Source organism: Artemia sp. Qi Xiang Cuo, unplaced genomic scaffold (genome assembly GCF_049724085.1).
Source record: "Artemia sp. Qi Xiang Cuo unplaced genomic scaffold, ASM4972408v1 HiC_scaffold_3180, whole genome shotgun sequence".
NCBI lineage: Eukaryota > Metazoa > Arthropoda > Branchiopoda > Anostraca > Artemiidae > Artemia > Artemia sp. Qi Xiang Cuo.
In genome coordinates, this window is record NW_028300574.1 from 67,594 (window position 1) to 211,772 (window position 144,179).

Sequence of the window (144,179 nt, forward strand, 5' to 3'; positions counted from 1 at the left end):
CTATATTCTACTTTATTTATTATCAGATTTGGTCTACGAATTGTAAAAGACTTGTATCATTTGACAGCCATCTGCATACATTTTTAAACTCATCAAACTTTCCCAAAACCCTTATTGCCAATAAACATGTTTTAAAACGATTAAAAGAATTTGGTCAAATATCAAAAGATGTTTTTAAATAATTATCGGAAAATACTAGCACACCAAGTGGAAATGATTTGACAAGAGTTATGAGTGGAGGAGTCAAGCGAAGACCTCCTAATATCACTGCATCCCCCTCACCACCACCTGTTAGTATGCAAATGGGCAGTGGACACTTCACTACGTGCTAACGTTCAAAAGGGTTGAAGCATTGAAACATGTTTATGAAAATATTGGTGCAGTGGGGAGTTTAAGTTCACCCACCACACTTGCTCAAGTCACTGGACTTGAAAACAATCGGGCGGCAGAGTATCTACAGAATGAATCAAGTTACACTCTACATCGTAATCGTAGAGTTCGTGGTAATCACTATCGAAAAACTAAAGCCTTTTCCCATTACAAATATTACCAGCAGGTCTTTTGACTCAGGATGAGATTCAACGGCGTCACAATCACCCATACAAGTACATTCTACTTGCAATCAGTGTTTTTAGTCGCTATGCATATTGCATATGCCGTTCCACTGCGGTCAAAGAGCGGCGATGAAGTTGCTAAGGCTCTTGAAATCATCCTTGAAAAGGATTGCTATAAGAAGATTCAAACGGATCGGGGTAGTGAATTTGCTAATCCCCATGTAAAGAAGGTTCTACTGAAATATAATACAATCCTCTATCATAGTCATAGTCCAATAAAGGCAGCATTGGCCGAACGGCTGATAAGAACTATTCGACTTTTAATTTCTAGATATTGCACTCTAAAAAATGCTGCTGCTTTTATTCATGATTTGGATAAAATCATGTTGATTTATAATCAACGTCCACATCGATCCCTGTCCAACTCAACCCCAACAGAAGTTCATCATGATGTCAATACACTTGACACTTTTCTTAAACAATATTCCAATGGTGGTGGTAATGAGAAGAAAAAGAAGAAATTCAATGTTGGTGATACTGTTCGAATCAATCGAACTACTAACGTTTTTGAAAAGGGTATTTACTTATGGTCCACTGAACTTTTTAAAGTCTCCAAACTCTTAGCCACTACACCCATAACGTATCGTCTGCGTGACATGAAAGATGATGAGATTCTTGGCAGCTTTTATGATTATGAATTACAAAAAGTTAAAAACACCGGAATCTATCAGATTGAAAATATATTAAAGACTCGTACTCACAAGGTCATAAAACAGTTGCTTGTTCGTTGGCTTGGATACAACTCTGATTTTGATTCGTGGATATCCGCCGAGGACATACACAATGCCCAATGATTTTTATGTAACGTTTATGTCCAACATCTCCGACCCTCTCTACAATGATTTGAATAAAACAAGTGATTTTTGGACGAAACTCTCCCCCACCATAAAATTCGATGATGGAAAGTATGAAGTGGCTCTTGTCTATTGTATTCTCACAAATACATATGATATTCTGAGAAAAGATCGTGTGCATGAGATAAAATTTATACCATTTGATTGGTCAATCTTTGTTGCGTACGAATAGGTAGAAGCACTTAAATCTTGTGAATATCCCCATGTCATGCTAAAATACAAAGAATATGGTAGTATGAACGATTTTTGTCGTAGAATAAATAGGAAAATCTCTGTTCGTAAGAATGGTACATTCCAATTTAATTATTCAATGGAACATGATAAAATTTACATTAGCTCACCCGTTGACACTGAAATGATTCATCTCAATGATACTCTGAGAGATTTTCTTGGCTTCAAAGGGAATATGATCAGTGGTAAAAACGCTGGAACTGTCAGTGGGATGAATCGTGTTATTATTGCTGATATTCCACCTTGTCTCGTCTCGAACACTTGTATATTTCTTTATGTGTCCTTTTTGGAAACATCGAGTGTTGGTAATTCAAATGTCCCCCTCCTACGTGCTCTTGAACGAAAAATTACCCATGATCACGTTCATCACTATAATATAAATCATCTTATGTATGCACATGTAAGCGCTTCGTATTTGGAACAGTGTCAGTTAGCACTAAGAAGTGAATTAGGTGATCCACTGGCAATAACAAAAGGGTTTGCAGTAATTGCATGTCATTTTCGACCCATTCAGCAACAACAAAATGGCTAATAGAAAAAATATACTTATATGTCCTGATATTTATTGCTATGTTACTGCTCTCCAACCACGACAATTGGATCATGGAATGGACTATTATAAAGGCTGTTCGTCAATGTCGGGCTACGGTCTTGGCAGTTGGTTTTCTAAGCTGTTTTGCTCTGCAATACCGCTGGCTAAAAAATATATTACGCCGGTTGCTGCAGATTTTACATCCTCTATGCTACACGATTGGGGGGATGGTAAAGATTTTATAGAAAGTGTTTCACAAAATCTCAGATCCAGCGCAAGATCCCTTGGCGATCGATTGAAATCACGACAAAGTGGAAAATGTTTTAAAAGGAGGAGAAACATCTCATCACTCATCAGTCTCTACTCAGGTCAGAAGCGAAAGACATCATCACTCTTTTCAAAAAAAAGGAAGAATAAGAAAAAGAAACCAAGAAGAAAAATTGTTAGATCGAAAAGGATTTCTTTTCCTAGATGGCATATCTATCCCACAAGGAATTTTATCCCACTGTCACCACATCTCTAAATCTTTTCAATGCAGAAAGTGAGGATGTCAGTGTAAAACATGGATACTATCAACAATTCTATCCACAGCAACCCCTCTCTGAAAACATACATTTTCAAATTTATTCCAATGAAGACTACTTCATAGATTTATCATCCACATTTATTTATTTAAAAGTTGCGATTAGGGAAAAATCTGACAATTTACCTCCCTCCAACGTCGATGAACTATCCTATGAAAATGGTATACTACACAATTTGTTTAAACAAATATGTGTCTACATAAATGGAACATTGGTGAGCACTAGCAATAATCTATCAAACTATGCATGCTACATTCAATTTAGGTTGATGACTCCAATTGCCTATAAGAAATTGAGAGGTTTGCCAATGGGCTATGACTATAGATCAAATGTTGATACTGACGGTGAACTCACTTGGGCAGTGAGCAAGGAGTATCATTTAGTTGGTAGACTCAATCATGAAATATTTAATATATCTCAATGGATGCCGCCCAATGTTAAAATTGATATAAAGTTACAGCTAGCACCGTCCAATTTCATATTGAGAAAAACACTTGATGCAGCACCCGATGCTGATGTCAATCTCACCTTGGCAATACTCCATGCGCGAAAATAACAGGTTATGAGTTCTGTTGCTTTGGCAATTGAAAAACTAAGAGCCTCTGGGAATAATATCAAACTGCTCGTTCCTGACACAATCGCCAATCAACGTCATATTGCCACTGGATCAAGTACCTACACCGAGTTTTCATTTATCCATGGTGAAATTCTTTCAAAACTTGCCTTGACCTTTGTAAAAAGTGCCAGTGCCATAGGATCGTGGACAAGTTCGCCACATGATTTTGAATTATTTGGAGTTTCCTCTCTTGTATGTAAAGTAAATGGAATTCCTCTCTACAATTTGTCCTTTGATAAATCCTATAGGACTCTACATGAATTGACAGTGCAATCCCTTGATCAAGATTCTCAACTATATGAAAATGTTATTACCGATACAAAATTTGCAAAAAGTCATAGTATCATTAGTTTGGACTTGTCTAGCACTCAAGATCTGAGCATTGTCCGGACGGGTGCTGTACGTTTAGAGTGTACCTTTGACAAACCATTGCCAGAGAGTGTAAGATTATTCTCACTGAATCAATTTGAAACCTTTTGGGAAATTACCCCCGACGGTAGTGTTCAATTAGACTTGGCACCATGAACACCAATCAAATAATCGATGTATTTAACATGGATCCTTTTGTCCAAATACAACTCCTATTGTATACTCTCAGATTTCCTTGATTATATTCATACTGTTAACAACACCATTATCATTGTTAATAGTAGTCCATCGACCGTGCAGACGGGTCATTGGCTATGCATCTTTCAAACAGCAAAGAATATAGAATTTTTTTGATCCTCTTGGTCTACCATATGCATTCTACACACCACAAATCAAAAACTACCTTGAAGGAAGTAGGAAAACAATTATTCAAAATTGGATGCGAGTACAAGATTTATCAACCAAAAGCTGTGATTTTCATGCATTACTTTGTTTCATTTTTCGATCTCGTGACTTTACTTTCAGTGAATTTCTCTGTACATAGTCCACGTTTGAATGACTTTCTAGTAGAAAATACCCTCTCAGACCTGTATAACATTGATTTCAGTGCCCTAAGAATAAAGTGTTTTAAAAATGTATGTGAATTTGTTTATTAATAAAATATATATGCACTATAAAAAAAGTTTTTTGTCTTCATTGTTTAGATTTCTTCTTCTTCTTCTTCATAGTCATTTAGATTCTCATCATCATAGTCGACGTTGACAACGATTAGTGGTGGCAGATCATTGGGACTCAACTTGTACTGATCCTGGCGTGGAAAGTCAGGGTCACATTTACCACAATATATTGCAACTTCATTTTTATTAAATCTTCTTGTGAAGTCAATGATACAATTACAATTCATATTGAAAATTTCACCTGTCTCTATCTGATTATTTGAAGTAAGGTCGCACACAATATTCTCATATGAAGAATCACTTTCTGTCACAGTCAAATAAAAATCACTAGTTTTATAATCATTACTAGCATTGTCCTCACAACGAAGACGCAGGAACCATACTCTCTTCATGTTTTTACAATTGAAGCGTGCTCCAAATTCTTCTTCCCAATACAATTTAAATCCACGACGATACCAACCCCTTAGAAATAAACTGAAGTCACGTTTAGGGTTTTTTCAAATCATACCAGGGTAAGTATTTTACCACTGGTCACACTTATCATAATCAAAATTGGAGCATAGATATCCATTAGGATGAGAGTCACAAGTCTCTTCAAGACAAGTATTACAGTCCTTAATTTGTACAGCGTATCCTTTATGCAATTTACACGGATTGCATAGTCTACACTTTTCATTATAGTCATCAAATGTAGTACAGTTCTCACATGATGACCAGCTGCCCAATGTATATAAACATAGTGAACATGTATGATACCTTTTTTCGATATTGTCCGTCTCACTGCCAAAAAGAAACTGACTCAAAATCAATAAAAACAAAATAACATTTTCTTCTAGGAGGAGGAGGAAGAGAATTAATCGAGTATCGTCACAAAAACTTATTTCCTACTGTTTTAAAGAATGAATTTCTAGGTAGTGGTTAAAAGCATAATCACAATGTCATTTTGCTCCGTTTCAATTATTATATCAATAAATTGAGTAAATGCATTTGATTCACCACGCATAAGCTTCATACAATAGTCCAAAGATGGGGAATCAGTTCCCATTATACTGTTAAGTATTTCTAGAGAAAATATTTTCTGTTGAAGAGATAATTCCAGAAAGTCATCATCTAACACTAAACATTTTTTCCAATTTGACTAGATTCCGTAAGATCATCTGTTTCTCAAATCCAATCATTTTCGTTCTTGATACTCCCACTACCAACTATAGACTAAAATAATAATTGCAAGTTTTTACTTTGTGCACAATCTCAATACCGTTTGGTCATCCCCCCACCATAGAGAGAGAAAAAGTGGAGTAAACGATCATCTAGTGTCTAATAAAAAAAAGCATTATAAAAAAAAACATTTTTATTGACAGGAATGTAATAAAAGAATATATTTTCACTCTCTTTGCGTTAGGTGAGTCAATCCGTTTTCCTCAATGTGCTTGATAATAGTATTCAATCCATGCTGTAGTCGTGATTAATAAATTATATTCACTTTTGCGGCAAAGCATATTTTTTCATCTGACTTCAATTTACTCAATGATATAACGTATCTGCTAAACATCTCATCCCGCTCAAATGTTAGTCGGGAATCCTTTCCAATTTCAACTGCTACATTGTCTTCACAACATCACTGTCAGCTCCTTCGAGGTGTAATAGTGTGAAACTACTCATTTTCATAATTTTTGAACGTTTATTTCTCCAATTTGAAATAATGTTAACTAATCAAATTCAATTTATTGACTGAGATACTAACTCGGTATCAGGCTTTTTATATCCACGCTAAATGTCAGAGTAAAACCGTCAACTCCTATAATCATGCTACAATGAAGAGCCATGTCTAACATTAAAACATCCATAATAGCCTGAAAAACCATTAAAAACCATATATCCATACAATAAAACATCCATACAAAAAAAACATTAAATAAAACACCAACCATATAGCAATACCAGGAAAAAAACCATCAATGCATGAAAACAGTCATGACTTTTAACAGAAACATGAAATTTAATACAAAATCATTGTACAGTGAACAGCACGAATTTTCATGGTATGCTGATTATAATTACAACATAAAACACAACCAAAGATATAACTTTATAGGCGTGGTGTTTTGTATGATACATGTTAATGCCCTGTTGGAATGACTGTCCCGTCGGAGATATTGTTACAGTAATTTCCTACCACCCTTGTACCTTAGATTGACACAGTAATGCCCCACCTGGCCGTTACCTTTAATTGATACAGTAATTTCCTACCTGTCTCGTACCTTTCTTTGATACAGTAATTTCCTACCTGTCTCGTACCTTTCATTGATACAGTAATTTCCTACCTGTCTTGTACCATTCATTGACACAGTAATTTCCTACCTGTCTCGTACCTTTGATTGATACAGTAATTTCCTACCTGTCTTGTACCTTTCATTGATACAGTAATTTCCTACCTGTCTCGTAGCTTTCATTGATACAGTAATCTCCTACCTGTCTCGTACCTTTCATTGATACATCACTACTTGCAAATACTTCCAACTGCAACTGCAACCACTCGCGATTGGGACTTAAACTGCTTGCGATTGCAACTAATTTTACTTGCAACTATTTTCAGGAAACGTTGAGTGGTATAGTGAACAAAATCAAAACATACTATGCGTAAAATCACAATAAAATCTCCAGCTACTTTCAGAAATTTTGAGTGGGATATTGAAAAAAAACAAAACACGCCATGTGCATGCTGGTTGACAAAAGGGCGTATCAGGAGCATCCCAGGGACAATTTAGGCTATTAAGCTGAAACTCTCATGGCATGATCACGAGGATGCTCAAAAGTTATCAAAAGGGAGTTATTCCCTCCCCACTTACCTTGTACGGATGCCCCCTTCCCAAAACTGATGAAAATTAAAAAAAAAAATTGTTCAAAATATTCAAAAAGTCTAATTACTATGCCTCCAGGGATAACGAGCGCCTCAGAGCCCCTGGGGCGAGGGTTGTAAATCGTGCAATTTCTCCATTGTTTAGATGTAGGGTTTATCATTAAGAAAAGAATAATGTTTTATCGTGGGTGTTTCTAAGAAAGCTAAGGGTGTTAAGCCGAAACTTCAGGGAATATTTAAGGGGATGCCGAACTAAATTAATAATAGGAGGAATCTACAATATCGTAGGAACGTCTAAGGGTCTTAACCTGAAAGTTTCAAGGCCGCTACTGCTACTACAGTTGCGGCTGCAACTGCAATTGCGACGACTTGCGAATGCGGTAACTTGCGACTGTGACTGCTTGCAGCAACGAATATATTTACTTGTGACTACTTTAAAAAAAATTTTTGGGGGATACTGAGGAAAATCAAAAAACACTATGTGCACGCTGATTGTCAAAAATGCGAATCAGCGATACCTATGGAACGGCTAAGAGTATTAAGTTGAAACTTTCAGGCTATGTTGAACAGTGCTCGGATGGCGAAGAGCCCCATTGTCCTTTTTAGATTCCCCCACCTTATCAAAATTATGAAATGGCCACTTTGTTCAAAATAGTTATAAGTCTAATAGCTATGCCTCCAGGGATATCATGTCCCACACAGTCCCTGGTGAATGGGTTGTAAGTTATGCATTGTACCTATTGTTTACATACAGGAATTGTCATTGGAAAATGGGGGGTCTCTGTTCCCGGGTGTGTCAGAAAAAGCTAAGGATATTGAGGTGAAACTTCAGGAATCGCGGAGGCAGATGATAAGCAAAATCAAAAGACACTATATGCGTCCAAAAGGGCATCGCTGCAATGTTTTAGGAGCGGTTAAGGGTGTTGGCTTGAAACTTCTAGGACCACTAGTGCTGCTACTACTGTGACTGCAACTGCGATTACTTGTGACTTCGACTACGACTACTTGCGTCCGAGACTGTGACTACTTGTGGCTGTGATTACTTTTGACTGCGAGTGTGGCAACTAATATCTGCTTATGCAACTGTTTCGACTTTGATTATTTGCGACTATAACTATTCGTGACTACAAATACTAGCTAATGCGACTATTTGCGACTGTGACTGCGACTACGGCTACTTACGATTGCGACTCCGACTATTTTTTAGTACGACTGCGACTATTTGCGACTGTCACAACTTGCGACCGTGACTTCTTGCAATTATGACTTCTTGCAACTATGACTACTTGCAACTGCGAATACTTGAAACTGAAAGTAGTAAGGCAATGCACAGTCCTGACTGTGATTGCGTAATATGCCTTACCAGGGGCAAGTGACCTATTACAATGAACCCTACATGGCTTGGCAGATAGGTTTTCTATTAAGACACCCATTTTTGGAGGTCAAACAGAGAGAGAGAGAGTGGTGGACACACTAACTTGATTAGTAGTTGGATTCGGATATAAGGTTTAATTTTCATTTTAGTTCATATTAGTAGGAGAATTGATTTCAGTGAGAGAATGGATTACTTGAGAGGATAGTAGTATAGAAAAAAAAAATGAGTGGTGTACTTACATTATTAAAAATAATCAATGGATCTGACAGCAGCGGCAGCAATGATATACGTAAGCACAATGAAGCTGTAGAAACTACCGCAGGATGTATACTATGTCTTGAATGGGACATTATGTATGCGAGATACGTGATATCATTAAGCAAGTTTAAGCAGGAGGAGCAAATATGTTTTGCTGGAAAAGTGAATATTCTCCATATAAATAAACTTCGGTCTACATTAGATGTCCTGTCTAAATATATTGATGAGAACAAAATGCATTAGTGAATATTATTATTATTTTTGTAATTATGCTCAATAAAAATGTTTCTAAATCAATGGTATTTTTCTTTCTTTCTATAGTAGACTAGCATATATTTTCTAGAGTACAAAAAGAAATTCTGGTTAGTCTGTTGATAGTTTTGAGAGAGTTAGGACTATAAAAAATGGATAGATTGGAGAAAGAGCGAATCATGAGGAATCTAATTCTTATCGGAAAACGTTTGGCTCTAGATGATAATTTTCTAGAACTGTCTATTCAAAGGAAGATATTTTCTCGGGGAATGCTTGTTGATATAATGAAAACTGATCCTCCATCATTAGACTATTGTATGAAGCTTCTACATCGTGGTCCAAATGCATTTACACAATTTATTGATATGTTGATCACAACAAGACAAAGTGATATTGTGGATGAGTCTTTAAACATTAGTTTTTAAATTTAGGACCTTTTCCATGAGAAAGATGCTGCTCAAGGATGGTTTACTCCTCAGACAATTTTGTTGTTGCTAGCTCTGTTTAATTGTGGTAGTGAGAATGTCAACACATGACAAAATGTTCCATACATGTCCGTTATGTATGTACTCACTGGGAAGCTGGTCATCATCATCATGTGAGAATTGCACAATGATTGAGGAGTATGATGAAATGTGTAGATTATGCAACCCGTGTAAATTGCATAGAGGATATGCTGTGCAAATTAAAGGTTGTAATTCCTCTCTTGAAGAGATGTGTGACTTTCACCCTAAAGGTCACCTATGCTTCAATTGTCAGTATGAAAAATGTAAGCAGTGGGAGAATTCATATCCTGGTCTGATCGGAAAGAATCCTGACAGTGATTTTAGTTTATTGCTACGAGATTGGTATCGTCGTGGTTTTAGATTGTTCTGGGAGGAGGAACCGGGTCAACGATTCAACTGTTGGAACAACAAAAGAATATGGTTTCTACGTCATCCTTGTGAAGACATTGGGTGTTATGATTATAAGTCCACTGATTTTTATTTAGCTGTGACAGAATGTGATTCGACACTTGAGGACACTGTTTGTGAAATTGCTTCAAATAAGCAAATTGAAACATGTGAATTCTATAGAATGAATGAGACAAGTATCATTGACTATACAAAGAGATATGACAAGAGTGAAGTCACGCTCTACTGTAGAAAATGTGACCCTGACATTGCACTACATCAGGATCAGTACACTGTGAATTCAGATAATCTACCTGCACTAGTTGTTGTCGACAAATACCTAGTAGTGGATGAAATCTAAAGAGTAGAAAAGTCGTTTTTATGATGTATATAAATTTTTTTATTAATAAACAATTTCACAAACATATTTAGAACAATCTATTCTTATGGCACTAAAATCAAAGTTAATTACACTTTTAAGTACATTTTCCACTATAAAATCATTCAATCGAGGTAGGCCAGCGCAGATAATAAGAAACTGCTTTTAGTAGTTGCAACGACATCGGAACCATAAAATAATTGGTGCATGGCAGCAACATGTCCTATTTGCCCTTACCTTAACTTGGTTTAGATTTTTAACTCTGATTACTCCATTGCTTTTGATAAAGTTATTGATGTATGGTGCGTAGAATTTATACGATAGGCCAAGAGGATCAAAAAATTCAATATTCTTCGCTGTTTGAAAGATGCATAGCCAAGGACCGGTCTTCAAAGTCGACGGACTGCTATTAACAATGATTAGGGTGTTGTTAGCACCATGTATATTTTCAATGTAGTCCGATGGTATGCAATATGAGTTGTATTGCGACATATATGGAGCCACAGTAAATACATTGATTATTTGGTTTTTGTTGATGATGTTAGGTCTAGTAGATCACTGCCGTTGGGGTTGATTTCCCAATAGGTTTCAAATTGACTCAGTGATATTAGCGTGATACTCTCAGTTAGAGCATTGGCAAATGTACACTCTAAACGTGCGTTCCCTGTTCGTACTATGGTCATATCCTGCGTGCCTGACAAATCCAAAACAATAACCCCATGATTTTTTGAAAATATTGAATTGGTTATTCCATTTTCAAATAGTTGAGAGTCATGATCTAGAGATTGCATGGTCAACTCGTACAGACTTCTATAGGATTTTTTGTCAAATGATAGAGTGTACAGTGGAATACCATTCACTTTGCACACGAGGAAAGATAGACCGAAGAAATTAAAATTGTGGGGGGATTCAGTCCTGGATCCAACGACGCTGCTACTCTTGACAAAGGCAATAACTAATTTTTACGGTATTACTCAAGTGATAAATGAATTAATCAATATAACTATGATATGCGGGGGCAATGTGACGTTGAGTGGTGATTGTATGAGGGAAAATAAGTGTATTGTTATTACCATTGGTTCTTAGCTTTTCCACTGCCAATGCAACAGAGCTCATAACCTGTTGTTTTCGGACGTGGAGAATTGCCGATGTGATAATGACATTTGCAATGGGTGCTGCAGGAAGTGTTTTTCTCAAAATAAAATTCGATGGTGCCAACTGTAACCTTATGTCAATCTTGATTTTCGGGGGTAGCCATTTTTATATATTGAATATCTCATGACTTAATTTATCAGCTGAATGTTGCTCTTGGGTCACTGCAGTAGTCAACTAACCGTCAGTATCTAAATCAGTCCGAAATTAAAAGCATAATGAATTTGATCTTCATCTCTTTAAGCCTTTGGTGTCATCATCGTAGACTGTATGTAGCGTGCAAAGTTGTATAAATTATTGCTAGTGCTCACCAATATTCCATTAATAAATACTTTAATTTGTTTGAATACGTTGTGTAGAATACAGTTTTCATATGAAAGACCCTCGACAGAATTTTGAGTTGTATTATTTGAATTTTCTATCCCACTGAAGTTTAAATAAAAAACTGTTGGTGACAAATTAATTAAATAGTCTTCATCGAGAAATGTAGGAACGTGAAGGTATTACGAAAGGGGATGGTGAGGGTGATCCTGTTCATAGTTACCAAACCTGACGGTGACATCAAAAGTTTTAGCATTGTATATATTTACAGAGGACCTGGCTAATGGGTGGGATTCCTTGTGGGGGAGATAGGTCATCTTGAGGGAAGAAATCCTTCTTTGATCTAACAATCTTTTTCTTCTTCTTCTTCTTCTTCTGCTTATCGGGCTTCCTTGTTTTATTCCTCAAAGTCCTTGTTGATGTCCTTTGCTTCCTGCCTGGGTGGAGACTGATGAATGAATGACGCGAACATACCCCTTTCAACCCCTCTCCACTTCGTCGAGAATTTAGCTGCTCACCAACGGCTCTTGCTGAAGATCTAATATTTTCCTTAACACTCTCCTTGAAATTCTTGCCCGGCCCCCAGTCCTGTAGTGTTGAGACAGAAAAATTTGACGCGGCAGGAAAATTGTTGTGTCTTTCAAGGTGTAATGCTAAACGATCTAGCTTAGCGATGAAACTGCCAAGGCCGTAGCCAGAAATTGTAGTACACCTCTTGTAACAGTTCAAGCCATTCTCTATTTAATGCGGATACAAAGCACCGAGGAAACAGTCAATATCGGGACAGACACCTGGACCTCTTCTCTTGTTCGGACTAGGTGATTGTACTCTCGCTGAAAATCTATTGAAAGTGAAAAGTAATCATTGCTAAGCCCGTTGGTTGTTTCATAAGGATCACGCTATTAACTATTTAGTGGTAACTGACAGAGTTCCAAATATGAAGTGTTCAAAGGAACGTACTGAAGATGCTTTATATTATAGTGATGAACAATTTCATGAGTTGTTTTTCGTTCAAGAACAATTAGGAGGGGGACATTTGAATTACTGACTCTCGACGTTTCCACAAAGGATGCATAGAGAAATAGGCAAGAGTTCGAGGCAAAACCAGGTGGATAATCAGCAAAAATAACTTGATTGATACCATAAACGGTGTCAGAATTTTTCCCACTGATCATATTCTGTTGAAAGCCAAAAACATATGTCAGATTATCATTGAGAATAATTATTTTAGTGTCTAGAGGTGAGGTAATGTAAATCCTATCATGTTCCAATGAATAATTAAAATGGAATTTACCATTCCTACGATATGAGATTTTTCTATTGATTGCACGACACAAATCCCTCATATTATCATATTCAATATATTTCAATTTGGCATGTGGATAGTAACTAGATTTAAGTGGGTCAACCCGTTCATAGTCGACATAATCTAACCCTCTCATAGTCCAATCGAATGGTGTAACTTTTGTATCATACACACGATCCTTTCTCGGGATGTCATCGGTATTTTTGAGAATACAGTCGACAAGAGTCACTTTATATGCACCGTAAAATTTCATGGTAGGGAAGATTTTTGTCCAAAAATCCCTTGTCGTATTCAATCCATTGTAGGGAGGATTGGAAACATTGGACATGAAAGTTACATGGAAATCATTAGGCATTGTCAATATCTTCAACACCGATACAAGAATCAATCTCAGATTTGTATCCTATCCACCAAACAAGTAACTGTTTCTCACACCTGCGAGTACGTGTCTTTAATATTTTTTCAATATGATGTATTTCACTTGTATTTTTAACTTTTTGCAGTTCATTGTCATAATATCCACCGAGAATCCCTTTATCTTTGGTATCACGCAGGCGATAAGTTATGGGTTTAGTATCTAGGATTTTTGCCTCCTTCAAAAGTTTTGTGAACCATAAGTAAGTATCCTTCTAAAAAACATTAGTTGTTATATTAATTAAAACAGTATAACAAAAATTTAATTTATTTTTCTAATTCTTGAAATCCAACGATTCATTACAATACTGTTTAAGATATTTTTCAAGTGTATCACTATCAGAATTATTAACTAATATTGGCGGAGAGCTTTATAACAATGGATGATGCCGCTTATGATAAATAAACATGATTTTATCTAGATATCGAATAAAACCCGGTATTTTATTCAGTATGCTATAAATTGGAATGAAAAGTTGAATGCTTTTTATCATTCGATATTCCCTTGACTCAGTTATAGGACTGTGATATGATAGAGCAGTATACTATATTTCTCCAGTACTTTTGCAACATGGGGATTAACAAATTCACTACCGCGATCCATTTGAATTTTTTTTACGAATTAAGATGAAGAATACTTTCAACGAACTGAGTATGTTCAACACATCTCTTGCATCCCGATGGACCTGCATATGCTGAGCGATTAAAAACACTGAGTGTAAGTAGAATGTACTTTTACGTTGTCTTTTTATATCTTTGAATCTCATCTAGAGTCAGGAGGTCTGTTTGCATTATATGCAATAGGTAAAAGGCTTTAGTTTTTCGATATTGATTGGCACGAAGTCTTTGATTTCTAAACAGAGTGTAACTTGATTCATTTTGTAGATAGTCATGTACACTTTTAGTGCGAACACCAGTGACTTTTGAAAGAGTGGTGGGGGAACTTAAACTCCCCGCCTCACCTATATTTTCATAAACACCTTTCAGAACTTCAACCATTTTGAACTTAAAAACGGTGTGTAACGTCCACTACCCTTTGGTATACTAGTTGTCGGTGGTGGCGGTGATGGTGACTTTGACTTGACACGTCTTTGCTTTTGTCTAGCTATCAGTGGTGTGCTAGTATTTTCCAACATTGATTAAAAATCTTCTTCTTCAAGTTCATTTTTTAATTGTGTCAATGTTCTTGTTGTTGATGATGACGATGATGCATGTTCATTTAATTTTTTTAGAATTTGTCTATTGGCAATAAGACTTTTGGTGAAGTTTAATGTATTTAGAAGGTTGTGTAGATGAGTGCCAAATCATAATGTTCATTTATAATTTATAACCAGGTCATAGATTAAATCAAGTAGATTATATCTATTGTCCTGAATTATAATCCCTTTCTCATTTCTGTCAACTTGAACGTGATCTTGACCAATTTTCAAGAGATAGACTAGGAGTCGTGTAATTTTTTCAACACATTACTGGGGCCGTAGATTTCCAATTTTGATTACACTCAAATCCAATTCTTTATTCTTTTGTCTTGTCCCAGAGCCAGGCCGTTAAGTGGATGATTCCTTCTGGGGATGAGTAGTAGCAGCAGAAGCAGTCGGGTATGAGAAATACGGAATGTGTTTTTTAGCTTGGCAACTTGCATCCTGAAGTAGAAGCAGTTTTTTTATCATCATCATTATTCTCATTGTCAAGGACTTTACTCAGATTGTTCTCAAAGTGTTCTAGGGGCGAGAGAGCGAGTTCTATTGGATTCAATTTATATGGTTTTGTCATTCTCTCTCTGTTTAGAGAAAACTGTTTACAAGTCCTGCAATTAATGGCAGTAAAAGTGTGAAAAAGCTACCGCCCGCCTGAAGAAGTCGTTTCCTTTTGAAATTCTTTCCTTTCTTTTTAGAGGCCAATGTACGTACAATGGAACGATGTTGCTTTGCCTGTTGCTTAACTACTTCTGGCACTTGAACATTACCCTCGTTCAAATTTAAACAAAGTTCGGATATTTGATTAATGAAATCGTTGTCAATACCGTGTTTGAGTATTGCTTTTCTGAGCGGAGGTTTTGAAGTGCTTAGAACTGAAAACAGATATTTATTTTCATGTAGTTTCTTCAGTGTCATGATAGCAACTAAGAGGTCTTTTTAGTTTTCATGGGGATATATACGGTAATTTCATTGTCAAAATCATCAGTGACTACACGCAGATCCTCGGGTATATTTTGGTTAAGATCAAAGAGGATGTTGCCGTAGGGCTTATTAGTTGCATGATTGTATTCTGAGAACGAATATTCGGAGTCATCTGGATAGATTCACTTATTGAGTACCATTAGCAACCCGGAATCCCGGAGAAAGCTATAGATGATAGAATAAATACAGCTCAATGCAGGTGTTGGCGTACCTTTGGTCCGATGAAAGAGATTGTGTAGAATCAGAGTAACAGAACTCTGTACATGATGAGAATGAACGGTGAATAGTTTCAGCATTTCAAGAGACTATTATTCAACAGATTCAGCCAGATTATCAATGATAAACCAAGAGTTTTGTTCAATAATGTTGAAAACATCAAGCTCCTGCATGGATTGTATGTGCACCAACCCCGTTATGGCCGCAATTAATTTTATTTTATCATATGACTCCTGCCAAATACTATATTAATAGTAGATTTTTTTCGGCTTTTCCACAAACATTTTATCGCAATTTTTAATTATTTTAGTTAAGAGTGTTGTTTTGACAAACATTGACGGTCCAGAAAGAAACAATCTGAATTGTGTTTTAAATTGATATATGGTCCCTTCAATAATTCACCTGGACAACCAACCATAGACTATGATAGTCTAATAACTAAATAATTTCCATATTACTACTACTACTACTCCGTTCAAGAATAATAATTAGAAGAAGAAGAAGAATAATATTTTCTTTTATTATATACATAAAAAAGGTGACAATAATATATAAAATATAATACATTTGAAAATGAAAATTAAACATGAATAAAAAAAAAATACACTTGTTTTTAATTTATTTATAATAAAAAAAAAATACAACATTTAAAAAGCCAATAGAAAAAAAAAACAAACACTTAAATAAATACACTTTTTTTTTTTTTTTTTTTAAATACAACAATTATTGGACTAATGTGCACACTTGTGAAATATCACTTTTACTTACAACATTTTAAATTTTGGGGTCCCCCCTCCCCCCAGGGGGCGGTCACTGGGGCAGCCGGGGGGGCCGGGAAGCACTGGGCGCCGGGGGCCCGCTGCGGCGGGCCAGGGCCGGGGCTGGCATTAAATACTGGAAAATGATCTGCCTTGAACACACACACACATTGCAAATTGATTGATTGTGATAAAGAAAAAAAAGAATTAAAAAAAACAAAAAAAACCTAAGTACCCAAAAAAACCTCCCATCCAATTTATACTTTTTTTTTTTTTAGTGAAATAAATTAAAATTGTTTAGAAAGATGTGTTTTATGTAAACATTAAAAACAAATAGGGCGTAAAATAAATAAAGACCATTTTGCAGTACCATCAAACCAAACACAAGTAAATAGACTTTGTTCGATATGGAAGACATGGTGTTTTTATCAACTATAACTGTGTAGTTTTTAAATTTTAAAGATTGAAAAGCCATTAATTTAGTCCTTTGCACTAAATTACGATCCACACAGTTTCTATACAAACTCATGTCGAAACTTTTTTTTAAAATCTGTGTAGTTAAAAACTTATAAAATTGTTATATATACTTGCAGTGAGTTTCCACAACGTACACCATCGGACAAGGAAACACACCACCGAATATCAGATAACTACCCATTTCAGAAGTTAACATAAACAAATGATTTGGGGTCTTGCATCTCACTGGTTTTGAGTAAATGGATTCCTCCAAGCTAGTGTAGTCTATTCCTGAGCTAATGTACTCGCCATTTTCCGAATCATTCAATAGATTTTAAGTTTTGACTTTTAACAGGAGTGAATCAGTTTCCCCGTAGTACACTTGAAGTTGTCCCTCACTTGGCCACTGTACCTTGCATATACTGTAATAAAAGGAAAACTTAAGTATCTTGGATGGTTGCGTTATTGCGATTCAGCCAGCGTTATTTTTGCTTAAAGCAATATTTGGTATCTTGCGATTTAGAAGCACCAAATCGGAGTCTATGATTGTGAATGAAGTTACGTGTGGATCCGTACTGATTCGGGCACAATCTTTGGGATTGGTTACAATGTCACATCGACTTCTGAGTCGTATACTCTCGCATATTTTATCGAAAGTTGAGTTCAAAATGAGTTTATAGATTTCTTTTTCAAGTTTCGTTTTCGCTTGTGAACGCTTACTGACAAAGGTGTCAATAAAGTTTTCATGTAAGGCTTTCGATCAAATTGGAGGGCTCTATGAATCTTTGTGACCTTGACACCATTCGACACCATCCATTTCAATAGCACGTGATGAACAAAGATATTCTGCTTTGGGTTGAGGTCGGCAATTAGTTTTTGTTTTGAAGGTACCCAGGGCTTACTCCCGTCCTCTACTAAATATAAATTTTAGGAGCTCAGAGAGTCCATACACACCGGTCTATTTATGCACGGAAAAACAAAGTCTTTTACCGAGTCATGGATTTCCTTGGGTATTTCACCGTCAATTTCAAAAAACCATCCCTGTGCCCCATTCTCCTCAATACTGGCAATGTCGGGAAAATTCAAAGCACACGGATTGTTAAGCCATTTATAAGTGCCACACGGCAAACAGTAGTGAGACATTGCCGATGGGTAAAGGAAATTAATCTCCAAAAAAACTGCGTTTGACTTCTCATTGGTGTGCTGTCCAGTCGGATCAGTTTTAAGGATACGATCCCCGTGAAAAACATCACCCACCCTCCATGATCTCTATAAAAAATTATGCTTATACACATTGGCGATCAGACCTATTTCTTATTTTCTGATTTTAATTATAAAGTCCATAAACAAATTATGCGTGTAAAAATAATAACATAAATAAAACCCAAATTCCCCAAAGATTTTATCATTATTTTTTAACACAATGTCCATAATATTGAGTAGGTCACTGTCCAAGTAAAGTTTACAATAATCCCACCCATTTTTACACCCGCCCTTTGCCCAAAACCACTTAGCAAATTTTTAGTCGCTATTGGTTAACTCATTTTCTGTGAAAGAATTGTAAAAAACTTAAATGGGTAATAGTGACACCGTATCTAGCCTCGAGCTTCAGCCGTATTAATAGTGGGGATATATATATCCGTACCCGTTAATGAATAATCCATTTAATGGTCGGAGAAGTACTCCTTGAAGAGGGGGACTCTATCAAAATTTTCACTTTTATACACCAGACTCAATTGACTCAAAGTTTTTTGTAATAGTCTGAAAGAGTCGAACAACTTAATTAATCTCAGAAATTTGTAACCCTTTTCAACAGTATTCGACATACATCCTAGCAGAAATAGATTCATAGATGATTTTGGTATGATGATATCTTAAAAAGAACCATCTATTAATACGTTATCGAAAACTTTTTCGTTGGCAATATAGGCCAACGCCTGAAGAACAAACTTTAAGTTGTAATTGGAATTGTGCATAAAACAGGCACAAAAAATTGTCGTCTAAAGTTAAAAGTTCGAGACTAGTGTGCTAAACATCTGAAACTACTCCATTACGTTGTAAGGTCCGGCCGCGAACGGTCTTGATCGGTAATCTTACTCCTCCCCCCATTATCTGCCCCCAGGTCAAATTTACCCTGGCACCCCCAAAACAGGGACCGATTTTTAAGGGCAACTCTGTCATCTGTTGATAGGAGCAACGGACAGTTTGTATAACGACGGTGCTAAATCGCACCGTTTACTGTTTCGCCTAGACTGACCAATGCCAAGCACATGAAGTCTTCACCGTCACTCAACATCTCAACTACATCCAGTACTTGCATGATATTATTTGAATATCGTTGCACGTGAGCGTAAGAGACCCCTATGGCTTCATGTACTTTCCCACAATTTGAATTTCACGGATCGCCCACGTCTGTCAGATTATCCTTACAGTCCAAAGTGATCCTGGTGCTGTACAGGAGTGATTTTTAGAAATTTTAAAACTCCAGATCACTTTATCTTCACCCACCGTCCCCACAAACTGGTATCCATGACGTTTACAGTGTTTCATGTGATGATTTAATTTTAAATCAGAGAGAAATATTGAGAGGCATGTTGGACAGTAATAACATACACCCCGTCGATGTTTACCCTCACTTAGAACCCTACTAATATCCGTAATCGGATTGAAATGAGCAATTGAATTAGAGTCTGTGGGTGGGGCGTAAAGAAGCCACGCCCAATTTTCTACTGATTAAATTGATGGAGCTAGCGCTGTAAATAATACACCCTTCTTATCGGAACGCTGACCATCTTCAAATTCTGACTCCTACTGTAAAACCGTCACACCAATCTTGAAATGTGCATTAGCCCGCTCAAAAATATAGATCCCTTTTAGTGTCAGAGGAAATTGATCATTTAAACAATTAAAATTTACTTTGGGGAACTTTGAACCCTCCCTACCATTAACAACCATTTTGTCCAACTTTTTCTTAGATGAAGTTACTCCCAGTGGCCTCTAGTCCGTCAACAAAAAAGTATACCTTAATCACTGCAGCCTCGTATAGAAACAAATTCTTCTCTCCTACCGGACCGAATAGAAAAGTTAATGATGTTTAAACAAAATATTCATTACTAACTAGTGTCCACAAAAATCTTTTTAGATACAAAAAACGTTCTAGCTTTAAATTTAAAAAAATAAAAACAATGATATACGATCCCCCTCGTTATAAGTGTACCACGTACTTTTTAGAAAATTACCCCCATTTATAAAAAATTACCCAAAAATTTAGAAATTCCGTTGCATTGACAACATATCTGTGTGAAAGTATTTAGAATACATATCAACAACACTTTCGTTTAAAAAAAATATTTTTAGTGATCTTGATGACTTTAAACTGACCCTCACTCCCCACACCCCCCGGTGTTGTTCAAGAATGGCTCGACTATTATCAGTATATGACTGTGTAATGGCCAGGGGATCTGTTATTATATACCCCGACACTAGAGAGTTGAAAGGGTCGCCGAATTTGGCGCTGTAGACCAATGTGTGGTGCAAGGCAGAGTAGGACAGAAAAAAAATCCAGAAGAGGGGATACTGTTGCTGTTTTATTACTACTATTATCTCTAACATTCAGTGGAATGGTAGAGTGTGACAGGGAATTTTTAATAACACCACAATTCCCAGTCTGTTCATTGACAGGGTGATGTGTTGCATTTGGTCCCACATTGCTTATTCCATCGTGTCTGGGAATAATTGGTTAATCAAGCCTGTATCGTCCTGTCATGGCAATTCGTTACGTAGATCTGATTAAGATGCAGTTGTATCGTTATTCCAATGTTCGTATATAAGGCTATGTGTCCACTCTGTATCCTCAAACATTTTAATATCACTGTAAAAAGCGTCCAAGCTATTAATTTTCCCAAGCATATTAGTAGGGAACCGCCAATGCCCCTCCAAATCTCTAGAACTCGTGTAGGTTCATCACTGAACTTCGGTGGTGGTGACAGAATTGGTTTTTTAAATACCCTTGTTTCATCAGTCAACGGTGTCGGTGGTGGTGCTATATCTTTAATCTATAGAAAAAAAAGTTTAATTTTTTATGTAAAATAACCATTATTTTTATAAAGTTAAAATTGTCTCAATTTATCATAGTCATTGTCCCACCACCACCCGAACAATTAAAAGAAGAAGAAGAAAAAAGTTACATTGCAATATGTCTTTCATTATGATAACTGAACATGCTAAAAAATATATATTGTTTTAGTCAGGAAAATATAGTCTTAATCTTAGAGGGTAAGTTAGAACAAGAGAATGATAAAAAAAAACTAGTGGTTTTATCCAAAAAATTTTTAGAATAAAAATTCAAAATATGGGTCCAATTCTAGTGCTTGACCCTCCTCAATATAACTCTCAATAAAATTTGAATATTGTTCAACTGACTTGCTATGCTGTATGAACTCTTGCTCCTCAGCTTCAGTTAATGGACACGAATCCCATACATCGGCGATTGGTGGTATAACTCTCTCAACAATCCAAATTGTCCTCTGTCTTTTGGCAACGGATTTTTTTGAAGTTGTGGACATAGTTCACCTGGGCTAAATAAATGATTTTAAGAGAGAAGAACTTTTTTTCTCCATTCATATCAACAGATAAAGTACAATTCAAATGCTGGATGGTCCTTTTTAGAACTCCCCCCTGGGAGCACCGTTGGTACCTAGGAGCTTCCCTCGAGGTAAGAGGATCGAAGCCCTGTTGAGCTGAGATATCGGATTTCACAAAACTGTTCAAATAGAACAGCCTCAAATTCTTTCTTGAAAACACCTAAGTGTTTCAATGAAATGAGTTTTCTTCAAATAATATTTCTTGACAACACTGTGAAGACATAATTGGAGATTATTAAAAACCTTCTTCCTATATCTTAATATTTCTTATCGGAAATACACGTTCTGTCACAAGAATCCTGATTAAAATTCAAATTATAGCTATCGACTGGATTAACATTCAAATTTAGCGATGGTAGATTTGATAAGCAATGGATGTGCACAAAAGCATACTGCAAAACATGGGCCAGTTTATGAATGGTTGTCATCTGTGAGATAGCGAATTGTATGTTTTCATATAGTTAGTTTGTTTAAAGGAATATTAGATTATTACATTACAAAACGTCTAGGTTAGAAGCGAGAAGTTACAAGGTACTGTTTTTTTAGAAATGCATGATAAGCTATTTCAGTCTTATAACAATTCCATTATATATTGCTAATTTGGTTAATGAAAGAAAATGAAATAGAATTATTATAGAATAGTTTAAAAACAAATTTAAGTTTTACTCATCAAAAGTTATGCACCTGAGAAAATTTACCTTATTTTTGAAGATAGAGATAGAAAAAATTATGTGCATAATTACAAATTCTGACTGGACTTCTACATCTGAACTCCTTGACAAAACATGAAGGGGGTCAAGCTAAAGATCTTGAGTAGGCTGGGCATATGCATTATGAGAAGTAGTCCATTCTCTTTTCAACTTCCTTCCAGCTTGCGTGGAGCTAACACTGGGGTTAGAGGGCCCTGGTACTATAAGTTGGATGCTCGTTGGCTGATTAAGATCAAGTATAATTCTACCATAATATTTTATATTTTATGTTATTTCATCTTTCATTAATGTATCTTCATTCAGTATCTATTTCTTTTAATATGTTTTTCTTTTGAACTTGGAATATTACTTGAAAAAAAAGGCAAAAAATCTAATTAAAAAAACAACTTAACTTCTTCAAGTGTTTTTTATAAATTATAAAGATTTACAGATTTTCCCTCCTCCTCCTCTTGTTTATTTCTATTTAGTGTGCTTCTATTATTAATTTAATACTGCTAAATAAAAACGAACAGAAATTATAATGAATGTGAGGGGGGTTCTCCCCCAAGCCAATACCTCACTCTTTACGCAATAATTTTTTTTTAGTGCTTTCAAAAGAGCTCTCTATTCTAATTAAAACGGCCTGTGTGGTTCAGATGGTTGTGAATCAAAATTTTTTTTTAGATTTTTAACGTAATGAGTGTGTTCTTGACTAAGGGGGGAACCCTCTCCCTAATATACGTAATAACATATACGTAATATAAAAAAAAACAATAAAAAAAAAAAGCGAAACGGCTCAATAGTAATCCAAACTTTTAAAAACGGAATTTTGATGTTAATAAATTTATCAAAAGAATTTTTTTATAATTCTTATTATAAATATATAAATTTTATTAAGTTTAGTATTACTCATCAAAGGGTACGAGCCTGAGAAAAATTTACCCGATTTTTTTTTTTTTTTTTTAAAGAGGGGGGGAAACACCACCTACAAGTGAATGAATTTTAATGAAAATCACACCTTCGGATTCAGTGCATCAGAAAACTATATTACACAGGTTTCAAGCTCATATCTGCAAGAATCTGCAACTTTGTATTTTTTGCCAGAAGAAAAATACACGGATATAGAAGTTAGTTACGTAAGTTAATTTGTAAAGAGATCCATTTAGCAAAAGAAGAGTAAAATTTTTATGCAAATAAAAGCTGCATTAACTAAAAAAACCATCAGAAATTAAATAAAAAAAAACAAGTTTTGTAAACTGAAAGTAAGGAGCAACATTAAAACTTAAAACGAACAGAAATTATTCCCTATATGAAAGGGACTGCCCCCCTCCTCACCGCCTCGCTCTTTACGCTAAAGTTTGACCTTGTCTCACAACTTTACTTTTTTAAACAATAAAAAACTTTAGCGTAGAGAGCAAAGACTCCTTATGATTTCGAATATTTCAGTTTCATCAAGTTTAGCTACACCGGTCAAAAGTTACGCGCCTGAGAAAAATTTGTCATGTTTTCGAAAAAAGGGAGAAACACCCTCTAAAACTCATAGAACTTTAATGAAAATCAAATCATCAGAGAACTCTACTGTAGAAATTAAAAGCTCCTATCTCGAGGCTCATTCAGACGAAAATTAAAAGTTCTAATGTCCTTTTTAAGTAACCCAAAAAAAAAAATGGAGGGCAAATAGGCCCCCTCCCATGCACATTTTTTCCTAAAGTAATCTACTAGTAAATCGGCCTTAGTCCAACCCCGGTTATAGCACGTGCCGGTGAAATTTAACCCCCCAAAACTCGCACACTCTGTTTAACACGCAAGCTTTTCATTCAAAGCAGAAAAATGCATCATGTTAGGAAAAAGCTTGTTTCCGAATGATAAGAAACTGTTTTTCAAAACAATTAAAACTTGTAAACATACCTATGGAGGAGAGAGATTTTATTTACATAATAGAAAAAAAGCGTGCTTTGACGTTTCTATCGAATATATTCGTCATATTCTTAAGATTTTGTAATGTTGGAGGGGAGGGGGGCTAAGTCCCTCTGAAATTTGAATTTACTAGTAAAACGTTTTTCTTTTTTTGGGGGGGGGGGGTAATAAAAGAATGAAAATTGTAATCACATTGAAAATTGAAAAAACCATTGTTTTCAAAAGTTAAAAATATATTGTGTAGTACAAACAATGTCTTAAAACATAATGAAAATTGGGATGCAGTGTACGGACATTATATCGGGTTTTTTTTTTAATTGAGTACATTATAGCTTGGCAAGTTTTTTTAGAAAACCGACCAATAAAGTTATTATATGAATTAACCACCAACTTTCTCTAATCGACTGACACACAAAATTAAGTGTCACAATAGAAAACATGTCTGCCAAGCCATGTAGGGTTCATTGTAATAGGTCACTGGACCCTGGTAAGGCATATTACGCAATCAGAGTCAGGACTGTGCATTGCCTTACTACTACTGAATACTCACGACTGCGACAGCTTATGACTACGACTGTAAGTACTTCTAACTGCCAATACGAATCCAACTCGACTGCTGCTCTGGCTACTTGTGACGTCAACTACATACAAATGCGACGACTCGTGACTGCAAATGCTATTGCTTTTGAGTGTAACCACTACTATGAGTGCTTATAATACTACTGCGATTGCGACTGTGACTGCATATACTGCTATAACTTCGACTATTACAACTAAAACTATTGAACTAAATCAAGAGAGTTTAACTTTGCCCTGCTTGTCAAAATGGCATAGCTGCATCCAGATTGTCAAAAAGCCTTATACGCAATATCTCACGAACGGCTAAGGCTATTAAGTTGAAAATTTCAGAGAATATTGAGGGGAATGTTCCGCTAAACCAGAAGATACTAGGCGAATCCAAGTTGTCAAAAGGACGTATCTATATTGATCTCAGGAACGGCTAGGGTTATTAAGTTGAAATTTTATGGAATGCTAAGGGGGATGTTAAACAAAATTAAAAGACACAATATGTATTCTGGGTGCTAAAACGGTACGTCAGTAATATCTCAGGAATAGTGAAGGTATTTAGTTGAAACTTTCGGAGAATGTTGAGGGAGATATTGAGCTTATTCAATACGCAGTTATGTGCATTCCGGTTGTCAAAAGGGCGTAGGTGCCACATATCAGGATTGGCTAATGATATTTAGTTGAAAATTTCAGTGAATGTTTAACTAGATCCAAAGATAATATGTACATCCATCTTGTTGAAATGGTTTGTGCAACGGGTGAAATACCTCAGGAACAGTTAAGGATGATCTGTGCTTGATCTAAAGGCAATAAGTGCATCCCGGTTTTCAAAAGGGTATATCTGCAATATCTCATGAACAGCTAGTGGCATGTGTTTGAAAATTTCAGGGAACGTTGAAGGGGATGTTGAAATAAATTAAAAGACACTAATTAGAACTACTAAATTAGAATCCAATATTTTAATTCTTAAGCCGAAGACTCGAAAACTGGATAAGTAATCATTATATTAACCAATATGGTAACAAACTTTAGCAATCAAAAACGAACAGAAATTAATTCTAAAATGAGTTCCAAAAAAGAAAGTTTTTCAAAGAGAAGTAAAGAGCTACATCAAACTAAAGATCAGCAGAAATTGAGTCTTATTAAAATTCAAACTCAAAACGACCAGAAATTAATATTCAAGAATAAATGAAACCACCGAACAGAAATTAAAATAAATAGTGATATAAAACACAAAGATAACGTATACTGATATAGATGCATAATTAGATCTTAGAGCGAGTAGAAATTAAATTGAATATTTAAGTCATACTTAAAACGATTAAAGATTAATTCAAACAGGATTTTGACTACTGCACCCTCCCCCTTCCCTAGAAGTAAAAGTTCTAAAGCCTATTACGTCGTTGGCGCTATAGTGAAAACAAATTATACTATACACATTTTTTGTATTTATAACTTTGAAATTAAACATAAATTAAAGTGAAAAAATCTTGAAACGCTGAGTTTCCAGGGATCAATACCATTATATATTAAATATTAAGTTCATTTTAGATAGTTCTTTCAAGTCATCTTAATTAATATAGTGATATTTTTTTATTTGTCGTCGATGTTTTGAACACACAAAGCGCACTATTCAAAATGCAAATAGTGTTCAATAGAACGCAAATGATTCAATAGACTTCAGAACTTTTACGGTTAAGGAATAGGGCAATAGCCAAAGTCTTTCTTGAAGTAATTTTCATTCGTTTTAAGTTTGACTTGAACATTCAATATGAGTTTTACTCGTTTTAAGGTTTATTTATTCATCTATATTTGTATCTGTTACCTTTACCTTTTATACTATCATTTATTTTAATTTCTATTTATTTTTGGGTTTCATTTATTCTTTAATAGTTATTTCTAGTCGTTACAAGTTTGAATTATTAAAGGACTTTATTTCTGCTTGTCTTAAGTTTAATATGGATCTTTAATTTTCTTTGAAAAACTTCTTCTTCGGATTTTTTTTTTTTAAATTAATGACAGAACAAAAACAAAGCACTTTTCCATGCAAATAATAATTAAAGTCAAAATATTTTACCTTTACATCGGGGAGCCTTAAGCAACGGAAAAAAAGTAGAAGAAAATGACAAAATAAAGAATTTAGTTAACTTTTTTAAACACAAAAAAAAATCAAAAATTTATTCAATCTTTCAAACATACGAGCATTAAATGACTTTTTACCTATATTTCACCTTAGATAATTTGACCTAGATTATGAGTAAGATATTTACATAAAAAAAACCACTTCAGTTTGTTTGGCCCTCATATCAGGAGACCACTCGGATACAGGGTTGCCACCCCTAGTGATTTATCACTATTTCTACTGATTTTTTATGTTGCCTAGTGATTTTTTTCTAGCTAGTGATTTATAGTGATTTTCGTTCTAAAACTAATGATTTTTTCCTAAATTTAGTGATTTTTCACGATAAAGAGTGTAGATTCATGTTTCAATCGAATAAATCATACAAGAAGCTAACTAATAAAAAAAGCACACAAAATAGTGATTCACTACAGTTCCTAATATGTTCCAGATTAGCATTTATGCAAATAAACTGCCTTTGAAACTTCGGATTTCCTACCATATGTTTATACCATATATAATCCTAGAGCGTTATCACCAAGCTAATACGCGAACTAATTAATCGCAAATTTGCGAAAATGTTTTATACTTCCTATTTCACAATATTTGCTCAGGTCGAATTCTGTCTTCATATTTATGTTGTTGTTTTTTCTCTCTCTCTCTCTGTAATGTATCAGTTCTAAATTAGATTTTCTTTTGTTAAAACCTTTGAAACTGGAGTGAACGGTGGACATGAATACACCCTCTACATCTGCAAATAGAGCAGAAATGGAGTATTTGAAAAATAATATTGTATGTAGCCTATACATTAAATATAATTTTCTAAAAAAAAGAAATCATGAAAAAGAAAATAGGGCTTAGTGCTTATTATAATAGGATTTGTAATATAAATAGATAGATTAAATCGATTGTAGTTTGATGGTTGAAGTCGGTTGGGAGTAAGGGGGGAAGTATCTAATCTGAGAATGGTCTAATGATTTTAATTTCTACTGCTAATATCTAATCAGAACTCTAATAATTCTCCAAATTCTCTTATTTGTAATTGAAACACCTAATAAATGTAGATAACATCCTATTCTTTCAGTTTTTGGACTTATGTGCCAATATATCAAACAGTTTGCGGTGACGAGATGTAAGAATACAGCTACAAGGCTCAATAGTAACTGACATTCTAGAAACAGAATTTTGACATCAGTCAATATATCATCGCTTATTAAGTTGTTTCCAAATATATAAGATTCATTAAGCTTAGTTTTACCCATAAGAGGCTAAGAAACTGAAAATTTGCCTGATTTTGAAAGAGGGAGGAAACACCCAATAAAAGGGAAAGAATTTTAAATAAAATCAAACCATTAGATTTGGTGTACCAGAAAACCCTACTATAGAGGTTTCAAGTCCCTATGTGTAAAAGTATTGAATTTTGTATTATTTGCCAGAAAAGAAAAAAAAATCACAGATGTGTGTTAATTTCCTTTTTTCCCAGGGTGATCGTATCGAACAAACGGTTCTAGAAAACTGGGAAAGGGCTCATTTGAACGGAAATTAAAAATTTTGGTGTCTCTTTTATTGGACCAAATAGATCGGACGGCTACTAGCCCCCCTCTCACGTCCTTTTCCACCAAAAATTGTTCGATCAAAAGTTTGAGACAGCTATTTTGTTTAGCATAGTTGAAAGGTTCTGAAACTATAACTTTAGATTGAACATGACCCACGCAGCCAGTGAGGATAGGTCATGGGATAAAATTATGCTAAGGATAATTTGCTAAGAATAACAAGGATAATGTACGATCTATGAAAACCAGTTTCATAGCCACAAGGACAAATAACGGGTGACAGAATGGATTGGACTTGTATAACTTGGGCTATATATTTGCGCATTAGGGGGTGGGGTGGGGGAAAGGTTAGGTTACTTTACCCCCACACCCCCCTAATGTGCAACTATATAGTCCAAATTATATTATTATATAAACTTAAGTATTATTATATTTTCATCATGTTTTGGCATATTTCATTAGGATTAACATAACTTTACTTCTTGGGTGTGTTCCGTATAATCAACAACTGCCTCTTTATTTTTAAGAAGCAATAAAACCGATGCCTATCGAAATTTGTGAAGTGGGACACATTTTTTCCATGCAATCATAAAAGGGCCATTTTCAGAATTATTGCCGGTGTCCCAGTAATTATACTAGCTCAACTAGAATAAAAAGAAAAACAGTTTCTATATTTTTTCGGGAGAAAACTGGGGTTTTGGACCGACGAGAAAAGAAATTAAAAAAAAAGCAAATTTTTCGATTAGATCACCGATAACCAATTTTCAGTGATCGGAGTATAAACTAAGGGTATCAAATTGGGAACAGGGAGGAAGCAAGAATTTTGTCCCATTTTCCGTATAAAGATGCAAAAAGGCATTTCTCAAAATTTCAAGGGTACTTTTCGCTTGAGAAAAAAAAATCATCAAACTAAAGGTATTTTTTCACATCTAGGGTGTAATTTTACCCCCTTCCTGTAGGTGGGCCTGTATAGAACATGATAAAGAAACAGAACAATTATTAATTACAATGATAAAGAGTATTATAATTCTAGTGGTTTCTAGTGATTTCTGGTCAATAATCTAGTGATTTTTTTTTCTCACCGGGTGGCAACCCTGCTCTGACATACAAAATAGTATATAGCTCTAGTCACCCTGTGTGCGTTTATGCTAGAATTATTCCACTCGACTCGTTTAAAAACAACAACTATTGTTAATTCTTTTTGAGTTTCTTCCATTTTTTTTTTGTATGGCCTTTGTGTTTCTTCTCATCTGTTTATGTGTGTGTTAATTTGTTTAAGCTAGTTTTTTCCCACTTTTTTTTTACTTGATAAAGGTTTTCGAGTGGAAGCCGAAATATTTGAGCATTTACTATTATTTATATTAAAAAGTTTTTTTTTTTTTTTGAAGGTCTATCGAAAAATTTTTGCCTGTTCTAAATGTTTTCATATCATTTCTATTATAAATAGTAAAGCAATTTGATCTATCATATTATTGAAGTATGAGACTAAAAAGTAAAAAGTAAAAGGTAAGAAGGTTCTTGAGGAATTTCGTGCTTCTTTGGGATGTATTTGTTTTAACCAGTATTGTAGACACGGATTAGGTGAATGATCTGGGAGTGAGTATATGCTTGTGAGTGTTAAAAGAGAAACTATTTTGTGGGTTGATTGAGGTGATTGTCGGTATATGAGTAGAAAGGCCTCATGAGGTCCGGTACGAACACCATATATGGGCATAGAGTCCCTAGGGAGAATACCTGTGTTGTCAGTCCCGATCCCACACCATATATGAACATAGAATCCCCAGCGAGAAACCATTTCTGAGAAATGACTCCGGGTGAAGTTTTTTAATGTCTTTGGTGGTTGTCCTAGAGAATTTTGTCCAGGCGAAGTTTATTAATGTCTTTGGTATTCGTCCTGGAGAATTGTTTCCGGGCCAATGTTTTGATCTTAGAGATGAAGAGATTAACGCGGGAAAGGGTTTCCTAGGAATTTCAAATGTGACAGCGCGGGGATATCAAAACAAAGGGAACACGCTGAAATTACGTTTAGAGATTATTTGGGCGAAACCGTTTTAGGCATTTTAGGGATTATTTGGGCGAAACCGTTTTAGGCATTTTAGGGAATTATTTGGGCGAAACCGTTTTAGGTATTTTAGAAGATGATTTGAGACACAAAAGGGCCCCATCACCCCAACTTTTGGCTCCCCCTCGAATATATTTTTCAGAACAAGTTCTTTATGTAATGTCCTTCCTAAACCCATTTTACAAGTTGAAGAACCCATCCTTTTCACCCACAACTTTACTTTACAGCTTTTGGGCCCCAAGTTCTACCCCATATCCCTCAACCTTATCCGTCCACCCTCCCTCCAACCCCTCCAACTCCTCCCCCCCTCCACCAAACCCCCCCCCCCAAACTGTTTTGATTTTTTTTTCTTTTTTGAGTTTTTTTTTAGTTTTTTTTTTTTAGTTTTTTTTAACTTTTTTTTTACATCTCAGATTGTGATGAAACACACTTAAAAAACAAAAAATTCATATTTAATTTTTTACAACTTCAAAATGGGAATGATATATATATGTGTGTCGCAACTTTTACTATTAGAAAAATAATATTTGTAGTGACCAATTTTTTTTTTAACTTTTTTTACATCTTAGAATGTCATGAAACACACTTAAAACAAGTGTTTTAAGCCTACGTACAACCTAACTTTATGTATAGTTTTCAAAGGCATTTCAGAGCAAGTTTCTTTCTTAATGTCCTGCCTAAACCCATTTTACAAGTTGAAGTACCCATCCTTTTCACCCAAAACTTTACTTTACAGCTTTTTGGACACCTCAACATCAAGCAATATTTTCAAAGGGCACTTAAGAGCAAGTTCCTTGCTTAACGTGCTTCCTAAACCCATTTTAAAGATTCAAGTACCCATCCTTTTCACTCAAAATCCCACTTTACAGCTTTATGGATGCCTCAACATCAAGCATTACTTTTCAAAAGACATTTCAGAGCAAGTTCTTTTCATAATATCCCTCCTAAACCCATTTTACAAGTTGAAGCATCCATCCTTTTCACCCACAACTTTACTTTACAGCTTTTCGGATATCTCAACACCAAGCAATACTTTTCAAAGGCATTTCAGAGCAAGTTCCTTTCTTAATGTCCCTCCTAACCCCATTTTACAAGTTGAAGTACCCATCCTTTTCGCCCACAACTTTACTTTACAGCTTTTCGGATACCTCAACACCAAGCAATACTTTCAAAAGGCAATTCAGAGCAAGTTCTTTTCATAATGCCCCTCCTAAACCCATTTTACAGGTTGAAGTACCCATCCTTTTCGCCCACAACTTTACTTTACAGCTTTTAGGATACCTCAAGCAATACTTTCAAAAGGCATTTCAGAGCAAGTTGTTTTCTTAATACCCCTCCTAAACCCATTTTACAACTTGAAGTAGCCATCCTTTTCACCCACAACTTTACTTTACAGCTTTTAGGATACCTCAACACCAAGCAATACTTTTTTTTACATCAGAATGTCATGAAACACTTAAAACACAAAAAATTCATATTTAATATTTTCCAACTTCAAAATGAGCACACACAAAAAGCTTACACACAAACACACACACACACACACACACACACACAAACATAAACAAAAACACAAACAATAAACCTAACACAAAAGAAAAAAAATCAACACACACAAAAACTAAAAAACACACAAAAAACTAAAACACAAAAAAAAATACACAAACACAGAAACTTACACACACATAAAAACTTACACACACAAAAACTTACACACACACACAAAAACTAAAACACCAAAACAAACTTAACAGAAATCACACACTAAAACAACACCACCAACTTACACAAAAAAACAAAAATTTAGACGCACACAAAAAAAAAAACACACACACAAAAAAACTTACACACAAACACAAACTGACACACACAAAAAAACTTACACACACACACACAAAAACTGACACACACAAAAAAAATTACACACAAACAAAAAACTTACACACACACAAAAAATTACACAAAAACACAAAAAACTAACACACACAAAAAAAAATACACACACACACAAACTTACACACACACACACACAAACTTACCCCTACGAACAAAAAACTGAAACAAACAAATACAATTACACACACAAAAAAAAAATTATACACACACAAAATCTTACACACACATACAAAAACTAACACACACACAAAAACTTACACACACACAAAAACTTACACACACTAGAACTTACACACACAAAAACTTACCCACACACAAACTTACACACACTCAAAAAATTACACACACACAGAAACTACAAAAAAACACAAACTTACACACACACAAAAACTTACACACACACAAAAACTTACACACATAACAAAAAAAATACGCACACTTAAGAAAGAATTAACTCACACACACACACACAAAAACTAAAAAACATACACACACAAAAAAACTTACACACACAAAAAAACTTACACACAAACAAAAACTAAAACACACACAAAAAACTTACACAAAAAAAAACTTACACACACACAGAAACTACACACACACAAAACACACACACACACACATAAATACACACACAAAAAAACTAACAATAAAACAAAAACTTACACAAAACACAAAACTTACAAAAAAAGAAAAAAATAAAAACACACACAAAAATTTAGACACACACAAAAACTTACACACACACACACAAAAACTTACACCCACACAAAAACTTACACTCAAAAAAAAACTTACACACACACACACACAAAAACTTTCAAACACAAACCAACTTACACACACACAAGCACTTGCACACACGCAAAAAATTACACACACACAAAAACTTGAACACACACAAAAACTTACACACCCACACACAAAAACTTACACACACACACAAAAACTTACACACACACACACAAAAACTTACACACACACACACAAAAACTTACACACACACAAAAATTAACACACACACAAAAACTTACACAGACACAAAAACTTACACACACACAAACTACATTACACACACACAAAAACTATCACAAAAAAAAACAAATAAACACACACAAAAAATTACAAAACCAAAAACACTAACAAAAACAAAAATTTACACAAAAAATAACACACATAAAAAAAATAAAACACAAACAAAAAATTAAAAAAAAAAAAAAACTTACACACACACAAAAAACTTACACACACAAAAAAACTTAAAAACACACAAAAACTTACACACACAAAAAAACTTACACATATAAACTTACACACACACAAAAACTTACACACATAAACTCACACACACACACATAAAACTTACACCTAGAATATTGTGAGAGGGCTCATTTGAACGGAAATTAAAAGTTCTAGTGCCCTTTTTAAGTGACCAAAAAAATTGGAGGGCAACTTGGCCCCATCCCACGCTCATTTGTTTCCCAAGTCACCCAATAAAAATTTTGAGATAGGTATTTTGTTCAACCAAGTCGAAAATCTAATTAGTATGTCTTTGAGGATGACTTAATCCCCCACTGTTTCCGGGGGAAGGACTTCAAGTTATAAACTTTGCCTGTTGTCAAACAGTTCATGGTAACGAACTTTAAGTAAGGAGCGACCCAGCTCAATAGTAACAGAAACTCTAAAAAACGGAATTTTGATACCAGTAGATACATCAAAAGAATCAAATTTTAATGCTGATTTAATATATATAAGTTTCATCAGGTTTAGTCTTATAAGTTACGCATCAAAAGTTACGCGCCGGAGAAAATTTGGCTGATTTTAGAAAAAGAGGGAAAGACCCCCTAAAAGTAATAGAACCCTTATGAAAATCACACCATCATATTCAGTGTATAAGAGAACCCTACTGTACAGGTTTCAAGCACCTATCTACGAAAATGTGGAATTTTGAATTTTTTGCCAGAAGAAAGATCACGGATGCGTGTTTATTTGTTTTTTTGTTGTTTTTTTCCCCAGGGGTGATCGTATCGACCCAGTGCCTCCCACGCTAATTTTTTTCCCAAAGTCACCCGATCAAAATTTTGAGATAGCCATTTTGTTCAACATGGTTGAAAATATGATAACTATGTCTTTTAAGATGACTTAATACCCCAAAGTCCCCGGGGGGAGGGCTGAAAGTTATGAACTTTATCCAATGTGAACATATAGTATTGTTTATTGGGAAGTATACAGACGTTTTCAGGCGGGATTTGTTCTGGTAGGTGGGGGGTGGGGGGCCGGGGGCTATATGGGAGGATCTTTCCATGAACGAAGTTTTCAGGGGGGAAGGGACATTGCTGTGAGGGGGTCACCAGATATTCCAGCATTATTAAAGAAAAAGATCATAAATTAGATAAAAATAAACAAGTTTTTCAACTGAAAGTAAGGAGCAACATCAGAACTTAAAACAAACAGAAAATACTATGTGTATGTTTGGGTTCGCCCCCTAGTCAATATCTCGCTCTTTAAGCCAAAGATTTTTTAGTACTTTCATAAGAGCTATTTATTCTAATTAACGGCCTTTGTGATTAAGGGGTTATTTTTTAAGAATTGGAACAAAATTCGAACTTTAGCTTAAAGACCAAGGTATTGAATAGGGGGTGAACCCCCTAATATAGGTATTAAAAATCTATGAATATTGAAGTTCGTTACGTAAGTTAATTCGTAAGTTACGTACATTTATTACTAATAAAAACGTTCGTAAATAAAATTAAACAAGTTTCGAGAAAGCCATTTAACCAAATAAAAGTAAAATAAATATACAGATTTTGTTTTAATTATTCATGTACGGTGAGCCAAAATCAAAACCTGCATTAATTCAGAAACGTTCAAAAATTAAATATAAAAAAAAGTTTTTTTTAACTTAAACTATGGAACGACGTTAATACTTAAAACGAACAGAAATTATTCCGTATATCAAGAGAGCTGTCCCCTCCTCAACGCCTCGCTCTTTACGCTAAAGTTTGACTTTCTCACAACTCTTTTTTTCTTAAACAATAAAAAACTTTAGCGTAATGAGCGAGGCGTTGAGGAGGGGACAGCCCCTTTCATATACGGAATAATTTCTGTTCGTTTTAAGTTTTAATGTCGTTCCTTACTTTCAGTTAAAAAAAACTTGTTTTTTTTTATTTAATTTACATATAGTATTGGTTATTGGGAAGTATACAGGCGTTTTCACGAGGAATTTTTTTCTAGTGGGGGATCAGGGTCAGAGTAGGGGTTACGGGGAAGAATTTTTCTATGGAGGATATTTCCTGGGAGAAAGGGACATTTCTCTGAAGGGGGCGTCAGATTTCCCAGCATTATTTAAAAAACGATCAGAAATCAAATAAAAAACAAGTTTTTTTCAACTTAAAGTAAGAAGCAACATTAAAACTTGAAACGAACAGAAATTATTACGTATATGAGGGGGGTCACCCCCTAGTCAATACCTCGCTCTTTACGCTAAAGTTGTTTTAGTACTTTCTATCTATTCTAATTAACCGGTCTTTGTGATTCAGGGAATTCTGATTCGAACAAAATTTGAACTTTAGCGTAAAGAGCGAGGTATTGACTAGGGAACGAACTCCCTAATGTACTTAATAAAAACATACGAATATAAAAATTCGTTACCTAAGTAAATTGTTGAGTTACTTCAGAACAAAATTTTCAGAATGCCAATTAGCGAAAAAAAAGGAAAATTAATATGCAACTTTCGTTTTAATTTTTCGTGTACGGTTAGCCAAAATCAAAGCTCTATTAATTCAAAAACGTTCAGAAATTAAATGAAAAAAATAAGTTTTTGCAACTGAAAGTAAGGAGCGACATTAAAACGAACAGATATTATTCCGTATATGAAAGGGGCTGTCCCCTCCTCAACGCCTCGCTCTTTACGCTAAAGTTTGACTCTTTCTCACAACTTTATTTTTAAAACAATAAAAAACTTTAGCGTAAAGAGCGAGGCGTTGAGGAGGGATATCCCCTTTCATGTACGGAATAATTTCTGTTCGTTTTAAGTTTTAATGTCGCTCCTTGCTTTCAGATAAAAAAAACTTATTTTCTTAGTTAATATATTAAAGACGCAGGCCGACATGGCTAACGCTCGAGGAAGAGAAATGAGAACGTTCCCGAAGAGTATAAAATTATAATACTTAAAGCCCAATATTTGTAGGTTCCTGAGAAGGTTTCTTGTACGACTCAATTACTGCTACGAACCTGCCATAAGTAACAGTTTGTAGTAGCAATAGAAACTCTTCCCAAGTTGATCAAGGATATCCACCTTTTCTATTTCTCCCCCAGAGGCCATTTCAATATATTTTCCAGGAAAGTGGTCTTTTTGCATTATGGAGAAATTATCTAAGCCAGTTGTTGATGATAAATGAAGTGAGCTGGAACTGCTTTGATCGTAAAGAGTGGCGTTTGAAGCTCTATGACTAAATTTTGGGCACTTCCAACAGATCTACGGGGACAGTCTCTATATTCTCAATACGCGAAGTTGTTATTTGGTTGGCTCCACATCTTTGCAACTCGTATTTTTCTTCATTAGTTGTGTTCAGCTCGATTGTTGTACTGCATGGTTTTTCTCAAGCAGTCCTTACAAAATTGGAAAATTCAAAAACCACATATCAGGAATGATCTCTGAGGGAAAGCCAGCCCTTCTTTGACAACAGCAGTGACGCTAATTCACGGAAATTGGGGAGAATGATGCAAGAAGTAATTCAAATCCTAGGAAGAGGGATAAATGTGTACTTTTTTTCGATTTTTTCTATGAAAACAACAAAAAAACAAAGTTTGGGGGGCTAACAAATCTTAGTCAGGGGGAGGGCCGATTACTCTTTCACAATTGGTGCCACTGGACAACAGCGTAAGGAAATTTATAAAACCATTCAGGAAATTAGGAAAAACGCACGAGAAATCCAGATATTTGCACCACAAAAATTTTTTCCCAGAAGACTCACAAGAACACACTCACTTCATTACTTATTTGATATAATATGGTCAAATAGTACAATCTTCTTTTAACTCATTCAGTTTTATGCATAACAACTTGACTAAAACTGCAATAGTCCAACATAAAGTCAGGGCCAGGAGGATTGCAAGGTTTCAATTACCCAGCCCCTTCCAATCTCAAAAAGCACAAAATTACAAAACACCCTATGTTGTGGTTATTTTAATGCTAAAGAGACATTGAAAAGATTTCCCTGCATCCAACAGTCCCACCTCCAAACCAAAATTCGGGCTTATTCTTAAATAATGAAATATTCTATATCGATTTGAATAATATTAAAAGTATAAGGACAAAATTTACAGCAATCAATATAAGCACTTTCTCGAAGAGTCACCATGAACCATCTAATCCTCGAGAAATTTTCGCAGTTAGTTTTGTTCTTTTGTCTAGAAAAAGAAACAATAAAAAAATGCACACAAAAAAAGTGAAAGTATTATAAGCCTTAAAATTAGGGCTATTGTCTTGGATAATAATGTTTAGATATTATTTTATACTTAAATAATTAAGTCCTTTTCAAGGACTTGGTAACTAATTTAATGAAGCATACAAACCTTTTTTCTTCCTTAAATCAGTTAAGACTAGGAAGTTGCGACACAACTGATTCTCCCACAAGTGTGTGGCTACTCAATCGACACAAATTGTGTAATAATTAAAAAAGCAAAGACAATAAAGCAGATCGCTTTAAAGTTTAAAACGAATTTTACGCAAAATTTACAATGACATCCGTACTAATAACCAGGGGCGAATCTCCAGTATTTTTATTGGGGGGCAAGAGGGGTCCATATCTGGATAGTCAAAGGGCATGGGATGTATAATATTTTTTTCTCCGCATTTTTCGGGGCAACTTCCCCCCCCCCTAGCCACCCGCAAACGACGCCCCGTCTGATAAATGGTCAACAAAGTATGATTTGAACGTTAAAAAGGACCCAAAAAGATGTGGTATATGGTTAAGGTTAAAATTACAGGTGGATCAATGTATAGCAGGAACACACAGGGACATATGGGGCCCAGAGTTGGCAGGGGGCGGGATAGTTAGCTGATAATCTATGAAGAGGTTAGAAAATGTAAATTTTATTCATTGCATTTTGTTTTCGTTTACTTATTTAACATATTTTAGATTGCTGTCCAACACAATTTCCACCCTGTTTTATGTCAAGCTATTTTTAAGCCACATTGCGTGAACATATGTTTGTAAATGTTCTAGGCCCCTCTTCCCTTGAATTAGTCCTACTTTTATCTACACAGACGTATGCAAAATTGCAGTTTTCAAGAAACTTCGTCCCAGGAATATTTTTCTTATGGTCTTGAAGACCAAAACTCGAAATTAACCTTGTAAAAAGGTTAACCATTAATCATCATTAAAATCAAAGGACCAGGCTAAAAAAAAAAAAAAAAAAAAAAAAAAAAAAAAAAAACTTCAACTTGTCTTAAAGGAACACGACTAGACATAAGATAAATTAAACAAAATCTGACATAATTTACGTCTGGTCTTTCGCAGCACATTTAACAAGCATGGATTAAATCTTAGGATTTTTGAAGAGGATCTTCAAAAATGCTCTTCGCTAAATCGAACTCCGTTGCTATAAAGCAAATTATACACTTGGAGTTTGTTTTGAGGAACATATCAAGGAATTCAACAATTTATACCAGCAATTATCTAGTAAAAATTCTGAATCCTTTGATTTTCAAAGCCTCCAAGGAGGGTTATTCTAACTAAATTAGTAGAGTTACAGAAAAAATTCTAAGAGGAGAAACAATCTTTATATGGTTTCAGGGTTAATTGGCAGTAAAGGGATAAAATTATAGTAGAACCTCTCAGACGAAGGGCAAACACTGGGTTATTACCCCTACCCTTGCTATTAAGACCAAGAATATACAAAAGCACAAAATTTTGTAACGATCAAACAAAACTAGGACACTTTCCTAGAAACAGAACATTCCCCCTTCCCCCATATAATTACTTTGGCAGACTTTACCTACCTCTGGAAACATTACTGCTTACTCCACTACTACGTTAGACAACTAGTCGAAGCACCGGGCCACCTAAGACTAACTCAAGTGGACATCCACTCCTTCCTCATCTCACTCCATTCAGAGCTTCACTCTCCGTTTTCTCGCAGGAAGTTCCTATTTCTTATTAAATTTTGTCAAATGAACAATCCTCACCCCATTCGAGGACATCCTGCTTTCTGTTTGGACCTAGCTGGATACCCAAAAAGCACCTTTTTTTTAACCAACCTACCATCCTTCATCCCTAAAACGTGATATAGCCATATTAATATTCCTTTTATTATAGCCCTAAATAGTGGGATCAAACCCCATTTCTGGGACAACTTATTAATTGATACACGAACATTCAAATGAATGTACAAAACAATTCCTCTCGAAAACATCTAGCATTTCTTCATTGACCTTTCGAAACACCCACGATTGAAAGCCATATTTGACCAATGTCATTACTCCAAGAGCTCAGTTTTGACAACAACAAAAAACCCAAGTGCCTAGGCTATTCTACTCTTTACATAGTTTTTACATTCACCCGCCTTACTAACCATTATATCTATAGGCAAATACAGCAATCAGCTAAATTAATTTTTGCGTTATATAGCATTTAAACGAATTAATCTTCCTGATATTAATTGCCAAACCTATTCTTTAATTCGAACTCTCAAAACGGATTCATTTCATTAACATTTTTATCTAGAATACTTAAATCATCTAAAAAATCTAAGTCTAAAAGAGTTTTAATTTTTCCGTTTAACTCTATGCTCTCACATTTGGTATGTTCCTCACATTTGGTATGTTCTTTAGGAGAAATCAATCAATAGAATACATACAAACGGGGCTAAGACACGGTAGTCTTCGTTATTGGATGAATCAAATGCCTGTTCAGAATCGATAGAGCTCAGGCATGCATCAGCTAGCACCTATGGTTATTACTAATGTTGTTTTTATCAGGAAGTACTGCTATGTAAGCGTTCGTTTTCTTATGTTCTAACATAAAATAAGATCATAAAACAAAAAAAATATTGTTGTCTTTTTGAAAGCTCTGTAACTCTCGTCTTTTCCATACTCACCCATTTAACCTTTCTCATCTACCTTTCCATACTCTCACGCCCACCATTTCCCCAAACACAGGCAATCAAAATTTTGAGAAAGCCATTTTGCTCAAAGTTCTGGAAATTAGGTCTTTGAGGATGAACCTCCCCCCCAATCCTCAGGGCAAGGGTTGTAAGTTATGCCCCGGGGTTATATAAGGTTTTTTTTATAGAAAGTGTTGTCCTAGAAACTTCAAAAAGGGCTCATTCGATTGGAAATTGAAAGGGCTAGTGCTCTTTTTAATAGTCAAAAGTAATTGGAGGTCAACTAACCTACCTCTCACGCCCACCATTTCCCCAAACACACCCAATAAAAATTTTGAGATAGCCATTTTATTCAACGTAGTTTAAATTTCTGAAAATTAGGTCTTAGAGAATGACAACCCCCTCCCACAACCCCCAGGGCAAGGGTTGCAAGCTATGCCCTGGGGGAATATAAGGTTTTTATAGAAAGTGTTGTCATACAGACTTCAAAAAGGGTTCATTCGATTGGAAATTGAAAGGGCTAGTGCCATTTTTAATAGTCGAAAGTGATTGGAGGGCAACTAACCCCCCTCTCACGCCCACCATTTCCCATAACAAATTCAATCAAAATTTTGAGATAGTCACTTTGTTCAACGTAGCCATTTGTTCAACGTCGTTGAAAGGTCCGGAAATTATGCCTTTGAGGATGACAACCCCCCTCCCCACAGCCCGACGGCAAGGTTGTAAGTTATGCCCTGGGGCCATATAAGGTTTTTATAAATAACGTTGTCGTAGAAACTTCAAAAATGGCTCACTTAGTGCCCTTTTTAAAAGTCGACAGGGATTGTAGGGCAACTAACCCTCCTCTCACACCCACCATTTTCCCAAATACATCCAGTCAAAATTATGAGATAGCCATTTTTTCAACGTATTTGAAAGTTCTGGAAATTAGGTCTTTGAGGATGACCCCCCCCCCCCACAGAACTCAAGGTAAGGGTTGTAAGTTATGCCCTTGGGGCATATAAGGTTTTTATAAAAAGTGTTGATGTAGAAACTTCTAAAATGGCTCATTCGATTGGAAATTAAAAGGGCTAATGCTCTTTTTAATTGTCGAAAGTGGTTGAAAGATCTTTGCTCTGTCCAACTTTCATCTGGATTAAAACCCATTTATAAACCTAAAGGAATAAAAAGACTGTTCGCTAGTATCCGTCGATGGCAGTTCATAATTTTTTGGATTTTGTGCAAATCGCGGATATTGGCGAATAGCTCGCTTTTATGGTTGTTAGGTATTTGGTTTTAATTCTTATAATTTTTGGCTTTTATTGAATTTTATTCATCTTTTAAATTTTTTGGTTCTTTTCACATTGACTTTCCGCGTTTGTTTGTTATTGTTTCTTCGGCACTTTCCTTGGATACATTATTTCGTTTCACGGTGAAGAAGAGAGGCGTTTGTCCTCGAAATATTTGCTTTGTTGTGTTTTTTCAGTATTTTCATTTGGCCAATAAAAACCCCATTTTTGCTGGGTTTTTTTTTCTTTATGTGTTTTGTTCTCCTTAGTAAACAGATGACCAAAGCATTGATCGTAAGAATACCTCCCATAACTGGAGTGTTTGAAGTAGGTACTACTTCCTTCTTTTTGTTCTCCTTGGAAAAAAGATGACCAAAGCCTCCATCTTGGAGTGTTTGAAGAAGGTACAATTCCTTTGTTTCTGTTCTCCTTAGAAAACAGATGACCAAAGCATTGATTGCAAGAATACCTCCCATAACTGGAGTGTTTGAAGTAGGTACTATTTCCCTATTTTTGTTCACCTTAGAAAACATATGAGCAAAGTATCGATCGTAAGAACACCTCCTATAGCTGGAGTTTTTGATGGAGGTACTTCTTCCTTCTTTTTGTTCACCTTGTAAAAAAGATGTGCACAGCATACATCTTGGAGCGTTTGAAGAAGGTACTCTTTCTTTGTTTCAGTTCTCCTTATAACACAGATGACAAAAGCATCGATCGTAAGAATACCTCCCTGAACTGGAGTGTTTGAGGTAGGTACTATTTCCTTATTTTTGTTCACCTTAGAAAACATATGGGCAATATATCGATCGCAAGAACACCTCCTATAGCTGGAGTTTTTGAAGGAGGTACTACTTCCTTCTTTTTGTTCTCCTTGGAAAAAAGATGACCAAAGCATCCATCTTGGAGGGTTTGAAGAAGGTACTATTTCTTTGTTTCTGTTCTCCTTAAAAAACAGATGACCAAAGCATCAATCGTAAGAATACCTCCCAGAACTGGAGTTTTTGAAGTAGGTACTACTTCAGTCTTTTTGTTTTTCTTGGAAAAAAGATGACCACATCATCCATTATGGAGTGTTTGAAGAAGGTACTATATCTTGGTTTCAGTTATCCTTAAAAAACGGATGACAAAAGCATCGATCGTAAGAATGCCTCCCTGACCTGGAGTGATTGAAGTAGGAAGCAAAGAATCTATAGTAAGAACAGCTCCTATAGCTTGAGTTTTGAAGGAGGTACTACTTCCTTGTTTTTGTTCTCCTTGGAAAAAAGATGACCAAAGCATGCATCAAGGAGTATTTGAAGAAGGTACTATTTCTTTGTTTCTGTTCTCCTTAAAAAACAGATGACCAAAGCATCGATCGTAAGAATACCTCCCATAACTGGAGTGTTTGAAGTAGGTTCTATTTCCTTATTTTCGTTCACCTTAGAAAACATAAGAGCAAAGCATCGATCGTAAGAACACCTCCTATAGCTGGAGTTTTTGAAGGAGGTGCTACTTCCTTCTTTTTGTTCTCCTTGGAAAAAAGATGACCAAAGCATCCATCTTGGAGTGTTTGAAGAAGGTACTATTTCTTTGTTTCTGTTCTCCTTAGAAAACAGATCACCGAAGCATCGATCGTAAGAACACCTCCTATAGCTGGAGTGTTTGAAGGAGGTACTACTTCCTTCTTTTTGTTCTCCTTGGAATAAAGATGACCAACGCATCCATCTTGGAGTGTTTGAAGAAGGTACTATTTCTTTGTTTCTGTTCTCCTTAGAAAACAGATGACCAAAGATCGATCGTAAGAAGACCTCCCATAACTGGAGTGTTTGAAGTATGTACTAATTCCATCTATTTGTTCTCCATGGAAAAAAGATGACAAAAGAATCCATCTTGGAGTGTTTGAAGAAGGTACTATTTCTTTATTTCTGTTCACCTTAAAACATATAAGAGAAAAGCATCGATCGTAAGAATACCTCCCTTAACTGGAGTGTTTGAAATAGGTTCTATTTCCATATTTTCATTCACCTTAGAAAACATAAGATCAAAGCATCGATCGTAAGAAAAACTCCAATCGCTGGAGTTTTTGAAGGAGGTGCTTCTTTCTTCTTTTTGTCTTCCTTGGAAAAAAGATGACCAAAGCATCCATCTTGGAGTGTTTGAAGAAGGTACTATTTCTTTGTTTCTGTTCTCCTTAGAAAACAGATCACCAAAGCATCGATCGTAAGAATACCTCCTATAGCTGGAGTGTTTGAAAGAGGATCTACTTCCATGTTTTTTTCCTCCTTTGAATAAAGATGACCAATGCATGCATTTAGGAGTGTTTAAGAAGGTACTATTTCTTTGTTTTTGTTCTCCTTAGAAAACAAATGACAAGAGCATCGATCGTAAGAACACCTCCCCTAACTGGAGTGTTTGAAGTAGGTACTATTTCCTTATTTTTGTTCAGCTTAGAAAACATATGGGCAATATATCGATCGCAAGAACACCTCCTATATCTGGAGTTTTTGAAGGATGTGCTTATTTATTCTTTTCGTTCGTCTTGGAAAAAAGATGACCAAAGCATCCATCTTGGAGGGTTTGATGAAGGTACTATTACTTTGTTTGAGTTCTCCTTAGAAAACAGATGACCAAAGATCGATCGTAAGAATACCTCCCAGAACTGGAGTGTTTGAAGTAGGTACTACTTCCGTCTTTTTGTTTTCCTTGGAAAAAAGATGACCAAAGCATCCATCTTGGAGTGTTTGAAGAAGGTACTATTTCTTTGTTTCTGTTCTCCTTAGAAAACAGATGACAAAAGCATCGATCGTAAGAATACCTCCCATAACTGGAGTGTTTGAAGTATGAGCAAAGTATCAATCGTAAGAACACCTCCTATAGCTGGAGTTTCTGAATAAGGTACTACTTCCTTCTTTTTGTTCTCCTTGGAAAAAAGATGACCAAAGCATGCATCAAGAAGTGTTTGAAGAAGGTACTATTTCTTTGTTTCTGTTTTCAGCATCGATCGTAAGAATACCTCCCAAAACTGGAGTGTTTGAAGTAGGTACTATTTCCTTATTTTTGTTCACCTTAGAAAACATAAGAGCAAAGTATCGATCGTAAGAACACCTCCTATAGCTGGAGTTTCTGAAGGAGGTACTTCTTCTTTCTTTTTGTTCTCCTTGGAAAAAAGATGACCAAAGCATCCATCTTGAAGTGTTTGAAGAAGGTACTATTTCTTTGTTTCTGTTCTCCTTAGAAAACATATGAAAAAAGCATCAATCGTAAGAATACCTCCCATACCTGGAGTGTATGAAGTAGGTTCTATGTCCATAATTTTTTTCAGCTTTTAAAAAAGATGTGCCCTAGATCGATCTCAAGAACACCTCCTCTATCTGGAGTTTTGAAGGAGGTACTACGTCCTTCTTTTTGTTCTCCTTGGAAAAAAAGATGACCAAAGCATCCATCTTGGAGTGTTTGAAGAAGGTACTATTTCTTTGTTTCTGTTCTCCTTAGAAAACAGATGACCAAAGCATCGATCGTAAGAATACCTCCCATAACTGGAGTGTTTGAAGTAGGTACTACTTCCGTCTTTTTGTTTTCCTTGGAAAAAAGATGACCAAAGCATCCATCTTAGAGTGTTTGAAGAAGGTACTATTTCTTTGTTTCTGTACTCCTTAGAAAACAGATGACCAAAGCATCGATCGTAAGAATACCTACCAAAACTGGAGTGTTTGAAGTATGAGCAAAGTATGAATCGTAAGAACACCTCCTATAGCTTTTGTTTTGAAGAAGGTACTACTTCGTTGTTTTTGTTCTCCTTGGAAAAAGATGACCAATGCATGCAGCTGGGAGTGTTTGAAGAAGGTACTATTTCTTTGTTTCTGTTCTCCTTAAAACATGGATGACCAATGCATCGATCGTAAGAATACCTCCCATAACTGGAGTGTTTGAAGTAGGTACTATTTCCTTATTTTTGTTCACCTTAGAAAACATAAGAGCAAAGTATCGATCGTAAGAACACCTCCTATAGCTGGAGTTTTTGAAGGAGGTACTTCTTTCTTCTTTTTGTCCTCCTTGGAAAAAAGATGACCAAAGCATCCATCTTGGAGTGTTTAAAGAAGGTACTATTTCTTTGTTTCTGTTCTCCTTAGAAAACAGATGACCAAAGCATCGATCGTAAGAGCACCTCCTATAGCTGGAGTGTTTGAAGTAGGTACTACTTCCTTCTTTTTGTTCTCCTTGGAATAAACATGACCAAAGCATCCATCTTGGAGTGTTTGAAGAAGGTACTATTTCTTTGTTTCTGTTCTCCTTAGAAAACAGATGACCAAAGCATCGATCGTAAGAATACCTCCCATAACTGGAGTGTTTGAAGTAGGTACTATTTCCTTATTTTTGTTCGGCTTAGAAAACATATGGGCCATATATCAATCGTAAGATCACCTCCTATAGCTTGAGTTTTTGAAGAAGGTACTACTTCCTTATTTTTGTTCTACTTCGAAAAAAGATGACCAAAGCATGCATCTAGGAGTGTTTGAAGAAGGTACTATTTCTTTGTTTCTGTTCTCCTTAAAAAACAGATGACCAAAGCATCGATCGTAAGAATACCTCCCATAACTGGAGTGTTTGAAATAGGTACTATTTCCTTATTTTTGTTCACCTTAGAAAACATATGAGCAAAGTATCCATCGTAAGAACACCTTCTATAGCTGGAGTTTCTGAAGGAGGTACTTATTCCTTCTTTTTGTTCGCCTTGGAAAAAATATGAACAAATCATCCAGCGTGGAGCGTTTGAAGAAGGTACTATTTCTTTGTTTGTATTCTCCTTAGAAAACAGATCACCAAAGCATCGATCGTAAGAACACCTCCTATAGCTGGAGTGTTTGAAGTAGGTACTACTTCCTTCTTTTTGTTCTCCTTGTGAAAAAAGCATGACTAAAGCATCCATCTTGGAGTGTTTGAAGAAGGTACTATTTCTTTGTTTCAGGTCTCCTTAGAACACGTATTACCAAAGATCAATCGTAAGAAGACCTCCAAGAACTGGAGTTTTTGAAGTATGTTCTAATTCCGTATATTTTTTTTACTTAGACATCATATGACCAAAGCATCCATCTTGGAGTGTTTGAAGAAGGTACTATTTCTTTGTTTCTGTACTCCTTAGAAAACAGATGACAAAAGTATCGATCGTAAGAATACCTACCAAAACTGGATTGTTTGAAGTATGAGCAATGTATCAATCGTAAGAACACCTCCTATAGCTTGAGTTTTTGAATGAGGTCCTGCTTCGTTGTTTTTGTTCTCCTTGGAAAAAAGATGACAAAAGCATTCATCAAGGAATATTTGAAGAAGGTACTTATTTCTTTGTTTCTGTTATCCTTAGAAAATGGATGACCAAAGCATCGATCGTAAGAATACCTCCCTAAACTGGAGTGTTTGAAATAGGTACTAGTTCCTTATTTTTGTTCACAATTGAAAACATAAGATCAAAGTATCTATCGTAAGAATAACTCCCATCGCTGGAGTGGCTGATGTAGGTACTTCTTTTGTATTTTTGTTCTCCTTGTAAAAAAGATTACCAAAGCATCCATCTTGGAGTGTTTAAAGAAGGTACTATTTCTTTGTTTCAATTCTCCTTATAAAAAAGATCACAAAAGCATCGATCGTAAGAACACCTCCCATAACTGGCGTGTTTGAAGTATGTACTACTTCCGTCTTTTTGTTTTCCTTGGAAAAAAGATGACCAAAGCATCCATCTTGGAGTGTTTGAAGAAGGTACTATTTCTTTGTTTCTGTTCTCCTTAGAAAACAGATGACAAAAGCATCGATCGTAAGAATACCTCCCATCACTAGAGTGTTTGAATTAGGTACTATTTCCATATTTTTGTTCTGCTTAGAAAAAATATGTGCCATAGATCGATCTCAAGAACACCTCCTAGAGCTGGAGTTTTTGAAGGAGGTACTTATTTCTTCTTTTTATTCTCCTTGGAAAAAAGATGACCAAAGCATCCATCTTGGAGTGTTTGAAGAAGGTACTATTTCTTTGTTTCTGTTCTCCTTAGAAAACAGATGACCAAAGCATCGATCGTAAGAACACCTCCTATAGCTGGAGTTTTTGAAGGAGGTACTACTTCCTTCTTTTTGTTCTCCTTGGAAAAAAGATGACCAATGCATGCATCTTGGAGTGTTTGAAGAAGGTACTATTTCTTTGTTTCTGTTCTCCTTAGAAAACAGATGACCAAAGCATCGATCGTAAGAATACCTCCCTTAACTAGAGTGGTTGAAGTAGGTACTATTTCCTTATTTTTGTTCTCCTTGGAAAACAGAAGGCCAAAGCATCGATCGTAAGAACACCTCCTATAGCTGGAGTTTTTGAAGGAGGTACTACTTCCATCTTTTTGTACTCCTTGGAAAAAACATGACCAATGCATCCATCTTGGAGTGTTTGAAGAAGGTACTATTTCTTTGTTTCTGTTCTCCTTAGATAACAGATGACCAAAGCATCGATCGTAAGAATACCTCCCTTAACTGGAGTGTTTGAAGTAGGTACTGCTTCCTTCTTTTTGTTCTCCTTGGAAAAAAGATGACCAAAGCATCCATCTTGGAGTGTTTGAAGAAGGTACTATTTCTTTTTTTCTGTTCTCCTTAGAAAACAGATGACCGAAGCATCGATCGTAAGAACACCTCCTATAGCTGGAGTTTTTGAAGGAGGTACTACTTCCTTCTTTTTGTTCTCCTTGGAAAAAACATGACCAATGCATCCATCTTGGAGTGTTTAAGAAGGTACTATTTCTTTGTTTTTGTTCTCCTTAGAAAACAGATGACCAAATCATCAATCGTAAGAATACCTCCCATAACTAGAGTGTTTGAAGTAGGTACTATTTCCCTATTTTTGTTCACATTAGAAAACATATGAGCAAAGAATCAATCGTAAGAACACCTCCTATAGCTTGAGTTTTCGAAGGAGGTAATACTTCCTTCTTTTTGTTCTCCTTGGAAAAAAGATGACCAAAGCATACATCTTGGAGTGTTTGAAGAAGGTACTATTTCTTTGTTTCTGTTCTCCTTAGATAACAGATGACCAAAGCATCGATCGTAAGAATACCTCCCATACCTGGAGTGTTTGAGGTAGGTACTGCTTCCTTCTTTTTGTTCTCCTTGGAAAACAGATGACCAAAGCATCCATCTTGGAGTGTTTGAAGAAGGTACTATTTCTTTGTTTCTGTTCTCCTTAGAAAACAGATGACCAAAGCATCGATCGTAAGAATACCTCCCATAACTGGAGTGTTTGAAGTAGGTACTATTTCCTTATTTTTGTTCACCTTAGAAAACATATGAGCAAAGTATCGATCATAAGAACACCTCCCATAGCTGGAGTTTTTGAAGGAGGTACTACTTCGTTCTTTTTGTTCTCCTTGGAAAAAAGATGACCAAAGCATGCATCTAGGAATGTTTGAAGAAGGTACTATTTCTTTGTTTCTGTTCTCCTTAGAAAACAGATGACCAAAGCATCGATCGTAAGAATACCTCCCATAACTGGACTGTTTGAAGTAGGTACTATTTCCTTATTTTTGTTCACCTTAGAAAACATAAGAGCAAATTATCAATAGTAAGATTACCTCCCATAGCTTGAGTTTTTGAAGTAGGTCCTACTTCGTTATTTTTGTTAACATTAGAAAAAAGATGAAAAAAGCATGCATCATGGAATATTTGAAGAAGGTACTTATTTCTTTGTTTCTGTTCTGCTTAGAAAACAGATGACCAAAGATTCGATCGTAAGAATACCTCCCATAACTGGAGTGCTTGAGGTAGGTACTGCTTCCATCTTTTTGTACTCCTTAGAAAACACATGACCAAAGCATACATCTTGGAGTGTTTGAAGAAGGTACTATTTCTTTGTTTCTGTTCTCCTTATATAACAGATGAACAAAGCATCGCTAGTAAGAAGACCTCACAGAACGTGATCTTTTGAGGTTGGAAATGCTTCCATATTTTTGTTATCCTGGGAAAACAGATGACAAAAGCATCCATTTTGGAGTGTTTGAATAATGTACTATTTATTTGTTTATGGTTTCCTTAGAAAACGGATGTCCAAATCATCGATCGTAAGAATACCTCCAATACCTGGAGTGTTTGAAGTAGGTACTACTTCCGTAATTTTGTTTTCCTATGAAAACAGATGTACAACTCATGCATCGATGTATTTTTGGAGCTGGTACTATTTCTTTTGTTTCTGTTCTCCATAGAACACGGATGACAAATGCATAAATCTTAAGAAAACATACATACACAAGATTGGATGAAGTAGGTACTATTTCCTTATTTTTGTTCACCTTAGAAAACATAAGGGAACTGTATCAATCTTAAGAATACCTTCCATAGCTTGAGTTTTTGTTTTAGTTGATTCGTACATATTTTTTTTTTCATTGGAAGAAAAGATGAACAAATCATGAATCTTGAAAGGTTTGACGAAGGTAATATTTCTTTTTTTGTGTTCTCCTTAGATAACAGATCACAAAAGCATCGATCGTAAGAACACCTCCTATAGCTGGAGTGTTTGAGGTAGGTACTGCTTCCTTCTTTTTGTTCTCCTTGGAAAACAAAAGACCAAAGCATCCATCTTGGAGCGTTTGACGAATGTACTATTTCTTTGTTTCTGTTCTCCTTAAAACATGGATGACCAATGCATCGATCGTAAGAATACCTCCCATATCTAGAGTGTTTGAGGTAGGTACTAATTCAATATTTTCATTCACTTTAGAAAACATATGAGCAAAGCATCGATCGTAAGAATACCTTCTATAACTGGAGTTTTTGAAGTATGTACTTCTTCCTTATTTTCGTACACCTTAGAAAAAACATGACCAAAGCATGCATCTAGGAGTGTTTGAAGAAGGTACTATTTCTTTGTTTCTGTTCTCCTTAGAAAACAGATGACCAAAGCATCGATCGTAAGAATACCTCCCATAACTGGATTGTTTGAAGTAGGTACTATTTCCTTATTTTTGTTCACCTTAGAAAACATATGAGCAAAGTATCGATCGTAAGAACACCTCCTATAGCTGGAGTTTTTGAAGGAGGTACTACTTCCTTTTTTTCGTCCTCCTTGGAAAAAACATGACCAAAGCATCCTTCTTGGAGTGTTTGAAGAAGGTACTATTTCTTTGTTTCTGTTCTCCTTAGAAAACAGATGACCAAAGTTTCGATCGTAAGAATACCTCCCATAACTGGAGAGCTTGAAGTAGGAACTACTTCCATATTTTTGTTCTCCTTTGAAAAAACATCATCAAACCATCCATCTTGGAGTGTTTGTAGAAGGTACTCTAACTTTGTTTCTGTTTTCCTTATATAACGGATGACAAAATCATCTATCGTAAGAAGACCTACAATATCTGGAGCGTTTGAGATAGGTTCTGCTTCCATATTTTTGTTCTACTTGGAAATCATATGACCAAAGCATCCATTTTGGAGTGTTTGAAGAAGGTACTATTTCTTTGTTTCTGTTCTCCTTAGAAAACAGATGACCAAAGCATCGATCGTAAGAATACCTCCCAGACCTGGAGTGTTTGAGGTAGGTACTAATTCCTTATTTTTGTTTTCCTAGGAAAAAAGATGACCAAAGCCTCCATCTTGGAGTGTTTGAAGAAGGTACTATTTCTTTGTTTCTGTTCTCCTTACAAAACAGATGAACAAAGCATCGATCGTAAGAATACCTCCCATAACTAGAGTGTTTGAAGTAGGTACTATTTCCTTATTTTTGTTCACCTTAGAAAACATATGGGCCATATATCGATCGTAAGAACACCTCCTATAGCTGGAGTTTTGAAGGAGGTACTTATTCCTTCTTTTTGTTCTCCTTCGAAAAGAGATGACCAAAGCATCCATCTTGGAGTGTTTGAAGAAGGTACTATTTCTTTGTTTCTGTTCTCCTTAGAAAACAGATGACCGAAGCATCGATCGTAAGAACACCTCCTATAGCTGGAGTTTTTGAAGGAGGTACTACTTCCTTATTTTTGTTCTCCTTGGAAAAAACATGACCAATGAATCCATCTTGGAGTGTTTAAGAAGGTACTATTTCTTTGATTTTGTTCTCCTTAGACAACAGATGACCAAAGCATCAATCGTAAGAATACCTCCCATAACTGGAGTGTTTGAAGTAGGTTCTATTTCCCTATTTTTATTCACCTTAGAAAACATATGGGCAATATATCAATCGTAAGAACACCTCCTATAGCTGGAGTTTTTGAAGGAGGTACTACTTCCTTCTTTTTGTTCTCCTTGGAAAAAAAGATGACCAAAGCATCCATCTTGGAGTGTTTGAAGAAGGTACTATTTCTTTGTTTCTGTTCTCCTTAGAAAACAGATGACCAAAGCATCGATCGTAAGAATACCTCCCATAACTGGAGCGTTTGAAGTAGGAACTACTTCCTTCTTTTTGTTCTCCTTGGAAAAAACATGACCAAAGCATCCATCTTGGAGTGTTTGAAGAAGGTACTATTTCTTTGTTTCTGTTCTCCTTAGAAAACAGATGACCAAAGCATCGATCGTAAGAATACCTCCCATAACTGGAGAGCTTGAAGTAGGAACTAATTCCTTCTTTTTTTCCTCCTGGGAAAAAACATGACCAAAGCATGCATCTTGGAGTGTTTGAAGAAGGTACTATTTCCTTATTTTTGTTCACCTTAGAAAACATAAGAGCAAAGCATCGATCGTAAGAATACCTCCCAAAACTGGAGTGTTTGAAGTAGGTACTATTTCCTTATTTTCGTTCACCTTAGAAAACATAAGAGCAAAGTATCGATCGTAAGAAAACCTCCTATAGCTGGAGTTTCTGAAGGAGGTACTTCTTCTTTCTTTTTGTTCTCCTTGGAAAAAAGATGACCAAAGCATCGATCGAAATACCTCCATACTGGAGTGTTTGAGGTAGGTACTATTTCCTTCTTTCAGTTCTCCTTAGAAAACAGATGACCAAAGCATCGATCGTAAGAATACCTCCCAGAACTGGAGTGTTTGAAGTAGGTACTACTTCCGTCTTTTTGTTTTCCTTGGAAAAAAGATGACCAAAGCATCCATCTTGGAGTGTTTGAAGAAGGTACTATTTCTTGGTTTCTGTTCTCCTTAAAAAACAGATGACAAAAGCATCGATCGTAAGAATACCTCCCATAACTGGAGTGTTTGAAGTAGGTACTACTTCCTTCTTTTTGTTCTCCTTGAAAAAGATGACCAAAGCATCCATGGAGCGTTTGAAGAAGGTACTATTTCTTTGATTCTGTTCTCCTTAGAAAACAGATGACCAAAGCATCGATCGTAAGAATACCTCCCATAGCTGGAGTTTTTGAAGGAGGAACTACTTCCTTCTTTTTTTCCTCCTTGGAAAAAACATGACCAAAGCATCCATCTTGGAGTGTTTGAAGAAGGTACTATTTCTTTGTTTCTGTTCTCCTTAGAAAACAGATGACCAAAGCATCGATCGTAAGAATACCTCCCATAACTTGAGCGCTTGAAGTAGGAACTACTTCCTTTTTTTTTCCTCCTTGGAAAAAACATGACCAAAGCATCCATCTTGGAGTGTTTGAAGAAGGTACTATTTCTTTGTTTCTGTTCTCCTTAGAAAACAAATGACCAAAGCATCAATCGTAAGAACACCTCCTTGAAGTGAAGTGTTTAAAGGAGATATAGTGAACTTTAAAGGAGAAAGGAGAATCGATGATACCATTCATACCCTCTTCATCAGTTCTCCAGCTCTCCCCTAAGACTCTTTGTAGAATGGGCGATAACTAAATAAATTATCAAACGATTATTTCTTAAAATCCACGAAATCAAACAACGGCTATGTGCGCGGGGTTTAAATATAGTAACCAGTTTTTGTGCATTTAAATAAAATTATTCTACTGCTTGTTTCATTAAAATGCAAAAACGAACCAATTGAATATTTTATATATTACAAAAATAAGAGAAAGGAGAAGGAATTATCACTGACGACTTTCCATAGCAACTTCAGCCTGGCTTCTGAAAAAGTACGGTCCCTCTCGAAAATGTTCTTGAAATAACTTTGATAATCCTTCACCAAAAATCTGTTTTGCAGATGGGGAACGTGATAATTTAGCAACGATATCGTACTTAGTATTCCTACATTCTTGGTTGGGTTCAACTGCTTTATCCATCAAAAATTCGGGAAGACCTAGACAAAACGACAAATATAAGACATAGCACCGTAATATGTAATTGATTTGTAGTATGTTCATAATATAATTACAATATACAAGTTCAAAATAAAAGTGTTTGATTTTCACCGAAATATAGCCCCTTTCCAATGGACAGGGGAAGTAAATTACGCAAATTGATCATTTAATAGAGGCTTCATAGATACATCCCCTTAAAGAAGCCAGAACCATGCAAGGAGTTCCAATATGTATTGCTGGAAGATGCCTTAGGCGCATGATGACTAAACAGTTTCATAGATCAGTGCTTTTCCATTTACAATTGAACCTACAATTTTTAACAAGATTGGGAAAATAAAATAAAAACTTGTTTATACAAAAATAATAATAAAAGCCTTAATATTCCGGCTTCCCGGCTTCCCATCGACGAGGGGAAAAAAAACAAAATAGTTTAAATAAAACACATTAAAACACACACACATGCTATACGAAAAACGAAAAAAACAAAAAAAACAAAGGAAACTCACATTGAAGCAAAGTTCGATAAGATTTGTGTGTTTTTTTTTTCTTACGTTTTGTTTAAGCGAAGTATTTTATTTGATCGGAAAGTTATTCTGTATATGAGGGTGGGGGAATGGCTACTCCTTCCTTAACCCTCACTCTTTAAGGTAAAGTCTAAGTTCTTTAAAAATATAATTCATTAAAATTCAAGCCTTTCATATAGAACTGTGACAAAAAATCAAACTTTAACGTAAAAAATGAGGGTCAAGAAAGGGGCAGTCCCCCTCATATACTGAATAATTTCTGTTCATTTTAAGTTTTAGTGTTACTCCTTACTTTCAGTTGAAAAAAAAATCCTGCCCGTTTTCAAATCAGACCAGGAAAGTCCCTTCTCTCCCTCCCGTGTGAAATTTACCCCGGATACACCACGAAACTTTGCTCCCCGTGGGAAATCCTTCCCTCCTTCACAGAAAATACCCCCCCCCCCCCAAAAAAAAATACAAAAAATCCATAAATTTCACAATAACAAATACCGCACGAGAACAATGGGCAAATTGCACAACTGGCAGTCCTTTCCCCAGGGACAATAGGGGGTTATGTCATGCCCAAAGGCATATTTATTGGACCTTAAACCCTGTTGAATCAAATGGGTATCTCAAAACTTTGATCGGATGACTTGGGGGGAAAAGGGGCTAGTTGCCCTCCAATTTTTTTGGTAACTTAAAAAGGGCGCTAAAACTTTTGATTTTCTATCAAATGAGCCCTATTTCTATCTTCTGGATCACTTGTTCAATGCGATCGCCCCTGGGAAAAAAAAAATTAACATGCATCCGTGATCATTCTTCTGGTAAAAAATACAAATTCCACATTTTTGTATACAGGGCTTGAAACCTCTACAGTAGAGTTCTCTGATATTCTAAATCTGATGGTGTGATTTTCCCAAAAATTCAAAATAGCTTGACTTTTTGGGGGTGTTTCCGCCCTTTTTCATAAATCAGGTAAATTTTTGCAGGCTCGTAGTTTTTTATGGGTAAGATTAAACTTAGTGAACTTTACACATTTGGGATCAGCATAAAAAACCAATTTTTTTGATGTATCAATTGTTATCAAAATTCTGTTTTTTAGTGTTTCGGTCACTACTGAGCCGAGTCGTTCCTCACTTGTTCGTTACCACGACCTGTTTGATAAAACGTAATAGCCGACATTAAAATCATATATACGAGCTATCAAAAAGAGAATTTTTTTAAGCACTAATTACTGACGCTGCAACCATTTGATCTAATTTTTCAATAGCCTAATCAAATCAGACAGGCAAAGTCAGCTTGGAACACGGTCTGACTTGGCTACCAGCTTCCAGAGACATAAGGGTGAAGCTCTGTTCACCGTGTCTGTTGAGCATCAAAGATTTCAAACAAAGCGTGAAAATCAAGTTATTTCCAAGTGACGAAAATACTTTCAAATAGACTATCGTAAAGTTGAAATTAAGGTGTAGCCGAAATGCTGTAACTTTGATGACTGTTTACAGATGGTATTAATTCAAGAGCGGAAATGACAGAAGAAGGCAACTTTTGGGAACATCCTAAATTCAAAAACAAAAGAAGCTGTAAAAAAGGTAGCAAACACGTTTCGTTCTAACACTTTCGGAACCATTCGAGAGCTAAGCAAAGATAGTAGCATCTCTTAAGGGTTCGTGTACGGCGTTTCAGCCAAAAATTTTCAAATTATTCTGAGATTGTGTATCGATGAACAAAAGGAAAATCACTTGCTCGACATTTTGAACTGGAAACCCTGCTCCTATCTGTACATATTTACCTTACATTATCTAACACCGGGCAACTTTCCAACGATTAAAACTGTACTTAAAGGACACTACTGAGTCACTATTCCTGACAATAATAGGACCATAACAGAGCAACTGAGTCCCCTCTCAAAAAAAGCCTTCCAGAAGTACTTCCAGCCGTAAATTCGATATCAAGGCAAGTTCTTTGGTAATGGTGGACAGTAATTTGAACTAAATTAAATCAAATTATACGGGCATTGCAGCAGCTTTCCAAAACTCCGAAGCGGCATCTTTAAATTTAAGAACGAGCTTTAAACATTTTATACAGAAAGAAAGGATAATCGGTCACGACTTGTGATATGTCACGAAGGTATGAGTAATACAACAGACACGACAAGAAAAATTATTAATCTATATTTAGGTTCCGCTAAAAACGAACCAGGAACTGCTTGAACAGATTCAATGTTACCCATAGTTATTATTTTTCCTATCTTTCTCATAATCTATTCCATAGCCAAAATATGAAAAAATCTTAGCTCCAATATTCTTAGCCTTCACCCGAAATATCTTAGCTAAAAAGTAATCATGCTCTTAGAATTTTTATAGCTTGTTCCACTACTAGGTTTTTTATTTTTACTCGAAAGCAGTTATTTGGTTATTTTTCATAATTGCAGCAGCCTAATAAAGAGCAAATTATACTCCTTAATACTCGAAATTTAAGAATCTTCTATTTAAATATTTGTCTAATGACAAATATTTCTCATGTAACACTATTTTGAAAATAATAATTCATTTCGGATTCGACCGAACAGTCATTTATAAGTCGAAGAAATAGTTGTAGAATCAAACAGTTCGTGGTAGCGAACTGTAAGTAAGGCCGAAACCCCTCAAAAGTATACTGTAAGAGCCGAAACCCCTCAAAAGTGATTTCCGATTGACATAGTGAGTACATAATTGAAATCATCAGTTTCGAGGATATCTGACTGGAGGTCTTCAGTTCCCCATTTTGTACGGCAAGGACAGTAACATTGCAGCACTGATTTGTCTGTTTGTTATTGTTTTTTTGTTGTTTTTTGTTGTTGTTTTTTTTTTTTTCAGTGGTGATTGTATCGAACAAGTTATCGTAGAATATTAGGCGAATCCTAATTTAAATGAAAATAAATTATCTAGATAATTTTTTATGTAAAGAAATAGATGACGACACAGAAAAGAGGCCAGAATGCTTGAGAATTCAAATTCTAAGACACCAATCGATATGTAAACTGGAGGTTTACCGTTCGCCATCTTGAAAACCAAGGAGATCTACAGGAGAGACTATCCAGAATAAGCGAATAAACAAAGAGGATTTACTACAGGCGGTACCGAATCAAAGGATCAGGAAAGGGAACAGACAGCAGGGAATATAAGGATTGATGACATCACTGAAGTTGAGGAAAAATATTTAAAGGAAGGGATATAATTAATGTTTGCATCGCAGACCCAGGGGATTTATTAAACTTGGCAGAGCTTACTCCAGAAGGCATTGTTTATAGCAGCGAAGAACGTGCTAAGACACTATCCAAAATGAGCCGAAAATCAAAGAGGGTCAACAACAGACGATACCAAATTGAAAGGTAAAAAAAAGAACCGATAGCGAGAAAAATAAGGACTGGTGACATGACAGATAAAGAAGATTTAAAAGGAGTTATTAGATTAAAAGAAGATAAATTCTGACACTATTCTTCAAAATAAGCACTATCGCGAAACATGGGGATAAGCTATAGAAATGAAATGGTTTACAAAAACAACTTTTTTCTACAAACCACAACAAGCAAAAGTCGTAGTAAGAACACATCCATAGACCAAATACACCTAGCTCTGATTATTTGTCGGATAAGCAGGATAGTCAGAATGGCTTTACGTGATTCGCTCTTGTCTAGATTCAAGCTAAAAACCAATAGAAAATAGAACGGACGGCTTTCTTCTAATTGTAATATATCAACATGAGCCGACGCCCCGTGCAAGCAATCCCAGCCAATTACCTACAACTCTTTATATATTTATGACTAAAACTATTGAAATTCCTTTATAGTGTTAAGTGTTAATCCTATATGTTAAGGTTAATCTTATAGTGTTAAGCCTATATAGTTATAACAGGTTTCGGTTATGGTAATAAAAGCTCAAATATCCCAGCTTTACCTCCAGAAGGCTTTTCAATGGAAAAAGAGAGCAACAAGACTAAAAGCTAAAACATACAAGAAAACAACATAAAGAGATGAAAAAACGCAACACAAACGAAAAAAAACAAAAAAACAGAAGCTCATAATACTGAAAAACAATAGTTGCTCTTTCGTGCAAGTTCAAAATAAACTCCAGTGGGGTGACAAAAAAAGGCCTAGATCAATCTGTGCCACTAGAGGCACCCAGGCCATCAAGGAGCCGCCAATCCTGCCAATGGTTTGCTGCTGCCAGAATGTCCTCCTACTGAGGTTCGATTTTACGTGTACAGGTTATCCAGATCGGCCTGATGTTTTTCACATGGTGTTTCTGGGTTTGCCTCTGCAGCGCGATCGTTTGTGCTGTCGATGAGGCACTTCATTGAGTAGTGTAAGATTCTCCATAGATGTTGAGGATTCATCTTAGACATAGAAAGCGAGTATTTTTCTCTCTAGTTCCTGGTTCAGGCGCCATTTTCTGGCTCCATAAAGGAGAAATCTTGCATTGTTTTAAGAACTTGTTCCGTCTTTGAGGCTTGAGACATAGGGCGGATATTCCAAAAACCAAATTTAAAGTGGTGTTCTGCATTCATAAGCCTTGACCTTGACAGCGCAGTAGTCGTCATCAAAAGGGGGTCCAGCATAAGGCTCAATACTGATGTTTCAATTCCAATGATATTTTCTCCGGGGGCTGGCCTCGAGGTCCCAGGTGTGGGTTGCAGACCCAGGGCCCAGCCCCTCCGTTTTTTTACACAGTTGAGTTCTAATATGACACCCTAACAATATTGCTGGGCTTTTATTGACAATTCAGGTTCTACCAACTCATTAATTAACTATTTTATAGGATTCTGAAACTAATATGCCAAAATTATACGGAGTAATTTAATTTTCATCGAAGATATTTTAATTCAAAATAGATTTCCTGGAGAATTAATTTGTAAAACTATTGAAAAAATTGACTTGTAGGAAAATAGGAAATACCAAAAACAAAAAACAACAGCATATCTCTACCTTTTTCTTTGTTTTTTTCTATTATTAAGTTATAATTATTAACTCGTTTTTCTCAACTCAACAGCTTTTTTGTTTGTTTGTAACAATTACACGTCAAATTTGTGAGCCATTTTTCGACCACTTCTGATGACAGTGCAAGAACAAAACATTTCTTCAAACTTTTTATCCTTTAATTCAGAATTATTACTAAACTAACAGAAAACCGATGATTGGGCACAGTAAAAAGCACAAGACAAACATTATTATAAAAGATTTGATACAGTAGCGGTAAGAAAAGTTGTCTGTGACCGTAGTAATTTAGGTTCGAATCATAGATAGGACATGTCTTTTCTTAAACAGGGAAGTCTACAGGAAAGATACCTTGCAACGAGGATCAAATAAAAAATGGGAAGAATGCAGAATTACCGGCCTTGAAACAAAAGATTATAGATAGTTATTTTGGTTTAGTCTCTCTTCTTTCAGGTTCTATTGTTCGTCATTGGTTTGTCTACGTTTGTGTTTGTTAATATATTCATGTTTGTCTGTGTTGGGTCTAGATGTGTCCTACTTTCAGGCTGGTTTGACCTGGAACTCAAAATAGAACTCAAAATCAAACTGGTTCCAATTGGAAACCGAGAGGACATAGTAGGTAGAAATATGACACATATACATTGTTGCATACGAATAAACACAATTTCATGACAATAAGGTCAGAAGACTATAAAGTCAAAAATAGAAAATATAGAATTAAACAGAATACGCTTTCAAAATAAGCTAAAAAGTAGAATTTTTTTTCGAGAACCTATGAATATACGAGAAAACGGGGGACGCCAAAAGAATTGGGCTTTACGTAACTTCATCTTTTTAACTCGTTTTCCTCAAGTCACCGACTTTTTTCATTTACGTATTTACATCTCAGATAAATTTGATTAATCTAAGTACGGCCCAGTTCATTTTGCGTCCCTTTTTTTCACTTAAAGTGCGATTCTCAAGAAAAAAAATATTTTTCACTTTTTAGTTCATTTTAAAAACGAGGTTTCAATTTTTTAAATTTTATATATTATCCGGGTTGCAGCAGTAGCTGGCAACCTAGTAAGAGACGATCACGTCCAATGTTAAGAAATATAATAGCCCATAACTCCTAAAAATTGAGTAAGATCAAAATAAAAAGTACACCATTAAAACTGCCTAGTCCGAAACCCCTAAATAGGACAATTTCTGTCTCTTGGCTTGAACAGCAAGGGAAATATATTGGCTTTAAAGTCAAGAAAAGTGGCAGCTACTACAGCATTCTGCTTAAACGGCATCTTTTTTTTTTCTTTTTTTTCAAAGATAGCTTGGCAGTGGAAAATCGTAAAGAGTTGTTCAATGGCTAATTTTAAAGAAAATTAATGGGTTCAAAACCTTTTGTAATTAAAACAAGTTTTTTTTTAAATATAATCAATTTTTTACGAAAACTGCATTTTTCATGTTAAAGATTGACCAATGACGTCATAATCGAAGGTTATAGCCAGGTCGTGTCTTACTATTCCAATTATGAAAAAGCCATAGGCTTTTTCCTGTTTTTATTAGTAAAAACGTGTCACGGTGTGTCTTACTTGAGAAGGACCCAAAGAATAAGAAGATACCAGTAAATGCATTCACATTACTGTCATTAGGGACAAAGAGATAACTAGGGTTGTACTGCCTTCAAGATACTGCTTTGGTTGGCTCTAGTTAACTCAGCTACTTGGGGATTGGTGACACTACATCACAAAACACATATTTAGATAGTACGATCGTCTCCTATCTCAACCAGTAGACAAAGCCGGACCATGATGCAGCTACTCCGGAGAATATTTAAACCAGAGAAAAATAAGCGATATTAGATTTTTTCATGGGTAGCGCGCTTGTGGCATCGATATTCACAACCTGGAGGACAGGAAAAACAATAAGACAAATCAAGCGTCTAGGGGATAAGGAAGAATACCATACGTTGAAGAGATAAAAAAGAAAAAGGAAGATAATTGGTCTGGCTGTAATAATGCAAAAGGTAAAGATAACATCGGTTTGAGAATGGGAAGAAAACAACGAATGAATATATAAGGATAATCAAGGTAAAAATAAGTTTTATTTAAACAATACCATAACGTGATGACATTTGATTAGGAAGTGCATTATAGAAATATTTTAGAAATTGGGCCGTAAAAGGTCTAAGATTATAACTCAGCAGCAAGAAATACCATTTTATTTATTTGCTGGTAAACAAACTGGATGAATATTCTAGGACAGGACTTTTTAGCCTAAAGCCCCGTAAAATTTTGGATCTACCACTAAAATGTGTGTTTGTCTTTAAATTTATCTCTCATGCGTCTTTGGTAGAAAGAAGAAAACTATTAATTTTTAGTATGACATCTCTGATAGGAGAGAAGGTAGGTTTAAAGGAAAAAATAACACGAGGACCCCAGATGGTCATTGTCCATGAATTTCCTTCTCGCTTTGAAACAAAATTCATTGTCGCACGAAATCCCACTTTTGGAATGATAGAAAACCCTACTCTTATAAAAAAATAGAAGTGGCAATATTATATTTATCAATGACTAGGAAAAAAATTAGGCCAATTGCACAACTTTCTCTGGAGGTCATGAGGATCTTTCATAGCGTTAGCAACAAAACTTTATTCTTTCTACGCACCTTGTGGGTAAAGCAAGAGGATTTAAATCCTTAAAACTGAGAACTGTTGTAAATCCTTGAAATGCCAAATAACGGTGCCAGCTCTACACGTGGATTAGAGAAAAATATTCAAAAGCAGAAAGGGGCATTATAAAATTCTGTTAGCTACCGCTCAAAGCCTATGCGAGGTCAATTTTCTTAGAAAGCGAAGCTAATTATGCCATTACTGCCAAAACGACAACTGAATGTAAAGAATAAAAAAACTCAACCCCTCCCGTTCTACAAAAAAGAAAATAGCGACGAAGATCACACTGCCTTTCCGTCACAAACATCAAAAAAAGAAGAAGAATAGGGAATTCTTTTCGTAAAACAGCGGAATTCTAATTTGAATGGATGAATATTTCGGCCCTATATCCAAGGGCCGTCCTCTGCAAAACAAAAATATATGAAAGAAGAAAGATTTGCAACAACTTGCGACCAATAAAACTAAAATGATTTTTTTTTAAACAGTCCAAGTATCCTTACTTCAGCGAACTTCAACCAGGACTGATAAAGAAAGTGAGGTAAAACAAGGCGATTCATTGAAATGAGAGAAGAATAATTAAAAACACGTTTTTATTGCTAATCTTACCTTTTTTGCAGGTAACTTCAAAGGTGTTTTTGTGACTGGTTCTGTGTTAACATCTACTAGTTTCTTTTAAATATTTTGTAAGATCGTTTTTAATCAAATTTGTGCATAGAGCATTTAGTGAATATTCCACCAAGTCCCTATTTAAGGAAATATTATTATTAATCTTAAGTCTGATTTCAATTGCTTCTGGAACTACCTGCTTTATGCCTAGGTCATTGCTAATAAGCGCGGATTCTTCAAAAGATATTTTTAGAAAATCCTAGGATTGCGCATGACTAAAATCATTTGTTTTGGCATATGCAAAAGTCTTTTGCTTTGACATATTAAAGCTTAATAATTAAGCTAGAGCAAATTATGCAAGCAAGGTCATTGGTGGATCTAGTGATGGGCCATACCCCCGCCCCTCCTCTCTCTCTGGCTCCAAACATGCCCCGGACAAAACAAAGTTTGATCAAAAACTGACAATGAACTTGGAAATTTCCGTATTTGCCAAAATTTAATCCAAACTCCCCTTTCAGAAATCCTGGATCCGCCACTCAGTCAAGTCATAAGCAATACCCGTGAGATGGGCCAGTAGCGAACCACTTCGCCGACTCGCTCCCTTTATTTTTGCTTTCGAAGTCATAAAGAATACAGGTTCGCACCATTTTTTCAAAGTTGCTCGAGCTACTGAGAAATATACAATGAACTACTTAACCAACGGAAATGGGAGGACCTTTTATACGCACCGAGAACCTTGGTAACAGATGTTTTTTAGTTTCATCATACTGTCTAGACATGTGTATTGTTCACTATATCTAGCTTCAGTGCTGGTAATGGCCGCGAGGTGCATGCTTTTGATTTTTCCATTTACTGACATTCCACTTGCCGAGGACAAGAATGAGGTTACGTTACACGTTACGTATAACGTTACCACTTCATTACGTGGTAACGTTATACAAGGAGAATGTATTCTACAATATGTAATAATCATTAATGTAGCTGGTAATTATACAATCGTTAAGACTAATAGCACCTCAAATGTTGCGACAAAAAGAAATCGCAAAAAGATTGGAATGAAAGCAGAGAAGTCGTAAGATTAGATACGCACCAGGCTGCGAGTTCGCGAGATGTTGACACCAAGGCTGCTCTATCAGGACACTGAGGAGTTTTAAAGCTGGTTGACGAAGCTCTTGAAAGGGCTGCTTACAAATATTGATAATAGTTTCAAAAGGCTTTCTTTCCAGTTTCTTGAACCAGGATTCCATTAATTGAAGAAAATCGTTTGACTCAATTTGACCCTAGTAAATAGCCGAAAAATAAATGAACTGTGAAACTCCCCAGCTATAAGGTTAAATTTTACAGCCTCCATTGATCTTTTGTCATCTTTTCTCTTTTTTTGAGTTTTAGTCCCAGAGTAAAGAAAAAGGATAAAGCAAAGTAAAGAGACATTTCTCGTCCAAACATCGGTACGAAGGGCAAACTACGAAAACTTTTCAATATTCAAGAACATCATTGCCAATTTTTGGCATTGCATTACCCGTCAACAATAATTAAGTGTAAAACATGTTATTATGAACCGTTTACACGTACTTAATCATCACCGTTTGAATAGTTTGTCAAACCAATTAAATCTAAGCATAATGACTAGCCGTATTAGGCTAAATTTCAACGGATCGGCAGGCGAAAAGCGCCAATGCATTCTTTTAAGCTTAGAAACGAAATACATCAATTCTTTACGAAGAAAAACATCCTGAACATCTTTTATAGGAGGCCTAAATAGCTCTGGAAGTTGGCCGTGTTTGCAAATGTTAAAACAGACGTCAGCAAGCTGAAATTGATGTTCAAAGGTTATAACAACTTAATTTACGGTTTGCTCGCACTAATCAAAGCTTTCAAGGAGTAGCTGATTTCTTTTTTTTTTAAACAAAATTGAAGAGTGTAAAATATAGCAGCATAAAATTGCAAAAAAAACCTCCAACAAGTCAAACGAAACAACAATTTACGGAAAAGAAAAAAAAAACATATTTGCATCAAATACAGGAAACGGAAAATAAGTATAATATCAAGTGGTTATTATTTTCTGGAAACAATTATTAATTGAAAAAAATTAAGATTTACGACAAAGTTAATCATTTTAATCTTAGCTATTTCCAACGGCTGATTAATCATAAATCTCTAGACTAGTTATGTGTTTCTGAAACAAATTGAAAAACGAAGTAAAACTTTACAATATTTAAAATAGCAAACGCGAATTCATGAAAAATTACAAAAAGGCGGAAGGGCTATCACATTAAAGGAAACCTAAATTAAGTTTAAAAAGTTAAAATTAAAGCTAAAAACTAAAAAGAAAATCTAAAATATCACGACAAAAGATACCACGCAGCTGCATCATTGATTCAAATGTCTTTCTAGTTTTTATTTTTGAAAACTTCTCCCAGGATGCAGCGCAGCCGCAGTGCATTTTTTCTCGGAAATACGTCACCAGATTTTGATTTTATTTAATATGTGCCTAAAATTTGGTATTTTCCCCTATTTTATAAAGATTGCTAGAGTTGTTCCGTTTTTTTAAGGTTGGAGATAAAAGACTAAATCACCGGTTTTGTTGCACTCACATGTTTGCGATGCATTCAATTGCTGCGTTCGTTTTCGCTGTTCTATCAAAATCCCATCCCCGGCATTATTAATAAGCTATTCATTTGTAAAACCTCGGTTTAACTTTGCGCTTATACGCCGTTCTTCGAAATGTCGTCCTTAGTTCGTTGTTCTTTAAAATGACGAACTGAACATCATACTCCGTTTCACTACTTTAGTTTTAGTTTTGAGCGCCAAGAAAACCATGCAAGAACCAAAAACCAGCCAGTACATTCATTTGTTAAATTTTGTACATCTCATGCATGGGATTATCTTTGGTTGTATGATTTTTGTCTTTGGTTGCATTTGGTTGTCTTTGATGCATCCAGAAGTATCCTTTCCATTTTCGATGCAGTTGAAATTCTATCTGGCTGATTGAAATTCTATCTCTGGTCAAAATTCTTCCTGGCTAAGGCTTATAAGGCGTTTTTTTTTTCAGTTAAAACAACGTTTTTAGAACAGCGAAATAAAACGAATATAAGAGTAAAACCGAGAATATCTTAATAGAACTAAGAGCAACGGATGGCATAAACGAACGCACCTAATGGGTCAATGCTACTAATGATGTAAATCATTCACAAGTCCAAAATTCGCAAAGCGTTAATAATTTGTCAGAAGAGTTCTTTCATACAATTCACCTTTAGCAGATAATATAGTCGATTTCATTTTCAGAAAAAGTCAATTGCGCAAACAATTTCACCTGCTGACCCTCGTAAAATTCAAAATTAGTTATTGTGTTTTTGCAGCTCAAACTCTCGAAGCATTAATAATCCGTCAGGCAGATTCTTTCGCACAAAGCACCCTTCACAAGTAACATAATTAGCTGAACTTACAAAAGACAAAAACAAATTTACGCAACTAGTTTTACCTGCTCACCCTTGCAGAATAATCAATTAAATCCGAATTACTAGTTATTCAGTCTTCATAAACACAGTTCAAAAGCTAAAGTGAGTCTGTGTTGCTTATTCATTTTTTCAGCTGCTATCGGGATTCGAAATAAGGAATTTCAAAAGGGATTTTCTGAGATCTGGGGACACGAATTCAATACATACATACACACATATATATATATATATATATATATATATATATATATATATATATATATATATATATATATATATATATATATATATATATATATATATATATATATATATATATATGCGATAGCACCTTGAAAATCATTTTTCTACATTTTAGTATGTCTAAGAGCCCAACGTCATAAATCCTAGGCCTCTATGCACGACTGTCGATTTAGAGCTCTGTTAAGTAAAAATAGTAACTTCATAATGAAATGATAGTGAAAGTCCATGAATCGGTACATCATTAACTTTTTTTTAGCAGTGTATAACAATTTTTATCAGTAGCATAAATGAAACAACAAATCAAGACTTAGCTAACCTTGTGCCAAATACCCTTAGGTTAACCCAATAATTACCAAGAAATATTATTTTAATAGCCAAATTTCCACCTTCTCAAACATAACACCGAAAAGTATAATATTTGATTTTCATTTCATTTACCATCTTCAAAATCGATTTCTTACAATGATGCAATACTGATTTCTAGATACTGTTTTAATATGTCAAAATCAGTTTTTCCACAATTTATTTTAGATTCCTAAACTTTACATTTAAAAGACGGTTACATAACTTTTGCTCGTTTATTCGGCTAAAAGTTTCGGCAAAAGTCGTGAAAATATTAGCGGGTTTTCATCCACGACTGATGTGCTAAACCAAAATAACGTTTTCAACTACAAAAGGCATTGTATTGACTGTTAATGTCTTTCATCGTTCTCGTTCCTGCCTTTCGGTGACTGGGATGGTTCTTAGGTAATATTGTTCCCAATACTGTATTTGCCTGTTTTTTGTTGTTTTTTTTTGCGTTTTGGGAAAAACTCGGCTGGAAAACTGGTACCTGTATTGACAGTAGCGAATAGGGATATACCGAGGTCTTACCTAGCTTTTTGCCCGAAGAATAAATATAAGGCCAACCTCCTTTTTTCAAGGATCTCAGCATCCGTTTTTTTATGTGCCTTAATAAAGCAACCCACTGATCAGAGGTGACTCAGTCATAATTACGTTCACATAAGCTATTCTTACCTTTAAATCAAATAATTTTGTAAGGACATTGATACATCTAATTCTTGTTTCATTAGGTGAGCTCCGTAAAATACTTCCAAAAACAGAAAATAATTCGTCCATTTGGTTTCCTAAAGCACGTAAATGATTAGTGAATGGATGATCAATCGCAATCAGGAAGCGGAAAATTGAACATTTTCGAAAGATGATCAGACGAATAAGTATATATTAAAAAACAATTATGTAAAATTTTCATCAATGTTTATGTTTAATGGTATTTAAAATCATTAATCAAGCCTGCGTTAGTGTAGAATTAGTATTGAGTGGTGCGTCTTTCCTGTATTTCATCCCCGACATTCATATAGAATGGATAATTATAGGCAGCTGTTTTAAGTAACGAAATTAATCACAGTTCACTCAGTCCCTAGGTGTCCCCCAAGCCCCCTAGTGAGAAACAACCTAAATTTGAAGCCAAAAATATTAATCGGACCCGTCAAGAAGCCTAATAATTGACCTCTAAGGGCTACTTGATGTGTGCCGCTTCAAGAGCAGAACCACCTAGCAATTCAATTTGCTTATTTCAAGACAGGAGGTTCGAGGAAAAGTTTTAGTATAGATGTAGCAATGTTAAGCGTCGTTGAAGCCACAACTATATAAATATTGTTAACCTGTATAATTTTATAATATTTAGTGGCATGGTGGTATGCCTTAAGTATATATCGCTGTGGGAGGTTAATCTCGTGATTTTAAAATAGTTTTGATTTCAGTACATATAATAGTATTAGTGTTATTATTTAAATTTTCTTGCCAACAATGTCAAATTCAAACAGGCTGGACCAGCATAGGACAGGCTAAAATTATTGCTTTAGGACCTAGGTTGCCTGGTTCATTCAGAGCCTATCCCCATTTATATGGATCCGATCGATGGACTTTGTTCTAAGGAGTACAGTAAAGGTAACGGAAGGACTCGGAATTATTCGTTTGGTAAGGTACGGGTGTCACCACTTATTGGTGCAAAAATGGTGCTACACCACTTACTGGAGGGGATAGCCCCTGATCGCACCAAATATTATAATGGGATGCCCGCGCTTACCACAACGGTTCTGTAAATATAGTGTTTGTTGATACCCAATTTACAATATACCCTGCCCCAGGGTATGATAACGTGATCGAATGGTCAAATGGCAAAACTCTAAGGCCAAGGGTGCACGCAACCCGGGTCACCACTAAAAATCTTGAGCTATCTCCTTGGAAGGTAAACGAACCCCCCCTGTCGATATAATAACGATGGTATTTAGCGCAACTCTTTTCCTACTCTGTCTGGGTTCCTAGAAAAAATTGTCTACACAGCTGTAGAAAATAGCCTACTTGTAATCTTCCAAAAAAAGTCACACACATATATCAACTCTGAAAAGCACAGACTCCCCCAAACGGGGTCTCAATCTAGACTAACTAAATAATATTGGTTCTATACAACAACTTTGCATAGGGATGCGCCTTCACTTGGCCATGGGAATTCTTCTACATCAACGTCAAGAAATCTATTACTATTTTTCGAAACATTACATTTCATTGACCATAGCCTGGAAGACAAAGATAATCTTTAACTTCAAAGCTCACTTACTATAAAAACACCTTGCTTACAAGTCAGAGTTCAACTTATGACTAAAATTATCTTATGTACAAATATAATTACTGAAAGGATAACAGGTATTTTATCTGAAAAGGAAAAAAATGTGTGGCGGAGCCTCAAAACATCCCCACGTAAGATGAGTGACCACTTGTATGCAACACTGATAAGACTTCACAAACATAACACTTAACTTCGACTTTACAAAATCCATTTGTTTTCTTTCTTCCACCAGTGCCTGTACTTCCACCGTTTGGCTCGGGATATGTCGTTATCCACACGTCTCTGCCGTAGAACCACCATGGTCTCTATCATATGGCATCCGCATTAGGTTTTGAAAGTTGAAGTCCCCAAGATTCGCAGAAAATGATCGTGCTCAGCACAATCAAAAAATTCAACTTTTCTCGCTCTCACGAATTTACATTTGAGAGGAGCAGAGAATCAGTTTCTGGCACATTCGATGATGCCAGCCATCATGAAAAATTGGCTGCACTAGCCTCTTAATTTCCATCTGTGGAAACAACCCCACATCTCAATTAAAATGTAAATTGCCCCTTGGCATAATTTCAAATAATCTAAGGCCGAAAATGCAAAGGCCTGTGAAAACGATAAGGGTACTGGGAAATCAGCTAAAAGTTTGAGCGAGTCACTAATCAGTTCACTCTGGGTTCCCTCCCCTGGGATAATCAAATGAAGAATATGCGTTGATTCTAACTGAAGATGAAATTTGGATACATCTCCCACTGAATACAGTTTGCCAGAAATAATTGTCGATTCCCATGAAGAATAACAACTATGAATAGGGTTACTGGACAAAGGTTTGGGTGAAGTATGAAGTGACTGGGAGCGAGTATCCCCCAAGGAATCCAGATCAGAGAGGCAAAATCTCGGTAAAGGGATCATAATTTGTCCGCCAGTTTTGCACTGAGGAAAAGGGCTATCTTTCGCGACTTCCAGCACGGGATCTTCCCAAAAAGATTCCTCCCCTCATAAAGGATCAAAATCTCTTTTGAGTTGATAATACTAATCTCAGATTCCTTCCCAAGTTTTTCCAATCCAACCCGACATTCAATGTCTCCCAGCTTTTCTCCAACCAGTTTTATGTCGTTCATCTCTATTTCGTAATCATCTTGTTTTATTCCCAATGGGTCTTGGACCTCTTTCCCCCCCCCACCATTTATGTTAGCTATACACAGCCCATCCAACTTTTTATTTCTCGCCATTGCAGGCTGAATCCCCAGATTTTGTCTCTTTTTTGCACTTCTCTTTTCATCTCTACTTTTCTCAAATCTTCCAATCACGCACATTAAATCATCATTAAATCTGAATTGGACTCCAGCGTCCACTATCTTTGGGTGCATTTCTTTATTGTAGTTCCGTTTTGCATCTTTTTTCTCTCTTTTAGTCTTCTTTAATTTTGCCGCAGAAACAAATATTTCGTCATCAAATGGGAACTGAAACCGACATTTGGTTTTTTATATTGTACTAAATGCCTGTTTTAGGTTCCCACCATTTCAAACAGTTAGTGGTAACGAACTGTAAGTAAGGAGCGACCCAGCTCAATAGTAATCGAAACTCTAATAAACGGAATTTTGATACCAATAGATACATCAAAAGAATCGGATTTGTATGCTGATTTTAAATATATAAGTTTCGTCAAGTTTGGTCATACCCATCAAAAGTTACGAGCCTGAGAATATTTGCCTTATTTTCAAAAAAGGGGAGAACACCCCCTAAAAATCATAGAATCTTAATGAAAATCACACCATCAGATTTAGCGTATCAGAGAATCCTGCCGTATAGGTTTCAAGCTCCTATCTGCAAAAATGTGGAATTTTATATTTTTTTGCCAGAAGAAACATCACGTTTTTTTTGTTTTTTGTTTTCTTCCCACGGATGATCGTATCAACCAAGTGTCCTAGAATGTCACGAGAGGGCTCATTAGAACGGAAATTTAAAAGTTCTAGTGCCCTTATAAAGTGACCAAAAAATTGGAGGGCAACTAGCCTCCCGTCCACCCTCAAAGTCACCGGATAGAAATTTAGAGACAGCCATTTTGTTCAGCATAGTAAAAAAAAACTAATAACTATGTCTTTGGGGACGACTTAATCCCTAGAGTCCCAAGGGAAAGGCTGCAATTTATGAACTTTGCCCATTGTTTACATATATTATTGGTTATTGGGAAGTATACAGACGTTTTCAGGGGGATTTTTTCTGGTGGGGTGGGGGGTCGGAGAGAGGGGGTTAAGTGGGAGGATCTTTCCATGGCAGGAATTTTTCATAGGGGAAGAAAATTTTCCATGTAGGGGAAGTCGGATTTCCCAGCATTATTTAAAAAATGATCAAAAATTAAATAGTAAAACGAGTTTTTTCAACTGAAAGTAAGGAGCAACGAACAGAAATTATTTCGCATATGAGGGGGTTCGCCCACTCGTCAATACCTCACTTATTACGCTAAAGTTTTTTAGTACTGTCAAAAGAGCTCTTTATTCTAATTAAACGGCCTTTGTGATTCAGGGGTCATCCTTAAAGAATTGCAACAAAATTCGAACTCTAGCGTAAGGAGCGAGCGAGGTATTGACGAGGGGGGAACCCCCTCATATACGTAACAATTTCTGTTCGTTTTAATGTTGCTCCTTACTTTTAGTTGAGAAAACTTGTCTTTTTGTTTAATATTCATAATAAATTATGTTTGTCCTGAATTACCCTATATAATCTAATTTAGACACCGGAGCAACACTTCGGTTTTGTCCAAGTTTGTTTTTTAATATTTTTTTTTGCCATACCACACCAAACGAACAAAAATAGTTTGCTATTGAAGTATAAATGAAACCAAAAACGAACAAAAATTAAATAAGCAATCATAGCAAATAAACAATCATGACGCAGAAGGTCTTAGACATTTACAGTTATGGAACTCTTATTTGTAGTGATTTTTATGTTCGTTTTAAGCTTGATTTTCATATTCAATGGAAGTTTTACTCGTTTTAAGATTTATTTATTCGTTTATATTAGTACCTGTTGCGTGTATTTTTGCTATGATTGTTTATTTAATTTCTGTTCGTTTTGGGTTTCATTTACACTTCAATAGCAAAATATTTTTGTTCATTTTAAGCTTGATTTAGATATACAATTGAAGCTTTACTCGCTTTAAGACTTATTTATTCATTTATATTAGTACCTGTTGCATGTTTTTTGTTAAGACTCTTTATTTAATTTCTGTTCGTTTTGGGTTTCATTTATCCACTGGTAGTAATTTTTGGTTGTTTTGAGTTTGAGTTATTGTAGATTTCTATTTCATCTGATAAGTTTAATATTGCCTTTACTTTTCTTTAAGCCTTCTTTTTCGGAAAGTTTTTTTTTAATTAATCATGGAAAAAGGTGACTTCAGACTCGATTGACGAATATGGTAATAATTTTTTGTATCTCAACTCTAATTTTTTTGTTCTTCCTGATCCCTCTACCACAAAATAACCCCCCCCCCCCGCCAAAAAAAATCCATCTTAGCCCTCTTGATCCTTTCGCGCACCTTTCCCATTTCTTACCACAAAAGCACAATGTTACGCGTTTAAATGTAAGATGTAAAAAAAAAATAAAAAAATTCCTCCAGGTTCGAGATGAAAACGTAGCTAGGGGAAGGTAAGCGAGGAGAAAACGTAGCAAGGGGAAGGTCATAACTAATGAGCTAGAGGGGATCTTACAAAAGCTGTTAAAAAAAACTTCTAAACAATTTCTAAATAAGTTCTGCTACTCATTTTTTAATACACTAAACCAGTTAAAAATACGGTTTAACACGGTTAAACACGGTTAAACACTGTTATATTTTTAACGTTTAATACATATTTAAACATCGAACAAGCTTAAAATATTAACACATTTAAACGTTTACACGAACTAACAAAATTACATAAACGCGCAATATAGTCACTTTAAACAAAGCCCGAGGTATTATTACCCCGTACAACACCCCCCTCCACCCACTCTTTTTACTGTTTTCTACCGGAGAGGGCCAAACGTGCTTATTTATACCTTTGCCTTATTTGGAGGCACATAAAGAGATAACACATTTTTACTCTTTAGATTTTAATAATGATTCAGCTCCCCATACCCCACCATCAACAGTAGTCCCAAAACCATCTTCTTCTTGACCTTCTCCGGCCATAAAGGGCAACGCGTACTATAAACATTTGGAACGAAGTGCGGTATACTACTATATCTTCTTGGAATATTTTATCTTACTGTATCTTCTTAAACTAATAAGCAGAAAAAAATTAACAGATCCTAATAGGAGCATTTTCATACGTGTCCAAAAGTTCTGCAATCTATGTCTTTGATCATTTTTGCTCGTGGTTTCGGTGGAATTTTTTACTCAATTTTGAAATTTTGAGAGCCAGGCGGAGGAGCGGCATCACACATGACCCTACTAAACTTTAATAGATCTTTCTTAGGTATGGAAATTGGAGCTTACCCTTTGCTCCTTTCTTAGTAGTGTTACTAGAAAATTGGCCCGTTGCAAGAAAATAAACTTAGAAAACAAGACAAAACGACTTTATTATTTAGCTTGATTTGCAAACCAATGTATCAGTTTTCTGAAAAAATTTGCTCATGATATACATCAATTCCAGAATTTTGGGGATATGACAACTTTTCGAATATTTCTAAGTCGCGTACTGAAAAAACAAATCCAATAGGAAAAATAAGGCAAGTTCTAATTCAGTATATATAAGAGCTAATTTTAGAAAAACCTGGAAAGTTAGAGGCTAGGTCGTTAAAGCAGTAATTCAATAAACATAAAAATGCAATAGAAAACAGACATACAGCAAAAATTGAAAAAACACGATTTAGACGCAAGAACAAACAAAAAAAATTTACATTTAATTATTACCTTCAGGGATCCCATAAAACACAACAAAACACAATTGAAAACCGTACTTTATGTTAAAGATCTAGCTAAGATCTTTTAAAAGACCGTTGAATTATTGAATCAGTTTGAGTTGATTTCAAATGTGACTTCTTTTACATTTGAACACAAAAGTATTTATAGGCCTAAAGGCTAAAAATTTAAGAAAAACTCTTTCTAAGCAGCAAAAATAACAAAAAGAAAAAAAAACAATACATGGACACATATTTTTAGGGAGGAAATAAAATACTTATTCAAAATAACGAATAATTTGGATGGCAACTCTGCATAATGCAGGTCTCAAATGGTCATTTTTCCAACTGTGGAAAGCTGAATGACTTTTAATTCCTAGGCAGAAGCCTAGGAATAAGGTGATGAACTATTACCCGACCGTGACGCTTACTATTAATAGATATAATAAAGTCATGCTACTCACCAAGTTCAGAGAGGGCAACTTTTCCCTCTAATGTTTCGCCTATGAATCCAAAGGTTTCCATTGATATAGACAGATAATTAGCGTCACGACTGGTAATGGTGTCAAATAGAAAACTTGTAAAAGCAGGATATTTTTGAAGAACAGCTTTCGGTTCCAGGTGAGCAACAACTCCAAATAGCTTTGTAATACCTTGAAAAGGAAAAATACACATAGATTCTGTAACTAACAACGAACAATAAATGAATACCACCGATCAGCATCACATCCAACACAAATCAGGCAACACATATTCATTTCCAATTTATGCATAATTGAATTCACACCTTAGTTTCTTAATTCAATTGAGATTGCTGATTTGATACCTCATGGCTTAAAACTAGAGTAAAACACAATGATTATGCTAATGTCTAATGGACCATGGGGTCATACCTGGTTGTTAGTGAACTATATATAAACGTAAATAAATCAAAAATAGACCACTGGGGGAGTGCTGGAAAAGAAGATTTTTTGTTGGTATCTACGACGTCATGCAAAATTACACAAGCTTTTAAACGAATGCGAACAGCTAAAGCAAAGGGCTGGGAAAAAATGTCTGAGGTAATTAAGAAATAAAATGAAGCACAACAAGAGCTACAGCTAGAAGATATGCGGCAACAAGCATCACAACGAATCACATATTAAAAATAATGGATAAGAAATATGCGGTAGAAAATAAACGACGGGAATAATCACATCGAATCGTAAACAAAACCTACGGTTAAAAGAGAAGCAACAGAGAGACCGTAGCGACCTACGTCAACCTGCTTTTCGTTTGGTCCCACATGGATAGCCGAAAAGCGCAATTTTTGGCAACCTCTCATCCTTCATCTGTAAAACGTGGCCTAGCCATCTTAACCATTCTTTCATTATATCCCTTTCCATTAAATCTTTCTTTATGACGCCATCCCACCCCAGACGATGAAGACCTGCTTTCCGTTTAGCCCTAGACGGTTGGCCGAAAAGAACAATCTTCGGCAATCTGTCATCCTTCATCCGCGCAACGTGCCCTAGCCACCTCAACCTTTCTTTCATTATATCCCTAGAGAGCGGTATTACGAAAGTGTTACGAGAAAATAGTATGAAGAAGATTCAGTCTCAAAATTCTGCACCAGGCGAGTCCAAAGCGAAAATACTTGTATTAGGATCTATTTTTAAAGGAATTTCCCAAATAAGAGAGTAATCATGAAAATTAAATTATTTCTAATATTTACCACTCATTAAAAAGTTAGACGTTGGATTTTCATTCCTTGTCGCCACCGCTTGGTTCATTTGGTCCATAATTCCTTGACTGATTAGATAAAGCATAGTGTGCCTTTGCAAAGAAAAACTTCTTAATAATTCCAAAATATTCAGTTGAACTAAAAGGTCTTGTCCAGAGAGCTCAGCCAACAGTGGTTGGATCAGATTTGCACCCAAACATAAATTCAAACACTCTTCTGAGCAACAGGAAATTTCGACAAAAAGCTGAAAAAAATATTATATACACAAATTTTGACTAGAATCACAATAGAACGTCCTTAAAATTTAGAGCTTGAGGTAAGAAACCAGGAACTGATATTATCTCTCCAACTACGGCAACTGCCACTTTATGTCCCATATTTATGTTTCCTTTTTTCCTTATAAACATTGGACATCTTAAAGATTTTCGTACAACATTTTATCGCAAGGCCAAGGTGATGCAAGGCCACTATTTCTCGAAATATCGAAAATCAGGGACCTATTAGCATCAGCTTTTCTTAGACAGAAATTTCAAAACTGGAAAAGGTAACAAATATATCAAAACTCAGGAAATAAAAAAGACAACTGAGGTAGATACAGTACTATTTGTATTGGGTTTTCTTTTCCTTTTGGTATTCATGTTTTCTTTGGATTTTTTTTAAGACGTCCTCCGTCAGAGTTCTTTAAATACCGCCTTCCTCAGGAGCACGAGTGAAACCCAGTTACTGTTGAGGCCTTATCTTATAATTTGCATAATCCTATACAAATTCAAACTTAAAACGACAATAAATTACTATTAAAGAATAAATGAATCCCAAAACAAACATATATTAAAATAAAATATTCACATCAAACTTAGATAGATAACGACATGTTTAAAAATAAATTCGGTACTGGTTAAGAAAACGGTAAGTGCGCGACAATTGTATTGAAGATCAGATAGGATAATAACCGGGTAGTCTCCAATGTATAGTGATTGAATAAAGGTGTCTGTAATATATCTAAACTTTAGTTTTTGGGGTTTAGGGGGAATAAAAGATACCAAGGTCGGGTTAGGTTACGTATTTAATATATGCTATGCTTTACCTCCCTCCCCCCCCCCCGTAATGTGCAAATATATAGCCCAATTTTGTTCATAAACTATTATATTTTCATCCTATTTTGTTTTATTTCATTACTACTACTACTACTACTACTAACAACTCACCGCAGCACCAAGCTGCCTGAGGCCAACACAGCTACGCACACTCCTCCTCCACCCCAATCTATTCAAAGCCTCCCTTTTTACACCCGCCCACGAAGTTCCCATTTCCATTAAATCTTTCTTTATGACGTCCTCCCACCCCAGACGAGGACGACCTGCTTTCCATTTAGCGCTAGACGGTTGGCCGAAAAGGACAATCTTCGGCAATCTGTCATCCTTCATCCGCGCAACGTGCCCTAGCCACCTCAACCTTTCTTTCATTATATCCCTAGAGAGCGGTATTGAACCACATTTTTCGTATAGCATATTGTTTGAAATACGGTCAGTCAGCCGGGTACCCAGAACAATCCTTAGGCAATTTCTCTGGAAAACATCTAGCAAATCTTCATCCGCTTTTCGGAGCGTCCATGCTTCAGAGCCATATTTGACCACTGTCATCTTGGTTGCCCCATAGGCATCTTTCATTTCTAAGCAAAATTAACAATAAAAAAGTAGGGATACCTTGCTACGATACACTTAGTATGAACTAAGTACATTAGCATGACAAACTTAGTATGAAAAAGTGAAGAACAAAGACTGAAGAAGAAAGAAATGTTATATTAGAAGAACAACATCATCAAAATCCTCGACACCAACAAGGTGTGGCGTAAAACCCACACCTGCAGCTTCTAATATTCTAATCTTGGTTTGAAGATTTGTCTTCCTATTCTTCCAAACTTTTTTTTTACTGTGACAAAACACCCTGAGCCTTGGCTATTCTACTTTTAACATCTTCACTGCTCCCCCCATCTTTACTAATAATAATACCAAGGTAAGTGAAGCTACCCACCTGATCAATTTTTTCACTACCCAACGTCAGCTTTTCATCTTCACTTATTCCTAGCCTTAGTGACTTAGTCTTCTTAACATTAATTTTCAAACCTATTCTACCACCCTGAACTCGCAAGACCTCTAAAATTTCATTCATTTTGCTCACACTTTCCTCTAGGATGCTTAAATCATCAGCATAATTTAAGGCCATGAGAGTCTTTCCTCCCCATTTGATTCCGTGGTCTCCCATTGGCTTTCATGTGCTCCTTAAGACAAAGTCCATCAAAATAATCCATATAAAGGGGGATAAAACACAACCCTGCTTAACTCCTGATTTAATACAAAACCAGCTGCTAACCTCATTCCCTAATTTAACCGACGCAGTATTATTCTCGTACATAGCACTAATCAATTTAATGTATTTGTTTGGTATACCATACAAGGATACAACCTTTACTAAAGCCATTCTATCAACAGAATTGAACGCTTGCTCGTAATCTATAAAACTGAGGAACAAAGGTGTTTGAAATCTAAGGCACTTCTCAATTATTAGCCTAAGAGTGAAAATTTGGTCAACACATCCACCTTTTCTAAAACCGAACTATTCATCTCTTAAAACTTTGTCTGTGGCATTTCTCAGTCTAAAATGTATCATGTTAGTAAGTAATTTACTACCTAAAGAGATCAAACTAATCCCTCAACAATTATCCCGGTCGTTTTCATCACTTTTTTTTAAGATCGATTTGATTAAGGTTTTCCTAAAATCGTTAGGTAATTCTCCTTTTTCAAAAATAATATTCATAATCTTCAGTAACTTATTTCTAACCTCAGAGCCACCATGTTTAAGAAACTCATTTAACACCCTATCAGCACCCGGAGCCTTATTATTTTTTAATCCTTTTAGTACTGTCGCTAATTCCTCCTGACAAAACAAATCTTCCTTCACATCCAAGGTATCACAAGCTTTTTTCATTTTGCTCTATATCTTTTCCTGTAACTCTACCTTGGTTAAGCAAATTCTCAAAATGTTCGGCGACCTCTCTTTAGTTTTTTTCTTATCGTTAATTGCGGCCCCATTTCTATCTTTAACTGGGCCAAGTCCAGATTGACTACTACCTCTCAATTTGTTAACATTTCAGTACAATATTTCTTTTGTTTTCATATGATCTATCACTCAGATAATTCTTGTACAATTCTTTCTGCTTTCTATTAAACATAAAGCTTGTTCACTAATATTCTTAGCTGCAGTTCTAGCTTTCTTTCCTAAGACACCTTCAGCAACTTCACAAATTATTTTTCTAAAATTATTCCAACCATCTTCCACACTGTCAATTCTAAACTCTCAAGTTTAGTATTTAACTATCCCTGGAAAAATTCTCTCAAATTCTCATCCTGGAGTCTACCAACATCATAACTTCCTGGGAGGTAATTACCCTTCCGAAATTACAGCTTTAAATTAACCCTTGACACTACTAGATGGTGATATTTACTTCTAACATCAATAACGGCACTCCTGTATACCCTAGTATCTTGTATTGATCCTGCAAGTTTTCGGTTTACTATAACATAATCAATAAGGTTTGCTTTTATTTCATTAGCATTAACGAAACTTCAGTTATCGCACGCTTACCGCTTTCTTAACCAGTACCATAAATTCTAAAAGGAGTAAAAATTAAACAAATGGTAAAGTCAAGTTTAAAACAAACTAAAGTTTGGCTACTGCCACCTATAACCCTAAACCTTCCAAAGCATCTTGCTTTATTTGGGCTTCACTGAAAACGTAATGTATTTTAAAAACTTTTTTTTATAATTATAGCTTTGAAACAAAAAAAAAACTATTAAATAAAATCTTGAATTGCTGAGATTCCCAGGAACTAATATTATTATATTCTAAACATTCAGTTTATTTTCATTGGTTCTTTCCAGTAATCTTGACTATCATAGCGATTTCTTTTTCGTCTATGTTTAAAAAAATATAATTAACTTGAGTATTCATCTCAATTTTTACTCATTTCAGTATTTATTTATTCATCTCTATCAGTATGTGTTAATTTTATGTTTATTGCTATTATTTATTTTAATTTCAGTTCGTTTTGGGCTTCAGTTAATCTTTAATAGCAATGTCTGGTCGTTTTAGTTTGAATCATTATAGGAGTTTGTTTCTACTCGTACCAAGTTTTAATATAGCTCTTTACTTTTTTTCAAAAAATTCTTTGTCAGAAAGTTTTTTTAGTTGGTTCTAGATCAAAGTCAAGATTTGATCGAACTTTGATCTTACAATAATTTTATTACATACTAAACTTCTACGCAGAGCTCATCTTAGCGATCCCCAGATCTTGAGATCTGTTGGCCGGATCTCATGTTGGCCAGATCCAGATCTCATTGAATCTGTTGGCCAGAACAAAATTTGCTTTTGAATTAACAGCTTCTGCAACTTTAAATGTAACCAGTGCTACTACCACCCCAAGAAACAAGCCGTTCCAGCTAGGCAGTGTTTAAAAATTTTAAAATCTGTGAAAAATCAGTACAGAGTTCACAGACACAACCTGACAGAAGTTTTATCTTCCATTTTACACTTTTCTTTCATTGGCTAATTTTCAGCTTTTGCAAAATTTCTCATTGAAGGTTTTAATTTTTTTTTCTTTCAATCTAGCAGAGGCTAGAACGACGGATTTTAGTTACGTTTTACTATTTACCTTAAAAATACAATCTGTGAAATGACGTGATTTTTTACTATTTTTTCATGTATTTAGCTTTACCAATGTCTCTTTACCTTGGTTCTAGCTTATTATTTAGGCAAATGGAAAAGCAGAGAGTAGCAAAGAATCAAGTTTATAGCTAGGAACGGTTTGAGTGAACTTCACAATAACAATCTACAATTGCAGCTTTTGGTTTGATTTTTAGCATTACTTCTTTTAACTTTTTGCTTTTCAAGTAACTCTAGGAAAATTGTCTAGGGAGACCTCTGCAAATAAAATCTTCGGTACTCCCTAGAATCCACTTTCTATGCAATTTTGAAAATTAAAAATACCAAAAAATTCACACAGTTGTAGTTACTGAAGAATATTACTGAATTACAATGTTGATACAATAATTAGAAAGTAAGTGGTTGCATTCTCTTTTCAATAAACCATCAATGAAGCACATACAAAATTGTGATAATTCAATGAGAGCCCCTATTAACATGCCAAATTGATCAAACCCACTTTAGAGTGTGTTAATATGCTAATGTTAATCCACTCGATCGACATTCATCAATAAATCTCCTAAAAACACAGATTTGCATCCCAAAAGCTACAAAAGACTTTTTGGCCTTTGAATATTAAACAACTTCTTAGCAGACAATTTTAAAAACTTCACATTAAACAATGCTTAAATACATTCTCCGTATTCATAACATACTAAAGTACGCACCCGAGGAATTGAAAATCAATTATTTTGCAGTAGGCATCAAGACATGGCGAATTGTAGAAAAAGTCAAGATAGATAGTCCGAGTGAATGAGAGTCAAATCTGGGATAAGCACTTTTTAGGATTATATAAAAATGATGTTATTTCATTTGCTTATAGATAAGCCTATCTATCATCCATACATATGTCATTCCTAGGGTAGAACTAAGGTAAGATAGTCATAGAAATAAGGGATAAGAGATTGGATTGATTTTGGGGTGACACGTGACGGACAATTTCCACTGGACTTGTATGCAAAATTTGGGACGGTATTATAAAAACAAGTGATATATTTTCTTCGTCGATTATCTGTATTGTCTGTTTTATGTAGTAAGTTAATTTGACAACTCAGTTACTTATGTAGCCAGTCGATGTTTTTTTTTGTTTTGTTTTTTCCTTTTGCCCCAATGTATACATCGGTCTTTTTTATTGAAATCTAGGGCAAGAAAATTCTTTAAGACAAAAAAAAATCTCTAAGATAAATAAGCAAATGGAAAATATTGGACTATACCCCAAAACCTACAAATCATAAAACATTACCAACAAAGCAAAAAGAAAAAAGAAAAATCAAAAAGGAGGAGACAATTAGGAGCAATATTTCCACGCAAATATGTTAAATATCTTTTTTATGGAAAACTCAGTGGCTGCTTGGAATATAGTTTACTTTTCAGATTAAAAAAGAAACTAAGAAGAGTAAACATTTTCAATAATATACATTGGAAAACTGCTGTGCTAACCTACAGTCCAACATAGTCTCTCTTGAAATTGTGCCCCTTATCACAGACCAGCTTACTGATACCCTCTAAGCTTAACGTAAATACATTCTAAGACCAGCCTGGCTATACATGACATATGAAACTAAGAGAGGAAAGAGAATAATAAATGAAAAATAAAATCAAAAAAGTGAGAAAACGAGGATTTTGTCAACCAGTGGCAAAACATGAACACGAAGAACAACCAAATATTTCGACAAGGACCTCTGCCATGTCGTCCTCAGTGTTAAACAAAAGAGAAAAAAAAAGACTCCCGCCTCCACCTGAGCAAAAACATTGAGGCCTTACAAGGTTTAACTTAACGGAGAGGGTATCAAAGAGCTTCCGTATGGTTGCAAAGAATATCTCTATCTGAGAAAGTGATTTATACTTAGTTGTGTGTAGGTTGAGAGGATATTTTCAAATGCATGTAACAAAAAGTTTTTCCTTCCCTAATTCCATTTTTCATTTCAAAACATAAGTTACTTTCTGAACCGCCCTTGTATTTGTAATTTTTAATCTAAAGTCAACACTGACAACGGAACAATATATTTTAAAGCTAATGATATGTTCTGCAATAACACTAACAAAGTTTATCTTCAATATTTTCAATGATAACCTTGAAAAGGGCATTAGAGCTTTTAATTTGTGAGCAAAGGGGCCCTCCCCAAAGTTTCTACAACCATCTTTTTTATGTTATGAACGACAAAAAAAACAATATGTAATACATGGGACACGCTTATGTCTTCACCAAATCAGTGCTGTTGCATTTACCATGATCGAACTACTAACATATTACTTCTAGCGACAGAAAAACAAGAAATATAACTCAGTAGAGACTTAAAGCGTTGTTTCTTGTGACTTAATTTGCTTTTGCCTCAGCTGTTTCTTCTGAGTAGTAGGAAGTTTAGCAATGAATCCAGCAAATAACAAGTCATTTTCTTTTCTTACAAGCGAAAAAATAAACAAACCCCATTTCGTATGCATGTCATATTTTTATAGGTGGATTATAGATACTCTTTGGTGCTTTTGTATTCATGTCTGAAAACTAAGTCACAATCGCACATAAAACAAGAGAAGTTTGACATTCTACCCAAAAAGTAATAGCTATCATTTAATTACCCTAAAATATGGCTTTTGTTCCGAAGTTACGCCCTTTTCTATTAATTTCAATGAGAACCGGGAACAAGGAAAGAAAGCTAGACTTACCTCGTAGAGCCTAAGTCTAACCGCCTCACTTCTAGTGCTAACATTTTCCAAGTGATGACAAAAGCTAGGTTTAAAAAACAAATTCCTCCCGCCATCTGTTGCAACTAGCAAAAACAGGAGCCTCTGGGCTTCTTTTGCTACAGATAGTTCGTCGTCTCCAATTAGTGATCCGCATTTGTATATTAATTCTTCATTTTGGCACAAGTCAGTCATTACATTTGGTGATCCAGCCCGAAGAACAAGCTGCAGCTAAATAAAAACATTTTGTTTTAATTGCGTTGAAGTAAATAATAAATAATATTGTATTGCTTAAATATGGCTAATAAGCCTCTATTACAAATATGAGAATAGCATAGACTTCTCTTCAAGTCAGACTTCTTTTTGGACTTAGTTGATATTATACAGTTCAAGATAAAATATTGCGTCTAATTTATCTCTGAAACTTGAAATCACGGGAGACATGACAACCAAATGGTTCTGTACATAACATGATTTTTCAGGATCCAACGCGCAATTTCTTTATAGAATCACTCACCTTTGATTATAAATTGTTTCCTTGCGGGTGGTTTTGGTTGAGTGATGGATAGGGCGCCGGAGGCACTTTTGGTAGGGACGGCTTTTGTGAGGATTTAACTATCCTTCGTTGTACTCTCTCAAGAGGATCAAGAGCCTTGATGTACGAAGGCTGGATGGCACTAGAGCTATGCTCTAGAATTGGCTGGACTAAAGACCTAAACAAGCGCTTACAAATTGCCAAACCTGAAGTTTCTTCTAAGGACCCAAGCTACCTTGGTTCTCTGCATTAGGACACAAAATTTGGCGATATGGATTAACTACTTATAACTGCGCTGCGTCATTAATGTCATATACTATCTGGAGCTGACAGAAAGGCCTACTGGTCAAATAAGGCCAATGAGATGGGCGCCTCACAAAACAATAAAAGAAAGCTTTATCAGATTCTTGGAGAATGTAAGGGGAAGAAGAGGCAATCTATCACCCTCTTGAGTCAAAGCGAATGACGGGAAGCTGCTCATCATTAGGGAAGAACGTATCAAAAGGTTCAAACACTTCCAAGAATTGCTGAAACCGGGAGTTACTAATATCAGAAACAAATATTCCATATTCTTACCTAACCCAACAGAAAATCTTTTGAAAATGTTACATGAATCCGCCAACTAGAGTAGAAGCAGTCCAGGCAATCAAACTGCTTTAAAACCATGAAAGTCCTCGAGTAGATGGGGATTTTGCTGGGCTGCTGAAAGTTCTGGCTGAGCCAGCCGCATATGAGCTCCATGAACTTGTTACGGATGTATGGGACAATGAATATATTCCTGATGAGCGGACATCAATAAATGTCCCCAGACTGCTGACACAGGAACGCCAGGAATACCATAAGTCCTGCTATGAGCAGATAATCAATTTGATTTTCGCTCTTCCATCACGGGATTCCCAAGCATAAGTACCGACAGGGCTTACGTCTAAGCCAGAATAGAAGAAGATTAGTATTTCTGAAATTTAGAAGACTCAATTGCACTTTAGATACTCCTCCCTTTTCCTCAAAGAATGTCTGGAGGAAGAACTTGCAGGATTATATTTTAAATCAGCATGTCAGTGAATATAAATCTATACATACTGATCCTGGACATTCTTCTGGGCCCCATACACTTGTTCTGTACCATTAACACTTGTTCTAAAGTATTAGACACAAACCTGTAATAATCTTCCTAATTCAGCCCTCCTCCTGTTAAACCCGTTTAGACCTAGATCTGTGTTTCTCACCAAGAGTTATAAGAGGGTCCCCATCCCAAGCAGAATAAATATAATTGTATAATAATAATAATAATTTTATTATAAGCCAAAAAACAGGCCATACAGAACAGTATTCTTAATCACACTCCACAACAAGTTTGAAATATGAAACAAGTTTGAAATATCCAAAATCATAAATGACACTTTCTTGCAACGTTCATCATATTCTATCTTGTATCCCCAAACAAATAATACAGGCTTATCATAACCTGACCCTAGAGAGAAATTATTTAGTCACTCAAGTGAGAGTAAAAAAACAAAATGAACACTAGTGCAGAAGGGTAAACACGTTACTCTAACTTCTAAAAACAAAGTTACAACAAATAAAAAACAAATTCATTATAAGTGTTGACATGGCTTCCAATGGCAACAAGAGTCTCTTGACCTAACCTCAATCTTCATGAATAACCTAAATCATAACAATTACCTATATATCAAAGCTTTTAGACAACGGTGAGAGTCAAAAAGCTTTGCCAGGGAATGTTACCATTCAGCTTTTAACAAGCAGCTTTTAACAGAACAAAATTTTAACAGATGAAATGGCAGGAAATCCTTGTTAAACTTTCTTATAAAAGAAAATTTGAGTAAATTCACCATAGAGTTAAGTTTGTGATCATTAAATATTTTTTGTGTCCCAAGTCAGAGGTCTGGCTTCTTGTGTTTCTTACTCATACCCTATATTGATATTAAACTTGACATATTAAGGAGATAACAGATGAAAGACTTCTAGATGAATATTCTTGTGTTTTAGCATTAACCACAAGACTACAACTAGACTAATGGTAACTAAATTTCTAAGAATTTAAACATTTTCTAGCCATATTTATATTTTTAGACTGGGTGGAAAACTGGTAAAAATCTAGAAACCGGGGGTGAGGAAAAATATTCCTCCCTTCCAATTTGGACCACTAGCTTTAAGTAATTTACTTATGTATATGGCCTGTAATTTGTAAGAATTGAAACATTTTTTAGCCATATTTGACATTTTTAGACTGGGTGGCAAACTGCTAAAATCTAGAAACCAGGGGGGAGGAAAAATATTCCTCCCTTCCAATTGGGACCACTAGGTCCAAGTAATTTACTTATGTATATGACCTTCAACATTTAGCAAAGCCTACGGGATCTTTCACATGCCATTCCTCTTTATAACTTTTACCAAGCAGCTTTTAACAGAACAAAATTTTAACAGATGAAATGGCAGGAAATCCTTGTTAAACTTTCTTATAAGAGCAAATTTGACTAAATTCACCATGGAGTTAAGTTTGTGAACAGTAAATATTTTTTGTGTCCCAAGTCAGAGGTCTGGCTTCTTGTGTTTCTTACTCAAGCCCTATATTGATATTAAACTTGACATATTAAGGAGATAACAGATGAAAGACTTCTACATGAATATTCTTGTGTTTTAGCATTCACCACAAGACTACAACTAGAATAATGATAACTAAATTTGTAAGAATTTAAACATTTTCTAGCCATATTTATATTTTTAGACTGGGTGGAAAACTGGTAAAAATCTAGAAACCGGGGGTGAGGAAAAATATTCCTCCCTTCCAATTTGGACCACTAGCTTTAAGTAATTTACTTATGTATATGGCCTGTAATTTGTAAGAATTGAAACATTTTTTAGCCATATTTGACATTTTTAGACTGGGTGGCAAACTGCTAAAATCTAGAAACCAGGGGGGAGGAAAAATATTCCTCCCTTCCAATTGGGACCACTAGGTCCAAGTAATTTACTTATGTATATGACCTTCAACATTTAGCAAAGCCTACGGGATCTTTCACATGCCATTCTTCTTTATATCTTTCAGCTTATCTGTTAGTTATATAATGCAGGCTACAATAATGCATAATTGGTAATCAAGGTTTTAACTTCAGTTCCCTTTATAATCATATTTATAGTACTACTTTTATATCATTTTGCTTTTCCTTTTGGCTTAGGAATTTTGAAAATCTACAAACTGTATTAAAAGAGTATGAGCACGCCATTTTGGAATGGGAAGGGAGGGGGCGTCAAAAATTGTTCTTGGGGAGAAGAGCAGAAAAATGAAAAACATAAACAGGCGTGACTTTAAAGGTAATTATGTTTCAACAAGGCGCATTCAGAGCACCTTCTCATACTGAAAACTAGAGATTTAAGGAAAACTTTAAGAGCCTTGCATCTTAAAATTCTTGTAATTTGCTAGTTATAACAACCAAAAGTCCCTAAAAGTCATAAAATCTTTATGAAAATCACACCATCAGATTCAGTGTATCAGAGAACCTACTCTAGAGGTTTCAAGCGCCTATCTGAAAAAATATGGAATTTTATTTGAATGTGGAAAAATGTGGAGTTTATTTGTTTTTGCCAGGGGTGATCGTACCAGCCACTGGTCCTAGAATATTGTAAAAGAGATCATTCGAGCGGAAATTAAAAGTTCTAGTGCCCTTTATAAGTGACCAAAAAAATGGAGGGCAACCAGGCCCCCTCCCACGCCCCTTTTTTCTCAAAATCGTCCGATCATAATTTCAAGATAACCATTTTGTTCCGCATAGTCGAAAGGCCGAATAAATATGCCTTTGGAGATATCAGGACGCCCCACAGTCCCTGGAGAAAGGTCTTTAAGTTACAAAATTTGCCTATTGTTTGGGTATAGTATTTGTTATTGGGTAGTATGCATACATTTTTCGGGAGGGGGGCAGGGGAATTTTCAACTGGTGGGATTTTCCACAAGGAGGGAAGTTTCCAAGGGGTAATTTTTCAGGGGAAAGTTTACACTGGGGGAATTTGCCAGAATTCCTATGCGAAGTTCTTCTTATGTCTTGCTTTCTCATTGCCTACTCAATCCTGCTCATGGAGATGTTAAGGGTAATTGTCCAGGGTAAATTTTTACCAGGATTGAATTGTCAAATCCTTGGGGAGGAGGGATTTTTCAGTGGAAGAGTAGCCAGATTATCTGACATTATTTAAAAAACGATCAGAAATTAAATAAAGTTTTTTCAACTGAAAGAAAGAGCAACATTAAAACTTAAAACAAACAGAAATTATTCCATATATGAAAGGGGCTGTCCCCTCATCAACGCCCTGCTCTTTAAGCTAAAGACTGCCTCTTTGTCACAACTCTACTTTCCAAAGTAATAAAATACTTTAGTGTAAAGAGCGGGGCGTTGATGAGGGGAGAGCCCCTTTCATATATGGAATAATTTCTGTTCGTTTTAAGTTTTATAAAAAATAATAAATAATAATTATATAATAATTATATATAAATAAAAAAAATATATATTAATAATAATTATAATAAATAAAAAAAATCATAAGTTTTTAACAATACAACATAGCCTACTTGTTCCAGTATAACCTCTCTTGGAAGAGGCTCAGAGTGATTCAAACATTCCAAATAATTATCTTTATATTGAAGATATACTTGGTCAGGACACAAATTCTTACATATTTTTCGGATAACCTCACATGTTAACTGAATTTGCTTCCTAAAAAGAAAAGAAAAAAAAATTACTTCAAGAAGAAACAGCCTTTGTCATGTTTAAAGCCTTGGACTAATATGATTTTTTAAAGATGCACGCATAGCAACAAACGTCATTTGGGGGCTATTCTGTAATGCCCCCAAACGTAGACAAATCTTACTTTAGCATATTTTGTTATATACATTCAGTCATATATGAATATATATATGAATATATACATAAATATATATATATATATATATATATATATATATATATATATATATATATATATATATATATATATATATATATATATATATATATATATATATTTATGTATATATTCATATATATATTTATGTATATATTCATATATATATTCATATATATATATATATATATATATATATATATATATATATATATATATATATATATATATATATATATATATATATATTTATGTATATATTCATATATATATTATATATATATATATATATATATATATATATATATATATATATATATATATATATATATATATATATATATATATATATATATATATATATATATATATATATATATATAAATATATATATATATATATATATATATATATATATATATATATATATATATATATATATATATATATATATATATATATATATATATATATATATATATATATATATATATATATATATATATATATATATATACATATATATATATATATATATATATATATATATATATATATATATATATATATATATGTATTAACATACAAGATTAACAAATTACAACCCTCGTCACAATAGTAAAGAAAAAAATTAAAATAAAATAAAACTACTCTCTTCTTTTTGCAAAATACTCATCAAGATATCTTCCCACTAGACAAATAAATTGTGACGACGTACTTTTCAAGGCATCAGGGAGCAGCACTCCATCATTCCCAAAATGCATATATATATATATATATATATATATATATATATATATATATATATATATATATATATATATATATATATATATATATATATATATATATATATATATATATATATATATATATATAGAATGATACTTCAAATATACTTCAGGAAGTTCACAAAAGCAAAAGCATGCGCACTGTAAAAAATTTCAGATTGGATCATTGCCTCAATCTGTGAGACTAAGACATTATTCCTGTATTCTGTGATTTTATCTATATTGCAGAAATTTAGAGTGTCCATTAAATTGTGATTAACCTCAGTATGTTAAAATGATTACTGCGTTTTTGAGATTTTTCTTTCTAACTCCCCCCAGGGAACCGAATTATTTGCCAATCATCATACAAGCATTGCCATATTACTGTTTAGGCCACAGTTTTTTGGCAGAATTGAGAAGTATTTCTCAGGTAGTTTAGAAGTAAAAACACCAAAGATGCTTAGATCGCCTTCCCAGACCTCAAATTCTGAGAAGCAAGATAGTATCCATAAAAATCAAACACCCAAAAAGAAAAAAAAAACCTGCAATGAATACAAATATCCAGATACTATCATAGCCAACTCATACCAAGAAAAGATCAAGATGTTCACCAATGAACATCTAACCAAACAACAGATGTTCTGTAATACAACAGACCCTCCACAATTATTTGCTGTATTGGACTTGACGTGGATCTTTAAAATGAGGAAATGGTTGACAGCAAGATCACGGATACGTGTTTATTTTTCCCAGGGGTGATCGTATCGACCCAGTGGTCCTAGAATATCGTAAAAGAGCTCATTCAAACGAAACTTAAAAGTTCTAGTGCCCTAGGAAATTAAAAGAACTAAAGTTCTTTAAACTAAAGTTGTACATAACCGTAACAGAAGTAAGAAACTGCTTAGAACTAAAGTTCTAGGAAATTAAAAGTTCAAGCGACCAAAAAATTGGAGGGCAACCAGGCCTCCTCCCACGCCCCTTTTTTCTCAAAATCGTCTGATCAAGATTTTGAGTCGAAAGGCCAAATGGATATGCCTCTGGAGGTATCAGGACCCCCCACTCTTTTAGTTAAAAAATTTGCCAATATCAGCAATAACGAGATAACAGTTGCTTTATATTTGCGTTGCTAAAAAGTTTGGTACAAACAATACAAGCCAAAACTGTTTCAGCGTACTACTTGTTTGATACACAGTCACACCAAAATAACTGCAAGTAGATGATTCCCGCATGCCCATTTTCTTCTTTTTCTTCTAAATAACAACACTTGGAGTCTCCTTTCGATTTCATACAAAATTTTTTGCTATTGGCTTCCAATCTTCTTCTTCCACCTTCCAATTACTGCTACTGTCCAAACTGATGCAGGTTTCAGAGTCAGGGAAAACATGCTAAACTATATTATTGCACCTTAATAAACGAATAACATCCTAAAATAACGTTCTTTCTTCATTTCCTGGCAGCTTGATAGCTCACCCGTGTCTGGCTTTATTTTTAGCCTTGAGGAAATATTTCTTGCTCTGTTTGCTGACTTTGCAATAGTATTTCAGCTATAGATGAGGTGTTGTAAAGTCTCATGAACTGAAGAACAAAATATACAATTTGGATCCCTCTTTTTTTCAACTGTATTCTTCTTTCCTTGGTATCAATGAACCACTTTGAATTCTGAAATATAGGCCGTTTTCATCTCATGATGAGAAAATGAGTACCAACTGTAATGGATTCTTGTTAGGATTTCTTCTCCAAATTGTGTCATGTAGAGTTTTTTAATTTAGTTTTGGGTCTATGTAGAAGTCTGCTGTTTAATTTGCAAGTAAATTGACCATCTTGTTGTGCTGAATTCCTTAATGACTTGGCATGTGACGGAATTAAAGCTGGATGTTCCTTTATGTATTTTCTATGACAGAATCTCTGACTGACTTATAGACCTGACTAATGAGCTGTAGGGCAGACTTGGAGTCTGTGAGCAAGATTACCTTCTTAGAGTCAGGGGGCTTTTTATTCATAACATCAGAAGCTTCAACAATAGTCTTTAGCTCTGCTGTAAGGATGGATGTGCCATTTGGAAGCCTAGTGGATATATGTAAGGAATATCCAGGAACAACCAAAGCTGCAGCTGCCTTGCTTCCTTTCAGTGAACCATCCGTTAATATTTGCAGGATATTAATGAAGCAGGTTGTCATTTTTTGCTTGAAGATAGCTTGCACTTGACCAGGAAGATAATTTGACTTTATGTCTGGGATAAGCTCCGAGCAAGTTTCAACTGGTTCAAACTTCCATTTGGGGGCTCCTGAAATTGGTAGAACCAAATGACCTCATCTTTCCATGTCTAAACCAAATCTTTAAAGAGCACCTGTGGTGCAATTGGGGCACCTTCTTTTTCCACAGGACTAGAGGCAAAGGTTATCTCAAAAACTGGATGAATATAGACAACTGCTTGGCTCTTTGTGAAATATTTAACAATGAACATATTTCTTCTGTCTTGTATTGTAGGCATTCCATAGCCTCCTGAAACCTAATGTCCAATCCATTGTACATCACATTATGAATTTATCTTAGGGTTAGCCTAGCAGTGAAAGGTTAGCCTAGTCCACCTGTCACTGTCGATCTGAATAATTTAATTTTCGTGTTTAATGACGAAGAGGATGAAATTCCACTTTCAATGTTCAGGATCAATGCTCGTGCCCAGATCGAAAAAGTAGACCCGGAAAATCAAGTCGCCCTTTGTATAAATGGAAGTCCTTAGAACAGTTTACTGGTGCTAATTTTCATTCTGAACCAATTGACAAAGATCAAGGACCATCAAACCAAAGCGACTGGAAGCCTCGCAGATATTTCCTGACATACTTCTCAGGCCATTTCTTTGAACAGATGGCGTTTGCGATGAATTATTACTACCAGAAAACGTAAGACAAACTACTTGCGGTGACGAACTCGGAACTGAAGACATTTTTCAGTGTAACCATTCTGATTGGTATTCTGAAATACCCAACTATCAGAATGTTCTGGAGCAAAAGATTCAAAGTCCCAATCATTGCTGAGAACATAAATTGAGACATTTACTTCAATCTCTGGAGTAACTTGAAGTTTGTTGTGGAAGATGAATATGACCAAGGGGCCAGAACTACTGACCGACTATGGAAAATCAGACCACTTTTGGAAGAAGTTCGTAGAATGTGTACTTCTCAGAGGTTCCTAGAATGTGAATGTATATCCTTTGATATAGGAGAGTTCCAGAGCTTTGACGAGCAAATGATCCTATTTTCTGGACGACGTTCAATGAAGCAGTACGCCCAAAATAATTCAATCCTTTGGGTTTGAATTACTTTGTGCTAGCTGTTTCATCTGGCTTGGTGTATGACTTCATCATTTACCAGGAGAAGACTAAGTTCTTGGAAGACCTTTAAGTGAGGTGAATAGAAAGTTCTGCCGTATTGCATCTAAGTAAAGGCATCATAGAAGGAACCAGCCTCTTTTTCGACAGGTTTTTTACTTCGACGAAACTTCTTGAAGACCTTGACGCTCTAGAATCAAAGGAGTAGGCACGCTGATGAAGAATCGTCTAGAAGCAGCTCATCTGAAATCTGATGGAGAGCTGAAAGGACTTGGTAGAGGAAGGTCTTTTAGTTTTGTTTGAGAAGACAGAAAAATTGTACTGACCCAATGGAACAACAACAAGGCCATTTTCCTAGCCTCAAACAGTGTTGCCAAATTACCTAAGAAAAAAGTATGGAGGTCAGGGTTTACCTGACCTCCCATGCAACAGACAAAACTATCATCTACTATTACTGACACGCAGACCAAAAAGTCGACTGTGTTGGTTCTTCACCACGTCATTAATCTGGCCCTGTCCAATGTCTGGTTGCTCTATAGGAGAGGCTCAGTCAAACTTGGTCATTCCTGCAAGCAACTTCTTTACTTCCAGTTCAAAGTCGGGAAGTACCAAGCCATTGAGAAAGCTAGGGCAGTTTCAGCCAACCTTCTTGAGTCTGACATTGCAGACGAAGACATGAGAATGGAAGAGGAAGCCGAGTAAAAAAAAAAGAAAGCGCTGTCCTTTGCCTTTGGAACTGGAGCCCTCGGTAGTAGCAAAACATCTCCCAAAATTTGATGATACCCTGAAGAATAGTGCTCACTGTCACTACTTAGGTTGTCCAATGCACACAAAAGCCTACTACATCAAGTGTCAGCTTTTTCTTTTCTTTCATGTGGACAAAGGAACAAAACAGTGTTTTACTCTTTTTCACCAATAACTAGTTTTGCTCTCTTTTATATATTACAATATATCCTAATAAAACATCAAGCTGAGACTCAATGTCCAACTGGTTGAACATCACCCCCCACTCCCCCTAAGTCCGTGAAAAAATATTTGACCCTGGATAAATATTTAACAATTTTTTTTCATTGGCGAGTTTTAAATGTGATTGAAATCGATGAAGGAAACCTATTTGGGACCCTGAGTTAATAACTTGGCGTATGATTTGGGAGACCCAACTCCCAAAAGCTTTGCAGAGGGATCATACATGATCTGCTTGCCGTCCAGCCAATAAATAGGGGCAAAGGGACTTTTTCACCTGAAAAATTATGACCTTGGTTTTCCTGGCTGAAATTGCCAGAGAATATGCTTTTGAGAATGCCGGCAGCTTTGATCATCCTTTTGTTGATTTTACTTGCCAATTGGTAGAAAATCTTTAGCAGCATCCCATTTTACTGAATCGTCTGAAAATTCATCTTTTCCAGTAGTGTCACTACTGAAGATTTGTTCACTTAGGAGGACCATAAAGAGCAAAGGGCTAAATGCAGAACCCTGTGGTAGACAAGTATCAAGTTGGGTAACTTCAGAATATTCTTTGTTTACTCTGACTTTTTAGCTGTGATTTGACAGGTAATCAAACAAGAATTTTACTACCTTCTCAGGCATGTCCATGCATCACAGAGTATTGCATTAGATGTATCTATTTACATGATGGAAAGCAGCCTGAAAATCAAATGAGACAATAAATAATGGTTTACCTTCACTTTTGGATTTTCTACTGGCTCCTTCAAAAAGAATGATGTCGTCCACTGGAGATCTATCCTTGATTGAGATTTTGGAAGCATTCTGCTAACTTCCACAAACCATTCTTATCTTCTTTGTACCCTTTTCTCTATAACTTTTCTCAAGACTGGGTCTATTGGATTTATGCAGATTTATGGATATATATAGAAACGTGTCTATTGGATTTTATCTAGGGGTGGATAAGGTTTAGCAGCTGCCACAACTATAGCTTAGTTCCATATTCATGTGAACGTATCTCTTTCCCAGAATGCATTATAAACTGGAAGAAGCATCTTTTGAGAAGCATAACCACTTTCTGCCACTCACTTGTAGCAGAATTCATCTTCTCCTGGAGCTTCCAGCACATTTGCTTAAAAGATCAGTCTCACCCGTTATGACTTTATGATTTGAGAAGGGATTGCAAAAATTGTTGGAAGAGGAAAGTGCTGTACAATCCTAGATTGGGGAAAAAAGAAATACTAGTGTTGTCTCTGGGTAGTACACAAATAGCTTGAATGGATGCCTATTAATACTGTCACGAGTTGCAATTCCAAAAACAAAGACGATTCAATTTGCTCCAGGTATTTCTTGTATTTCAAACCAGATAGTACTGCAATACCAGGCTAATGGAATAGACCAATACAGTATTCATACGTTTTAGCAAAGAGGGGAAAAACGGAAACTTGTTAATCAGCACCTATCAACTTGTCAAAGTTGCTGAAAATTTGAAAGGGCACCATGTCAAAGTATTAAATTAGATTATAAGAACACTGACATTGTATTAGATAGTATGCTGGCAGAACAGCTTTGGAATAAAACCTATGGGGAAAAACTTTCTATTTTAGAATTATACAAGAGAACAATTAATGTTGAAACACTCACAACTTGGGAAATAAGAGCCATTCCTTGATCTAAACTCCCCTAAGTCAAGTTAAATAAATTCGTTTCACTTCAAGTTCACTCCAACATATGGCACAATCCAAGTTTGGCCACCAATTTTGTAAGTCAAATGCAGAAAACTTATTGCTTTTGAAATTATAGCGAGTTGAGAGCCCATATGGTGTGATAATTGTGAACCTTTCTTGTTCAAAAATTAAGTCTTCAATAGAACAGCAAGCTTTATTTCATGAGTTGCAATTCTCCCACAAGCAACTATGGGTGTGAAAATCAAGCAGTTTGTGGTAATGAACTGTAAGTAAGGAGCCACATGGGTCAATAGTAACCAAAACTCTAAAAAACATAATTCTAATATCAGTAGATACATCAAAAGAATCAGCTTATTATGCTGATTCCAAACATATAAGATTTATTAAGTTTCATGTTACCCATCAAAAGTTACAAGCCTGAAACAATTTGCCTAATTTTTGAAATAGGGGGAAAACACCCTGTAAAATTCAAGGAATCTTAATGGAAATCACGCAATCATATTCAGTGTACCAGAGAGCCCTGCTGCAAAAGTTTCAAGCCGCTATGTACAAAAATGTGGAATTTTGCCAATTTTGCCAGAAGACCAATCATGGATGCATGTTTATTTGTTTTTTTTTTTGTTGTTTTTTCCCCAGGGGTGATCATGTTGAAATAACAGTCCTAGAAGACCGGGAGAGGGTGCATTCAAACGGATATTAAAAGTTCTAGTGCCCTTTTTGAGTGACCAAAAAGATTGGATGGCAACTGGGACCCCTCCCACACCCACTTTTCCCCAAAGTTAAATGATCAAAATTTTGAGATAAGCATTTTGTTCAGTATTGTTGAAAGATCAAATGACTATGTCTTTAGGTGTAAAATGACCCCCCATAGTCCATGGGGAGAGGCCTGTAAGTTATGAGATTTGCCCATTGTTTACATATAGTATTTGTTATTGGGAAGTAGGCTATACAAGCGTTTTCTGGGGGGGGTATGCTTGGGGTGGATTTCTATAGGGAGAATCTTCATTGGGGAGGGAAGTTTCCAGGGGCTGAATTTTCCAGGAAAATTTTACACTGGGGGGATTTGACAGAATTAGTATACAAAATTCTTTTTAATTGTCTTACATTCTCTTTGCCAAATTTTTCATGTGGAGATGTTCTGGGGGAATTATCCGGGGATATTTTCAATGTCTTTTGATTTCCAGAATATAATTTCCATGAAAGTGGGTATTTCTGGAGTGATCAAGAAACCGATTAGAGATTAAAGTCTGATTCATTTGAAAGAATCCTAAGGAGGATTTTTCAGGCTGGATTGTCAGCAAGCAATTTTACGGGAAGGGGGATTTTCAGTGAGGATGGAGCTGTCTGGAGGAAATTTGACAGGGGGGATGGTGTGCACTTTACGTTGTATTAAATTTCAACTGAGTTTTCCGTGGGGGGGGGAATTTTCATAGAGTGAGCCAGATTTACTGGCATTATATGAAAAAGATCAGAAATTAAATTTAAAAAAGCAAGTTTTTTAGCTGAAAGTAAGGAGCAACATTAAAACTCAAAACGAACAGAAATTATTCCATACACAAAGAAACACGGACGCTGTTTAATTAGAATAGAAGCTTTTTAAAAGTGCTAACAGCTTTTAGTGTAAAGAGCAAGGTATTGAGGAGGGGACAACCCTCCATATATGGCATAAATCTTCTAAAATTAATATGCAAATTTCGTTTTAATTCGTCATGTATGGTGAGCCAAATTTGAACCTGCATTAGTTGAAAAACGCTCAGAAACTTAAAGGAAAACAAGTTTTTTTTTTAACTGAAAGTAAGGAGCAACATTAAAACTTCAAACGAACAGAAATTATTCCGTATATGAAAGGAGCTGTCCCGTCCTCAACGCCTCGCTCTTTACGCTAAAATTTGACTCTTTGTCACAACTCTACTATTTAAAACAGTAAAAAACTTTAGTGTAATGACTAAACAAGCAAGGCGTTGAGGAGGGGACAGTCCCTTTCATACAGGCTATGGAATAATTTCTGTTCATTTTAAGTTTTAATGTTGCTCCTTAATTTCAGTTTTGTTTTTGTTTTTTTTATTTTATAACCAAACAAAACAGTATGTTTGTCTTCAATCTCTTCTTTTATCCCTTCAGTGTGCCCACTGTGTGGAGGAATGGTTCTCAATCAAGATCCAAGTACAGATAGAGACTCATACTACAAGGGCTATAAGTTGTATGGGCACTCTTCCTTGTAAAAACAAATGTGTCCTTTGCATCAGAAAAGAGCTATTATAGTAAAATAGGCTGACTAAATGAAACTTCTGTAATATGTTGTTAACAAGAGAATTTCCAAGCCAGAATTAACTCAAAGACTGAAAACACCATCCAGTACCTATATACATAATTCCTCTAAAGATGATGTGAGCTAACTCTAAAAAAAAAACTTCAAAAGCAGTAGAGTACCCCACCTCAAAATGGATATACACATGACTAAACCTCTAGCCCTAATCCAATAAGCACCAGTAAAAGATCTACATTATTCTCAGCATAGACCACAGGTAGCATCAGAATCAAGCAAGCTAGAAAAAATGCAACAAATTTAAACGTTAGCCATTTGATTCAATCTGGTGGATAAACACCCCAAGTGAAGGCAATTAAGACTAGGAAAGCTATCACAACCCTTCTTGATCCCACCATATGGACTTCTGCAACTCCTGAAAAGTGCAATAGCCATCCTTGGCACATCCAAAAAAAAAGTGAAAACGCAGAAACAGATGAGAGATATGATATACCCAAAGAAACTTAGCAAAAGGAAAAAAACATTTTGCACCAGAATAACTTGGAAACATTAAATAGAAAGACAAAGGGGAGAGGATTTTCTCTCTTCAGCAAAACAATGATTCAATACAAAAGGCAAATTTAGAAGGAAATAATAGAGCTTAAATTTCAAAGATCCTCCAATGGAATGTGATTCCTTTAAACTCAATAAAGATTCTGGACTTAACAAACTGGCTGTGCAAAAATAATGCTGACATTGCATGTCTCCAAGAAACAAATCTACATGAGCTGAAGAAGATCATCACTACTGTTTTTAATATAAACAAAAAAGATAGTCTTCCCATGGGACACAGCTACAGGGAGGAGGACCCCACCTCCAATGTTCCAAGTGTTGGTGCGCAGTGCTGAAACCTTGAAATTTAGCTTATGTTTTCAGTCAAATGTATCTTACGTTTCCACATTTATTGGCACAGTGGATAATTTTTTTAGCACAATCTTTAATCCCCCTCTCCAAACTCAAAACCCTAGCTGCACCCGCGGTCTTCCAACTGAAAAGAGGGGGGGAGTCTGTATTTGTAAAAAAAATTATTTATCTCACTCAGCAGTACCAATTAAAACTTACAACCACAATGTGGATGTAGTTGGGGTCATGGTTCACATAAAGAAAAAAGTGGCCACCTTAAAATATGTTTGTTTTATAATCCCAATGGAAGAAACCCATTCTTGACATTTTGTGTCAAGAGCCAACTGGGCAATAACCAATCCTCTGTGGTGATTTTAATACTCTTTTTCACCTATGGGAAGATGTCACTCAGTCAAAGACAGCAGAAAATAATTTTGAAAAAATGATTCTAGAGGTCCCAGATGGTTTAGTCTTTATGCTGTTTGGTATTAAGAACTATCATAGGCAGAGCAATTGCGCTGCCTAAGTAAAGAACAATGTTGGTACAATGTATTATTATATATTTAAAATAGTCAAAAGTGATTGGAAGGCAACTAACACCCCTTCCATGCCCACAATTTCCCCAAACACATCCAATCAAAATTTTGAGACAGCCATTTTGTTCAGCATAGTTGATTTCCAGATAAAAATTATGTTTTTGAGGACGACACTCCTCCACAATCCTCAGGGAAAGGGTTTTAAGTTATGCCCTGGGGGCGTATAAGAGCAATGTTGACACAATGTATAATTTATTATTTTTTTTTTCCTTTAGACCAGGGCACTTTGTATCAAAGAAGTTGTTGCAGAAACTTTGAAAAGGGCCCATTCAATTGGAAATTGGAGTAGCTTGTGAACTTCTTAATAGTCAAAAGTGATTGGAAGGCAACTAACACCCCTTCCATGTCCACCATTTCCCAAAACACATCCAATCAAAATTGGCAACTAACCCCCCTCTTACGCCCACCTTTTCCCCAAACACATCCAAACAAAATTTTGAGATAGCCATTTTGTTCAATGTTGTTGAAAGTTCTGGAAATTATGCCTTCAAGGATGACAACCTCAAAAAGGCCTCATTTGATTGGAAATTGAAAGGGACAGTGCCCTTTTAATAGTCAAAAGTGATTGGAAGGCAACTAACACCCCTTCCACACCCACTATTTCCCAAGACACATCCAATCAAAATTTTGAGATATTCATTTTGTTCAACATAGTTGAAAGTTCTGGAAATTATACCTTTGAGCAGGACAAGCCCCCCACAGTCTTCAGGGCAAGGGTTATAACTTATGCCCTGGACACATATAAGGTTTTCATTGAAATCTTTGTCATAGAAACTTGAAAGTGCTCATTTAATTAGAAATTCAAAGGGCTAGTGCCCTTTTCAATAGTCAAAAGTGATTTGAGGGCAACTAGCCCCCCTCTCATGCCCACCATTTATCCAACCACATCCAATCAAATTTTGAGATAGCCATTTTGTTCAATGTAGTTAAAAGTTTTAGAAACTAGGTCTTTGAGGATGATAACTCCCTCAGAGCTATCTGGGCAAGGGTTGTAAGTTATGCCCTGAGGGCATATAAGGTTTTTATAGATAGTGATGTTGTAGAAACTTCAGAAAGGGCTCATTTGATTCGAAATTAGAAGGGCTTGTGCACTTTTTAATACTCAAAAGTGATTGGAGCATAACTAACACCCCTCTCACACACACCATTACCCCAAATGCATCCAATCAAAATTTTGAGATAGCCATTTTGTTCAACATAGCTAAAAAGTCCCTGCTGATGCATATAAGGTTTTTTTTTTTATAGAGTGTTGTTGTAGAAAATTCAAAAAGGAATCATTTGATTGAAAATTGAAATGGCTAGTGCCCTTTTTAATAGTCAAAACAGATTGAAGGGCAAGTGACCCCCCTCTCATGCCCACCATTTCCTCAAACACATCCAATCAAAATTTTGAAATAACCATTTTGTTCAACATAGTTGAAAAATCCATAAATTATGTCTTTGAGGATGACAACCCCCTCACAGCCCTTAGGGCAATGGTTGTAAGTTCTGCCCTGGGGCATATAAGGTTTTTATAGAAAGCATTCTTATTCAATTGGAAATTGAAAGGGCTAGTGCCCTTTTTAAAGGTTGAAAGTGATTGGAGGGCAAATAACCCCCCTCTCACATTCACCATTTCCCCAAACACATCCAATCAAAATTTTGAGATAGCTGCTTTGTTTAATATAGTTGAAAGTTCTGGAAATTAGGTCTCTGAGGATGACAACCCCCTCACAGCCATCAGGGCAAGGGTTGTAATTATGCCCTGGGAGCATATAAGGTGTTTATACAAAGCTTTGTCATAGAAACTAAAAGAGGGCTCATTTAATTGGAAATTAAAAGGGCTAGTGCCCTTTTTAATAGTCAAAACTGATTGGAAGGCTTGACATTTTATAGTAAAGATTGATGTGGGTACAATGTATTAATACTTTTTTATCCCTTTTGTTTAGACCAGGCACTTTGTACTGAAGGAGTGGTCATAGGAATTTCAAAAAGGGCTCATTTGATTGAAAATAGAAAGGGGTAATGCCCTTTTTAATAGTTGAAAGTGATTGGAGATCAACTAGTCCTCCTCACACACCCACCCTTGCATTTGCCCATAATGTTTAAAAACTAAATGTTGCCTTAATATTAAATCAAAATGCACTGTGTTAATGATAATTCCCAATAAGGCATCTCAGCAATATCCCAAGAATGACTGACAGTATTATGTTCATACTTTTGGTGCTACTTCTGCTCTCAAATCAAAATAGCGTAAGTGTATCCAAGCTATCAAAGAAAGTAAATGGTTTTTATGCAAGTGGTATCAAATTTTCTTTTTCAGGTCAACTAGAGGTCATACCAGTTCAGGGTATATATTTGCACATTAGGGGATGGGGGTAAAATTCAATTTCTAATGTAAATGGGAGGTAAGTTTAAACTTTACCCCCACCCCCCTAATGTGCAAATATATACCCTGAATTGGTATATAGGGGTGGGGGACAAATTCATTTCCAACAAAAATGATTATTATATTTGGAAAGAGCATAAAAAAAGGCATTGAGTGGTATATTCACTTTATTTGTAAGGCAAGAATATGATCTGGTAAAAATTTACCTAAGTTTATTTCTGATGAAATTGAGAAGGACATTTAAACTTTACCCCTACCCCACTAATGTGCAAATATAGGTATTTTTTTTTAGTTCATATTACTGACATACAACTAAAGTAAACATACCCCTTGATGCCTCTTTTTATGCTCTTTCCAAATAAAATAATCTTTTTTTTGGAAATGAATTTTACCCCCACCCCTATATATACCAATACAGGGGGTAAATTTTTACCAAATCATATTATTGACTAACAAATAAAGTGATTATACCACTTGATGCCTTTTTTTATGCTCTTGCCAAATATAGTAATCATTTTTGTTAGAAACAAATTTTACCCTCACCCCTATATACCAATTCAGGGTATATATTTGTACATTAGGGAGGTGGGGTCAAAGTTTAAACTTAACTCCCATTTACATCAGAAATAGAATTTTCCAAGCCCCCCCCCCCCCTAATGTGCAAATATATAGGGTAAGACACCCAGTAGTTGGCCACCTGCCTATTCTTGGAAAGAATCTTTTATACTATTTTAATAACCAATTTACAATGAGCTGTTTGTATGTCCGAGTTTAGGCAGAATTGTCACTTGTTAGTAAATTCAAAAATAGGAGGCACTGTACAAGTGAAACTATTTGAATTAGTAACCTACTTGTTCAGAAATTCTCCAGAAATTTTTTGATACAAAAATTAAGTTTCTAGGTGGTATAATACAGTAATTAGAGTAGTTTAGATGTCAAAAAGTTTTTAAAGTGATTAAGGTGTCCGACTACTGGGTGTCTTACCCTACCCTGAATTGGCACATATAGGGGTGGGGGTAAAGTTCATTTCAGACAAAAATGTTTATTATATGCCCTATTTGAAAGAGCATAAAAAAGGAATCAAGTGGTATATTCACTTTATTTGTAAGTCAATAATATGATTTGGTAGATATTTACCATTCAGGGTATATATTTGCACCTTAGGGGGGGGGGGGATGTTGGTGATAAAGCTTAAACTTACCTCTCATTTACAGCAGAAATAAAATTTACCCCCACCCCCTTAATGTGCAAATATATAGGCTACCCTGAATTGATCTATATAGGGGTGGGGGTAAAATTCATTTCTGACAAAAATGATTAGCCTATTATATTTGGAAAGAGCACAAAAAAGGCATCAAGTAGTATGATTACTTTATTCATAGCCTAAGTCATTAGTATGAACTGCTAAAAATTTACCCAAATATATACCCTGAAACTGTATATATAGGGATGGGGTTAAAATTCATTTGTGGCAATAATGATTAGCCTATTAGGCTATATTTGGAAAGAACATAAGGAAAAGCATAGAGTTGTATGTTTGCTTCTTTTGTGTCAATAATATGAACAGCAAAAAAATTTACCTAAATCTTACCCCAAAATACTTTTTAAACTAAGATAAATCTTACTTATCTGAAGTTTTCAGGCATGCAAACACATCTCTGAAGTCAATATTAGGAGCATGTTGTCTGAGGTAACCAGCTGGAAGAGCAACAAAAAATGCTTTTAATTGTTCAAGGACATCAATTTGGTTCTTTCCGACGCTAAGTGACTCAAAGAGTCTAGCAAGATCTTCCATTTTTTAAGATTTAACCAGAGAGAGGTCAGTGATAAGGCATTTCAAAAACACTTACTCTTCTTCAGTAGACAGGGTTGACAGAGCCACGTCTCAAGAAAAAAACCATGGCAAGGGTAAGAAAAAAATTCATGTTTGTCCATGTTTTTTACTGTAGCCAAAGATACGAAAAATTTGCTACGGCTATTCGATGACATACCCTTGGTTCACACAGATCCGGTTTTTTTCTCACGCAAAACGGCTCACGCATAACGGTTGAAACGCAAATATGGGATTGAGCAGGAAGCAGAAAAGACTATTAGCTCTATATTTACTCAAGAAAAGAAGTCAAGTATTACTTTTTGGCATTGCTTTGAATTTTGACCTTGTGTATAAATCTCAAGGTAAAGTTGCAGATTAGTTACGCCAGCAATATAGGGTGCAGAGACAGTCTTTAGTAGAGGCAAGATATAAAATAAACAACTCACTTTTTACCTATCCTGGTTCAGTTGGGCAGTACCTCTGCACCCTATACTGCAGGAGTAGGTAACGTGCATCTTAGCCAATCTGAGAATTCCCTTTCAAAGTGGGTCTATCCATTTTTTTTTGGGGATGGGGTCATTTTTATGCTACTACATGTTCAAAAACTACATTTTAAGTTTTATTTTCCAGTACTCTTAAAGGGAGGAAGGTTACCTGAAGGTAGTCCTTTTTTCTACCTGTCTATACTTCAGCTTAGAATTTTGATCTTGATTTTTTTTTTTGAATTTGTGATTTTTTATTGACAACAAACACACATTTGCCAAAAATATCAAAAATTACAATTAAATATAAAAAATGGCAAAACTCACAGCTAGCTTTGAATCTTGTTTTGCCTCTAACTTATGAAAAAAGATCATTATTACTCAAACTGCTAAAATACAATTAGTTAGTTTCCACACTTTTCCTCAAGTTTCACGGTTAGTTCGAAAAAAACAGTTTGATGTTCATTGAAGGTAGTCGCATTTTATAACTTTTTATAATTAAGATTATACTTTTTCTCCTGATTTTTTTTTTTTTTTAATTTTTGATTATTTATTGACAACAAAAACGCATTTGACAACAATATCAAAAATGACAAATAAATACAAAAAATGGCAAAACTCACAGCTAACTCACCATTGAATCTTGTTTTGCCTCTAACTTATGAAAGAAGATCATTATTACTGAAACTGCTAAAATGCTTTATTTTATGTATATTGGTGTTAATACTTTAATTCTGTTGCGTTTGCATTTCAAATACAATCTGATAGTTTCCACACTTTTCCTCAGGTTTCATGGTTAGTTCAACAATCTCAATTTGATGTGAAATTTGTCTTCAAATAAAATAAATTGAATTCAAATAAATTGAATAGATCTTCGTTCATAAAGATGCATTACGGAAGTGCACGGTTTGCATTTTTTTTCCCTGTGATAGTTCGTCGAATGCGTTGGAATATTTCAACGTATCTTGCAAACCAGCACAACGTTGAATATTCCGTCATTAGGGAGAAATCGTGAGTAAATGCAAAAACCGTGAGATCACATCTGTGTGAACCGAGAGTACAGCTAGGTTCTGATTAGAAGTACATAACCGTAACAGAAGTAAGAAACTGCCATAAGCACAATGCTGGTCTCAAATTAGGCTAGACCCTCGCGTCCTTTTTCTTCCGGCCGATTTCTTCATACGAAAAGATAGGCGATTCAGCCGGAAGAAAACGTTTGCTTGAAAAAACGTGGGGGCTCTAAGCTGATTAGATGCGCTAGACTTTCCTACTTCTGTTACGGCCATTTACTTTTGGTTCTGACAGAGCGGGATTCGGATTCATGCCCCGGATCGACTGTTTTGCAACATGGAGATAAAATGGCATTCTGTCGCTAGGTGACGGGAATCGAAAACTGTTGTGATTTCCCTCTCTGCTGATAGAAGTACTGTGGTGCGCAAGAATGAAAATCTGACTGACCTTGTGCCTTGAATAGAACTTAATCGATTCACAACATATGGGAAATACAAAAAAAAGTTATAAATGCATTCTACATTCTATAACGAGTATTCAAATTCCAATCAGGTATGGTTTATTCGTGAACTTCAAATAATAATTTCAAATAACGATAACAAACTTTAAATAATGACAAAAACATTTAAAGTTCCTCGCGAACACACAAGGAGGGATTGTTTCTGTTCGCGACGGTATTTCCCTTCTCTCCCCCTTTCCCTTCCAGCGTCAAGCATCCAAATTTCAAATTCAAATTCATTTAATTCAAAAACAAGACATAGCTCTCGTGGGCAAAGCCCAAATATGATGTCTCTTAGTCATAATTAGCAAAATAAATTTGTCTGATAAAACTTCATCAGTGTAAATACACTAAAGGAAAAAAACACTTGAGATTGAGAATAAAATTATCTGATAAAACTTCGTCAGGATAAAATAAACTAAACAATAAAAACACTAGAGATCATTGTAATATTTCACAAAGCTTGGCACAAAGCTTTTACTGTAGCGCATGGTGTTACAGTGGACTGGGGTTAGTTTCGGAACTTTCTCAGCCACTCCCCTGGGGGGACGAGATCTTATAGGGACAAAAGGTGGGGGAAGGAATGATCGGTAGATGGGATGTTGAAGGAGGGTGGAGCCAAATCTTTGGCATAATTTTCCTCGACGAGAAGAAAGGGATTCAAGTTTAAATTCCTTGAGGTAAAAGGAGTAAGGTATAGGGGAACCGCCATAATTGATTTGCAGTGATCTCTTCTGAACTCGTTCTATTTTATCAATTTCATCCTGGGTAAGGGCAAAGTGCCAAACTGGACAAGCATATTCAACTAAGGGGCGGATGAAAGTGTGAAATATTAGTTTCAGCTTGTCCTTAGGAACTCGAAAATTTTTCAGTGTTTTTAGCATTTGGATTGCGCCGTTAGCTGTTTTTACAATTGGCTTTGTATTCTCCCGCCATGAGAGGTCAGAAGAAATCACCACACCAAGTAAAGTTATTTTATGGCTTATTATCTCGGAAGCAATAGGAGGTTCGAAAGACGGTTGAGTATTCTGAAGAAAAGAAAATGTTGTGACCGAGTATTTGTCTTTATTCCCGACCATGTTTAGTTCAGCAACCTCTGAGGTAACTTGGTCAATGAAACTACCAGCATTGCTCTTCTAATCCTTAGATACGACTTTCGTTAAGGACAAATCGTCAACGTATTTCCATCTGTCCTCTAGCTCACGAGCAATTTCATTTATCATGAGGAGGAAGCCCAGCGGCCTGATCACAGTTCCTTGTGGAATTCCACAAAAAACTGGCAGAGAAGTGGAAAATTGGTCTTTATGCTTCACAGTTTGCTCTCTATTTGTTAAGAAGCTCTTGATGATTTTAATAATAAAGCTGGGTATATTTTTTCTGCCATTTTTTCTAATAGGGTTTTGTGATCAACAAAGTCAAATACTTTTTTGAAATCAAAGGTTCATCCAGGTGTTTTAAAATAAAATAAATTAAATTAACGAGGTAATGAACTGTCGAACACTTAGGGATGTTACCAAATTGCTTTCGATCAGTTACTTTCAAAAGACATTTTTTCCGCCATGCGGCAACAAAGCTTTCGTATATTCTGCTAAAAACTGACGTAACTGTGATCGCCCGGACACCAGAGAAATCATTAGCTGCTCCTTTCTTTGGAATGGGAGTAATAAACCCTTTCTTTCCATTTCTTTGGAAAATATCCTGTTTTTGTTATATTATTCAAAATCCCTACTGAGTGAATAGGGGATATACCACTCGTGTGGAACCGGGACATACTGATTTACTCTCATGAGAGCCGACACCGTTTCTGGATCCAACTTAATTCTTGGAGGTGTTTTATTCAACCTAAGCAGGGAAAATTGTCTTTCCGCTGCTGGTGATGAATGTGGCAGAGACACAAGTATCTGCATGAACGCTGGCAGCGCACTGAACATGGGGTTGTCACCAGTGTCAGTGAGCTTGCGAAGCTCACACCAAAATGCCCCTGGTTCTTTTTTTACCAAATCACCCAGAGAATCGCGAATAATTCTCAGCTTCCGCCAGTCTCTGTCGAGTTGGTCTATATCAAAACTCACGGTAGCGGAAAACCGTGAGTAAATTCCTACCAAGCTATTTATACGGTCACTTACCGCTACCTTTGGGTCAATGCACTCCAGCTGAACTAAACGCTCGTCACTGGAATCGACCCTTCTAATGATTTCCTCACACAGTCTTTGGTAAAACATGACACACTTGTTTTTAACGGAAATCAACTTGCGACTAAAATCACAGAACGCCAGAAACTTGGGCCCAAAGTAGTCGTTTTCGTAAGGTCTGAGATTGTTCGGGGACCACACATTTATTTTGAAGGGGTCTGTTCTGTCTACAGCTTCCTGTTTAATGAAGTTCAGCATAATTTCCTTCAATGTTGCCTGGACTTTCTTCAGGCTTTGGTGAACCCTGACACTTTCATTTTGAAACTCAAGATTTAACTCGTTCACGACAAGCAATACATACCCCAGAAAGAGGTAAAAAAGACGAAGCCTAACATTCCCAAGTCGCTCATGAATGCTCACAGCTATGGGAATATTATCAGCAACCATACTCTGAAAATAAATTTTTAGAGCATCCCACTGCTCAAACAACCTCTTCACAACTTGCTCCATTGCTTGCCAGCGTGTCTTCGACGGGTAAAGTATTGCGTGTTCAGCAACTTTTACGAACTTCTGACACTCGGCAGATTCACTTTTCCTTTTGGGGCTATAAGCGACAAAATTGCGCACGTCATGAGCAAATTGTACTATTTCAGGATCTAGAACATCGCAAGCGGTGGCCGAACACGGAGCGAAAGAATGGCAAATGCACCCAAAAATGGCGAGCCACGGCACATCTTTTTTTTTTAAACGCAGCCAGGCTAGACCCGCTTGTTTACCGAACATCACACTTGCATTATCAGACACAAAACCAATGAGGTTGACTAAAGGGATATCTCTGTCGCACATAGCTCTCCTTTACAGCCATTTCCAACTTACTTTGGTGAGGGCAAAAGCAGGGGCAGATTTTTTGTTTTGTGGCATGGATAAAACGTTAAAACGGGATACCACCAGATGGCTAATTTGACAATATATATATATATATATATATATATATATATATATATATATATATATATATATATATATATATATATATATATATATATATATATATATATATATATATATATATATATATATATATATATTTATATATATTGTCAAATTAGCCATCTGGTGGTATCCCGTTTTAACATTTTATCCATGCCACAAAACATAAAATCTGCCCCTGCTTTTGCCCTCACCAAAGTAAGTTGGAAATGGCTGTAAAGGAGAGCTATGTGCGACAGAGATATCCCTCTCACAAAGAAACATATTAAGAAAACAATTCTTACGGACATCCACCACATGGCTAATTTGGGAGTAAAGTTCATTTGTGATGCAAATGGATGTTATATTTAGATTGAGGGAGCAATTCTGGGTATACATTTGCACATTAGAGGGGTTGTATACTCTGTGAATATATAGGTTCTAATGAATTCATGAATTTCTTAGAAAAACAAGGAAAGAAGTGAAGATAAAGGTTCTCCCCCTGCAAAACGTGTTAACTAGGATTATTCTACATATGGAGTAAGAATCGTTTTCTTAATATGTTTCCTTATGTTCAGCTGGGCTCCTAGGCTTAAAGTACTGGTTGGCTGGTTGGCTAATTTAAAGATTTGTATTTATATACACTGTCAAAATAGCCATCTGGTGGTATCCCGTATTTTAAGCCTAGGAGCCCAGCTGGACAAAAGGAAACATATTAAGAAAACAATTCGTACTCCATAATATGTAGAATAATCCTAGTTAACACATTTTGCAGGGGTAGAATCTTTATCTTCACTTCTTTCCTCACTTTTCTAGTTTTTCGAAGAAATTCATGAATTTCTTAGAACCTTTATATTCACAGAGTATATACCCCCACCCCTCTAATGTGCAAACATATACCTAGAATTACATCCTCAGCCTAAATATAACATCCACTTACATCACGAATGAACTTTACTCCCATATTAGCCATGTGATGGATATCCTGGCCGCAGATGTAAGAGTTGTGAGGCAACCATTTTGGTTGCCTCTGGTCCGCTAACCCATTTTGGCTTGCCGTACAGATTGATTTTCTGAGTGACGTCAATTCCATACCATGTGAAAAACAATTCATGTTATATTGAAAAATCCATGTTTTTTATTGAAAAATCCATGGAAATCCATGGCAATTACAAAATCCATGTCAGGGGTTGAAAAATACATGTTTTCATGGATATATCCATGGCGGTGGCAACCCTGTCTGTAGACAAGCACCTATAATCTCTTCAGGCTTAGAACTCAGCATCTCAAAACTGCTCCCCAACGGTTCGTCTATTCTCACAGCTGAAAAAGCTGCAGCCATATACGAGGCTCAAAAGTTAGTTCACGCAAATTCTCCTCCCAGGAAAAAGGCATTTGTATTCTCAGACTCCCTATCATCTCTACAAATCATTAGGAAAATTCAATTTGAAGTCGCAGACAGATATTTCCATCGGTTGCGAGAATTGACAATAGTCCTCGTCAAAGAGGGGATAAAAATTGCTTTCCAACATGTCCCCAGGCACCAGGGAATACGTTTTAACGAGGAGGTTGGTAAACTGGTAAGCCAGGCAATTCAGAGGTCTTCCGGAATCGGCCAAAACTCTGTGTACACCGCCCTTGGGGATACACCGAAGCATAGAAATTTCACTTCACTATAGATCGTTGAAGCTCAAATTTAAAGACTGCAGGGATAATTTGGAATTTCTGAAGATTAAGAGCCAAGCCATGATTCTCCGGAGGAAAGAACACTTTTGGAACAAATATTTAAGCCCTCTTTGTCGCTAATATACATCAACAGCTAAAGCTATTCAGGATTTCCTGTTTAAATGCCCAAAGTCAACATTAATCTCCAAGCTTAAAATAACCACCAAGAAATTCAGATTTCTGGAAGATATAAAGCTGTTGCTAGAAGCAAACCTCCTATCCCAGAAAGATAGATGGATTTTCAAGAGAATGATTGACTTCCTACGAAGTCGCAAAATTTTGTAAAAGATTTTTTTAAATGATAAAAAGAAGGGTCAACAAGCAGAGAAAGGTCCTGTCACAAAAGCTATAGGGGTACCTGCCGAGTATTTATTCTTAAATTGTGGGGATTTGGTAGCAGGACTTTACACTTCCTTTGTTTTGTCCTATGAAAAAGTAAAATGAGTTTTTTCCTTTCTTGGAAGATAAAAATCAATGCCATGGAGCAGGATAAACCAACTTCGTAGCTACAAGGACCCCGAATAATGGGAGCCCAAGTATTTTTTGCCGAAGAAGAAGAAAATGCTTCGGAAATTCTAGCTGACGTTGGATTTTGATTAAATTGGATGTTACGAAGATAAAATTATTCATTTTTAAAACGAATAGCAATTACGTTATTTAACTACAGGTAGAATGATATCACCCTCAAAATTTGAGAGCGTAACCCTCCGTTCAAATGATACTTTACTTTTTTAACTCGAGGTAAATAAACTAGCCGGGAGTTAAATTTTTCTACTCTGTCTTCATCGTGTACTGAGTTAGATTGTTAGATGATTAATAAAATTAGAATTTCTTGTAAATAACTTTTCAAATTGAAATTCTTCAATGTGCTCCGAGAACGATAATAATCTTTTAAATAGCGTACCTTTACAAATAGCTTTTGACTGATATCAGGTTGGAAATTGTTGACGCTATTCCATTTGTAAAGTGTTATCACTTGAACAGTAATAGACACACAGGGGTTTTTACTAGGTCTTCTGCTAGGAATATGTTGGAGCCAATTGTAGTCATATTGACAAGCTTTACTGATAAAGATGATATTATGCGGAAATATGGAAAGCTCAAAGGGTCTCACAAAAGTATCAGTTACGATACTTTCGTAACTGATCGTAACTCGAGACCTAGCGCGTCACCCTTAAGAACTTTTAGTATACGGATATAGTCTACGCGCTTCTACTACTCCGTTAGTGAAAGTGGTAGAAGTCACAGTTATTTCAAAAAGGATTAACATTTGGCTTGAAGCTAAGAAAAATTTGCAAGCGAAAAACTGAACGCGTGTAGAGGATAACTGTTTTAATCCGTTAAAAATCTCTGTTAGTGCGTCTAACGCGATCATCCTTCACTTGCCAAATGAAAACTGATTTTTGTCGTTCGATTTCCTTATGTTATCTCGTTTGTTTCCTTCTTTTGGTTTGAGTGTCTCTTTTGTATATTGATTGTTATATTTATTATGTGTGTGTGTGTTGATCTTCAAATGAATCCATCGATGATCCCTTTTCCTTATTTTTGCTTGTTTCCCTTATTTTTGTCTTATCTATCCTTACTTTTTCTCACTTATCCTTGTCTCTATTATATTACTTTTTTCCCCTATCTTTTTTCCTCTTCACTATTCTTTGTTTCAGATGTAGTTGTTTCAGCTATTCTTTTTTGTTTCTCAGTTTCGTGTGTGCACAAAAATGAGTTCAGCCTTACCTGTGTATAGATGCCATAGCTGTGTTGTGACGTTGACAACCTTTGGTCTGGTGAGTTTGGTCGCGGAGTGGAAATAGCATTTACCGTAAGTAAAATAAAAACTTCTTTTGGTGATCACGGTGGTATCAACTCTTTGAGGGAGCGTTTTATTGAGTTACAAAATAATCACTTAGATATTTATAGTACAACTAATAATTCAGTTGGAAGTAGAATTCAGAAGAATAACAATCCTAATATGGCTATTGAAACTAAGTATGTTTCGCAATTAAATGGTTCTGCCTCCTCTAAACGAGATCGTATTTTCTCTTTGCTTCACCTTAACATTCAGGGACTTTTCCCTTCTTTTGATGAGCTGAAATGGATCGTCAGTGGTGAAGCTCCTGATATTATTGGATTATGCGAAACTTTCCTGGATTCAAATAAGGATATGTTTTTAGATATTCCAAGATATAGGAGGGACAGGTGGAACCGGAAACTGATGGTGAGAGGTGGCCTTGCCCTTTATATTGCCGATTGCCTTGCATAAAATGTCCGAAGTGATTTGAGCAGAAATGAGGAAAGAATCTTTGAACCCCTTCTTATTGAGATTAAATCAGGGCGTAAGGATTTAGCTGTGAGTTTGGTTTACAGGTCACCTAGCGGGTCTGTTCCTTCACTTATGAAAATTCTGGAAGAGGTTTAAGACTTAGTCCAAAAGTATCCCTGTGAAGTAATCCGTATGGAGGATTTCAACCTCAACCTGCTGGATCAAAATTTTGGTTCAGCTACATATCTTTTTTTATCAACGATACTCTCTGCGGGAACTCTACCTTCAGTTTGTATACCAGCCCGAGTTACTGAGACACATGCGTCTCATATTGATAATATTTTTTCGTCACTAGATCTATTAGATAATTCGGTGCTGGTTACTGACATTTGTGATCATTTTCCCGCTATTTCCCGATATGAGAGTGCTGATCAAGCGTAGGGCATAGCACCACCAACTAATCTCCAATTTTTTTGTTTTGGTATTACTGAGCTGAGTCAACTTAATTCTCGTCTGATTGATCAGCCATGGGATAGTTTGATGTCTGAATCGGATTTTAACCACTCCTTTGATTTATTTTATGATTTAGTGAAAGAAGGTATCCTAGAAGTTTGCCATCAGAATCCAGCGCTTCATACTTTGAAAATTATAGCACCGCTAAATCCGTGGATGACTCCAGGTCTCCATAAAATGTGCAAAAGGAAAAATTATTTGTGGAAGCTTTATAAGGCTTTATCATCTACAGCTCATCATCAACAGTTCAAGGCCTATAGGAGTATATTTAATTCTCTGTCCCGGAAGACAAAGTCTTCCAGCAGTTTTGGTCTTCAAAAACACAAAACAAAACCATGTGCACTGTGAAAAAGTTCAGATTGGAAATTGCCTCAATTGGTGAGACATAGACATTTTTCCTATATTCTGTGATTTTTCCCATATTGCAAAGACCTAGAGTGTTCATTAAATTGTGATTTACCTTAAATTATAAATCTGATTGCTGTGTTTAAAGACTATTCTTTTAAAGTCTATTCCCTAAGGAATTGAATTATTTGCCGATTACCATATTCGCATTGCCAGCACCACAATTTAAGGAATTATTTTCGGGCGGAACGGAGAAGCATTTCACGGGCCGTCCGAAAGTGAAAAAGAAGAGGAATGCTTTTTAGATGCCCTCCCAAGTCATCAACTTCTGTGAAGCATGCTAGTATCCGTAAAAACCAAACAGCTGAAAAAGAAAAAAACAATCCAAGCTACCAAGAACGATAATTTTTAGATACTATCTCAACCCAAACCACCAAGGAAAAGATCAAGATGTTCACCAAACGCACAACCTAATATTGAAGAAAACATAATCAAAACAGATCGGATTTCAGTTTTGATTAGGAAAACTAATGGAGAGCCGTTTCAACAAGAAGAGATCCTAGATTTAAAGAAATTAATATTTTCGGCTGCAAAAGCTAATTTTTATGTGTGTCTTCTTAGATCAGGTATGGCTGAAATTTTTTTCAAAATGAAAATTTGGCAAACATTTTGATTCAAAAGTCTAACACGTTATCTTTTGCAGGTACCACAGTCGAATGTAAAATTGTAATAAAAAAGGCCCTCCACAAATATGTGGCATATGGACTGGACCTTTCTAATGAAGAAATTCAGCTTGAGCTACTAGATGCATCAGGATGGCTAGTAGAACCAGCAACTGTAACTAGACTTTGACAAAAGGAGGAAGGTGATCTAGTGGACAGTAAATCTGTCCTGATAACCAGCCAAAATGAGATAAAAGTTGGATTGTATCTGTACGGCCAAAAAGTATGGTACAACCAGTACAAACCGAAACCGTTCCAGTGCACTATTTGTTTGATGCACGGCCATACCAAAAATAACTGCAAGCAAACGATTCCTGCCTGTCCACAATGTGGAGGAACGGGTCACAATCAAGATGCTTGTAAAGCACGAGAACCATACTGCAAGAATTGTAAAACATATGGCCACTCTTCCCTGCAAAAGAAAATTTGTCCTTCGTATCAGAAAAGAGCAGTTATAGTAAGGTTGTCACACCAAATGAGACTTCCGTACTCTGTGGTAGCAGCAAGAATTCCCAATTCAGAATTAGCTCAAAGACTGACAACAAGACCAGGTCCCTCCACAGCAAACCCCACGAAAGAGAGGGTGAGTCAACCTCAAAATAGAGATTTGGAAAGCAGCAGAGGTGCTAACCAAAAACAGCAAATATATGGCATTACACCTCTACCATCAACAAAAAAAAACACAAAGAAAAGACAAACAATCTTCTCAGCACAGACCACAGTGTAAGGTTGCCCCTACTATCAGGGCTAATAAATTTGGTAGCGTGTTACAAACTGAGGCTTGGGTAAGAAATCGGTACTCAAAATTCAGTGACAACTGCTTTTTATTACAAAAGAAGATAAAAAGAAAAATATTCTAATTCTGATTATGTTGAATATTTCTAAACCTCTTCTAGGTCTAATGTCTAATGGTCTACTTGTTCAATCCACCAATGTTTACCGATAAGAAAAAGATTAAATTAATTCTAGGCTATCGAATGTGTCTACTTAAAAGAGTTACACTTGAATAGCTAGTCAAGGCTTGAGTTCTGGGTTATTAAAATCCTTTGGTTCAAACTATTGCTGAGCTAAGCTAAGAATAACCGTACTTGATTCTATTTCAATTTACATTGACCCAAACCAAGAGATCCTCTTATTATTTCTTAAAAAGGGTGTATTCCTTGGACCTTTAGTAAGCTTTAACTTTAGCAGGGAAAACTCTTAATTGAAAATATCTGGACATAAAGGTTTGGAAATTCTTAAATCGACAATACTGTTCCCTTTTTCCCTAACCTACCTGTATAAACATTAAGGCCACCTTTGAATAAACATGCAGTACGGGTTTAACGAAATGAAAGAATGATTAAAAAGGGAACGGTGTTCCTCTCCGTATAAACGTTTGAAGATTGTACAAAAGGGGAAGGCAAGTAATCTTATTGTCCGATAATTCCAATTTTTGGATATAAGGTCTTTATAAAGTCAAGCTAAGTCCCAAGGAACTCTAGCCTAAAAGGGGGAGAAAAAAGGCTCGTGTTATTGTTGACTTCTTGGTCAAGGTTCCTTTCGTCTTTAAACCCTCAGTTATTCAAAGCTTAAATTTCTGGGAAGAAATTTAATTTAGCTTATTCTAACCTTAAAATGCTGTTTTGTCCAAATGGCTCAAACCTTGTCTAAGCGGAAATACTACCGAACTATAATCCCAAAATCACCAACTTATAGTAAAATGTTAGATTTCAGCACTAGTTGTTATTATTTTCTCCTATATACGTATTAAAGTTGTTTCCAAATAATAGAAATCTTTAGAGGTTTTCTTCTTATTTTAATTTTATCTTCAAACTTTTATCTCCAAGGGGAGTTCAGACCGACAGTGGTAGTCTATCTTAATTACAAAGTAAAACACTTACTCCTTGTTTGATCCAAAAAAGACTACCCAGTTTTCGTCCCCGAATCCCTATTTTATGTTTTGTCTTATTTTGTTATTCTTTTCTCTCATTGGCCAGAGACCAGTTTTGATGTAATCCTAATAATAAGTCTTTTGTTCAAAAAGTTAGTTTCCGCTTTCTTTATTAAAAACCCTGTTTTGTCACGTGATACAAATCGCGTAATATTTCTTACTGTTGACCTCTCGAGTTTGAAACGGCGTGGTATTTGCATTTTATAGCCCTTGATGGATTAAGGGTATTCTTATTCAAATGTAATGTTGCTTGTTTTCCTTACACATAGAAAATTAATACTACGTTACCTTTATAATTACTCAAGAGTCATACTTTGCTATTTTTACAATTTTGTCAGGTTATGATGGCTTTCCCACATTCTCACAACAGGCAGCCTCAGGTTCAAGCGAGTTGGAAAAAATTGCAACTTATTTAACAGTTAGCCATCTGATCCAATCCAGTGGAGAAACACAGCAAGTGAAGGCAATTATTATTAGGAAAGCTATCACAACGCTCCTTGGCCCAACCATTTGGGCTTCGGCAACTGCTGAATTTCAGCTCCTGAAAAGTGCAATAGCCATCCCCATTTTGTTCCAAAAAAGTGAAAACGAAGAGGCAGATGGAAAAGATTTGGTAAGCCTAAAGTAAGTTAGCAATAAGAAAAAGCACCTCGTACCCAAACTAGTCGAAATCATCAAGCAGATAGAAAAAGGGACGACGATCTCCTCTCCTTTGCAAGCGACAGTAAAACAATTAATATGGCACATCTAGATGGAAATAATGGACCTTAATGCACTAAAAATCCTCCAATGGAATGTGATTTCCTTAAACTCGACTAAGCTTCTAGATTTAACAAATTGGCTAAGCACAAATAATGCTGACATTGTATGTCTGCAAGAGACAAATCTACATAGGCTAAAAAAGATTATCATTCCTGGTTTTAAAATATATAGAAAAGATAGGTCTTCCGACCGCAAGGGTGGAGGTGTTGCTGTACTTGTGAAAAATAATCTATCTCACTCTGCAGTGGCAATTAAACCATATAATCACGATGTAGATGTGGTTGGGGTCATTCTTCACTTAAACAATGGTGATCACCTTAAAATATGTTCATTTATAATCCCAATGGAAGAAATCCAATTTTTGATGTATTACGTGAACAGCTAACCGGGCAAAAAACAATTTTGTGTGGTGATTTTAATGCCCATAGTTCCCTGTGGGAGGATGTAAATCAGTCAAACACTGCAGGAAAGAGCATTGAAAAAGCAATTCTAGAGGTCCCAGATGCTTTAGTCCTTATACCGTTTGGTCTAAACACCTATTACAATATAAGGAACGGAAGATTCTCAATAATTGACCTACAGATAGGACCAGCATATCTACTTCCACATGTAACAATACGCAATGTACAACACCTACAGACAGACTATTCTGCAATTCTGACCACAATAAATGATACGAGCTGTGACACTGTGCCACCTAACTTTAGATTTGATTATAAGAAAGCTGATTGGCAAAGGTTCAAACACATCTTAAGTAATACAAATTATGAAGCGGTTTTTCAAGCTCTGGAAGTTGACCAAAAAGCTGAAATCCTGACATGTGTTCTAAAACAAGCTACTTTAGAATCCATTCCAAGATCTTCCAACCACCCTACACTACGCCAACCAAAAAAGATAAACAAAATATGGTGGAACAATGATTGTAAAAAGGCCGTCGATGAAAAACGCAAACTTAGAAACAGGTTTCAAAAATTTCCTAGCACAGAAAATCTTTTACATCTCCGTAGAACAGTAACTAAAGTCAAAAAAGTAGTTCTAAATGCAAAGAGATCAACATGAAAAATTTTCTCAAATAAACTAGACATGAATAGCCCACTGTCAAATGTCCATAGCCTCATCAATCGATTGGCGGGAAAAAACCCCAAAGATGGTGTTATACCGACATTGCAGCATAACAGCATTCTCCTTACCAGTAACCAACAAAAGCGGAGGCCTTTTCCAAATATATCGAACATCCAGCCCCCAGTAAATTTCCTCATCTCACCCCGCATGTCTGCAAACTCCATAACAAAACAAAGGCCAAGGAGGAACTTCTGGAACTATTTACATAACGAGAGCTTCTTGAAGCTCTGGAGGAAGTGAATGTGGACTCAGCATCTGTAGAGGATGAAATAAGTTACTTGATGTTAACCAATTCAGAGCCGAGATTTAGAATAGCTCTAATCGATGTATATAACGAATCCTGGAAGCAAAGTACTTTTCCCAAAATTTGGAAGAAGTCAATAATTACTCCTGTGAATAAACCGAACAAACCACCAGAAAGGCTATCTTCTTACAGGCCTATATAACTCTTACCCGTCCTTGGAAAAATTATGGAAAAGATGATAAAGAAAAGGCTTGAATGGTTTTGTGAATATAATGGCCTTTTTCCGCAACAGCAGTGTGGTTATAGGAAAGGCTTCAACACAATTGATTGTATACTCATGCTGGAGGAGGCTATTAAAAATGCTAAAAGTCAAAAGAAGGTCCTCATAGCAGTATTTGTTGACTTCTAATCTGCTTTTGACAAAATATTAGAGAAGAAGTTATGTCAGATTTTAAAAACAATAGACTTCCCAGACAAATTCATCTATTTCATCTCTGATTTCCTTAATAATAGAACATTCAAAGTAAAGATCAATGAAGCTACATCCCCTACTCGTAGACTGCATCAGGGTTTACCGCAAGGATCGCCACTTAGCCCACTTCTTTTCCTCCTCTTTCTATCCAAGCTCGATTTTTCAAGTGAGAGTTTAGGGCTAGCAGCCTTTGCAGATGACCTCACCATTTGAAAAGTAGGATATTGCAATAATGAAGCAATTGGAAAGTTAAACGCTGCTCTGAACGAATTAGTTTGATTCTCCAAAGCATTTTGAATGAGTGTATCAGCCCAAAAAAACAAAAGCAATAATGTTCAATAACAAAAAAATTTCCACTCCAATGGCTCAAATAATTATTGGATGAGAGATACTTGATTTAGTCAAAGAATGCAGATTACTGGGATTGAAAATAGACCATCAAAGGACTTGGAATAAACAAGTAGACGTGATGAAAGGGGTCTGCCTGAAAAGGATTGTAATTCTAAAAAGACTTGCCTCTACCAAATGGGGAAACTCATCAACTGTATTAGGAACTTTTTACAAACAATATATAAGGCCAAAAATGGAGTATGGGATAGATGCCTATGGCCATACAAATAAAAAAACATGTTGAAATTGGGAAACTATCCAGAACATGGCACTCCGACTGGCTCTTGGCTTGTACCCACACACTTCTAGTGATCGCACTAGGAAACTAGCAGGAGTTGTCCCTATAAGCGAGAGAATAGCCAAAGCCACTGTTAAACATTATACCAGGATCCAAGCCTATGGGGAGCGGCACCCCATTTTCATTCTGTGTCTTGGGTGTGCTAGGCAGAAGAATAAAATCAGGATTGCATCATGGCAAGCTTTTTCAGCACTCTGTCCAAACTGGTCACTGGATAAAATTCATGTTGATTCTTTTAAATTTCCTCCTCCTTGGAAGTTTTGCCAACCAAATGTCAGCCTAAAGCTTATACAAGACAAAAAGGAGAATACCCCACACCAACTAATTAGGGCTGAATTTTTAAGAAAAAGGCTGCAGAGTTTAAAGATCATCTGCACATTTATACTGATGGATCCCTAGTAGGGAATAAATCTGCCGCAGCAGCAGTAATTCCACAAACCTCTCTGTCCATTCAAAAGCCTGTCCCACTGAACTCCTCAGTTTTGACGGCTGAATTGGCAGCAATAGTTGAATCACTAGAGGCGGTCAAAAATATTCCTCTCTATTTCAGCAAAGTAGCAATTTTCTCGGATTCTCAGACTGCTCTTAAACTAATCCAAACCTTAACCTGGAAAGCAAAGGACACTGATTTGCAGGAGATAAGAGAAAAGCTTGATTCTCTATACAAGATTGACATAACAGTGACTTTCCAGCATATTCCTAGCCATGTAGGCATCCACTATAACGAAAAAGTGGACATTCTTACTGCAGAGACTACAAAGTCAATCAACCCACAGTTTGCTAAAAATTATTCAATCGCACTTAGAGATGCAATTAGAAACCGCCATCCTTATAGAAAGCCTCCTCCTGCTTTGGCTCCAATTTTCAAAGAGCCTGAAATAAATTGGGCGTACTTTAAAATAAAAAGCTTAGCAGTAATACTGAGAAGAGAAGAATTCAGATGAAAGCAGTATAGTGACCCAAATTGTAGACTCTGCAACCTGACTGAAGAAACTTTGCAACACCTTTCCTTTGAATGCACTGCAAGTACTCCTAGAATTTATAAAGTACATACCCTATCCCAAAATTTTAAACTTCCACTAGATATTAACCTGATTGTGGATGTTCCCCTCCCAGCCTCCATTGAAAAGAAGTTTTACAGAGAGGCAATTGATGTGTTAATGAATTTAGATGTTCTTTGAGTGAGTACTATCTTCCTAAGTATTGTAACTTTTAATGAAGAGGGGTCGACAAGCAGAAGAAGGGGAGGGTCCTGTCGCAAGAGCCGTAGAGGTACCTGTCGAGTTTACTCTTAAATTGTGGGGGAATCGTAGCAGGACCCTACGCTTCCCTTGTTTGGCCCTTATGAAAAAGCCAATTTAGTTTTCTCCCCCCCCCCCTTGGAAGAATATAAATTTAATGACATGGAGGAGAATCCACCAACTTGGAGGCCAGAAAGACACCAAATGATGGAGTCCAAGTGATTTCTAACGAAGAAGAAGAAAAGTGCAGTTAGAAGCCGAAATGAGTCCGTTTAGGATTCCAGGTGCTTATTTTTAAGAAGAAGAAGAAGTCTAAGTATTATGATAGGAAATTCCTGAGTGTGGACAGGATTTTAGGACGACATGGTATATTATTAATTCAGTTCTTAGACCTACTACCCCTCTGCCTTCAGTCCCAGCAACTCTGATAGTCGATGGTAAAACTTCCAAGGATAAGAAGATGTTCAGCTAGAGCTTACCTCTTATTTTGCTAATACAGGGAAGATGACTGCTTCCTCTTAAGGCTCTGGAGCTTTTCGTTACGATTTTAAAGCCTATCTTGGACTCTAATGTTCAAAATCAATGGTCTTGAACTCTGTTTCTGAGTTTGAGGTAGCTCGTAATGGGAATACTCTTAAAGGATCATCGTCTTCAGGACCAGACAGAATTCTGTCACCGTTGGTTAAGCTTCTCAATCTGTCTTTCAAGATAGTAATTTTTTCTGAATCTCTCAAGCGAGCTAAGGTTACAGTGTTGTATAAAGGTGGCTCTCAGAGTGATCCTGCTAGTTATAGGCCAATTTCTTACCTATCTATTTTCAGCAAAATTTTTTAGAAGGCTATGCCATCTAGGCTTCTTTGTTTTTTGGAGACAAAAGAATTTTTCTAAGAATTCCAGTTCAGATTGCGAGCGAATCACTCTACAGGGCATGCTTGTAAAGCTCTCTTGAATGTCATTCATTCGGCAATAAATTCTGGTCTCATCCGGGCAGCTATATTTTTGGATGTTCGGAAAGCTTTTGATTATTTGACCCATCGGATTCTACTTTGGAAACTTCGCATGTAGGTATAAGATCAAATGCTTTCTTTTGGTTTGAACCACATCTTTCTGGCAGGCTTATTTCAATTCATACACTTTTCTATAGCCCTTCTGAAGTAGATTACGACGTACCTCAGGGATCTGTACTTGGCCCCGTTTTATTTCTGATTTATGTTAATGATCTGATTTCAAACGCACCACCAAAAACCCCAGGCCTCTAGCATGTTGCACGCTGTGTCATCCTGATGTTCCTTCGTGTTCCAATACTACTTCTAATGAAGATTGTCTCGTTCCTTTTGCTGATGATACCACTCTTGGGACCCTCGGGTAGACGGAATGTGATATCAGGTCTAACCTTGTGGCAATATTGTAGAAAGTAATTTCATGATTTGATGCGAATTACTTGGCCTTGAATGTTTGCAAGTCACATTTTCTTATTTTTCTCGAATTGGTATAGCTTTCCCTTAGCTTACACACCTTCAGGTGTCACAAGGCTCCTTCTGTAGACCAGAGAATTGGGTGATCCGTTTTTTTTTATAACCTGCTTGATGACACACCATATAGCCATGATTAGGGTTAAGGTCTCACAGAGTTTGGGCATCATTCGAAAATTCGGACATACATTTCCTGGATCTATACTAATGCTTCTTTTTTCTGCCTTGTCCAGTCTTATCTTTCGTATTGTCCCACGGTAAGGATGTCAACTTTTCCTTCTAAACTGCGGTCACTTTCTGTGATGCATAATAAAGCACGGCGTATGGTTATGGACACCAACAGTTCCTCACCAAAACCGCTCTTAAACCTAAAGTCTATTTAAATTCTTTCTTGTGCTTCTTTTGTGTTCCATCAGCTTCATGACGATCTTCCAAAATCTCTTCGAAAAACTCCTGTGTTTATTTCTGATTCAGCTCCATATAGCCTTCGTTCTTCACATAATATACCCATTCCTTTTACCCCTACTGTACCTACTGTACTAGACTGCAATCCCCTCATTGCTTCTCAACAGGTTTGGCAATCCCTACCTTCTTTAGTAGGGACAACAGGTTTAGTAGGCTGTCACTCGTTTGGGACTTTTAATAGGATTCGTAAGGACCATTTAGTTAAGAAGCAAACAGAATAGTTTCATGTTTTTTGGCTATTGTTCTCTTTTTTGGTTGTTGCTTATATTGTATTTTTTTTATCTCCCTTGTATTCCCTGGCCTGGTAGCCTTTCGAAGGGAATAAGAGTATTTTATATTCATTCTGTACTTATTTGTGAATAAAACTCTGAACTCTGAAAAAAAATCCCCCATGGACGTTGTCAATGCCAATTCTGTCGGAGATATTAAAAAATGGATATGAATAAAACAAATAGGAATATAAAAACTTGAATTTCGATGACAACAAAACTTCTGGCAGCACTCGTCCCCCCTGGACATCTTTCTGGTGGAGCTGAAGATATAATTCTTCCCCACGACCTTTGTGCCGCAAACATGTGAATGTAATATTTTATTTTGAACAAAAAAAACAGATCCTGTAGCAACAGGGGGGGGGGGTGTCTATTACCCCGCAGTACCCATATTACAGACACAATCTAAAAGCATTCCCAAGAATGAAGAGAGATTAGAAATTTATTTCTACCCCCTCCCCCCCCTCCCGGAACCTGCCTCTTTGTTCATCTGAAGGCTCAGGAAGAGATATAACATTTGTATATAAAACCATACTATCGAGAATTGGCACCCATTGGGTCAAAATTGTTAAATTTTGCCACTAAATGGTAGAAAACGTCAGTTCGCTATGCCATAAACTTTAATAGTACTTGAAAGTGCACCAGAGCTTTCAATTTCCTTTGGAATGAGCTTTTTTCTATAATCAATGACCATTTGTGCGATACAATCACCCATGAAAAAGAAAACACAAACATCCGTGATTATCCTTCTTGAAAAACAAAAATAACAAATCTTTTGTTTTCATTGAAAGGGGCTACAAACCTCTGCAGCTAGCTATGTTCTCTGACGTGCCAAATTGGTTAGCCTAGTTCTTATATAAATCACTTTCTCTTTTGAGGGTCTTTAATCCTTATGGGAAATCAGGCACATTTCCTCATGCTCGTATCCTTCGTTATGTATCTTTAGATGTAATGAATTGTTTTATTTTTAATAATCATCGGCCTAAAGAGCTGTTTTTTTGTATGTATATATTTCTATCAATACTTCAGTTTTTAGAGATCCGGTTACTATTAGCATGACATAATATATAAACTGTTTGATTTACATTTTTTCAGTGTAGTTACATATTCAGTAAAACTCCGAATCCCGGCATCCCATGGAAATTCCTTCCTAGACAATGAAACCCATGGTTTAGAAATGTTTTGCACTGAATTATTTTGGCTTGCCATCACTGTTGAGCTCTGCCGTAATGCACTAGTGCGCAGGAATTTTTTCCAAAATGGCTCACTGTTCGAATAGAAAAGCGGTAGATGCCAGTAAGAGAGTAGCTTACATGACTATGCGAATGAGCATAGTCATGCTCATTTACTATAGGCTACCATTATTGCCTAACACCTGTAACCTAAAACAGTCTTGAAGATTTCAGACTTGGTAACTACTACCACATTTTAGAATATAATAGACAGAATTCATTACAGCTCCTAACTATTTCAGTGGAGAGTTGATTGGAGCAGATGTAAACAAAAGGAAGTACAACCAGGCGAAAAATTATTCACGTAGAGGGAGTCTCAATTAAGACCTCAACGTAGTAGCTCCTTGGCTTCCTCTTTACTACCACTACCAAAATCTGAGATCCACAGCGGCAGCCTACACCAAATAAATCAAAATGAATTATAATATAGTGCCTATTCTAGCGAGAGGCTTAGGCAAAAACAAACTCTCAAAATATATAAACCTATGTGTATAGACACGATACTTGCACAAAAAAAAAATTGAAAAAATCTACTACCTTTTCAAATAATTGACCAGAGGAGGTATCCGCAACCAATCAAATAAATAAATCGAATTTAAGGGAAAGCTGACAGGACTAGTTCCTTTATTTGATTCTTAGCTGTATTTCTCTTAATTCAGCCAGGATCCAAGGAAAGAATAGCTCACTTTTACGAAATTTTACACCTAACATGTCCCACAAAAAAAATGGCAACGAACGCATGCCCCTTGGTAAAAAAAAGCAAAAACATAAAACGTAGACGTCAAAATTCACAGCTTTCTCCATTCTTGTCTTCGTGCAGATTTTGATGTTACGATTTCTGCTTGGTGTAGTAGCATCATTTTGAAGATCCAACACACTAAAGAGAGTCCAGCACTAGGTAACTCGAATGATGAAGATAAATTAACAGCACCAGAAGACTTCGGCTTGAAAAGGTAAATCCGCGAACGAATCAGACAATTATCCTGCTATTGAATACAGGGGCTGTTAGTCTTAGCTTAGCTTCTGAGGACGGAGGGATGCCTATAGTACGACCCAACTACCAAAAGAAAAAAAATTCAATGAATTCTGAGTCATTTAGCATCAATGTAGTTGTAAAACAAACAAAAGTGAAATTCCCTCGCTCTTACAAACTGAAATTTAAGAGTAACGAAGAATGAAGCTTTGATGCAAGGGACGGCATGGCGTCTTGGGGAATTGGCTTTGATAGTTTTTAACATCTTCAAGTTTTTCAACTTGAGTTTTTTAACCTGGAAGTTTTTCAACTTCCGGGTTATCTATACTTTTTGTTAAGAGGGAAAGACTTCCTCCATCCCCTTAAGCCCGCCACTGCAGGCTGACAAAAATGGAGCCTGAAAAGCCATATGCCAGCACAAAAACAATTTCCAAATAATTTTTTTCACCCCTTTTTTAGTTATTTTGGAGCAATATAGAAATCAATCCAATCTTTCATCCCTTAATTCTATGACTATCTACCTTAGTTCTGCCTTAGGAATGACCTATTGATGGATGATAGATAGACTTATTTATCAACAAATGAAATGACATCATTTTTATACGATCCTAAAAAGAGCTTATCCCAGCCTTGCCTCTCAACTACTCGGACTATCTGTCTCGGCTTTTCTACAATTAACCATGTCTTGATGCCTAGTGCAAAATACTTGATTTTCTTGAAATAAAATATTTGATTAAAGTTACGTTATTATGCGTTTGACCATAACATTAGCTCATTTTTATAGCCGAAGCGCAACTCTGTCTTGGATTTCGTAAAACTTTTGAAGCTACATACATGATGCTCGATAAAATTTGTAGAAGGCTGCTTTCTTCACCATTAAGAGTGAGTATGAATAGCAATGTTTTTACTTTAGGATTTCAGTGCTTAAGTTCCTTTAGGCTTACTTGGTCAAGATTTCTATTGTAAAATTTTTATAAATAGCCTAATTGCTTTATTGCCACCAGGCTAGGCCTATTTTCCATAGCTTTGAGTCAACTCTTATAGCCTAGATTGCAAAAGAATACCTACACATATCAGTACTCTAACCTTTGAACAAAAGCAATGCTATAGGCCTAGCCTTGCTTTACTGAAGAGTTGTATGCTTTCAATGTAAGCTGGGCTGTCATTATTATTTTGTGTTAGCCTATGTTTCCCAATTAGTTTATAAAAGAGGTGGTCATAGCAATTTGGCAGAAGTTTTATTTGATCAGAATTGAAAATTTGAATCTGTTTTTTCTAATTTTGAGTGTTTTACATTACCTAGCTGGGATTAAGGCAAACACCACACAATGTGTTTGTATATGATCTTTCTGGATAGCCTATATTGATAATGTCAAGAAATATATTGTGGTTAATTACTTCTGAAGGAAACATACTGAACAAAAAAGTGGTACCATTAGATTGCTTATTTTATGCTCTTTCCCAATGTCATGGTTTATTTTCTGACAATGGATTCAAAGCTTCTTATCCAACAGAACCCAGATTGTGTCTGTATATGATGAAAGAGGTAACCTCATCTACTCCACACCAGTTCAAATTAAGAGTGGTGTCCCCCAAGGGACCAAACAAGGGACCCAAAACTGTTTAACCTTTACATAAATGATGCTCCTGAGGTGGTCCAGAATGGCTTGGAACTGTATGCAGACAATTCCAAACTCTTTGGTCCAGCAGTCTCTATAGAAAATTGCTCTTCTCTGCAAGAATATCTCAACAACCTGGACACTTGAGTTCAACCCACACAAATGCAAAGTCCTTCATCTTTGTCCAAACAATTCCTGCCATAGTTACCACATGATTGACTCTGCAGGTGCCAATATGCCAATTCAGAGTACCAAGGAAGAGTATTACCTTGGGGTAATAATTGACAATAAGCTTAAGTTTCATAGTCACTGTTGGAACCAAGCAGCTAAGGCAAACAAGGTCCTTGGTTTGATCAAGTGTTCAGTAACAAGTTGCCAACCAAGAGTTATCAAGAAGCTTTACACAGCCCTTGTTTGTCCCAACCCTGCTTTAAGTGTGACAGGAGATTCTTGAGAAGGACCAGTATAGAGCAACCAAGCTCCCTTTTGCAAAAAAAACAAATCTCCTACAAGCAACAACTAGAAAAGCTTGACCTACCTATCCTAATGTACCGTAGAGAGTAAGGAGATGTCATCCTTGCATTTGGATGATGACCAGTGACATCATCAAGCCTGTTTTTGATCATAATGAATACACCAGACCACAAGGAAATCCCATAAAACTGCGTCATAAATTTAGCAGAAAGCATGAGAAGTGCAACTTCTTCACCAATTGCATTGTTCCACTGTGGAATTCATTTAGTGAATCTGCCATGTTGGCCAGATGAGTTGATAGTTTCAAGGTTGGTGTTGACCATGATTGGAGTGGCAAGTCATTAAAGATGCAGTAGGACATACCAGCATCATGGAGTAGGATCTATTAGATGCCACCTGTCCCCTTTAACCCTCAAGTATGCCCAGCTGCCAATACATCTAGTGAACCCAAACAAAACCAAACTGTCCTGTATATATGAAAATTGTGTTAATTGTCCTGTTGTTATGAACTGTTGTCCTGTATATGTAAATTGTGATAATCCAAATGTGACATGAAGATTATCAAGTCAACATTACCTGTCAACATCTACAGGTTCTTCAACCTTTGTTGCTAGAAAATGCAATTTAAGGTTATGCACCCCCTTCCCCCTTGTGCTAGTCCCAGATATAGCCCAAATAATATATTTCTCTATTTTTCAATCCAGTTAAATGTCACATTTTCTTGGTTTAAACAGGTTTCTGCAGTTTTGACTAAAATAAAATTAGTCTTTCTAGATGGAATTAGCCTAAAATGGAATGTATATAAAATATGACTTGAAATAATTGTAAATAGTCAATAACAGCAGAAAAAACATGGTAATCTTAGTATAAGAAATATCCTACATGTTATAAAGTTAGAATTTCATTGTTTTCTTTTAGTTTTGATAGTTCTTTTAGTCCTTGGACTTTATCTAGGGCGTTTGGAGATAAGGGTATAAAATAAAAGATCCAATGGTTCTCCTTTTTTTTTATTTGGCATGTTCTCTACAAAAGTGGCCAACCACTATATATTTACCTGCACTTTCATTAATTGGAACCCAGAAATTGGCATCTTGTTTATGATTATTGTAGAAAATGTAGAATTACAATAGAAAATGATTAAGATAAATAATAATGAAAGTACAGTGCTTCATGTAGCCCCCTCCCTCCCTGATGCAGCAGTCAACAACATACAGTGAACATTCAAAATATATTTTAGAATATTGCAACTCTATTCTTCCTGCTGATTGATGAGTGTTTACTGTAAAAGTAAGGACTTTAGGACTGGTATGAAATTGTAACAGAGAGAGGAGGGGTATAACCATAAGCTACATAAAAATATTTGTTTATCTTGTTTTTATTTGTTTTCAAATTGTCTACATTTCAAATTTTGAACCAACTGTTAATGAGAAACAAAAAAAATAATAATAATGAAAACCTACTAAGTCAGTGAAGTTATGTGTATAGTTTGAAGGGATGTAATATAGTTAATCTGAAAGTAGCTCTACATTCAAGAAAAGAGAACATTTAGTTCAGAAGAGGGGATAAGATATAGTGGGTCAATCTATGCTATATGAGAGACATTAGATATAGAAAAAAGGAATGAAACATACACCACTGCCATTCTAATTGCAATCCAGTCCTTCCCTCTTGCCTAATGGGACAAAATATAACCCTAAGCTATGTAAATATGATTACTGATTTTGTTTGTTTTTTTCTGTAAAAAAATCCAATTAAGACCCTTGACTATATACAAAAGACTTTTCATTTTTATTTGATTTTTTTTAATTGGCTTTATTTTGATTTGTCAACCAGCTGCTGATGAGATACACTCCTAAAACATAATGCAAACCCACAAAATCAGCAATGGTTTGTTTATAGTTAGGGGGCTTTATTGAACTGGATTCAACTGGAAGCAACTCTGGAAACCCATTCCAAAGAAATTTTATGAATGCGATTAAGTAAGAAATTTGTTATTATTATGTTTACTTCTGAAGAGGGAATAAACTAGACTGGGATAATATTTAGTATAAGACAGAAATTGGAAAAAATAATAATTTGCTATATAGCAATGCCATTCCAATTGTGTATAGCTTGAGGCTATACCTGACCCAGGGAGAGCAGTTAAAGATCCAATTATAATAGCAGTGCTTATTGTATTTGGAAAGAGCATGGAATGAGAAATCAAATTGTACTCTTTCTTCATTCTATCTGATTGCTGTTCTATGAGCAAGATTAATCAGGGACTGCCTACCTCACTAACTACCCCTATTTAATTACTTATAAGCATTTGAATGGACTTACCTATACAGACACAATAATGGCTTTGTAACAATTAAGCCTGTTTAATCAAGTAATTCCTTCTAGAAATTCATCTTCTGTTTACACATGTTTATAAATTTTATGAATGTGATTAAGTAAGAAATTTGTTATTATTATGTTTTCTTCTGAAGAGAGAATAAACTAGACTGGGATAATATGTAGTATAAGACAGAAATTGGAAAAAATAATAATTTGCTATATAGCAATGCCATTCCAATTGTGTATAGCTTGAGGTTATACCTGACCCAGGGAGAGCAGTTAAAGATCCAATTATAATAGCAGTGCTTATTATATTTGGAAAGAGCATGGAATGAGAAATCAAATTGTACTCTTTCTTCATTCTATCTGATTGCTGTTCTATGAGCAAGATTAATCAGGGAGTGCCTGTCTCACTAACTACCCCTATTTAATTACTTATAACCATTTGAATGGACTTACCTATACAGACACAATAATGGCTTTGTAGCAATTAAGCCTGTTTAATCAAGTAATTCCATCTAGTAATTCATCTTCTGTTTACACATGTCTATACCTGCTTATTTAGGGAATTTTAAGTTAAAATGGCTGAACTTCTAGACAAAGTTGGTATACATATGAAAAGCCATGCTTTCACCCAATGTGAAATCAAGGCACCATTGAAGAATAAAAAGAACTTGGAGAGACAAATCAGAAGAAAACAATATTGCTTATCACAAAACAAATCAAAATTCAATGATATGGGTGGCTTAGATTTGGTGTTTCTAGTCCAGTTTCTAATCATGAGCGCCGGCAAGAGGGGAAGGGGCATGCCCCCCTCCTGCCCACCCCTGAAAATTTGGGACTATAAAGTAATTTTAAGGAATCCAAAGGAAAGAGAGCAGAATAGGGAAAAACCATGGAAAATGTTTGTTGCCTCATTGTTGGCTGCCTGCCAATAGATTTTAACCCATAATAAGGCAAATATAAGTACTAATTTGTGACTGAGTAGCCCTTTACCGGTTTTCCCAAAGATTTTTTCTATAGGATTTGGTTGGAGCAAAAAATAAAACAATCAAATTCTTCATAGTAATGGATGGTAAGTAAATAATGATCCTTGTCAATAACGAAAGTATAAGAGCCTAGCTATTGGTAACATTCAGTCAAAGAATCAGCTTTTTATGGTGGTCCTAAATATTTATTTGTTTATTAGTAAGTAGTTAGTGCAGTTATTAGAACAAAAGAAAGTTTATATAATTATAGAGACAGGAAAACAACTTAATAAGGGGCAATTTCGGTAAGAATATGCCATCAACTTCTGCTTGCATTGCAAGAGTACCCATGAGCTGATATATGAAGCCACTATACACAGAAATGTTTCCCCTGAACAGATACGTTTTTTGTGTTGTATTATCAATTTTTTTTTGTTTCTAGGAGTGATTGTAGTAATCTATTTGTCACTTTGAAAAAGATTTAATTTTTTATAGTTATGAAGTATAAAGGTGTGAAATATACTGGCTTTTGGTATTCAGAATTAAATCAAAATATTGAATAAAAAATTTTCATTTGATCTTCTTAATCTTAGTTTTAATGTTTCTCTTTGAACAAACTACTTTGATAATGCATTACTTTTTATAAACACTGAGTCTAAAGGCATTAAATATTTTGGTGTTTGATAACCGAGTTCAAAACTGTCAATACTGTTAAAAAATATCTGTCCAATGCTTCAGCATTGCTCAGCAGAACTGTATGCTGGGAGTTTATGTCTTAGTTTTTGTATGTAGGCTATTGTTTTGTGTATTTTTTGTTACTACTTAATTTTTTCATTTTCAAATACTTTTACTTTAATTGACATGTTTTTTTCATTGGCTTTCGAAAAATGTTTGTCTCTAAGCTTCATTAAATAAAGGAAATTAAATAAGTTTTTTCAACTGAAAGTAAGGAGCAACATTAAAACTTAAAACGAACAGAAATTATTACGTATATGAGGGGGATTGCCCCCTCCTCAACACTTCGCTCTTCAAGCTACAGTTTTTTGGCACTTAAATAAAAGTTATTTATTGTTCTAACTGAACAACCCTTGTGTTTTAGGAATCATATTTAAAGAATTGGACAAAATTTAAACTTTAGCGCAAAGAGCGGGATGTTGAAGATGGGGAAACCCCCCTCATATGCGTAATAATTTCTGTTCATTAAATTCTTAATGTTTATCCTTACTTTCAGTTGAAAAAAGTTATTTTTAATTTAATTTCTGATCGTTTTTTATACACCATCAGGATATCTGGCTCCACCTCCACGGAAAAATCCCCCTCCCCATAGAAATATCCTCTCGACAATTCAATCCTGGCGAACATTTACCCTGGACAATTACCCTTAACATCTCTATGCGTAAAATTGAATTGGTAAAGAGAAAGTAAGACTATAAAGAAATTAAAGACTATAAAGTAAGAATATAAAGAAATTTCGTACATGAATTCTGGCAAATTCACCCAGTGTAAAATTTCTTCTGAAAATTTCATCCCCTGGAAACTATCATCTCCATTGAAAATTCTCCAAGCAGAAAATGTGTCCTCCCCACCATGCATACTTCCCAATAACAAATAAAACAAAGGGCGATTTTTATAACTTAAAAACCTTTCCCCAGGGGCTGTAGGGGGTCATTTTATCTCCAAAGACATAGTTATTAGGCCTTTCAACTATGCTGAAGAAAATTTCAAAATTTTGATTGGAAGATTTTGGGAAAAAGGTGACGTTGGAGGGGCCTAGTTGCCCTCCAATTTTTTGAGTCACTTAAAAAGGGCACAAAAACTTTTCATTTCCGTGAGAATGAGCCCTATCGCGACGTTCTAGGCCCACTGGGTTGATACGATCATCCTTGGAAAAAAAAAAATAATAAACGCGCATCCATGATTTTTCTTCTGGTAAAAATCACAAAATTCCACATTTTTGCAGATATGAGCTTGAAACATCTACAGTAGGGTGCTTTGATACACTGAATCTGATGTTGTGATTTTCATTAAAATCTTATGACTTCAAGGGGATCTTTCCCCTTTTATAGCTATTGATGGGTAAGACTAAACTTAATGAAACTAATGTATTTGGAGTCAGCATAATAATCCCATTCTAACAATACCATGGGTATTTCTCAGTAGCTCGAGCAACTTTGAATAATGGTGGGAATTTATATTATTCATGATCACAAAAGCTTTAATATGACATAGCAAAAGACTTGCGGATGCCAAAACAAAAGATTTTAGTCATGTGCATTTCTAGGATTCTCTTTTTTGAAGAAAGGGAGGGGGTTGAGTTTTTTGCATTCTTTACATTCAGTTCTCGTTTTAGCAGTCTTAATATAATTAGCTTCGCCTTCTAAGAAGATAGTCCTTGCTTAGGCTTTGAGCAGTAGCTAACGGAATTGGCTGCAAGGACCTCCCCATTGAACAGATTATTCGATATTTTTTTCTGCTCACGTGCATATTACGAAGTGAAATTTAAGAATCATAAAGTCAACAGAAATCCCAACCAAGGAAAATAAACCAGCAAGTAATTATTATAGTTTTAGTAGTTTAAATATTTGATTATCTCCTTTTTTGAACAAAGAGGAAAAATTTTTAAAAACTAGTATTTGATCATATCCTTCATGAGCTCCTCAGTACTACAGACAATAAAAATCAAACCAATATAAATAATATATAATGCCATTATTATAAATAATACCAATATAAATGTGAAAAAAGGAAGTGACTAAGTTTAATTTAGTTGCGAGTCTGCATTCATGCTGACCATGTAATTTTCCTTTGAGAAAAAATTAATAGAACTATGGAACTGAAATATCAATGCAAAGTGCCGAATTTCCTAATCAAATGTCATCACGTTATGGCATTCTTCAAATAAAACTTATTTTTACCTTGATTATCCTTATAAATTCATTCTTTGTTTTTCTTTCTATTCTAAACCAATGTTATCTTTACCTTTTGCATTATTACAGCCGTACCAATTTTTTTCCTTTTTCTTTTTTATCTCTTCAACGTATTGTTTTCTTCCTTATCCCCTAGACGCTTGATTCGTATTATTTCTTTTCCTGTTCTCCAGGCTGTGAATGTCGATACCACACGCGCGTCTACCCATGAAAAAATCTAATATCGCTTGGTTTCTTCTGGTTTATATGTTCTCCGGAGCAGCTGCATTTGGTCCGCCTTTGTCTAATGGTTGAGATAGGAAGCGATTGTACCGTTTATATCTCTCTACGGTGCCCCACCCTTAGCTGTTTCACATGCAACAGAAGTTCGTTACCCTTAACGCTAAGGGGAATCAAGAACAGAATAAATAAATAGATAATAGGTTATTTCTTACTAGATGCTTGCATAGGCTAACACCATAGGGGAAAAACTGGACTTTTCTTCATGTATTGGTCTCGAGTCTAGTGGGAATTTAAATGAGAGAAAAATGCCAAAGAGAGCTTTAAGCCCAACCTTATGCACAAAGTATCCCTCCTCCAAGCCAGACAAGTTTAAATTAGCTAAATACTAATTAAAAACTTTTAGAAAAGTAGAAAAAATGTGTCTTGAATTAAAAAAAAAAATCTTATATGCCTTGAAATCCCAATAAAATCATTGGAATGTCGCCTTCAAAACCGAGAAAACCACATCCCAACCAAAATTAAAAGAAAACATTTTTATTTCCAATATTAATGGGTATAATATGGAGTCTGTATAAACATGTTTTCTATATAATTTTCTGAGAACATTACAGCTACTTGGATGGAAGTTGGGGAGGGTGAGGTAGCCTCTGAGTCAAATTTGAAGTACATAAAAGTTTGTACATAAAATTTGAAGAAGATAAAAGTCATGGTTCAATTGCTACTGCAACACGATGAGTAGAAACAAAGTCATATGAGATAGAGCTACATTGAACCTCCTTGCTACATCTATTACAAGCAGGTGAACCTATAAACTTTCATTAAGTATCATAAACAAAAGAACAGTTTTTTGTCTGTTTTTTACTATTTTTATTTCAGACTGTTGCAAACCAGCAGCAAGTTCGACAAAAGTGGGCTGATTGGAGAATGATAAAAGATAACAAGCGAAGACAATGCGTCAAAAATAATTTTGAAGAAAGGATCAGACATTTAGCTGTGAAGAAAGCAACAGTTCTGCCACCAGAGCTTCAGGTATTCAGTAGTTTAGCTTATGATGCTAGTTAAATTAACTTAAGCAGATGTTCTCTTCGTATCAATTTTTGCAACATAAACGACAATCTGATGTGAATAAGTTGTTAATTAATTTCTTGAATGCTCAAGTGCTGCTTGAATTATGGGTTCGGGTTCTAATAAATGGTGTGTAAATGCAATTGATGGTTTTGAATCATTATAGTCAGTTCTATCTAACCACTTCTCCTTTTTTAAAGGGGAAGCATTTTAAAATGGTGAGACATTGCCATAAACTAGCTTTACATGACAAAAGGGATTTTAGCTTATCTGATCGAATGGACTTGGTAGTCCCTACTAAAAGAAGTGGCACGTGAAAGTATGTTAAGCCACTTTTGGTTTATTGTCATGACAGAGGCACGGGAAAGAATGTGTTTTGTTGGCGAGTCTTTCAAGCTATGGAATGCCCCTCATTTCAAGTCTTTTGAGCTTTGCTCTTATGTATAGGACCGGCTTATTTTTCAGCAAGTGTTTTGCTTGTTCAGAAAAAAAGTATCACAAATTCCGAGAGTTATGCCTCTTGGCAAAGCTATAGCGTTGTAAACAACACAACATTTCACTGGATTCTGATTAATGGATAATTCTTTGGGGTTCTTTTGTTTTGGTGGGCTTTTCTGGTCTGAATAATATTTTCCTTGCTAAGTTGTTTATTTAGGCTTTCCTCTCCGTCGTAGTATAATATTTTTTAGGCATGATGTATAATGAGACATGAATACATATTGCTGTCTCATTGTAATCATGGTTAAGCATTTTGCATTAGCTTGAGAAGAAGTTATTAATCCCTGGTCTGCAATGCCAGGGCCCATTGCTTTTCTTGAGGCCTTAACAGTTTCCGATTATTTAAGTAACTTGAAAATTGCAGCATGGAAAGTCACAACATTGAAAGACAACAGTCGTACTGAAACTTTTGATAAATCGAGATGTTTTGAACTGAACTTGTTAAGAGTTTTAGGAACTCGTCTCCCAGGGCTATGAAACATGAAATTAGGTGACACAGAATTTTTATTTGGGTAGAAGGACGGGGGGGGGGCGGGGCAACAGTGGTGGTTCTGGCCTCTCTCGTGCCTGGGTAAAATCTTGATTCGCCCTCCCCTCCCCCTGCCTCCCAAAATTTTTTGGTCAAATTTTAACAACATTTTCATTTACTAACAAAAGTTTCCATTGATATAAATCTGAATTTCCTCACTTTAGCCTCTGCAAAGTTATTAATTATCTCGTCCCAATTGATTGCTTCTAATTCTTAGCGTTCTGTGCTCATTAACACTAAATCATTTAGTCGCTGCTAGCCTATAATCGATCTGACTACGGCCCATAGTTGATCTGACCTTTCTTACTAATTGACGTAAGTACTGACCACTCAGCACCGAAAAAATAAAAATGACGACAGCTGTGAAAAACTTGAAAAGTGGACGTGCTTCTGGAGTCGACGGGAGCACGGTAGAGATGCTTAAGACATCCTTTTGAGCCTGTATAACTGTTTCGACTGCTCTCCTAGTGGTCATCTGGAATAGCAAAGAGTGGATTACAAAGTCCAAATTGATTGAACACATTGCATACTGGTGAAACTCTTCAAGAAGGGCGATACGCTAATCTGTGACAACCGGAGGGGCACCAACTTAACATCTGTGCCTAGTAAAATACTAGCCACAGTCATATTAAAACCCCTAAGAACATCACTAGACTAACACCTCAGAGAAAAGCTACACGGCTTTCGACCTGGAAGTCTTGCTCTGACTTCATTTACATTCATAGACTAATGGTCAAAGAGTCCAGGGAATGAGACAAAAAAAAAGGAATACATTCTCTTCATTGATTTTGAAATGGCAGTCGATTCTGTTGACCGAAAGATTTTGAATCATTACAAAAATGCAGGGAAGAGCTAATGTCTGGTGTCAAACAAGGATTTGTCCTATCCCCGTTCCTGTTTGTTATTGTTGGGAACTACATTCTAAGGTAGTCTTCAGGCTCTGGGGTGAAGATTTGTAGCCGACAAATCCCTGACCTAGACTTCGCTGATGACGTTGTTCTTGTTGAAGAAGTGAAACAGCGACTGCAGCTGCTACTCGACGCCATAGATGAAAAGACCAAAAAATTAGGGCTTACAGTGAATGTCAGTAAGAAAAAGAGTATGGCTACATCTGACTCTCCACTGACACTGAAATTCAAAGACAAAGCATTTGGACAGATCAGTGAATTTAAGTACCCCGGGAGTTGGATTAACTATAATGGTGAAATAAACCAACAAAATCAATAGGAAGGTTGGACACGCTACATCGGCTTTTAATGAGTTGAAACCAATCTGGCGCAGTAGGAAATACTCTATGCGCTTGAAGCTCCGTCTCGAGAATAGCAATGTGATTTCTATTCTCCTCTATACAATTGAATGCTGGAAACTAAATATCCAACTCAATAACGCGTCCTAGCCTTTGAAAACATGTGCATTAAAAGAAAGCTAAACATAAAGTGGTGGGAAAAGGTCACGAACACGGAAGTTTGCCGGCCAATCGGTCAACTATTACTTTCTTACCTTCTGGGATGTAGGAGATGGATAAACCTTGGCCGCGTCCTTCGTATGCCAGAGGATCGACTCCCATTTACAATTTATGAGTGGTGCCCTGAAGGGAGGCGCAAAAGAAGACACCTTGCGACGGCAATATGAACTGAATCTGAGTGGAGGGAAAATGTCTCTTCAACCACATTGGATGGACGTCAGGGCTGCAGTTCAGCTCCATGGTATCTGGCGAGGTTTCGTAGATACCCTACGGGCCGTTCCCGGCTCTAGAGGATCTAAGGTCTAAGCTAAACGACCGCTCATTACTGGCCACCGACACTACAATCGCCAATAATACTTGATAGCTCTTACGTTTGCGAAGAACACTTCATCTCTGTATTGCACAATTAATTCTAACACATCCATAGATTTCTTTAAGGAAATGTGTCTATGTTGAATTACTTTTTAATATCTTTAAGTTTGTGGAACAACTTGATGGAGTCTAAACTTTGTTAAACTTTTAGTAGATTCCGAATGGAATCTACTTTTATTACTACTTACTTCTATTTTCAAGAAATTGTGATGAAGGTATGGGGAAAAATGAAAATTTGGATTCAATTTGCTTATACTTACTGCCAAGTGCACCCTCAACTTTATTTTAATAAAATTTCAAAATTTAGAAAATGATTATAACCGTTTGATTATTTATATGAAATTTTGCCCCCTTAAATTTTGTGCGCCGGGGCAAGTGCCCCCTCTGTCCCCCCTCCTAAAACTGGACTCTAGGGAGTACATAGGAAAGGAGTCGGACTAATGATGAATAAAGAAGCTTCTAATTCTTGCTTACATAGGGAAGGAATTAATAATAATAGAATTCTAGTTATTCACTTCATAACCAAAAACGGAAAGGCTTCAGTCACAGTGATATATGTAGATGTGTAGATCTGCACTGATATATGTAGCCCCTTGCTTATATAGGGAAGGAATTAATAATAATAGAATTCTATGTTACTCACTTCATGACCAAAAATGGAAAGGCTTCAGTCATAGTGATATATGTAGATCTGTAGATGTGTAGATCTGTAGTGATATATGTAGCCCCTTGCTTATATAGGGAAGGAATTAATAATAATAGAATTCTAGTTACTCACTTCATGACCAAAAACGGAAGGGCTTCAGTCATAGTTATATATGTAGATCTGTAGATAAGTAGATCTGTAGTGATATATGTAGCACCTTGCTTATATAGGGAAGGAATTAATAATAATAGAATTCTAGTTGCTCACTTCATGACCAAAAACAGAAGGGCTTCGGTCATAGTGATGTATGTAGATCTGTAGATGTGTAGATCTGTAGTGATATATGTAGCTCCTTGCTTATGTAGGGAAGGAATTAATAATAATAGAATTCTAGTTACTCACTTCATGATCAAAAACGGAAAGGTTTCAGTCATAGCGATATATGTAGATCTGTAGTGATATATGTAGCTCCTTGCTTATGTAGGGAAGGAATTAATAATAATAGAATTCTAGTTACTCACTTCATGACCAAAAACGGAAGGGCTTCAGTCATAGTTATATATGTAGATCTGTAGATAAGTAGATCTGTAGTGATATATGTAGCTCCTTGCTTATATAGGGAAGGAATTAATAATAATAGAATTCTAGTTGCTCACTTCATGACCAAAAACAGAAGGGCTTCGGTCATAGTGATGTATGTAGATCTGTAGATGTGTAGATCTGTAGTGATATATGTAGCTCCTTGCTTAAGGAAGGAAAGGAATTAATAATAATAGAATTCTAGTTACTCACTTCATGATCAAAAACGGAAAGGTTTCAGTCATAGCGATATATGTAGATCTGTAGTGATATATGTAGCTCCTTGCTTATGTAGGGAAGGAATTAATAATAATAGAATTCTAGTTACTCACTTCATGACCAAAAACGGAAGGGCTTCAGTCATAGTGATATATGTAGATCTGTAGATGTATAGATCTGTAGTGATATATGTAGCCCCTTGCTTATATAGGGAAGGAATTAATAATAATAGAATTCTAGTTACTCACTTCATGACCAAAAACGGAAAGGCTTCAGTCATAGTGATATATGTAGATATGTAGATGTGTAGATCTGTAGTGATATATGTATCCCCTGCCATGGGCGCCCATATGGGGGGCAGGGGGCTGGCTCCCGCCCCCCCCCTGGCGGAATGATGCGGCCGTATTTTTATATTTCTGTTCTGAGATTTCTCTTATATAGCATTAAAAGTGCCAATTAGACGGGGTTTGCCCCCCCTCCCCTGGAATTCAGCTTTTGGGTGCCCATGGCTCCTGCAGATCTGATTGATGGAGAAATGGGTGAATCGGATGAATTTTACAGGAACAAATAGAACAAATCCAATATAAAAATATGGTATTTTTGTTAGGGTACTTCAATGCCCTGGCTGGTACAATTAAGGATAGATGGTATCCTAGGTTTAGGTAAATTTGGTGCACAGAAAGAAAATAATACAGATAATAAACTACTAGAATTTTTGTAGATACAATAATCAAGTCGTAACCAATAAGGTATTTGGCCTTTAAATAACTTATAATTTTACATAGTACTCGTATGGTGGTAAGATAGCTGGCCTCTTTGATTATCTTATTGTAAATCGAAGAATGGCATGCTCAACACAGGACACGGGTATATATAAAAGTGCTCTTATTCATGTATATACATTAAGTACGTTGCTGTATTTTATATCATAATTGTACTATGTAAATATATATTTCATAAATCTTACGCTTCTCATTCTATTAACCTATTCCACTACCATTTAACTATGCTTAAGCCTTAGGCTATATTTTATTAGGCTGTATTAGAGTAAAGTTCTTTTTAAATGAATAATATTATGAATCTTTCGAATCGTGAAAAAAAACTGTGAGTTGATAGAACCAGGCCTTTTAATAATGATATATATATATATATATATATATATATATATATATATATATATATATATATATATATATATATATATATATATATATATATATATATATATATATATAATAAATAAATACCACTAGTTTTCCCAGAAAATACGCTCAATTTCACTCTAAACAAAAATTGTAATATTTACAGTATTACCGGTGTGGCAGGGAACGTCAGCATGTACATTTATCCCCCCCCTGTAAGATAAGAACTAGATACGGCACTGACCATGATAAATAGAACAAATTCGAAATCCAAGAACAAGAGGATTTTCCCTCAGGTCCGCTGTTACTTGTTATTAGTTCTTGTATTTCTTTTCACACCTACTGTTACTATCCATCTCTGTTCGTTATGTTGGTTTAGTTTGTCATTTAATTTGTGACTGAAGTCTGTGACTGAGGCAGAAGAACAGTATCACTTGTACTTCTTCTCATTGGTAGAGAAATTAGAGCAATCCCTTTGCTCCTTTCCTAGTAGTGATTTAGAAAGTTGGCCCATAGCAAGAAAATGAACTTAGTAAACAAGAAAGGTAGTTTTTTTTTTAACTTGATCACCTGATCTTTTGAAAGTAATCTTTTGAACCAAGATATATTTTTCTAACGCTAATAATAATTATAGATCAGCTAATCATAGTATCGGACATCGATTTTTTCGTGCAAAAGTTCGTTCCTGAGAGATACAATTTTGAGAATTTCGAGGAGTTGACAGCTTATTTGTTGAGGTGCAAGTTGAAAAATCGGACAATGATCCTGGGTGAAACGTCGAAGTCGTAATTCAGTGTAAAAATGAAGTGGAGGAAATTTGATTAATTCGGTGGAAAACAAGCAAGGTTCTGACTTGGTGCAAATTGATTGAGGTCCGGACTTTATATAAAAACGAGTTCTAATTCTCATTAACAACTTATTTGCAAAAATGTAGGTATTTTGCGCTTTTTTAAAACAAGATTTATGCAAGGATTTCCATTCGACATGAACAGAGGCAAAAAATGGGTCCCTGACCCCTCAAACACTCTTCTTCGACGAGATTGTATTGGAAAGGTAGGCATGTTGAAATTTTTGTAGCGAAATCAGGCAATAATTTTTAGTCTGCATCATAAAAGCGTAAACTGGCCCCACAATCCCCTCCTTTCTCTTTTTCCGGCAATTTTTTTAAGAAAGGTAGGAATTTTGTACCTTTTTTAAAGATTAATCATAAAAGGTTTTTAGTATGTATCATTGGTGGCACAAAAAGGGTCCATGTCCCCTCTAACTCCACAACCCCAGCCAAATTTTCAGCAGAAAGGTAACTAGGTTATTTTCAGTGATAAGCTTGAAACTTATAGCCCAAGTACCTTGGCTCAGTGTGAACTTAGGATGAGTGTTTTCAGAGGAGTACGGTCGGCGTAGACCAGGAGGGCAAAGGCAAAAAAAAATTCAAGGGGTGTGCCATTTCTGAGCCCCGCCTATACTCCGCGCAAAACTACTTTGAAACTTAATCTTGAAATTTAATCTGCAGACAGAGTTGTTCCTATGTTTGGTGTTGCCTGGGGAGAAATGAATTACAGCGCCCCCTCCCAATTAAAACACAAGTAAAAAAAGCCGAATCAAAGTGAAAAATTTCGGTCAAAGTGGGCGACGCTCCAGCCGCCCCCAGCCACGGCAGCCAGGTAAGAGTGGCCCGGCCTCCCCCTCCTTTGGACGGTTCTGTCTGCAGATTTCTAAAGCCGAGCAAACTGTCTAAAAAATTTTGTACATTGATCTTCCCGGTCCAGGCACTTGCAATCTTCAAAGCTTCAGAGTTTGGGATTTTTTTCTCTGTCACGGATAGTGACCTGTCATCAAAAATCGGCAAATACTTTCATTTTTAGAAAGAGAGCTTGATATTTCTGTTAAGTGTCAATTTTCAGTTTCTGATGCACTTGAGGGCAATCCAAATTTGTACCGTCCTCATTCTGACAGATTGACTTGTAACCAAAAATCGTGTAGCATGCTCATCCTCAGAGGCAAGGGATTACATAATGATGCTAATTGGGTTACCTTTAATGCTCTGCTTGTCCATTTGAAGGTGGGAAAAAAATTCCTTCGTACATGTGGTTACGCAACCATTATATAATGGCTTAGTTTCCCGATTATTGGTTAATTGTTTGATTGGCAATCTCAGGGATAGCCACAAAACCGAAATTTCTTACCATCAAAAACATCGGAAACGAATATTAGGCGTTATGTTTCAACATAGCCTAGTACTTAGTACATTTTTCAAATAGCAACACTAGATTCGCTTATTTTTATGTTGTGGGTAAAGTAACAAAGCATTAGCCTGTGTATATTGATGAATATTTAAAAGTAACATAATTGATTAGGTCAGAGGAAAACATAAGGTTGGTTTTAAGCAGCAACAGCATATGTTAAGGCCGTGTTTAAGGAACATATCATCATTTTACTTATAGAAAAATTCTTCTTCGAACATAACGTATTACAAATTTTGAGTGGTTGGCAAAGGTTGCTGCAACACTCCACGTTGCCCCGGCAACATAAATATACCTCCTGTTCTGTCTAAATTTCACTTATCATATGAGCTAATTTCCGCTGGTTTCAGTTTTTAATATACCTTTGTGCTTTACGTTGGAGAAGTTAGTTTTTTTCCGTCGCATCAAATATTTCTTCATCCAGCACTCATCGTTAGTAATTTCAGAGTATCGTTTTGTACTTGAGTGGTGAATTAGAGTCAAATTTGCAAAACTGAGTGTTTTACGCATACGTGAGCAACTTGATTAAACGACATTCGAGGTTAGTATTTTTTTTTTTTTTTAGGCTGTTGCTGCCAAAGAAGTAGAGGAAAAATTTCCAAGAGATGCTTCTTACGTAAGAGTAGTCAATAGATGCTCCGTTACTTCAAGGCCAAGAGGTACAGTGGAGCGATACCGACTTAGTCGAATTGTGTGGAGGCATCTTGCCGATTATAACAAACTTTCTAGTGTCCAAAAAGCTATATGGTAATCTGCTGAATGTATGTATTATAGGAAACCAATAAAAAACAAAGTTGACTTGCTATTCATATCAGGAATATATGCTTCTGCTTTGTGTTCCATTTCGTTGGAATATATGATTTTCCAATTAACATTATAGTCTTCTCAAAACGCTAGCTGTTACGAGAGTTTTGAATAGGCTATAAATGAACGTGGCGATGTGAAGCGTGCTCTTAAACTATGTTCTGACAGAGGAATATGTTCTGACATGTTCAGATGGTATGTCGGACGGGAAGCGAATGATTGAAAGGGGAAATTGTGAAGTCTTTTGAAAAACTGTCTTTATAATTGTATGATGGATGAAAAAAGACCCCCCTCTCCACCTCTAAGAATCGCTGAAGCTTAAGAAAAGATCCTTAAATAATTCATACGGTGACTGATTTTCTTTAAGTTTCAGAATGATATGTGGAAGATCGAGCACAAAGTCTTATTAAGGTAAACACAGAAGACGAAAAGAGCAAAAATCAAAACCTAAGCCCATCAAATTTTCCTTAATTCAGTTTCATACGCCCCCTTTTCAGTTTTAGCTTTAAAATCTGCTTTTTTGAAGGCTTAGAAGCTCTAGTGGTCCGAGCGGGCTTTATATAAACATCATATCTACATTTTCAGTTTACTATTTTATTTCTGCTACTCTAGTGTCTCTGTCTTTTCCTTTGCGAACCTCTGAATCAGTTTCCCCTCTCTATTTTTTTAAGTGCTTCTGTTGTAACACATGAATATTCTGCAGTGATAGAATTGGTTGATTGGTCCTATTGTTCTTTTGATTTTTGGTATGTGTACATCGCACTTTTTTTAATCCACCATTCAAAACAATGAAAGTCCCTAAAAAAGACATCATGTCAGGCCATTTTCTTTTTTTTTTTCTGCATACCTCTCCGATCAATTTTTTGACTGTCTTAGCCTTTTGTTTCATCCTTGGAAATATGGCCCTCAAATCTTTCCAAGCATTTTGAAATGAATTGGCTAAAATAGACAACATAGATATCCAATGCGTTGCCTTATTAAATGTTTTGTAGTAAAAAAATAGGAAAAGGAATGCCAAGAAATTTAAGAAATTAAGTCTTTAGCTTGCAAGGCCGTATCCAGGGGGGGGGGGGGGCTACCCGGTTTGATCCCCCCCCCAAAAAAAAAATTTTTGACC

At 35.8% G+C, this 144,179-nt stretch overlaps 2 protein-coding genes across 3 annotated transcripts; one reads left to right on the forward strand and one right to left on the reverse strand.

The window, feature by feature from the left end:
- Positions 1-53,995: 53,995 nt before the first annotated feature.
- Positions 53,996-103,485, reverse strand: LOC148938520 (26S proteasome non-ATPase regulatory subunit 5-like). 2 transcript variants are annotated; one of them, XM_089107729.1, is made up of 8 exons: positions 103,259-103,485; positions 88,462-88,606; positions 83,330-83,578; positions 75,899-76,151; positions 74,649-74,837; positions 67,704-67,813; positions 64,076-64,265; positions 53,996-54,256 (listed from the first exon to the last, which is right to left on the reverse strand). In XM_089107729.1, the coding sequence occupies exons 1-8, from the start codon at positions 103,426-103,428 to the stop codon at positions 54,048-54,050; spliced, it is 1,515 nt and encodes a 504-aa protein (XP_088963855.1). In that variant the 5' UTR covers positions 103,429-103,485; the 3' UTR covers positions 53,996-54,047. The 2 variants fall into 2 exon arrangements, with proteins under 2 accessions (XP_088963855.1, XP_088963856.1); XM_089107730.1 differs by lacking the exons at positions 64,076-64,265; positions 67,704-67,813.
- A 22,249-nt stretch (positions 103,486-125,734) lies between these two features.
- Positions 125,735-143,056, forward strand: LOC148938521 (small ribosomal subunit protein uS14m-like). The gene is made up of 3 exons (XM_089107731.1): positions 125,735-125,856; positions 134,380-134,532; positions 142,824-143,056. Exons 1-3 carry the CDS (start codon positions 125,809-125,811, stop codon positions 143,007-143,009), a joined length of 387 nt encoding a protein of 128 aa, XP_088963857.1. The 5' UTR covers positions 125,735-125,808; the 3' UTR covers positions 143,010-143,056.
- Positions 143,057-144,179: the final 1,123 nt, after the last annotated feature.

Excerpts from the sequence above, each read along its gene's own strand:
- LOC148938520 (XM_089107729.1), bottom strand. The coding sequence starts at position 103,428 with ATGGAAGATCTTGCTAGACTCTTTGAGTCACTTAGCGTCGGAAAGAAC. Across the intron at positions 83,579-88,461 it reads GAGAGGTTATACTGGAACAA|CTGCAGCTTGTTCTTCGGGC; the intron begins GTAGGCTATGTT and ends GTTTTTATTTAG. Across the intron at positions 67,814-74,648 it reads AGTTGCCCTCTCTGAACTTG|GAAACCAAATGGACGAATTA; the intron begins GTGAGTAGCATG and ends TACGTGCTTTAG.
- LOC148938521 (XM_089107731.1), top strand. The coding sequence starts at position 125,809 with ATGATGCTCGATAAAATTTGTAGAAGGCTGCTTTCTTCACCATTAAGA. Across the intron at positions 125,857-134,379 it reads TGCTTTCTTCACCATTAAGA|ACTGTTGCAAACCAGCAGCA; the intron begins GTGAGTATGAAT and ends TTTTTATTTCAG. Across the intron at positions 134,533-142,823 it reads TTCTGCCACCAGAGCTTCAG|GCTGTTGCTGCCAAAGAAGT; the intron begins GTATTCAGTAGT and ends TTTTTTTTTTAG.